Genomic DNA, 144,179 nt, shown 5'->3' with positions numbered 1-144,179 from the left:
AACAACGCGGCCGCAGGACCGCTGCCCCGCCTCTTCGGGACCCGGATGCCTGTCAAGGCGGAAGGACTGTCCGAGTCATTCACAAAGCCAGAAATCAGTAGTGCCGCCGGCGCCGGTTAGCTCCTTCGGCCTCCCCTGCCGCATCTGTGCTGGCCGTAGCTTGGCCTTGCCCGGTCCTGGCAGATGAGAGTGCGACCTGGTGTACCCCAGAACTGCCCGGACAGCGGGCCCCTGGTGCTGGTACCATCGCCTCTGGAGCCGCAGGTCCCCACTAGAAAGCCATATTCTGTGTCCCGGTGGTTGAGCTGCTGGTCTGGGTTTTATGTTAAGAAGCCACCGTGGTCCTCTGCCCCATGGGGCAAAGGAATTCAGGAAATGTGCGTGCAGAGTTGTTCTAAGGTGGTGAGCTGTGTGGTCCTGCACCAGTGACAGTCCTGTCTGTCCTTGGGGGTCTTCTCAGCTTGCAGGATCTTTTTGGTTAAAATGCTGCAAATTGAAGGTATAAAAAGACTAGAAACTGTTCTCATTCAAGGTCTTAATCTGTTTTAGTAACATCATTATTTTACCAGAGGTCCCTCAGGGACACAAAGACCATTTCTTCAAAACTCTGGCAGTCTCCAGACCCCCTAGCTGGAGATTTATGCCCACCCCCAGTAAGGGCCACGTGTGTCTGCAGAGTCCTGGGAACTCCCACTAAAGGTCACATCTGTCTGTGGATCCTGGGCACCTGCACTAAGGGCCACATCTGTCTGGGCATCTTGGGCACCTGCACTAAGGGCCACATCTGTCTGGGGATCTTGGGCACCTGCACTAAGGGTCACGTCTGTCTGTGGATCCTGGGCATCTTCACTAAGGGTCACATCTGTGCATCCTGGGCACCTGCACTAAAGGTCTCGTGTGTCTGCAGAGCCCTGGGCACCTCTTGGGAGCCCTGCTCACAGAGCCTGTCAGGGAGCCAGAGCTGTGCATAATAAAGACTTTGTGCCTCTCAATGTTTTTTAGACCGAAAGGAAACTTTGCTGCTTTCTCCTCCTTTGGCTTCAGTGAGTTATTTGAAATGGCAAACGTTATTAAAATTCCAACATGGAAATATACTTAATAAACAGGAAAGGAGCTTTGAGGACCCACCACTGAGCATGGAAATTAACCCAGTGGTTGCCAGTCCTGAGGTGCAGAGCATTTCTCTGGCTGGCATTTGGCAGGGCTCTCTGTGCAGCGTTCTTTCCTTATTCCTGTGACTGGGCTGCTGCTGGTCATTCGTCATGTGTAACAGTATAGCTTTCTACTATCAAAGTTGAAATGCAAGACATGCAAAATAATCTCATTCATACAAGCCCTCTGTAACCACAGATTCACTTTAGATGGCAACGTTTATTCATTCATCAAATATTTATTGAGTATTCAGTTCTAAGGGGTAATGACAAAAAGAGACCAAACAAATTGAGGAGCTCAAAAGCTTAAAATCCAATGGAGAAAAGAGAAATAGGTACACAAAAATTCAAGGCAAAATGGGGACACTTTCAGGGAGAACATAATGGTGGCGGAATTTCAAAACAAAGTGTGCTCCTGACCCCAAAGGGGGAAGCGGAACAAGCCTCGCAGGGGAGGTGGCATCTGGTCCTGGCCTTGAAAGGTGCGTGTGGTGGGTTAGAGATGGTTACGAACTCTTTGACGTCCTCCCATTGAGAAATGGGCTCTTTGTCCTTCCCCCTGACTGTGGTGGATTCTGGGACTGCATCGGTCAACAGAATACAGTGGTATCGATTTGTGTCCGTTTCTAGGGCAAGACTTAAGGTACTGGCAGCTTCCTCTCCTTGTCTTTTGGAACAGCTGCTCTTGGAATCCTTTCTGGCAGCTCGAGCCCCCCTGTAGGCCCTACCCTGAGACCCACATGCTGAAGAGGCCACATGTGGCTCTCCAGGGGACAGTCTCAGCTGAGCCCCGCCTTCCCAGCTCACCCCACCAAGGCGACTGAGCAGACCCCTGTGGGCTGTTCAGCGCAGCACATCTGCCAGCGCAGCACTGTGGAGTGAGCTCCAGAACGTCAGGTGAGCAGCACGACGCCCCGCGGAGCCCTGCGCTGATAGGCGCCTGGAAAAGCAGGGTCTGGTTAGCAAGGAGGAGCGCCCGCCGGCACCCCAGCGAGGGGCAATGGGGTGGGCAAAGCCGTGAAGTGCAGAGAAGCTACTCAAGAATTGAGTTTTGAGGGAATTGGGGAGCCTACAGGAAGTATAAGGGAAAAAAATAACTGTGATGTATATTTAAAGGCTAAATAGAGAGTCTGAAGGTCATGGGTATGTTATATACTCTATGGTTGATAGAGCGCCATTAAGATTCTATATTTCTTTTAGATTTTCCTTATGGAAATTTGTAAATATACACAGAGAAGAGTGTTATATCCTCTGACACGTCTCAGTTGGGGCTCAAGCAGTGTCTAAGCCTCCCTAGCAAAAGAATTATCAATATGTGCGAGTCTTTTTTCCTGAAATATTTTAAGGCAAATCCCAAACATCATATCATTTTACCCATAAATATTCCCGTATGCAGCTCTAACAGACGAGGCCTTAAAAAAGGAACTGTAAAACTATTTTTACACCTAAAAAAAGAACAATCTTAATGTGGAACCAGTCCATGATCAGATTTCTCTCTTTGTTGTCTTATTCCTGGTTCGTTTGAGGCAGAGTCGAGCTGGGTCCAACACTGCATTCGGTCGGTGTGTCTCCAAGGCCTCTGGAATCAGTGGCCGTTCCGAGTCAGGCCCTGCGCTCTTTCTCACACTATTTGTGCCTTCGGCTCAGGGCACCCTCGCCGGGTCTGTCACTTCGTATGCTCTTCTAGCGCTGTATTTCCTGTGAACTACAAGTGAGAGAGAGGGCCACTTGGGTCTGCAGTGTTTTGAGGTGGGGGCGCCATGTCAGGGCTGTTGGGGAAGGTCCATCTGATAATGTATGATAGTGACGTGTGGGGTGGACGGGGACCCATCCAAAATGAAGGTTCCCAAGCACCTGACCTTGGCTGGAGGGTGAGGAGAGGGGAAGGCGCGTGCAGGCGTCACACAGGTCAGAGCACTGTGAACAGAGGGAGTTTTGGTAACGATCACCACTCCTAACATTTGCCGGGTGCTTACTGCATCACTGGCTCTGTACATCCTGGGGTTCTTATCTCAACTTGCTGGATAATATTGCCTCCATTTCACAGACCGGGCCTGGGAAGGACATGTGCCTGACTCACACGCTAGCACGTAACACAGAGAGAACTGGAAGCTGCAGTCTGCGTTCTGAGTTACTGTGCCACATCATAGAGGCAAAGTCCCCGGGCTGCCACAGTAAACAGGGAGCAAATGTACACTGCTGGGTGAGCAAGGCCAGGCGGAGGCCAAGGGAAGCCGGCGAGTTTGGTAGAGAGCTGAGGGCGCTGGTGGTCTCGGGGTGCAATCAGCTCAGCATCCCCTAGAAACCTCTTTGTTTAAAAATGCAGACTCCTGGGCCCCACACAATCAGAATCAGACTAGATCAGAATTCCAGGGAGTGTGGCCCAGGAATGCGCATTACCAAGCACTTCAAGATTTTTAGACTAAGTTTAAGAAACTCTGGAATAAAGAGTGTGACCAGCTTTGGCAGAGGGAGAAAGAACAGCCATGTACTTGAGGGGATGATGGATTTCGGTAAACAGGACTTTCACAGCACCTCATGTGTCGTTAGTGTTTTATAAGGAAACACTGTTGAACAAATGGAAAGGAACTTCGACACCAAGGACTGACAGTGCCTGCAACTGGAGCATCTGAGTTTAGCAGCCCCTGTGAAGGCAGAGTGAGTGGCCCTTGCCACCTCCCACTCATTGGTTACTGCCTTGTGGGAACGTGGACTTGCATCACACCTTCAAACCTCTTACTGAAAGAAGTGGCAGTGATCGCCATGGGGGCCTGATCAAAGCAGCCTTTCCTCCCCGGCCTCCTCCACAATGGGACCCTTCCATGTTTGGGTGGAGAGAAAGACACTATGGAAAACAGTATGGAGATTTCTAGGAAAATTAAAAATAGAAATACCATACGATCCAGCTATTCCACTTCTGGGTATTTATCCAAAGAACATGACAACACTAATTCAAAAAGATACATGCACCCCTATGTTCATTGCAGCATAATTCACAACAGCCAAGACTTGGATGCGACCCGAGTGCCCATTGACTAATGACTGGATAAAGAACATGTGGTGCATATGTATATATAATGGAACACTACTCAGTCATAAAAAAGACAAAATTGTGCCATTTGTGACAATGTGGATGGACTTTGAGAGCATTATGTTAAGTGAAATAACTCAGAGAAACACAAACAGCGTATGATTTCTCTCAAATGTGGAAGACAAACACATGAATAAAGACAACAGATTAGTGGTCACCAGAGGGGAAGGAGGTGGGGGGCAGGCAAAGGGTAAAGGGGCACATATGTATGGTGATGGATAAAAACTAGAGTACTGGTGGGGCTGGCCCCATGGCATAGTGGTTAGTTTTGACACGCTCTGCTTTGGTGGCCTGGGTTCACGGGTTTGGATCCCAGGCACAGACCTACACCACTCATCAGCCATGCTGTGGCAGTGACCCACATATAAAGTAGAGGAAGATTGGTACAGATGTTAGCTCAGAGCTAATCTTCCTCAGCATAAAGAAAAAAACACGAAAAACTAGACTACTGGTGGTAAACATCATGCAGTCTATACAGCAGCTGAAATATAATGATGTACCCCTGAAATTACACAACGTTATAAACCAATGTGACCTCAAGAAAATAATTTTTAAATAATCCCTGCTGAGTAAAAATCTGAGTAAGCCTAGACTCAGCGTGGCGGGCAGTGGATGAAAGCGAGACGGGTAGATGAGCGTGTCTGTGCCGGTCTGTTAGTGCTGAGAAAGTACGACTCACAAGACGTGAGGCAGACAGGACCCCCGAGCCAACGGCATTTCAATACTGTCCAGGCGAGAATGTCCAGTGAGCGTTTTGAGAAACAGATACTGATACAGAATTGAACTGAACTGAACTGAACTGGATTGACACGGTCATGAATCTTACGCTTTTAACACTTCTTTTTATTAATCAGTGTTCCTATTGGTAACCATAAGTCTTTATGTTGTGAGGGTTTTTTTCTTTTTAAGAAAATGAAAATCAAGGACAAATGAAATGTTTTTAAAAGAAGCTTTCTTCAAACTAAACTATTATGTTCCATGACACATGGCAGGGAGGGACAGGGGCCCCTGGAGTGATGCTAATGTGGTTTCTTCATCATTATGTTGCATATTGGATCTCCGCACTTTTCTGTATTATGTTATATCTTAATAAAAATTTTACGTGAAGAGGCCATCTCTATTAATGGCGCAGATGGCGCATTCCATCATTATTTACATTGTGTGATGTGCCACGCATCTGGGAACTGTAAATCTCCTGAAACCACTCTTGTTTGTAAAGCGGGTAAACATTCCAGCGAACATCGAAGCTGTGCGGCTACCAGACGGGTCCTTTCAGCAGACGGCGGCCACTTCCATCTTCTGGGTTAGAAAGTGCAGACTTCGCTTCAAACAGAAGACTCGCCCTCAGGACACTCTTCCGGCCACGTCTTCTCATCTTCTCCGTCTTCTCCTCGCTGTCCCTCCTGTGGAGGGTGCTGCTGCTCCCCGACCCGGTGTGGACAGAGCAGTGCGGAGGCGGCAGGTGAGTGAGCTCACCTCCGACCCTTCCCTGGGGACAGGAAGCAGGGCCGAATCCTCAGGAAATGCTTTCTCACCGTATTGGCGATTATTTTAAAACAATTTTCTGTAGGACACTTGATTTGTCTTACCAATTCTACGTTAAAACAGTAATCAGGATTTTAAAAAAATAGAGGCTCATAGAAAATTAGGATTCAATATTTACTTTGTTTTCAAATCCTACAGCTGTATGAGCTGATTAAAGCAGACATTTTCCCCCTTGGGATCTTTGAATTAACAAAGTAGAATCGCCACTCTGCCTTTTCAGCTGCAAAGGGGAGGGCTGGGTGGGAGGGCGTGAAATGTCGGCCTCCTTCCAAAGGACGGAGAAGGAAATGAGCTAGGGAGGGGCTCCCGTCCTCCTGGCTGCGCAGCCTCTCTCCGACCAGACCTGAGTGAGCAGAGGGAAAGTAAGCGCACATTAAAAGCAAGCACTGATGGAGATGCGGGGGGAGGGGACCATCCGCAAGAATAAAGGAGAGATTGCCGTGAAGATCTTCAGGCTGTGTTCTAACCCATCCAAACAGAACACTGGTTTTCTATGTGCTTTGGTTTTCTTCCAAATAGCAAATTTCTCATCCTTGGGCAAAAGTAAATACATCGCTTTTCTTAGTTGCTTTTTTCCATCCTGCTCCCTATTCCACAGTTTCCTCAAGGTCCCTAATCATTTCCCCGCAACCACTGATGTGTAACCTCGTGTTTCAGCCTCTCTGTGTCTCCTGGGGACCCTGTGCAGCTGGAGTCCTTGTGACTCTCTCAGATCCACGTCACATCGTTTCTTTAGCTGCCATCGTCTGCCTTTGCTTGCTAAGTAGAAACATACTTGTTGCATTGTCTGCCGGAGAAATCCAACTACATTTACTCGGGGAGCTAATTATACGGTCAGACGCTAAGCATTTACCCCTGGAAGGTATAAAAAGTGAGAGACCAGAGGAAGAAAAGGTAATCAGCTGAGTTCAGAGCAGATCGGACAAGGAAGGGTCCCTACAGGCAACTTCAATCGCTCCGCCCTGTCCTAGACCACTGGGAGAGATGAATCAGGTGACCGGCTCAAGGTCAGTTGGGACAAGCCCGCCTCAATTTTCCTTCACCACACCACACGGCCCTTCATGAGTCCTCTAACTTGAATAGGCCTGGTACTGGGATGGGACCTGCGCGTTCTCACTGGGCCTCACTTTAGTGTCGCTGAAGCGGGCGCAGATTACTTAGCGCAGCCTGCGACGCGTTTGTTCCGCGAACACTTACGGAGCTCACGGACCCCTGACATGAAAGGCTTTCCTGTTGGAGTAGTTTGGGGTGAGAGGTTTTCTTGGACTACAGCTCTGAACCCAGACTGTGGAGTCTTTCAAAATACCACAAAACACAGAGCTGCCAAGGGCATCTTTAAGCTCAGCCTTGGAAGCAAGGAAATTCCAGAGGCCACGTTATAATCCAAGGCAGGAGCAAGGCCCTGCGCCAGGAGGGGCGCGCTGCGGAGGAAGGGGAGGATTGAGAACAGCGGGGCAGTGGGCCAGCGGGGAGCGGGGCGGGGGAGAGGCGGCGAGACCCGATCTGGCACCGGGCGGTCCATCCCCATCTCTTCCCGGGGCCGGAAGGCCTTTTCTCTCCTGGTGCCTCCAGCCCCTCGGGACGGCCAGAACCCCGCTTGTCCCCGCCGGTCACCCTGCGCCCCGCCCCCGGCGGTCCTCGGTGGCCCAGCAGCGCGAGCATCCCTGGCTTTGGAAGTTCGGAGCCCCGCTCAGCGCGGCCCCTTGGCCCGCGGCCCGTTGGCTCGGCGCCCGCCCGGCGGGTCCCGCCCAGGCAGGGATGCTGGGAGCTCCCTCCCGCAGGCCCCTCTCTCCCGCGCCTAGTCCTCCTGCGCAGCGGCTCACGGTGCGCGCGTTTCCCTCCTGCCCGCTGGGTGCAGCCATGGCCTCCTCCTCCGCGCGGCCCGCCGTCCTGGCCATGACCGCGCTGGCGCTGCTCCTGCTGCTGTGCCTGGGCCCAGGTAAGTGGGGAGATGCCAGGGGGCTGGGGAGGGAGATCGGTCACAGGGTGGGGACGTAGGGACTCATCCTGAGCCCGGGCAAGGGCCAAGGGGTGATAGGGGTCTTGCATTTTGCACTTGCACGAGCGGGCAGTAGCGCGCTTGGGCAGGCAGAGTACCCGGGTCAAGGGCAGGGTCTTAGAGGTGCGTGATAACCCTGGAAAGAATGAGGGCTGAAGGTCCGCAGGAGGGGCGAGAAGTGTTCCTGGACCAACGGAAGGGGCACTGGGCTACTGGGAGCTTTACGCGGCGGCGCCCTCCGGGACTGAGGGAGCCAAAAGGCGGCATCGCCGAGATTCCCTTCGGGCGCTGCTCTTCCAGGCGCTTCCCAGCTGGGTCAAGTTCCAGGTCTGCAAAGCTGGAGCAGGCCTCACATCCCAGATGGGGGAACGCTCTTAAAGGAGAACCGCTCAGCCGCCTCTACTTCGTGGAGCCCTCAGTGAGTCCATTGGCAATCCCGGGTTTGTTCCCTATAAAATGTGCGCGTTCACACACCCGCCCCAAATGAAGCGGTTTGGTGAGTGTACAGACAGCTGAACCCCGACATTCGGCGGACCCGCCCTGAGAAGGTCCATCTGAAGGGGGTGTTTTGTCCTGGCAGTGCTGCCTCCTGCTTGCTCGGTCCTTGCTGGTTCCCTCGCGGCCTGGTGCACGCATGAGCCCTCTGAGGCTCCCAGCTCTGAGAGGCAGGTGTGGGGACCTCAGATCCGCTGCTCAGAGCCCTGGGGTCGGAAGGCACGAGGTCACTTGCCCAAGTCCCTGAGACGGTGCTCTGCCCACTACAAAGTAGCTGGGCGCTGTCTAACGCAGGGGGAGGACTCCCTCGCAGCCTCAGCGTCTGTATTCTGCTTATTCAAACAGGTTGGACGCCCCAGCTCCTGGTGGAGGGGAGTGGGGAGGCCGCAGCTGGAGCCCTGGGGTTGGAGCCCGGTGCCAGAACAGCAGGGGACCTGGTCCCTGAGGAGGATTACTGTTGTCCTAAATTACCACCACAGGGGCAGCTGATGAATACTTTCCCCTTAAACGATTTACCTGCCTCTCCCCTTCGTTCCTCCCATTCTAAGAAGCACATCCGAACAAAGCAAGTGAGCATTGGCTATAAGCCGTTCCTTCAAAGTAGACGACTTGTATTTTATTTCGTTCATACCAAGAATGTGGGGATAGGAGTCAGTTAAAATATTATCATTGAGCTGGAATGTGAAAGTCCTTATGATGTAAAAAAAAATCTTTATGTCTATAGAAAGTCCCAAAGGTGGTTCTTTATGGAGCTCAAACACATTTAGTGGAGAAAATGATCATTGTCCCTTCTTGATCAATTTATTACTAGTTAGCACCTTCAAAGGGGCCTCCTGCAATTCTGAGTCTGCTGGGAGAGCTAATGTCAGGTAACTAGATTTGATAAATTCAGGAGTGCCTATTGTTGCAGCTCAGAAATAGTGACTGATGATGTTGGGGTCAAAAAATCCATATTACAGGAAAAAATCTCAGCTATTCATTTGTCCTTTATTCCTTTCTTCAAACAAATTTAGCCTGGTGTCTGATTATGTGTATTAATATTTATAGTTCAATGTGTAGTAGTTGGCACAGTGGCAACATTAATAATTCATAATTGAGGACTTGTCCATACTTTTCAGTTGTATAGCTGAGTTTGGCGAGGTTTTCCTTTCTGGAGTCGCAGTGACATAGATTTGCTACAAGAAATTGCAGCTTCATCGCAAATGCCTAAACTCGATGTCTATTTCAACATCAGGCCACGTTTCACTTATTAATTATTAAGTGCTTTTCAGAAGGCACACAGATGGAGGAACAATACTTAATTCCATACATGAGACCCTGTGAGTTATTGGAGATCGACAAATGTGAAGACATTAACGAATGCTAATATTAGTGCCAAGGAAAGTATCCTTCCGCTTTGGCAAACGTCATAGATTTCCTCACTGACTCTTGAGGTTGGAACGGAAGTATAGCCTTCAAGAGTAGCCCCCCACCCCCATCTAATTAATACTTCCCTACACTGCAGCCTCATCAGGAGCTTACCTCTGCTGACTCTGGCTCAGCTGCCTCCAGCAGCTGTTGACGGGGAACCCCTTGGAGCGACTTATTCCATCTTTGGGTGGTGGCCCAGGTGTTGGAAACCCTGATCTATGGCCCAGTGGCCCCTTAGAACCATAGCTCTCCTCCCAGAAGCTTCGTTTCTCTAGATTAAACGTCTAAATTCCCTTAATTTTTTCTCATATGACACATATTTGGGCCCTTTGCTCCCTGGACTTTTTCTCTGACCACAACTCCAGTTTTCTGTGACCTTCCGAAAGTGAGATGTGGTCTGCACCAAATAGTAGAGGGGTGGTCCGATCAGAGGAATGACAGACAGAGACGGGACGATTAATTTCTTTCTGCAAGATGCTAGCCTTTTATTAATGCAGCCTAAAATTGCAATTGTTTTCTAAACAGCCGCATCGCTGTAGCCCTACATGAGCATGGACAGCGAGAACTGCTGCACTCTCCCACAGGCGGCTGTGCTGTGCTAATGCTGTAGCCCACTCTCCTGCAGACGCCCGGCCCTCCTGTGGAGGACGGGAGAGCAGCACTGCTTGTGCCCCCCCCAAGCCCCCCACCCCCCACCCCCACCCCCCCACCCCCGTCCTTCAGGGCGGTCCCTAGCGATTCTTCTCAAACCAAGTTCCCTGGCTGGCACACCTGTTCTAAAGGCAGTTGCACTCCAATTCAAATGCCTATAGGGGGCCACTAGGTAAAGTGGCTGTTTGTGCACCATGGGGTGTGCTGAGTGGCTTGGGCCCAGAGGCATTCAAACTCATGAATTGGGCATACTGATAAAATGCACTTGCAGGTAAAGTTCAGCTGTGGGCAACCAATTTGTGACCTTCGCCTATGAATGTGGGTTTTTTTCTCCAACCGCGTAGTAAATTCTTTAAGCAGGGGTTTTTAGTCTTATTTGGGTCCCAGATACTTTTGAAAGTCTGCCAAAAGCCATGGCCCCTATTCCCAGAAAACTATCTTTGCAGATGTTGACACAGGCCTTGGGCCTGTCAGTGGATGGCGAGGTTAAGGCTCTGCCCGGGAAGGTGGGCACCACCACCACGTGAGCATCTCCATCCTGGGGCCAGCCTCCGGCTCCTTACGCCTGAGGATGCTCTGCTCACTAGTTCTGAGGCTGGGCTTTTTCCCGGGGGCTTGGTTCTCCCTTCAGGGACAAGCCCACGTGTGGTACTTAAGCATCAGAGGCTTCGATGGGTCCTCAGACCAGCTCACCAGGCAGAGGTGTGTCCTTTCAGGCCAGTCATGTTATTTTCTATTCAAACAATGGGGCTGATTAGAAACACTTTTAGACCTGAATAAAAATAACAGCAAATGGTACTAATAATGCCTGCTTGTAAGGTGATCGGAGCAAGCTATAAAACTGGGCTGGGCTGACGTTTTAGAGGTATGTTCCTTGGCTGTGGCAGCATAGCTCTCATTTCTGCCTGCCTCTGTGCTCACGTGGCTGCCTTCTCTGCATCCTCTCCTCTTCTAATATGGACACCAATCACTGGATTTAGAGCCCACCCTAAATCCAGTATGATTATCACCTCGAGATCCTTAACTAGTTGTGTCTGTAGAGACCCTATTTCCAGCTATGTTCCCATTCAGTTTCCGGTGGATGTGAATTTTGAGGGGGCACTCTTCAATCCGCTATACCGTGAAAAGTGACAATCTGCAGGAAGGTGCTGATGGCAGATGGTTGACCCTCACACACAAGGGCTGAAAGAACTATGTCACTTTTCCTAGAGAATAGCTCAAATGGTATTGTCCTTGGTCAGCCGTGGTCATTGTCACCAGTTTTGGCCAGGGGCAGCCTGAATTCTTTTTGCTGCACAGCAGAGAATGCAAAGCATTAAACCCTGAAATACTACCAAGCTGCCAAATCAAGATGTGGGCATTCAGAGAGCCTTTCCAACTCTGATTTTTGCATTTGAGAAAGTAACGGGCACAGTGCAACTCTGAAACAGATTTCTGTTTTCATTCCTTTAGGTGGCATAAGTGGAAATAAACTCAAGCTGATGCTTCAAAAACGGGAAGGTAAATAAACCCCAACTGGATAAGGGTTGCATTCGTAACTGGGTTGAATGAAATGGCAGTGTTGACTGTGCTCACTGGAAGCTTGGATTTGGGAAATCAGAAGTATTTACTCCTTAAAAGGTAGCAGATCTGAAGAGCTTATTCTGTGGGTATGCGGTGTGCTATTTTATGAGATAAATATTATCGCCAGTAAATTTCTGAAGGTTGTTTTTCTGAAAGCTGCCAGTGTGGACTAAGACATAACAGAACAGTGCCACAGTGTGAATTGAACGCTGAGTCGTTCAGCAGGCGGTGCCCTTTGGAGCATGGGTCTACACTGAGAGCACATCCTTTAGAGCACAGACTTCACTTGGTGGGGTGCACACAGTCTTGCGGGGGTGCTCTATACCCAGTTAACTACTGAGGGGAGGTTACACAGAACAACGTTTTTGTTACTGACACCTGTTGTGAAAAATAGTCCTAAGATAGCGTGGTGGACAGCAGCAAAACGTCATAGAAAGGGAACAGTGAGGGAGCCACACGGTGTGAGTTCTGGGCCCACTGCAGTCGGACCGGGGCACCAATTGTGTGGTCTTGTGAATGCCACTTTCCCTCTGGGAACATTCTCTTCACCTGGAAAATTAAGAAGTTACCTATCCCTTACGAGGAAGTGTGGCCACGTTTCTGATGTGAACCTTTAACCACTTGTTCTTGCCCCTTGTTGGCGGGGTTCCAGAAGCCTCGAGTCTGCTCCCCGACATGCGCCCTCTGGCGCTTGCTCGCACACCTCCCAGTTGGCCCTCAGAAATCCCCCACAGCCGCTGAGCACCCAGAGCACCTCGAGAGGACTGGGGCTCCCAGGGGAGCTCCCAGCACCTTTCCAGCATGCCTGGCCTGGTCCATCCCTGAGCCCTGACGTGCCTCAGGGCCACCAGGGGCGACGGAAGCCTTCTCGGGGCCAACCTGTCAGAGGTGAGGGCAGAGAGCAAACTGCCGAGAAGATCTCAACTCCTGGGTATACGTCTTCAGCTTTTGCTCAAGTCAGGCCAAGAAACACATATTGAGTACCTACTGCGTACAAAACAGTGCTAACAGGCCCTGAGGGAAATACACATGATCAAAAGTGAAAAAACAAATGCTCTGATATTTACCCATGCGACCAGCGCACACACAGGCACTTTCCTTCCATTATCCCATGCAGCCTCCCTAATGGCCCTGAGCCAGGGTCTGTCAGTCCAGTGTTACAGATGAGGGGGCAGAGGCTCAAAGCCAGACACCAGGGCCAAACGCAGTGGCACAACCGCTTCTCTGAGCACATCCTGCAAAGGTAGTGCCTTTTAAACAGTGGGGACCACGTCCGAGGGAGCTGTGCTAAAGCAAGGGTAGGACCGGTCAAGACTCAGTCATATCTCCCGTGGGCAGACGGTGAGGCCCAGAGGTGGTGGCCCACGGTGGCACTGTGTGTTCCAGCAACCTGATGTGGGAACTGGCCAGAGCGCTAGGCTGGGCCTGGTCTCGGCCCACTCAGGCTGGTCATTCCAGTTCCTTTGTCTTCCTAGTTTGCAAAGCAAGCACAGCGCTCTCTGGTTTGCATATATAGTGAATACACACCAGCGTGGCACTAGACATCCCGTTGTTTGCTGAACGCAGAGCCCAAGCCCCTAGCGCCTGCACGAGGCCTGGCGTCTGGGCATGCGGCATGGCTGCAGAGGTTGAGCTGAGCCTTGTCTCTACCCTGTGCCCTAGAAGTTGAAGGTGAGCCCGGGCCTCTTTACGTGGCTCTAACCAAACAGGAGAGCTTCCTGACAGGGAGCGTGGAGACTGATGATCACAGGCCGTGCAAGGATGACGTTGAGAGTCAAAACCGTCCTATGCATGGGGCGACTGGGGGAGTGGGATATCTAATAATGATTCACCCCAGGAGGAAAAGAAATCATTCTTTGTACTTTGGGGTGGGGAATTCATCATTTCAGCACCCGCTCCAACCAAGACTCCAGTGGCTGTGGATGAGAGCAAAGCCAAAGAATTCTTGCGCAGCCCGAAGCGCCAGCGGCGGCAGCTGTGGGACCGGAGCCGGCCGGAGGTGCAGCAGTGGTACCAGCAGTTTCTCTACATGGGCTTCGACGAGGCGGTGGGTGTGCGCTCCCGCTGACGCCTGGCTCCGCGGGGCAGTGCACTGGGGACGGAGGCGCGGCCGGGGACAGGGGGCTCCAGGAGTGTAGGTCCCCATTCCATGTCCAGTGCTACCCAGGCGCTGGATTACATTACCACTGGGATAAGGACACCAGCTGGAATTTTCTGTCACACTGCAGTCAAACGAGAGTCTCCCCCAACTTGTTTGGGAACCAGAATTCCAGAGAAGTCCCTGCCCCAGATGGCTGGGACTGAGAGCCATCGAGGATCTGATTTTCCTGGGAAGTCTTTTAGCTTATCTGTACAGTTTTGCCTGGGTGTCCTTAAAATAGCTCTCAACTTCCCAAAAACATTTTCAGCTTTACCTCAAAAAATGTCAGAAACAACAAGGTGGATGCAAAGACCCATGGGGATAATGGAAAGAGATGAAAAGTGACTGTTAAAGAGACATGAGTCTTTGCAGATGTTTTTGGGAAAATTTGTCAATGGATTTGCAGGAAATGTGGTTCAGTCACGTGTCCGGGTGGCGTGGGTGGACGCATTCACTGTGTAAGGAAGGAGAATGTTTCCAATCACAGACATCCCACTGAGGAACAGGTGCAGGTGGGGCAGCCGCAGAGCTCGGGCGCTGAGTAAGTCTGCAGGGTGACGGCAGGGCTGGGACAGGTGCCGGATGCGAGCCTGGCCATTCGGACACTCAGCCTGCCACCCCAGCCAGGAGCAGGTGAACGGAGCATCTCCAAATGGGCAGCTGGGAGTGTTTTTCCAAGCAGGCCCTTGATTCATCCTGTGAGTAGAGGGGGTACACAGAGTACTGTACAGGTGAAAAAAAATTAAACTCTTCAGAGACATCATTTTTAACGGCTGCATAAAATGCAGTCAGGTCGCTGGATCATCATTTTCTTCCCATTCCAAACATTGGACTTATTGGTGGTTCCCTAATTATCTTTTTGCTACTCAAATATAATTTTTTTGCTGTGCAAATAGCTAAACACAGCCAAACTCTGTGCCAGGATGGTTCTAGTACTTACAGGAATTAACTTACTTAACACTCACAACAACCCAAAAGGCAGGGACGTACTATTATTTGCATCTTTGTGTGTGGTTTGTTCCTTACTTAATATTACATTCTACCCAGTGGAATTACTGGGGCAAAAGGTAGAATCACATCTGAGGGTCTTTAAGTTTCGTCAAATTGCATATTCCCATAAGCCATGTATGAGAGCATCAATTTTCTCACATCTTCAGCAGCATCTGATATTCTCAATGAAAACTTTAAAAAAATAAGTTTACTTATTTGATAGATGAAAATGCGGTACCATCTTTTAGTAAGTTGCGTTTCTCTGATTACCAGTATTTGCAGTTCATGAAAATGGGGTATTAAGAGTTTAACATGGGGAAATGGCTAAAATAATGACTGATGACAGAACCAGAATAAAGGTGAGGATCAAATAAGATTATGATAACTAAATATGCATGGAAAAGACCAGAAGGAAATACATCACAATGTCATAGTGGTTGTCTTTGGCAATTGGAAATATGATCCCCCTTTTTTTTTGTCTCCCACATACATAAATTTTTAAAATATGAGTGTGCATTATTTCTGTAGTCATAAAACATTTAAAAAGATTATTTAAAAAATATATTTTAACCCAAAACCTCAAACAAGATTATAAAAAGAAAAACCAAGGGACGAGATTACTTCATTATGAGAAGAATTGTTGTGCCCTCTTTTCCAAGGCAAGGCTGAGGGAGGGCTCAGAAGATGCGGAGGTGAGGCGTGGAGTTGTGCTCCTCAGCGTGGCACAGTCGGGCCCCTGCTCACCCAGCGTGCAAGGCCACGGAGAAGACCACTGCGGGCGGGCCACGGCCTCTAGCCTCACGCAGGGCTCAGAACTCAGTGTCCTCTGGCAGTCGTGTTAAAATAAACATAGAGTCCTGAGACCCAACCACCAGAAAATTCGATCCAGGAGGCATGACGTGCCTGAGGATCTGCATTTGACAGCATCCCTAGAGATTGGGGTGCAGGGGGGCACTGGCCACACTTTGAGGAAAATTGGTCCTCAAGCCCAAAGTTTTGGACATGCCGCCTCCCCAGGCCATCGTTCTCTGCTCCTGCCCTTTCGCCTTCACACAAATCTCTCACCAAGTCCTGAGCATCGACCCATGTGGGTCCCAATCAAATTCATCCTGCATCTTCACCACCACCAGTGCAAAGTTAGTCTCTCCTTTAAAAAATGGTAGCAAAGGCCAGTTGCCCAGGCTGTAAACTCGAATGTCTTTCTACGTTTCTCACTCACCTTCAGTCCTTCTCCCTCCCTTTGAGTTTTATTAACTGCGGTGTCTGTTTTCAGGTGTCTCAGGAGCTCTAGGCTTCTGGAGGGCAGGGACTCTGTCTTACTTGTTGTGGGTGGCCCTCCAGTGCCCAGCACAAGCCCGACATGTTATGCCCATTTAATAAGCGTTTGTGGAATGAATAAGTGCTCCTGGGCGTGCTGTCACCAACACCACAGGGATAAAGGAGTCACCGCCAGGAGGATCCAAAATGCCCTGCCCCGTGGCGGGAAGACACCAGCGCAGAGGCTGATTTAACTCAGCCAACATCTGTTAAGGATTGCTGTGTGCACCCGAGTGGGCCAGGCACAGAAATGGGATGGAAGACGAGGCTGTGTCTGCCTCAATAAGACATGTACGGTGCCTGGGGGTCAAGCCAAGTTGTGACTGAATTTGGCAGATTCTGTTTTATTTACCAAAACAGAGGAAAATTGTTTAAGTCTGGGGTGTATTTGGAACTCACATGACAGAAGTTTTCATGGGTATGCGTGTGTACTCCTGTGGGGAAAATCATTGTATTGGTATTCGTTAGCTGGCTGTGTGACCCCTGAGCGCAGGAGTACCCTAACACGGAGTTATTCTTAGTGTCGGGGTAGTTAATCATTGAAGAACCACCCCAGAGAGAAGCCAGAGGTAAGATGTGGCCTGGGGGTTGTCCTTAAGTCCAGTCTCTCTTGTTTTCTCTTTTCCTTCAGAAATTTGAGGATGACATCACTTATTGGCTGAACAGAGATCGGAATGGACATGACTACGACGATTACCACCAGCGTCACTATGATGAGGATGCTGCAATCGGTCCCCGGAGCCCCGACAGCTTCAGGCACGGGGCCAGCGTCAACTACGACGACTATTAGCTGCCAGGCCGCCCGGCCCAGGGCCCGGAGGCCGGGCGAGCCTCTTTGCGGCCGTGCCCCGTTTGGTTTCTGCTGCGCTTTATTCCAGCAGTTCTTTTCTACCCGCTTTCTGTGACCAGAAAGGAAGTTAAAACAAAGGATAAATGCCTTTTGATATTTCATGCGAGTGCCTTACACTGCATTTCATTTAAGAATAGAAATAAAAGCATTTTGTTAAAAAGAAAAGTCTCCGAGTTCACTAGGATGAAAATTAAGCTGGTGGCAGTTTTCATTCCCTGGATGAAGCCTGAAGTCTGAGGCTGAAGCCTCATCTGGGAGGCACCTCTGCATTCTCAGCCCACGTGGGACCTTCCGGCAATCCTTGCCACCACTCCAGGCAGACCCTGGGCCTCATCCAGGGGTCTTCAGTGGGTTAAAATCCAGCCCACACTAGATGCAAGATACAAAACCAGCAAGAAAATTTAGTTGAAAATTATTTAAGTTTACAGAACTAGGCTTTCTGGGTTCCAGGCCCAGAAGTGGGGCTGGACCTGTCTAATATTGCCATCCAGAAAATGAAGGATAATAGAGAAAACTATGACGTTTGGTAGATTTCAAGCCTCACTTATCTTAAAAAATTAAATCCTGTCCAATGAATTCCAGAAAGATTTAAGAATATACTTCACATCATATTTAACCCATCTGAGAGAACCAATGAAAGAGAAGAGCGGTGTTGGGGTGGGAGAGGGGGGAAGAGGACGGGAAGCAGATGGGGGGTGGTGAAAGATCCAGCTGCACTGACAGGAGGGGGTCTCAGCCTGGCAATGCTTGACTGCTACTGGGCTGGCTCAAAGCCCAGTGCAGTGTTAAAAATGCGGGGGGGGGGGGGGGGGGGGGGGGGGCATCTTAGCCCCAATCCTTACCTTTAAGGGGGGGGGTTTCCTGTTTCTCTATAGCTGTTTTGTGGAATTTTTTTTGGAGATGTCTGTTATCAAGTTAAGGAAATTTCTTTCCTTTCAAAAATATGCTAAGAATTTTTTTTAATGTCATATATGGATGTTGAATTCTATGTTCTTTTTCTGTTGAGATAATAGAACTTTTCCTTTTTAATCTGTTAACTAATGTGGTGAATTCTATCAAGAAAATTCTAATATTAATCAACTGAATGCCTGGAGTAAACCTAACTTGATCATGATTTTTTACTCATTGTTTCTAGTTGGGTGATATTTTTCAGAATTTTTGCATTCATGTTGATGACTGTTTTCTTTCCCATTCTCTGTGTAAGAATGGAGTTGTCTGTTTCCTGAATGTTCAGTTGCATTCAGAGAAAGCCCCGTGGGGGTGGTGTTCTCCTCGTGGTAACATGTTTGATTGTTGACTGCGCTTCTCTTACAGCTAAAGGATTATTCTGACTTTGCGTTTCTCCTTCATCTGTTTGGCTAAGTTCTGTCTTCCTGTGTAGTCATCCATTATTTCAATGTTTTGAAGTATGTTGCGGGTTGTTCTTAATATCCTCTTATCTGTTTTTCTCTCTAGCACCTGTGGTTATGTTCTTTTTTTCATTCATTTTATTTGTACCTTTAAAAAAAGTGAATCTTGTCTTTTCAAACATGCAGTTTTTGCTATGCTGGTCTCTTCTTTTGTATGTTTCTCTATTTCATGAATTTCTGTCCTTTTAATTTCCATCCTTCTGCATCTGTGGGTCTTTGATTTATATTAGATCTCAGCTCCATTTTGAGGCTTCTTATTTTTTTAAAAGCAAACACTAAATACTGTTTCCTTCCAAGTGTCATATCCCATGAGTTTGATGTGAAAAGTTGCATGATGAAATCTTCTAATTTCAATTATAATTTCTCCTTTGACCCATGAGTTGATTATGTATTGTTAAATTTCCAAGTGAATGGACTTTTCTAATTATCTTATTGACTTTGTTTTCTTACTTAATTGCATTGTGGTAAAAAAAAAAACGTGGTCTGTCAGATCGCGATCCTTTGAAGTGTACTGAGGCCAGCTTTATGGCCAAGTGTGTCAGCCTCGGCAAGTGTTCCACACGTGCTTGAAAGGAATGACATTGGACGCAGTCAAGTCCATTAGGCTCAAGTTCCATAGTTATACTGTTCACATTTTCTATTTTCTTACTTTTTCGGGGGTCTATTTGATCTACTGATTACTGGTAAGTGTGTTAAAATCTATTATGATGGATTTGACAAACTGTTCCTTTAATTCTGCCGGTCTGGCTTTATGGGAGTCTGTACGCAAATTCACACGGCACACGCGACTTTAGAATCGACACGTCCTCCCAGTGAATGGAATCATTTATCATTATGCAGCAAATTTTCTTATTTCTGGTAACGCTTTCTGCCTGAATTCTCCTCTGATATTAATGACCATCCTTGCCTCCTTCTGGTCACTGTTTGCCTGGGCTCTCTCTCCCAGGGTTTGGCCTTTTATCTTCATGTGGCTTTAGCTGTGTCTTGTGAAGAGTACACAGCTGAAACTTGTTTTAAAATCTGGTATAACTGTGACGGCCTTAATGGGAGAAGTTAGCCCACTTACGCTCACCGTGATTAGTGATTAGGTTTTCTTTTAACACCACATTTTGAACCTTTGAGTTGTCCCATTTCACTGTCCCCTTCTCCTCCTCTTGGGCCATTTTGTTTTCCTTTGCTTATTGGTTCTTCTCCCTTTCCTTCCTTTGCAGGTGCACACTGGGCCTATTTTATTAGTGTTTGCCCCATTTAATACATATTTAACAACAGTTACCGGTAATCAACGACCACAGATTCTCCTGGACAATACAAGGACCTCGCAATACTTCATTCTCTAATCTCTTCTCCCAATTTATAAGCTATCGTAACTTGGCATCTTAAATCTAGCATGCTCTGTTTTCCCCACAGATGATCTTTGCTTCATATACAGTCATTGGTTTGCTTAGATTGTCACATATTTATCCCGGCTCACTATTTCTCCTGCAAGTCAGACCATGCGTCAGAGGTCATTTTCCTTTGGTTTGAATCTCATCCTTCAGAATACACTTAGTGAGGGTCACTTGGTGGTAAACTCTCAAGTTTGGCACTTTCCCTTGTTTTGCTTGGTACAGAATTTTCGGTTGAGTTATTTAATCAGCACTTTGAAGATACTGTCATCTGGTCTTATGGATTCCACCGTCGATGTTAAGAATTTCACCATCCGTCGGTCATTCCTCTGTGGATGATATTGTCTTCTGCAACTGTCTCTTATAACCTACTCATCTTTGTTATCCCTACCCACATCCACATCAATATATATTTATACTGCTGGGGGTTGGTTGGGCTTCTCAATCTGAGGGTCAGTGTTTTTCACTAATTTGGAAAATTCTCACCACTATTTCTTTGAATGTTGCTTATTCTCCATTCTATTATTTCTTTCTGGAACTTTATTCAAAAGTATAAATTTCATTCATATTTTCTCTTTTTCAAATATGCTTAGTTAAGTCTCATGTTATCTGCTCAGATTTTCGTTTTTCCTTTGTTTCTTTCAATATACTAAACTTCTTTTATATTTGTTATTTCCAGTGTGTGAGGATGTCTTTGCAGATCTATTTCTGGCTGCCATCCGTTGTTTCTCACTCATGGTGTCTTGTCTCCTTGATTTCATGTAATTTCTGACTGTTACCTGCGCATTTTCTTTGGAACTTTGCGTTGTTAAGATCTATTGAACATTGAGTTAAGTTGAATTCTTCCAGGTGGCATTTGCATTTCCTTTTGCTGCTGGTCTAGGATGGAGGAGAGGGAGGGAGAGTTACCAAGCTGGAACCACTGGAGGTTAAATTCTCCACTGGGGGACTCACAGATCACACAGGGACACCTTGTGGTTCCTACTCTCATGGGTGCCATCTCCCCAGCCACCCATCTACTACTACCCAACTCTTTGAAAGAAAGCGTCCTTGCTGCCCACTTCAGTGTGATGGGTTTGCTTGTCATTGGCCCCTCCGTGTGATGCAGGGCAGTCTTCCCTGGGCTTTATCTCCTGTCCAAAGCCCTGGGCAGCCTTCAGAGAAGCTCAAGCTGGATGGATTCTACAGATGCCTTCCGGCAACAGTCGGCTTTCCCTTCATTTTGGGTTTGTGCAGATTCCTTACTTTTGTATCACCTAAGAGATGCATCTAAAAAGATATTTTAATATCATATGCAGCATTTCATTTGCTCTCATTGGGAGATTTACTCAGGTTATCTAATCTGCCATACTATTATTTGATCATTTATTTCAAATCAGATGTTATTCACCTTTTTTGTGCATCTAGGAATCTAAGAATAATGCTTTTAAACACATAAAATAAAATACATAGGATTACAAATGAAACCAATTATACTGAACAAGTTACCAACATTTTAAAAGACAGATCTATGATATAGTAATCAATGTGCCCTTCAAGTTATAAAAAACAAGATCTGGTGACAGGTCTACAATCACTGTAATTCCCAAGTAGTGAGAGTTAGTATTTTGATTGACAACAACTGTAACGTGATGACATACTGGGTTTGTACACATGACAAAGTCCCAGATGAGACCTAATACTGTTGCAGTTTGCTGTCCATACTTAGAATTGAGGAAAAGGCTCAATTTGAGTTAAGGATTAGTAAAAGCAAATAACATAATATTTTTCCCCATTCAAGGTCATGGAACTCCTTATTTAAAGGGCTTTCCAGTTCAATTCCTGAACACATCCGGAGTGAAAATTTCCATTATTCTCGGGATAAAGGTGAAGACACGGGAAGAGTCTATGCGGTCTGGCCCTGCCTACTCTTCAGCCTCCACTTGTCCTCACTCCCCGTTGCTCTGGGCTTCAGCCACTGCAGCCTTTCAATCCCTTCAGCACGCCATTCTACTCCCTCCTTCTGGAAGATTCTCTCTCCCTTTTGCCTAGTTAACTCCCAGACTTCCTTCAGCGCCCAGTGTCCTCACTCCCCCTCCCCACTTCTAGGTCAGCTTCCTCTCATAGGCTCTGACATAGCACTGCGATATAGCACCTTCCTTGAGAAAAATTATGACATGGGTGATTATCTGACAAACATCTTTCTCTCGACTAGGCTGTAAACCCCCCAACAGGGATCCCAACTGTCTTTGCTCACTATTAAATCCTCAGAGCCTGGCACAGGGCCTGGCAGAGTAAGTGCTCTTTAACATGTGCTGCATGGAGCCTGACCGCATACAGGAAGGGATCATTGACCCAGTCTACGTTCACATGGGAGGAACAGCTGGACGGGTTCAACGACAGACTTCTTCTGGGATAGAAAGTAAGAACAAAACAGGAATTATAACTCAGATTTGGGGGTCCTTCCCGCACCACTTATTTGTCTCCCTCCTTCCCAGGACAAGAACCACCCTATGTGAGCTTATCTGCACCTGCCACCCCACAATAGCAGAGTCCACCTTCTCCCTCCAAAGTATGCCTCATGGGCCTATAGTTTCCTGAGCCCGTGCTCAGCCTGGAAACAGCAAACTAACATTTTCTCCCATGTGACCACTGTACTGGCAGCTAGCTGCCTCTGAGCAGCTCACCATGACCAAGGGCGAGGATTCGAGGCCACGTCAGGTGGGAAGCTTGGTCAAGCTTGGTCAGAGGCCCTTGGCCAAGAGCTTTCCAAATGATATCACCTGATTCTCTGAGCGTCCCTTTTTAAAATTAAGATCCTCTGTGGATCAGAATTACTCTCTAGGATTTTACAAGCCAACCATTTTCATAGGTGATTCTTCAACAAAGGACAAAAAATCCCACTGTAAAGAGATCCTGACCAAGAGCTAAAGATTGGAAATGGGAGAGCCCAGACATTGCGCCCCCCTCCTGCCCCTCAATATTTTTAAAGATAAGACTGAGTTGAGGGCATCTGGGGGAGGGTAAGTAGGTCATCCAGGGGAGCCCAGGCTGGGGATGTCATGCCTGGAGTGACCTGATTGCTCAAACATCAGAAGGGCTGTCAAGAGAAAGAAGTCTTTGTCTCGCTCTTGGAGAGCCCCAAGGGCACAAGCAGAACCCGTGAGTGGCTGCTCAGTGAAGCTGAATTTGCTCAAAATTCTAGAAATGGAATGGGCTGCTTCACAAAGATAAGTGCTTCCAGCAGTGTGAGTGAACATTTGTCAAGATTGTTTATAGAAATTTCTGCATTTGAAGATTAAAGTTTCTTAAATTTTGAGGTCACGAATACCCAGTGGTGATTTTCAGGTACAACAGAGACTCCCTTCTCCACTGCCGTGGAGCCTTTTGAAGGGATCTAGCACAGGATTCTGCCGAAAGTTTGGCTAAACTTTTCTCTCTGATAAAACTCATAGTGTATTTACAGAAGGAGGGCAGGTGAGGCTAGATTCTGGAAGAAATGTTAGAGCCAAAAGGGATTCACCTCCTTACAATACAACCAATAAGCTGAAGTCAAGGAAGGCTTGGTTACGACCAGGCCAATACTTTCCTGTAGTTTAGTGTTTTACTCTGCTTCTCAAGTCACGCTGTAGCCATCAGGGAAAAACAGGTAAGCACACCCAGGGAATTGGGATTTATACAGAGCTGTGTCTTTCCACTGGAAGTACATTTACTCTCTTGAAAACAGATGCCTAACACACCAAACGTAAGACAGCCTGGGGAGAGGGCAGAGAAAAACATCACATGATGCCACTGCTGACACTACCCGGGTTAAAACGAAACTGAGAAGCAGGCTGTGTAAGAGCCAGATGTAGTAGCTAGGAGAAAAGTGTGGAATAGACTCCATCACAAATGGCGTGGCGTACATCTGAGGTAATTCAGGGCTTTTTTTTTGGTGGGGTTGTTAATTGAGCTCTCTCCTATTCTTTTCTGATTTCCAAAATGTTTTGCTGAGAAATTTCGTGAAGATAAACCAGGAAATGTGAAATGGAACTTGGTAAGCGTTCGTTTTTGAAGAAGCCCGAGTGCTGATAGGAACACTGCTGCGCAGGTCCTGACCGCACTGATGACAGATGAACTCTACCTCCAGCCGTTTGATCGGTGAAGCTAGGAATGAAGACTCTGATTAATCGTCCATTCATGCATGGCCTTCCAGTTGGCCAGCTGAATCAGACATGGTTCTGTTCTGGGAAGTGATAAAGAAACACCATCCTCATAGTTTCCTCCTCACATCTGTGTATCACATCACTGCAACCTCACTCTCACCTTTCAAAGTAGGAAAAACAGATGTCAGCACCTTTACTCATATCTCTTTTTTTCGTATTTTCAATGTTTTTATTTCATTAATATTTAATTAATGAAACTCCATCTTTAGTGATATTATAGATTCCTATTTAATCCTTTTCAAAGCCTAGTAAATTTTCCTCACTCTATTTAAAAATATCTTTCAAATTCAGGTTTTGTCAAAAAGATAGCATAGGGCATTAAGCACACACCATGACAAAGCTAGAATATTTAACATGATTTGATTTTTCAGCATCATTTGATATAATCATGAGGGTTTTTTAAAAACAGATTTCCTTTTTTTCTTGCTGGAAAAGATTCACTCTGAGCTAACATCTGTTGCCAATCTTCCTTCTTTTTCCTCCCCCAAACCCCAGCGCATAGTTGTATATTCTAGTTGTAAGTCCTCCTAGTTCTTCTACGTGAGCTGCTGCCACAGCATGGCTACTGACAGACGAGCGGTGTGGTTTTGCACCCGGGAACTGAACTCAGGCCACCGAAGCAGTGAGTGCCAAACTTTAACCACTAGGCCATCAGGGCTGGCTTGAGGGTTTTTTTTCTTTAGGCTGTTAAAATGGTGGATTATATTGACTAAGATTTTCAAATTCTGAACCAGCCTTGTAACCCCTGGAATAAACTCCACTTTATCATGGTATATAGTTCTTATAGTGTTGATTTCAATTTGCTAAAAATTTTATTTAAAAAATTTGCACATATATTCATGAGGGATATTGGTATGTAGTTCTTTTTTATACTGTTTTTGTGCGGTTTTGATGTCACAGTAATGTTGGCTTCATAAAATGAATTAGAAAGTGTTCCTTCCTCTTTCAGTTTCTGGAAGAGATTGTGTAGAACTGACGTGAATTCTTCTTTAAGTGTTTGGTAGAATTCTCCAGTGAATCCTTCTGGACCTGGAGATTTCTTTTTCTAGAGGTTTTAAACTATAAATTCAATTTTTTTTTCTCCCCAAATCCCCCCAGTATATAGTTGTATATTTTAGTTGTGGGTCCTTCTAGTTGTGGCATGTTAAACTCAATTTCGTATACAGCTATTCAAATTATAGATTTCATATTGGGTAAATTGTGGTAGTTTCTACTTTTCCAGGAATTGGTTTCATCTAAATTGTCAAATTTATGTACAGAGTTGTACATAACATTCCCTTATAATCCTTTTGATGTCTGTAAGTGATATTCTTGGGTCATTCCTAATGTTATTTGCCTTCTCTGTTTTGTCAGTCTTGCTAGAAGCTTGTGAATTTTATTGATATTTTCAAAGTCTTGTAGACAGCATATAGTTGGGCCATTAAAAAAAAAGCTACCCTGTCAATCTCTGTCTCTTAATTGGTATCATTAGACCATTTACATTTAATGTAATTATTATGCTAAGGCTTACATCTACCATTTTACTTTTTGTTTTCTGCTTGTTTTTTTTTCCCATGCTTTCCTATGGGTTAAATTTTTTTTTTAGAATTCTATTTATGCATTTGAGTATATCTCTTTGCATACCTTTTTTTAGTGGTTGCTCTAGGTATTACATTATATATACACATAACATATAAAAATCTACTAGTGTCAACTTCTACCAGTTTGAGCGAACGGTGGAAACCTTACCTCCTCTACCCTCCAACATTTATAATATGGTTGCCTTATTCATTTCCTTTACAAACATTGAAAATGACAAGTGTTCTAATTTTTGCCTCAACTATTAAATATAATTTAGAAAACTTAAGAGGAGAAAGAAAACCTATTACATTTACCCATATTTTTGCTTGTTTCATGTTTGTCCTTCCTTCCTAATGTCCCAAGTTTCCATCTTTTATTGTTTCCTTTTTGTTTAGAGAAATTTAATTTAGTCGTTCTTTTAGGGTAGGTCTGCTGGTGAAAACTTCTCATTGTTTCCCCTTATACGAGAATGTCTTGATTTCTCCTCCATTTCTGAACATTTTCACTGGATACAGAATTCTGCATTGACAGTTCTTTTCTTTCAGCACTCAAACGATGTTCCACCTATTTCTGACCTCCATGGTGTCTGATGAGAAACCTGCTGCCATTCTAATCATTTTGTCCCTGGAGGCAATGTGTCACATCCCCTGGCTGCTTTGTCCCTGGAGACAATGTGTCATGTCCCCTGGCTGCTTTGGAGACTTTTTCCTTTGGCTCTAGTCTTCAGTCCAACTGTGACGTGTCTTAGCTTGGATTTCTTTGGGTTTATTCTATTTGGTGTTCACTCAGCATTTTGAATCTGTTGGTTTAGATTGTCTTGCCAAATCTAGAAAACTGTCAACCCTTTTTTCTTGGAATAATTCTTCAGCCTCAACCTCTTTCTCCTTTCTTGGAACTTCAACGACATGACAGAGTTTTTCTTATACTTCCACATATCTCCAAAGCTCTGTTCATTTTATTTTTCAGTCTATTTTTCCTCTGTTGTTCAGACTGGGTGATTTCTATGATTTTATCTTCAAGTGCATGGGTTCTTTCCTTTGTCCTCCCCGCTTTATTGTTGAATTCATTCTGAGCCTTTTATTTTGGTTACTTTACTTTCCAGTTCTAAAAGTTCCATTCAGTTCTCTATATCTCCTCTTTGCAGAGATCTTCTACTTTTTCATGTTTCAACAATGATTATAATTGCTCACTGAAGTATTTTTAGGATGCCTGCCTTAAAATATTTGTCAGATAATTCTAACATCTGTCATCCCAGTGTTGGCAGCTGTTGTCTTTTCTCTTTCAGTTTGAGATCTCCGTGGTTCTAGGTGTGATGAGTGACTTGTGATTGCAACCTGGTTGTTTGGAGTGTTCTACCACAGAACTCCAGGTCTTATTTAAATCTTGTGCTTTAGCAGGCCTCCCCTGACACCACTCCAGTGAGTGAAAGGAGGGGCACCGCCTCTTTACTGCAGGTGCAGGTGGAAGTCTAGGCTCTCCACACGGTCTCTTGATACCAGGAAGAGTGGGTCACTACTACCCACTGGAGATGCAAGTCCCAGCTCAGGCCTTCTAGTCCCTAGCTGCCACTAGGCCTTCTCTGATACCACAGGAGAGGGCTGGGAAAGAGGTCAAGGTGTTTCGTTACAGCCAGGCAAGGATGGAACTCCAGGCCCCACGTGATATTTGCTGGTGGCAATGAGGGTGAGGCTGCAGCTTTTTCATGTGGTATTTGGCGGGAGTAGAGCCATTACTGTAAAAGTTGTGTTTTACTAGGCCATCTCTTTCCTGGTATGTTGGCTACAGAGAACAGGTTTTTGTTGGGGCCTCTTATGACTGCCATTGGCATTTCTGGATTGCTGGCTTCTCCAGCTCCACGTGTCTAAGACAAAAAGAAAACCCAGGGAACTCACACCTTGTATCAGTTTGCTAGGGCTGCCATAACGAAATACTAGAGACTGGGAGGTTTCAACAGAAACTTATTTCTCATGGTTCTGGAGACGGAAAGTCCAAGGTCAATGTGCGGCAGGTTTGGTTTCTCCTGAGGCCCCTTCTCCTTGGCTTGCAGAACACCACCTATTTGCCGCGTCCTCACGTGGGCTTTTCTCTGCACATGCACATGTATGTTGTCTAAATTTCCTCCTTATAAAAACACCAATCAGATTGGATAGGGGCCACCCTAACCACCTCATTTTTAACTTAATAACCTCTTTTAAAGACTTCATCTCCCAATATGGTTACATTCTGAGTGCTGGGGGTTACAAGTTCCAACATGTAAATTTTCGGGGGACACAGTTCAGCCTATATCCTCAGGCCCTGAGGTCCCTAGTTGGTCTGCCTTTATCCACTTTTGGAGTCTTCTGTTTATTTTACATAATGTCTAGAACTGTAAATTGTACTTAGCAGGAAGAACAGGAAAGCATCTTTGCTTCATCTTCTTGGAAATGAAAGTCTCTTCTTGGCATTTTTGCAAAAACTAACCTCTCATGGTTGGCAAATGGTAAAGCCAGCTATTTTGACTCCTGCATCCTGGGTATTTATACTACATCACATTAGTTTTATTTCAAATAAAATGTATAAAAAAATACAGAAACAAAATTCAAAATGCACTAAAATACTAAGACTTTTGAAAAACATTAAGATTCTTGAACAAACCCTTTAACTGACGTGCAAGGACCGTGGATGTCACCACTCTGCCCCAACTAAAAAGCAGAAGAAACCGAAAAATCAACAACTCTTCCTAGATCCATCAGACAAGTGAGGTCACAGGGCAAACTGCTGTCCCCCAATGGGAGAGGTTGATAGGCGAGTACAGAGAATCACAACTTACCAGGGCAGCAAGCTCCTGGAGAACAAGTGTGCAGGTGGGAAAATCTGAAGTATAAATGATGAATTGCTGGAGGCTCAGTGTGGACAAATTTGAGTTAACAAATCCAGGAGGAGCCAGTCATGGGGAAGGGGGCCCACAATTTTGTGAGGTTTTTCCTTTTTTTTTTTTTTGCTGGGGAAGATTCAACCCAAACTAACATCTGTGCCAATCTTCTTCTATTTTGTATGTGGGCCACCACCACAGTGTGGCCACTGACAAGTGATGTAGGTCCATGCCCAGAACCACACCCAGGCCACAGAAGCGGAGTGCACTGAACTTCATCACTAGGCCACGGGGTCAGCCCACAATTTTGTGAGTTTTATCTCCAGGAGCTCAACCTGGTTCTCACAGTGAAGAGCAGAGAAAAATCTTGTGCTTCTGGCATCAGGAGGGGAAAAGGAACTGTTTGGAAATGTGTCAGAACATTCTGTTGCTCCTCACAAGGCCTGTCCTCTGGAGAAACTAGTTAACCAGTCTAACCTGCTGGGTTACATCAGCGCCTAACCAACCTGGGAAGGGAACAATGCCAGCCCCCCTAGACACTGCCCCACCTAGAGGGAGATAAAAGAAATTAAGATTCTTGATAATAAGATGCCCCCTTTTTTCCCTCTCATAGCACAGCTGTCAATAGGAACGACTCTTGTTCCTCAGTGTGGCTAAGCTGAAGGTAAGGGACACAACAAAGAATTTCTAATACGGGGAAACCAGAGGTCCGCCTGGGTCATCAGAACCACAGAGGCCAGCTAAGGCCTTGGAAGCACTGTGCATCCCTACCCCAGGCACCAAGGCAACAGCCCTCAGGGCTGTGCAATTTTTCAATTCCCTATCAAAGGTAACAATCAACCACAGAAAAGTCTTAGGTAGGGCACACAAATCATTTTAATATGCAAATTGAAACATTAAAACTCACAGCTTCTCTGCCCCAGGAAATCCCTGAGGACTTGCCGGATTTCCCAGTCTCTCTTATGAGACCAAACTATAACTCACTGTCATGAACAGACCAGCATTTCAGGCAACACAACTTCGAGGTTGAGAATCAAGTCAAGTTCACACATAACTGAGAACCATTAACAGAGTGGTAGCCTGTCCAGCACCAGGGCTGTGATCAATGACTCCACTCAGGCTCGTGGCGTGGCCATGATACTCTGAGCTTCTACCTGGGGCCAGTGGACTGGGCTCAGCATCCAAGAGGGCATGGCTGCAATCCAGCCCGTCCCGATTCTGTAACTTGCACCTTGCTTGAGCTCACTGTCAATGAAGGAAGAGAAGTCGTACCCATCTTATCCCTGCCAGCAGGAGCAGTGACGCCGGGGTCAGGAGCCAATGCCCAATGCAGGGGTGCCATCACCTAGCCACCCATCCACCCACCCCCCTCCAGGTTCCCTCAGCACTGCCATCCTCTCTCTGGGACATGCATATGCCTAACACAAGGCCCATGTTGTTTTCCTGGACGTGTTGTATGTTTCCTTAGGGTGAATTAGACATAATCCCTCTTCCCCTTCTTCCTTGTTTCCTGAAAATATTTTATGAAAATCACGGGGAAGAAAGCCAAAAGAATGCATCCCACAGAAGAATTCCAGATATCTGCAAGTCACATAGTAAGAGTTCTGGACCCTGGGGCTTAGGGGATCCCAAACTGCAATGCACAGCTAGCTCCACAAAACCCCCGTGTCTATGCTCTTTCTTCACGTCTGCAGTCACCATTAGTAGTTCCCAAATGAGCTTCTCAGCTCTGTTCATCCCTGCTCAGTAAATGGTGCATGAGTTAGTTTTGGCCAAAATAACGACAATTAAAAATAAGAAACCATCCTGGAGTCTTCTCTCTTGCTCGCATCACATCCAATCTAACACCGACCCTTGGTTCCAGAATCTCTTGGAGAATTTAGCAGGATACATGAAACAAGACCACAGCTTCCTGGGCCTGGCCCAGAGACTCTGATTGGAACACCACGTCCAATTAAAAAAATCCCAAGGTGACTTTGAAGGACAGGCAAGTCTACTTTACCCTGGTTAGCCGTGGAAGCAAGCATTTTGCCCAACTGCCTGATGCTTTACCCCCTTGGTGCTGGTTCAGGTTTGTCGCTATCAGGCAGAGCCAACTGACTTGGAAAATGTGTGGCTTGATTTTACTGCATTGTTCTTCCATTTGCTATAAAAGCAGTAAAAAACTCCTACCACTAAACCTGGAAAGAATTCTTAACAAAAGAGAAAGCTCTCAAAGCTTTCACTCAATGAGTCTAGTTGATAGATCATTATGACAAATGGTGCTTCTTTTTCTCCATTTGGTCTGTGCTGCCAGAGAAGGAGACACAATGACTCCAACCCTGGGTAAGATCTGAAAATCTCTCCACATGGCAGTTAATACTATGTGCACTGATTCAGCTCAAGTAGCAGATAAATGTTTTCAACATCCACTCACCAAATTACGTATTATAATGACCTGGATGTTTTCAGAATTTTCTTTTAAATTAAGTTCTCCAACATTTTTCTTAGTAATTGAACAACGAACCATGCAAAGCAGAAAGCCAACATTTAACACTGAAAGTGAGTTTCAATATTTTATTAAAATAGCATATTTAACCACTGTTAACCAAGAATACGTTAACTTTGTCTCCCTCCCAACCCGGAATACGCAGCACAACACAGTAGTGATTTCAAATATCCTTGATCATGATAACCAACAGAAATACTTCAAAGTCAAGTTTGCAACTAAAAACTAGACCTTGGAAAAATTCTGAATTAAAAGAAACATAAAGCTCTCAAACAGAATTCTTTTATCCGCCCAAAGGATAAATGCCGGCACCCCACCCACCTGACAATCCTGCTGGGTTCTGTTTTGCTGTTTTCCTTTATGCATAGTATAACGTCTCCTTTATAAGTACCCACTTTTATAAATAAAATCGGCATTTTTCACCCCATTTAATGTTCCTTTTCAGCTTCACAAAGAAACCAGTAAATAAAACTGTCAACGACAGTCACGACGTATGCTCTCACAGCAAGATAAAAAACTCGAAAATATGCAGAGATGCATCTATGCTATTTTACATAAAAAGACAGATTTAAAAAGTGCAAGGCAAAATCTGCAGTTTTTTGAGGGGAGTTTTTAGGCACATCCATTTCTTTAAAGCAAGCTTCAGAATGAAATTCCAGTTTGTTCTTCATGACACCTGTTTAAGTCTTTCTTTAAAAAAAAAGAAGAAAGAAAAAAAAATACATCCCATCAAGTGTGAACAGGAGGTGAGGTCTCAGTTATGGCGCGTCCGTCCTTTCTTTATTCTCGCGGGCTTTGGTTTGGGGATGTACTGATTGTTCGCCTGGTACTCGAGTTCTTTCCGGAAGTAGTGAATTGCTTTGTTTAGACCTTCTTCCAGCGGGACCTGTTGGAAGAGAGTGAGAATGAGAGACGGGGCCACTGCTGAGAAACAGCAGACTGTCCCAGGCTGCGTGGGAAGGAAGTGCGGACCTGTGGTCAGGGCTCTCTGGAGGGCCTCACAGCCCCGCATGCGGGTCACTATGGCAACTCTGTCAACCTGGAGCCAGAGGTCCTTCCAAAGCTGCCTTCAAAACGCGCTGTGCAATTTGACAAATTTCACCCCTAACTGACATAAAATGAGCTCTAACTCCCCAAGACCCCAAACCACCTCTGGCTGGTTTGGTGTCTGCTCCAGTCTGAATCAGCTGCTAAGACCACTTTAGAAACAACGCACACATGACCCTTCCTCTCAGAAGAAGTCCACCGTGGGGGGAAGGTGATTTGGGAGGCACCCGTGTCTGATCTAGAGGCTTCACTCACCCGTGAGACATCTGCCCTTTGCACTCTCACCCACAGTGACCCAAGAGGCTGAGTCTGAGAGGGATCCATACACCACAGAAGCAATCTCAATTTGGAGCTGCCCTGCGGCAAACAGGAAACAGATCAAACCAGCTGCCCGTAAGAAGAGGAGGAGCGTGGAGGAGGAACGGCCAAGGGCCCTGAGACCCCTGAGACCCCAGGAGAGATGGCTGTGCCTAGTGTCTTGACTGGGGCCACTACTTCACAGGTGTAAAAACAGATCAAAGCTTATCAAATGGTACATTTTACCCAGAGGCAGTTTGCTGGATGCCAACTGTACCTCAACAAAGCTGTTAAAAACACACACGCAGGAAAATGAAGATGTAAATAAAAGCTTCTTTGGACAAAATCCCTCAAAAACTTCTTAGGAATTAAAACTACTAGCAGAAAGATAAACTAGTGGTAGATGCCTCATATTCTAAAAATGTTAGAATATTCCACTTTTCTTTTTAAAACCATAATTAGGCACACACCTGTGCCAAATGCTCACCTTTGTTTTTTTTTCTTTTTTGCTTTCTGGTGAGGAAGATTGGCCCTGGGATAAACATCTGTTGCCAATCTTTCTCTTTGTTTTCCCTCCTCAAAGCCCCAGCACATAGTTGTATATCCTGGTTGTAAGTCATTCTGAGTTCCTCTATGTGGGACACCACCACAACACAGCTTGATGAGCGGTAGTAGGTCCACACCCAGGATCCGAACTGGCAAACCCCAGGCCACGGAAGTGGAGTGTGTGAACCCAACCACTCAGCCATGGGGCTGGCCCTGAATATTATACATTTAAACTGCAGACAAATATTAATGCCCACTGTAGACACACCTCACCTAATGTAGAAGCAGGAGTTATTACGTGGTGAACACGTATTTAACTTTGTTCAAAATGCTTCACTTAAACCATAGGTTCTATTTACAACGAGACCATGGCACGTGCCTTCTAAACATGAAGGCCTCTGCTTGCTGCAACCTGTTCTGTGCAGCTGGGATGATGACAAAAGTAGATTTCGTCACCTAATGATCGTGTTTCTATTTCATTCAACAACTTTCTGTGGCCCTCAGCAGCTAGCTTCGACCTGCAGGTCACAGCAAAGAAGAAGCCTTTTATCTTTAGACTGGAACCCTCATCCTCTAAGCATCGCCATTCTCGGTTTCCACTGACTCAGCTCTCGGAAGGGAGCAGTCCGGCACGCCACCACCATAGGCCGCGTTTGTTTACTGATTATCCTGAGTTGCAGGCACTTGACAAACAGCCAACACAGGGAGAGGCTGACCCTAAACTGCTCTCATCTACCCAAAGACAGATCCTCCGAAAGGAATCAGCCATCATCTCTCCCCTCCCAGAAGTGCCATCAACCAGGGGCACGACTGTCACCACAGAGGAGACTAGTTGACGCCACATAAAGCCTGTCACAAACCATCACAGCTCCATCTTTTCTTCTAAGGGCCCATTCACCTTTCCCAATATCACCTCCTCCTCTCTCAGAGGCCCACGTGCCCCCTTTCCCTGAGCAGATGGTATTTGCGCCTGAGTTCTAAGCCACCCCTTTGAGGTACTTATTTTCCCTTGGGAAATTCCCATGTATACAAGAGGTACATGTTAATAACCTTCTGTTCACTCTTCTCTTGATCTGTTTTTTGTCACACAGGGTTCTCAGCTAAGAACTCGGAAGGGTAGAGGGAACATTACTTTTCCTCCCTACACTCAGTACTACATACATTTTTAAAAGGTGAACAGATTGTGGCTGCGCCCTGCCTCTCTGTGCCTGTGACCCGACAGGGAGGCAGCCACAGCCCACGGAGGCACACCTGGGACGGCCCTACGTCTATCGAGCGCCGACAGTGCGCCAGTCTCTGCGGCAGCCGCAGGGGCACCGCACACAAGCCCAACATGCCGCTGCCCTCAGGGAGGGCACATTCTGGCAGGGCCCCAGGGGAGCGGAGGAGCAAAGAGGGAAGGCGGAGGCGCTACAGAAGGTAAATGGGGTGAACTTGTGCCCACAGGTGTGGCTGCCTAGGAAGGCCTCTCTAAACAGATGGCCTCTGAACTGAGGCCTGAAGGACAGAAGGCAGCAGCCACGCACAGCCCCAGCCACAGGCGGCCCTGGAACCTGGGCAGCTTGGGGGACACAGGGCCTGAGAGGACAAGCACTCTAGGGCAGGGGAGGAGAACATTCTTGCAGTCACAGCAAGGGCCTGACAGTCTGCGAGCAAAGGAAAGGCATGGAGACCCCCTTGTTTCCTCGCCTGCAGCCTCTGTCTCTCCAACCTGGTGGCCTGCCTGCACCAGAGCCGGTGGATTAGCTCACCCCAGTTCACACGGCAGCCTCGCCCAACCCTGCACGTGCCAAGATGGGCTTGACTGAGCAGAGACAGGCAGGTCCACACAGGCCCAGAGCACACGGGGCCATCCCCCTCAATGCTGCTTCCACGTGAGTTTATGAAGGCAGAGCCCCCAGCAGGCCAAGCCACTTGCCCCATAACAGAGAATGAGACACATGACACAAGAAGCTACGTGATGACCTGGAAAAAACCCTCCCCTCCAGTCTGCCCAGATGCCTGAGCCCACCTCGCTCCACTGGGGGCTACCCAGCAATAGCTGGTGCCCACGAGGACACGGACGTGGCCTGTGGAGACCTTTTTCCGTGAGGCCACGTCACTCCCCGACACTTACCACAGGCTCCCAGCCCAGCATCAGCTTCGCCTTTTTGATGTCTGGTTTTCTTTTCTGTGGATCATCCTGAGCTTCGGAGAGAAACTGAATTTCACTTCCACTACCTGAGTTGTTAAAAAAAGGAAAAGGTAAGACAGAATCACAAACCAGTAGACCTCTGACTTCTACTGTACATGTCACAATAAAATCCCGTCTGGGCAGATAAGGGTGCAGGCTGCACAACACCCCCTCACAGAGTCGCCTTGCCGTGGGAGGGACTGTCCTTCTGGCCTCTCCAGAGCTCGGGGAGGAGCGGCTCCTCTGCCTCTACAGCCTGAGCTACCCCGAACGAAACAGGAGGGTGTGCCTCACACTGCCGGCTCCAAGGCAGACCACCCGCCACCAGCTGACACAGCAGGCATGCCCACCAAGACGACTCCAAAGTAAGTAAATACAGCAAACATGGTGTGTGGTGGTCTGTGACACTGATGTCCCCAGTGAGCCACACCTGGGGTGTTCACGCCTTGGAGTAATCAGCAAGCTTCAACTTGTTTAACTAGTAGAGTAGGGGGAATGACCACAGGCCAGTAAGGGGCCGACGCCTTACATAAACCTGGCCACTTATATGCGCCTGCAGCATCGAGTCCTGAGCCAACACCTAAAATGGCCAGTCATCCTGGAGAGACCATGTGCAGAAGGACAGAGAAGCCTGACTTGTCCAGCATCCTAGCTGCGTCCAGAGCCTGCTGACCAGTAGAATGAAGCCACAACAGTGACCATCAGCCAGACGTGCAGAAGAAACTCCAAGGGGAGGCCAGCCCTGATGGAAGAATCTCGAGCAGATGAAACGGTGGTTGCTTCCAGCCACGGTGGTGTGGGGGTGGTGTCTGCACAGCCACTCACAGAAACACGTGGTTATACCGCGGCCCACTCAGGTTTTAGACTAATGCTTCTCAAACATCAATGTGCACACACAATCACCTAGGATCTTGTCAAAATGCAGACTCTGGCCCAGGAGACGCGAGCAGGCTGTGCAATTTTGCATTTCTAACGAGTGCCTGGATGATGCTGAGGATGCTGTCCTGTGGGCCCCACTCTGGGCAGCGAGGTTTTTGATGGCCCAGGTGCCACATTAGCTGTTATCTGAGCATGCTCCTTCCTTACTTGGGTAGGGACAGACAGATTCAGAACAGAAAAGCTGGGGAATGGATCTGAATGGAGGCTGCTGGAGCCACGAGATGCTTCTGTTTCCGTCTCCAGAAGAGCATCCCCTCTCCTGTCCAACTGTCCAGACTTGATGAGAACAATGCTGGTGGACGACAGCTCAACTCCAGGAAGGACAAGCCTGAAGAATCAATCCAGCCAAGAGTAGGGTCTGGAGAGCCAGTCCAGAACATCCTGTATGACATTCACCCTTAGTCCAGCCAACCACACTCCATCCAGGTTGTGTCTTCACTCAAATTTCTCAATCAATCCCATAAAACAGACACCCCCAAGCGCCAGACTCCCCAGAGCTCCATAAGCCTGATGATGTGACAGAGGGCTCACCCAATACGTCTGCAACCCAAGGGCTGGCTGGAAGTACACAAACTTCCTGTGGCTTAAGAGCAGACCCTTGACAGGGGCTACTCCCCGTGTCTACACTGCCCACAACGTTTCACGGCCAGGTTGGCCAGAACTGTAAACAGAACATAAAACTCGCCAACAGGTTCCATCAGAAACGCACAAGCTGGTGTCACTCTCCCTGCTCCCTGCAACTCCATGCTCCTCACTGCCAGCTCTGGAAACCAAACAACGGCCAGTGTGCAGAAGGACCCAACGCAAGCCCGTCCCGAGCACTGGGAACAATCTTCTTCCCACTCCACAGACCTGCAATTCCAACTGTGAACAACACCGGCCTCCTTCCCTATCCCCTTCGTCTGTATCTTTCCACTACTTAATAAGAATCAGAAAACAATTAAGTGTTCCTGATAAAGTTCTGCTTTTTATCTACCTGATTCAATTACCCTGCATTCATTACCCATTTCCTAGTCAAGGTGTGATTAACTGATAGGGTAAGTGCAGCCGGTTTTCCTTCAGGAAGGTATTTGTCCTACTTACCAACAAGGGTTTTAATTAACTGAGCAAATTCTAGGATGGTGTGCTCTTCTGGGTTCCCCTGAGGAAGAAACGGTTTCTGGTTATGAGTGTAATTGAGGCAGCGGCCCCTCCCCCCAAACCACACGCAGTCTTCAAGGACGTTCTGGGCACCTCAGGAATCTCCAGGCTCCTGCCTCTTGTCTCATGTCTCAAGATGCCGACTCCTCAACTTGGCCAAGCGCTACACTTACCTGTCTTCACCTCTGTCCTCTGGACTCACGGTTCACAAGGACACCCTCTAGCCCAGCTGAGAGTATCTAACGTGGGCACATGCGCTGGCCGAGCCACCAGGACAGACAATTGTTGTATCTAACGTCACTGCAAGTGCAGTGTCACTTTGTATAAGTTTGTTGTGCAAAATTAGCTCTCCTAAGACAACGTAGTTCCTTCTCGGTGTACTATGTCAACAACTTAAGTAATTAGGGACTTGCAAACTCACACACGAAAGCCCTAACAGGAATGAAATGACTCACGGAGGGAAAGACTCAATGTGGCTGACAAAGCATACTCAGCTTTTGGGGGGCTTTAAGAGAAACCATTTTCTCCTTTTTTCCCTCCCACCACACACCGCAGCAGCCACTGCCCCGTCCCTTCCCAATCCTGCTACTCCTACTTGCCACCCTACTCCCGATCCTAAGAGACCACCAGCAAGTTTGGCAATTTCATATCTTAAAGACACTTCATCCCCAATTTCCTAGTCTGCTCTGAAGCTAGAAGGTAAGAGAGGCAGGCAGGGACCCTGGCCCTCAATATGGGCACAAAAAAAGGTACAGCTAGCAATGTGGAGTGGTGGGAATCTGGGAGAAGGTGGCCCAGTTTTTATCAGGGCTACTGGCAGACACACTCTTCAGACTTTAGAAAAGACAGGTTTCTACAAGAGATGGGCATCTCCAAATGTCCCAGTGCAAAGGCCCCCAGCAGGAGGAAGGAAGCAACATGGTATCTAAAGAGCGAGCGTGGATACTCAAGGAGATCCTGGACAACGTGCTCATTTTAAAGGGCACGTAGGGAAAACACAGGGAGCAGCTGGCAGGGCCTTTACAGCGTCAGGTCAGCAAATGCTCACAAGACACATCTATTCTGCTTTTAACCGCATGTTCCTTCAGCAGCTCACGAAGGTAGCACCGGCTGGGTGCTTGCAGCCACTTGTATCCCTGAGCCAACCAACGGCCCCACAGGGATCGGCCGCTCCAGGGGCCACTCTTCCCTGTTTGGGAAGGGCTCCCTCCCAACTCAGTGGACAAGGAACGCGATGGAACATGCTCGAGATTGCTGGTTACAGAAAAAAGTACAAGACAGGTTTTTGAGTGATATGGTTTCCAAGAAATAAGCAGACATGGCCACACCTGTTTGAGAGTCCCAAACATTATAGGAAGTAGGAGAGGGGGTCTGGGAGAAGCCCCTGAAATAGAGCCCACGGCACTGTCCAGGTGAGGCAGTGTTAGGTGGCTCCCTAATGAGCTAAGGGGCTCTTGTGTCAGTTGCCATCAACAGAAGCAGAACATCTTGAATGCTGGACAGTCTACACTGGACACTTCCCATTTAAACAAGATGGAGTGAAGCCATTCAGAAGACAGTGACGGAAAGGGAAGAGGACTCCAGCATGCCATGGCTCTGGCTGAAAGAGCTGGAGAGGAGAAGACTCCGGGGTATGACCGTGCCCTTAAATCCCTGGAAAGCGGTCACAATGCAGAGGCATCTGACTAGCTGTACATGGTCCCCCAGGCGGAGAAGTAAGGCCAGTGGGCAGGCGCACAGAGAATGAGATTCTAGTCCTTGACCTAAGGAAAAACTTCCCGTCAGCCAGAACTGGCCAAAGACAGAATGAACTGCTTTGGGGGGAAGCAAGTTCACCAGCACTGCCAGTGTTTAAGGCTGGGAGGGAGACCGGGCAAACCAGCCTTATAGTCCCGGCAACAGAGAGACTCTGAAAGCGGTGGGGGAGGAAGCAACAAAGGTGGTCTGCACGGCTGAACCACAGAGTGCCCGGAAGACTTTCTGGACAACCTCCATCTTCTGAAAACTCATTCTACCAAGTCTTAGACAGACTATCTGCACACCGAATGATGGAGAAAGGAAGGCACACAAAATGCCCCTGTATACCACCAAGAGGATGTACAGATTTCTACGCGGGCCCTTCAGGTGGACGAAGCTAGTTTAGTGCTGCTTACAGCCCGCATCCCCGTCGTGCGGATGCTGTACTTCTTTATAACTCTTACTTTACTGTGCTTTGTGTTTTCCTCTAGCGTCCACATTCAACAGGCAACACTCAAGCAAGTCCTCAGTGTGCTGATGGCAAGTAAAGCCAAGCCTGGTGCTTCTCACGGGTTCACGGAAGAATGAAACTGGGCTGTCCTGGAGACACGGAAGGGGAGGCTGGACTCACCAGGTTGACCGGGCTGCTGACGTTGCTGTTCATGAGAGCCACAAGGCCATTCACGAGGTCACTAGAAAAGAAGGGAAGGCCAGGTCAGGCGCCGCCTGCTGAGGCACGCTGGTGCCGAGTGTTGGACACGCCCCCTCCCAGAGGAAAGCCAAACCCAATGGAAAACTGAACGTCAAAATAAAATCCTGCACAGAAGAGGGAGCTGAGAATGCTCAAGTATTAATGGATGAAATGATATGACATCTGGGATTTGCTTTCAGTGGATGGGGTAGAATGGTTAAACAGGATAGAAACTGAGCAATGGGCTTGAGTTCTCAACTTTGTATATTTCTGAAATCCTTTAACAATTAAAAAATAAAAATAAGTTAAAATAGGCACACACCCAAAAAAGATGGCGTTTACACAACTTTCTGATGAAAGTCCATGGTTAACGTGAACCCACGTAGTTGGCCCGTACAAAAGCAGATGATTTTTTAAAAAGTAAGATCCACCGAAATGAAAGGACTCCAGTATGTAACTCCCATACTGGCAAATCACAGATACAGCCAAACAATACCAAGTGCGGAAATAAACTGGAACGCCGCTCCCTACGCCCTTGCCCTGCAGTTCACCACCCCCCAAGGAAACAGCTCGTATGAAACGTCAGGGGTGTCTGGATGCGGCAAATGGATCGTGATTGGCAGGGCCATGAAGGTGAAGATAAGTAAGCAAATTTTCGCTTACCAAGGTTTGGTTCTTATTTTCAGAAGCTTTAAAGTGTGGCTCTGTTAAAAAAAAGTTACTTCGTAAAAATGACACCTCACTGCTCTCCACAAGCCCCTCTCAGTCTATTTTCACCAGCTGTATTTCTGAGAAGACTTGAAATCCTGCTCTGGCGATCCAGTGAAGTCCATTTTGAAGCCTCTCCCTCCTCCTCCAGCATTACCAGCAAGGAGCAGGGCACTAGAGTGAACTTCCAAAAGAAAACCTCAGCTTTTGCTTTCCTTTTGGTTGAAATAAAGGTTTTTTTTGGTGGGATATTTAGTAAACCAACAGTTTTCTGGGTTTTTGTTTACAACAAATGGGTATTTTATATGAACGTGCCTAAAGTCGTTCTAGTTTCACAGATCAAGCACAGACGCAAATATCTGAGGACATCAGATGATTTCTCTTTTCTGGAAACTGGCAAAAAGTCACTTCATCACTATGGCAGTAATTACTACATCGCAACATGTTCTCTCATGGCACACGTCTCTTCATAGTCAGGGGAAGACATTAAAAGCTGCCACTCAGGGGCATCCACAGCCATTTGTAATATCGAAATGGAGAGGGGTCCATATCAAGCTCGAGGACGACTGACTCTTACGCAATCATCCTCATAGGGGGACGCGACGGGGGTGGGCTGTGTACCTTTTATGTAATAAATCGGCAACTTTTAAGGTCAAAATGGCATAGATCACACTCATTTAACCTGTAGCTCTTTAAAAGTGTCATTTTGACAAAGTGACTTTTTAAAATAATATAGCATGCCTTTGTTATGTGGATGAGGACGTACCCTGACCATGAAAATACCAAACACGGTCATGCCAAGATGTTGATGCGCATGATCACCTAGACCTCAGAAACCAGGAAATGCTGCCTCAAGGCAATCATGGATTTTGTAACAGTTAATTTGGAAGAGTAACTATGGAGTCAGACATTGTGCTGTTTTTTTTTTTTTTTTTTTGGTGAGGAAGATTTACCCTGAGCTAATATCTGTTGCTAATCCTCCTCTTTTTTTGTTTTTTGCTCAAGGAAGACTGTCCCTGAGCTAACATCTGTGCCAATCTCCCTCTACTTTGTATGTGGGATGCTGCCACAGCATGGCTTGATGAGTGGAGTAGGTCCACACCTGGGAGCCGAACCTACAAACCAGGGCCACTGAGGCGGAGCACATCAAACTTAACCACTATGCCACAGGGCCGTTCCTAGACACCACGCATTTTTAACCATGAAGTAAAAGATTATCAGTTTCTAAAAATAGCTTATTAAAAACAGGAAGCTTTGGTAGTTAACTACCAGAGCTGAGTCTTGAACACGTCAAAGTGCATGAGGGGAACCCTGTGCCTGAGTCTGTAAAGTCACGGAGCCTCACCATCTCAGGCCCCATGACCCGAGAGAACATGGCCAGAGCTGGGGAGGCAATGATGACTGTGACAAAGAAAGGCTTTCTGAAAGGGATGTCCCAACGCTTCTGAAATGTCCCAGTGTTCCTGGTGACACGACATGAGTGCTCTTTCCCAGGTGTTGCTGGCATCTGGGACGATGACCGTGCGTGTGAGCCACACCTGGGCAGGCCGCACTCGAGGGGTGTGTTTGTCCTGAACTGGGATGGAATGTGGCACATGCACCACTGAATTCTTAAAATATTTTAATCGCTAGCAAAAAGAAGTATCTGAGGCTATTTTAAAATGAACTTTGTATCTGCTACCTTTGAAATAACGGGAACGGTAAGCAGAATGGGCTCTGATTTCCCTTCACTGGCTCACTACTCTTTCCTGCAGTGTTACAGCTGGAGAAGTTCAGGGAACACTGATGCGGCTGAAGGAAACTGAGTGTAACTGAAGACCGAAAGACTCCCTCCAGAAGGGGCACGGCGTGGGGGGGGGGGGGGGGGGGGGGGGGGGGGACACAGTATTCTGAAAAGATGGCAATCAACACAGCCCGATAGAGAAACGTGCCACCGCAGTTTCCTCGGAGCACGTGGTGCCTGGGTCAAGTGCTCTGACATGAAAACGATCCTGAAGGGGGTAGCTGCCACTTCCTGGTTAAGTCCCTTCTTAGGGTGTTTGGGGAACAAAGTGGGCCAGTCATTTTATACTCCCAGGCTTTCTGCCCTGCTTGGCAAGATGCTAATGGGTGGAGAGAAAAAAACACTGACCACTATAAGTGTTTATTCACGGCTTTCTTTTGGACTAAATGTGGAAATTCACAAACACTTCCAGGAAAAATCTACAGCGGTTGTTTTGCTTTCTTTTTACTAGCAGTTCCATTTCTCAAAGCAATGTCCACCTGGGACCCTCACATAATCAGATGGTCTCTGTGACTGCTCCAGCTGAGGTGGGGGCTGCCCAGACCCTCACCCCATTGCCACTACGTGGCCCCTACAGCACCCCCGGGACAAGCTCAAGACACCAGGAATAGCATTTTCCAACTGCCTGGCATTACAGGGTATTTGTATGGAAAAATGAAAATATATCGTGCCAAAATACAGGCTAGATTCTACAGTGATGTAGGATACCAGAAACTTACACAGAATTCACAGTAACAGTGTCCTGTGAGAAAATATTCTGGTATATGTAACTGCCTATATGGTAACTCTTCTCTCAGAACACAAACTCCATTTTAAAATTTGTCATCAACTGAACTGACCAAAAAAAATTAGATTTACGAAGATTACCAAGAAAACAATAAAAATTACCATGTGAGACTACTCAACAAAGTTCTTAAACACATTCTTATCTGCCTTTAGTTTCAGCACAAAATTGAATATTGGGACACTCATTTTTCTCTCTCTGTGGACAACCTCATCCAGTCAAAAATGGGTCAGACTTTGGAATCCGTAGGTTTGCTGGGCGACTAAGGCCAAACCTTACCCGGCCCGAACTGAGGCGACGGCCCTCAGCGCCGGGCAGTGCACCTGTGCACCACTAGGTGGCAGTAAAGGAGCAGCACTTGAGTCCTGAGTCATGGATGGCCACATGACATTCCAACTTTTAAAAAGAGAATGGCAGGAGCTTTCCCATCTGAAAATTAAAATGAACTTTTTTGGGAAGATTAGGCCTGAGCTAACATCTGCCACTAATCCTCCTCTTTTTTGCTGAGGAAGACTGGCCCTGAGCTAACATCCGTGCCCATCCTATTCTACTTTATATGTGGGACGCCTACCACAGCATGGCTGGCCAAGCGGTGCCATGTCTGCACGCAGGATCTGAACCGGCGAACCCTGGGCAGCTGAAGCAGAACGTGCACACTTAAGGGCTGCGCCACCAGGCCAGCCCCTTAAAATGAACTTTTAACCAAGACACGCTGTTAGAGTTGTGAAAACAGTTAACGTGTAAGACAGACACGACTGTTGGGTCTGCACGGTGCCTGCTGGGCCGCCGCTCGTGCAGGGCCGGCGTCTTACCTGACATACTGGAAGGCCCTTGTCTGCGACCCGGATCCGTACACCTGGGAGGAAACCGACAGTTAGGCCTCCTGGGAAAACCACACCCCAGACAGCCGGGTTCCTGAAAACGCCAGGGGCACAGACCGACCCCAAACTGATGCTGCAGGCAGGCACGCTCCCACCCACGCTTCATACTTCAAAGTAGAGTCCCGACTGTGGGAGGGCGCGGAACACTTGACGCGTGCACTCGGATGTGTCTAAGTCTGTCCTCAAGACAGTATCGGAAAGACTCCGCTTCTATGAGAGTCTTATGATGTGTCAGGTTCTGGGGACGGACATCTCCGAGTCCAGCAAGGTGATAGACCCACACGCAAACAGTAATCAGCACATCTAACGGGGTCCCCCACCCTGGCTCCCCGCCAGGCCAGTCCATAGACTCTGTGTGGATGAGGCAGGCGGACAGCTCGGTATTTTGACAGCCAGTTCCCGGGGTGATGCTAACGTGCGACCGAGGCTGAGAAGCAGCGGGAGACTCGGGACAGGAGACAGAGTTAGCAGGCGGGGCCTGCACTTGCACGTGCATCCCCTGCACACGTGTCCCCTGTCCGTTTCCACATCTCACCGTCCATGCTGGCACACCTTCACCCGCTACCAAGCCTCTCGTCTACTTCCCACCTGGCGATTACTACTGCTCGTCTCTCAGGGACCAGCTCTGATGCTGCCTCCTTGTGATGCTTCCTCTGGCTCATTCCAAGAACAGAATGGACTGCTCTGCCCTTTGTGCTCGCTGGTCCTCCCCTAATCTTCTAGACTCCGCTGCTCCTACCAGCTTCCCCCGGTGGGCGCCCCCTGGGACAGGAGTCTGACTCATCTTTGCCTCCTGCAGCCAGTTCTGGATGAACATGTGCTCAACAACAACCTGTGACTTCTGCAGTTTATACCACTTAACTGGAACGAAGAGACTCCCTAACCCCACAGTCACAGAGAACAGAGAGCCACGGACTGTTTGCTTGCTTTGCTTGTTGGCTTGTGGCGGAAAGAAGGCAGCTGGGAGGAGGGACTGCCTTCTGGAACAGCCTGATTTCCAAGCTGGATTATAACAGTGCTGGCGCCGCCAGACAAAGAGGAGCCAGGAGGCCGAGCGCTCTGCAGACAGCAGCTCCACTGGCCCCACTCCCCCATCAGCCTCCCAGGGCTCAGTCCACTGGCTCTGAGAAGGAGAGAGGGGAAGGGGCAGCCCCATCCATCCCCAGTGCCTTCTCTGCTTTTGTTAAGCAGGGTGAAAGGGCAGTGTTGTCTTGGTAAGTGTTTACATGCGCCAGTGTCATGGGTGCACCACGTCTACCTGAGGGTCTGTCCTAGCTGGAAGGCCTCACGTGAGGAAAGGCTGGGGCAATACCGATTCATGCAGATTTCTGTCTGCAGACGTAACAATGGCAGCAGCACATGTCAGTGAACGAAAACTGAGGAAAGATGGGGTGGGCCTCTGACTTGCGCTTCGCTGGCAGTTCTGTCTGACCCCAATTCTCTGGCCTCGCTGACCCCCAGGATATATCTGGCTGAGTCAGAAAGGAAGCAATGGGCCTGGTTAAGTAGGACAGAGGGTCCACCCATTACTGAATGGCCGGCTTGTCATGCTGGAAATCCACCCTCCAGCCTAGTCCTGTCGGTGTAACACTTATATATATCTACACGCATATTTTTCCACAAGTTTATTTTGAAGATGGGGTCATGGAAGCTCCGAGCGCTACAGTGACCTGCATCCAGCAGAGTAGACACTGCCTTGCCTGCAAGTCCAGGATTCTTTCTCCTCCCCGGCTGCATCGACAGCTTCGGAGCTGCCTGCAGTCTCAGCTGTACACTATGACTCGCAGGCTGGCCCCAGGCCATTCTCCAATCTCACTGCCATGTGAGGCCCAGATTTAGGCCAGACTCGTCAATCTGTGTGAGCAGCTACACCCTTGTGCGTCTGCACCCACCCACCCTTCTCGGGTTTGCCCGGTCACAGCGGAGGGCACAGACACACCTCTGTCTGCTCTCTGTGCATCGCCCCACCGCACTCACTCAGGGTCACTGTGATGGCGGGTCTGCTGTTGGGTTCCGGCACATTCGTGAAGAGCCCACTGCATGAGCAGAGCAGCAACAAGCCTGGATGAAGGCTCGGTCTTCAGTCCGATCAGCCCTCGGAGCTGATGCAGCAGCACGCACAAAGGAACACACGGGGCAGCCTCTCGTCTCACCCAGGCATGCGGGCGGGCACACGCTGAGGGCCCCCAGGCTGCCGAAGCCAGGGATGGCACAGGTTGGAAGGGGCCGCCAGGGTGAGGAGCCTAAAGAAGCGTGCCAAACCCTTTTTCAGGAACAGGGAACTGTGATGGAGACGCTTAGCAGGTGGAACGTCACCTAATCCCAGAGGAAGGTTCAGAGCGACAGACTGGGAAGTCCACAACAGCTCCCGAAGACTGAAATAAACTGCATCTGCTGTGCCTTCCCACAGCCGCCTTGAGAAAGTGCCCTCTGGGAGGGGCAGGCATGACCAGGAGGCCAGGCTGTCTTCAGGCACACTTCTTCCCTGACTCCATCGCCATAGGGCTCTGGTGGCCTGGGGTCAACTGCAGGCACCACATTCGTCAGGGGGAGCTCAGCCTACTCCCCAAGGTCCAGTGGCAAAAGTCCCTCAGCAGCACCCCTTCCACTGAGGTCTCACTTGATATCAGTGTGGCAACCCGGCCTCAGGGGCAAGTCCTCAATACGGGAGGAGGCACTGGAAGGGCCATTGTGCCTGGCTGCGGCAGGAATGCTTGGATCCTGGGCACCCCAGGGTACAACTCTCCTGGCTCCTGTGGATGCAGCCTTGAAGATGTGCTCCAGTGTGCGCGTGAGCTAAGATGCAACATGAGCGGCATCCTGGACCCCTCCCCCTGGCATCCTTCTAAAGTCCTGTTGGACGTAAGTTTCTATAGTATATCATACTCTCCCATCCATATTTTGGTTTAAATCAGCCGCGCTATATCATCAACACAGTATTTTGCAATATGAAGACTTATAATTCACGTGTGTCATATTTACTCTGTGTGGCTCAATGTGAAAAAGTAAAAAGGGGGCTGTGTGTGTGTGTGTGAGAAAATGCTATGCCCTGCTCCCAGTACCCCTCCCTGACCTCTGGAATGCACCTGGAACCCCCGTGCACAGCCCTCTCCCATGACAGGGCACACAGGGCAGAGACAATACCCCGTTTACAGAGGTGGCCCAAAGCAGGTGTGTAACAGAAGCCAGAACATGAATAACGCAGGGACCGTGCTGACAGCAAGTGCTCTGCACGGCCCCCCAGAGACCTTGTTTTCCTCTGAGAGAAGACAGGGGCACTTCTAGCAGCTCTGGTTTCACTTCACAGAATGGGAGAGACACAAGGGGGCTCCAGGCCCTCTTCAGGTCTAGGTAACAGAGGGCGGTGTGCAGGTCAAAGCCACATGGGATTCCGGAAGTACCAAAAGGGAGAGGCAGGCCGGCAGGCGGACAGGCAGCTGGGAGCACCAGTGAGGGGCAAAGTGAAGGGAGCACCATGGGGGAGCACCACATCACGTCCAAGGCTGTGCCTCACGCACCTGAGATGCACGAACACAGGCTCAAAGTGAGGAACTGCCTATCACACTTCGTGTGGGTATGGAGGGTGAGTAAACTGACTGTGGCCTGGTCTTAGAAGGATGGTTTCTCCAAAATTGCCCTTTGGAAAAACAGCAAAACTTTTACAATGATATAGACCCAGATTCAAACCCAGTTCTGCCACATCCTGGCTGTCCTGGAAAAATTCATCTCAATAAAGTTTTCTCATCTGCAAACTGAGATAATCACAGTAAGGTGGCAACATGGATTTTGACCCTGCTGCAAACACGTGTATGCATGCGTGTGTGTGCACGTGTGTTGTAAGTGAATTGTGAGCTAAAGTCTCTTCAAAATAAACTTACTACGCCAGCTCCAGCTGAACCATACTCATCTACCATCTCAACTTTCTAACCTGGAACAGTATTTCCTGAGTTTGTATGTGATTCAGCTTCGAATACAGCTCCTGCACACGACTCACAGAGCCGAGCAGGGCAGTCCCTGAGCCACCCTAACAGGCATCGGATGGGGCAGTGACTCAGAACGCTAAGACGTGCCCCAAGAATGAAATTGCCGACGGATAAGATAACAGAAGGTTTCAGAGAAGAGCAGGCCGAAGCTAAGTGATTTCATGAACCCAGCTTGGAAAATGGAGGACAAGATACTGAGCTGTTCCCAACGACCACTAGGGAGGTCTTTAGTCTCAGAAATGACTTGGAAATATAGCAGAAAGGGAAAAAGATGGACACACCTCTTTATTCTCCTTCCCGAATAAACCCAGTGTTCCCAAAGACGGGCTGGAGTGAGAGAATCAGGATGTGTGACCCCTCCCCCAAGAATTCTCCAGAGAACCATGCGACAAAAGCAAGACATGCTATCTCAACTGGACAGAAAGGGATGAAAAGTTATCAACTTCATCAAATCACTGAACGGAAGGAGAACTCTGCGTGACAGGAGGAAACAGACGCATTCGGAAAGGTCTCCCCGAGGACACTGCCTCCTGCCCCCAGCGGCGTCTGGAGAAGACTAAACCCGAGGGCCTGGACCAACTACAGTCCTGGACGGCACCAGCCTTCTTTCTCCTTCTGTCGCTGGCACAGAAGCTTGTGCGGCATGAAGACAACACATGAGTTATGACCGTCTGTCCATAATAGGCACATTCTGGGGAGGGCTAGGGACTTGCTCTTGGGCTGGGGACACTTGGGGCCTGGCTGCTGCCCAGGAGGCAATAAATCCAGAAGTTGCTTCTCGGAAGGCTCTTGCCATTTACTCTGCAAACAAAGCAGCTCTGATCTTGTGGTGTGAGCAGAGGGACCAAGCGCGGTGGCTAAAAGGCCCGAGTGTCCCTGAAGGCGAGGAGCTCTCCACAGAGCAGCCGGGGGAGGCCCAGGCACAAGAGGCTCAGAACCAAACAGCAGGCAGAGGGGACCAGGGACAGAGAGTCAGCTCCGCCTCGCAGTGACATAAAACTGCCAGCTTCCAGGACAGGGCACTGGGCCACCTGTGCTCATCACAGAGGGAAGCAGCCACCATAAACCCAATCATTAATTCCACCAGCATTTGTCACATGTCACCAGGAGCCGGGGACACCGCCTGAATAAAGCAAAGTTCCAACTTCTAACAGCTTACACTCTAGGTGGGACTGGGGGCTGGAAAATTAACATTTCAGCTGGTAAGGAGCTCAACAAAGACAAAAAAGGTTAGGAAGGAGAGAGTAACAGGTGGGTGCCATCATACACGGAACAGTCCAGAAGGCTCCCCTAGTGAGGTGATGACTGAACAGGGAGATGCCCGGAAGAAAAATGCCCCTGGGGCAGACAGGAACACAGGACTCAGCCTGTGGAGGCAGGGGTGAGGCCCACATGTGCAGGCAGGAGAGGACCGCGTGTTATGCTCTCAAGAGATGAAAAGCCCTTGGAGCTTCTGACTTCTCTTGAAAGGCTACCTCTGGCTGCTTGGTCGAGAGCGCCCAACAGGGAGAATGAGAGTGGTTAGGAGCGACAGGGAGCGGGCGGCAGCAAGGACCGGAGCAGCAGGAGAGGGAGTGAGAAGGGGCTGGAGTCTGGATCTACTTGGGCAAGGCCACCAGATACGCCGGTGGATCTGATATATGGTGTGCGGGGAAGAGGACCGAGTGTGACCCCTGCACCCATCCGCAGGCACCGAGGCAGGGAGCCAGCACTTGGTGAGCCTGGAGGCAGGAGAGCAGACTGGTGGCGTCCGGTACCTCGGGCTGGCGTTTGGAGTCACCACTCCCCTGTCATGTGTCAAGCAAAACTCACCTATAAAATATGTCTTGCCCTGGGGGAGCCACGTCATTTTGCAACCGGCTAAACTTTTGTTCTAAATTGGGAGTGGTGTAGCTAACACACCCAAGAGATGAACACCACGGAGACCAGCGATTAAGAGCGGAGGCTCGGGTGCAAACAGTGGCTGCCATGGTTGGGCCACATAAACTTGGGCAATTTATCTAAGATCTGTGCTTCAGTCCCCCATCGGACTTTCGGGGTAATAATATAACCTGCACCCCACAGTTGTGCTGTGAGCATTAAATGAGTGAAGAGACGTAAAGATCAGAGAACAGAAGCAGTAAACTCACTCCACGGACAGATAGCTAGGGAGCGACGGACAGACGGTTAGACAGACACGCATGCATATAGTTTTTTCCCTGGGAATACACTCAGCTGATAAGCAAACCGTCCTGCAAGATTTTCAGAGTAACAGGACACTCCTCCACTCTGGACATCCACCGAATGCTGAGCTGTGAAGGGGCACAGAGGCCACAGAACGGACGGGCAGAGAGGCAGAGGCGGACAGGCAGGAAGACCACAGGAGAGCCAGAGAAGCAGGACGAGGAGGGAGGGGGAGAGTGCTGGGGACTCCGCAGAACCGAAGAGAACCAACGGAACTTCATCAGCAACCCGAGGGGCGCTGGGCGCAGACACACGACTGGGCACAGCCAGCGGCCAAGACAACGTCTGGGAAAGTCTCTGCAGGCAGGCCGGGCAGAGAGGCAGGCCGAGGAGCGGGCAGCGTGGACGAGGCCTGCAGGACGCTGTGCACTCGGGGAGCATGGGGCCCTGCGTCCTGTCACACTCATTCCTCCTGGACTCACGCCCAGCACCCCTCCCCTTCGAGGCGGGCAGCAGCGCCTACTTAACACCAAGCGGCACCTCAGGAATGTTACTCCCTGAGTCCAGACGCGCTCCGCCTTCGTCACCTGTTGGCCGAGCCCCCACTGCTTCGTGCCTGCTGAGGCTGCACATACCGTGAGCGGCTCGCCCTGCAGCGCCTGCAGGATGAAGTTGCTGACAACTCGCCCGTCGTTCATGTGCATGCGCGGCCCAAAGGTATTGAAGATCCTCGCCACCCGAACTTCAACGCCTTCCTGGAACAGAGAAAAGGGAAGAAAATGTGCTTCACCCTGAAGCCTGCATTTCCACTTTCCCACTTCTGGGCCCTGCACAGCAAGTGGGTGAGAAAACGTCTGCTTTTCATTCCAAGATGGAAGTGGTTTTTTTGTTCGGATTATATAATGTGTTAATTGTAAACAAATCTGGTGACTACACAGAAACCAAACTCAGATGTGCCCCAGATCTCACCCCCATGAAGCACCAGCACTAACATCCTGGTAGGAAACCTATGAGACAGTTAAATAGCACAAGAGGAAAAAATGCATTTATATCAAATTTTTTCCCAGTATATAAATAGCTATTTTCCCAACTAGGATCATGCTATGCATATTCTCTTATAATCTTTCCCACATGGTGTTTTGTGCAAATTTATCACTCAATAGAGATTTAAATGTCAATGAATGTTTAATATCGGATTTGAAGAAAAACAACAGAGCACTTTATCTTGGGAAGGAAGGACAGACAAGCATTCTTAGAGAGCACAGTGTCCCTTCACCCCAATCTGCTCCAGTGAAAGCTGAAGACAAGCCAGCACCCAGCGTGGGCTACGTGGCCTGGACGATACGTACGAACGTCATGTGAAACAGCTATCTTTATGGGGGGATTACACACGTTCATTTACTTCTATGTATTTTTTTAATGTTTCTATTTTTATTACAATAAACATGTATTACTTTTAAAATCCAGAAAAAGCATATTTTCAAATACATAATCAGGAAAGTATATTTCTTAAACCCCAAAAGCCTTCTCCAAACTACCTGGTTTAATTATTAATTTCAGTCTGCTTCTTTGTGGATAAAGAAGTTAAACGTTGTATCACACTCTGAATTAGTGGACTTTCGCAGGGTATGTTTCTTGTTTGTTTGGTCCACTAGACTACAGACGTGTGTGTTCTGGGCGTCCGAGGGCAGGCAGGACGGTGGAGCAAAGACCTGGGGCTCACTAAGCAGGCCTGCCGCTGAGCTCTCAGCCACAGGAACCTGGGAGAGAACAGTGCCTCCCTTATGGGGCTTTTGTACAAATTAAGCCAACCCCGTGCAGCCCTCAGCACAGGCCCAGCAGCCAGGAGCATTAGAGGCTATTGTTGCCAAGACCAGTCCAAACAGCTCCTCTCTAGTTCTACCACTCAGATCTGGCACAGGCTGGGAACCTAATGGGCCCTCGGCTAACGGGGCTTATTCAGCACAGAATTTCCCCACCAGCCGAGTGAGTGAAAGGTGATGAGCTGCATGCCCAAGGGCATGCCTCCCAGCGGGGCTGGAGCCACCCCGCGGCCCCCTCTGCCCACAGCGGCCTCACCTCCGGGCCCAGTGTGCCAGGCAAGCACGGGCGGTCTCTAACTGTGCTGAGATAGGAAATGGTTGGGAAGCAGGGAACCAGCACACAGTCAATGTCCAGAAACCAGGGCGCTATACTTCTGCTAACCCCTCCAGCATTACATTATGATGCTTCCACACGAGCTATTCTCAGGACTAAGATATGAGCTACTATTCTAGGCCCGGGAATCAACCTTTTTCTCTACCAAACTAATGGCAGAATACTTTCTAAAAAGGGGAGGAGCAGAGATGTTGTTCCTAATAGAAAACAACTCAAAAATATCCACTTGCATTTAATTGTTAAGATGAGGAAAGACTCACACATGGATAAACATGGCTTTATTCTAGGAAGTGACTGCAAAGACCTCAGCAAATTCACAGCAGTCAAACCACGTGTCCAGCAGGGCAGCTCAGTGGGCTGTGCGAAGGCTGCAGGGAATTGACGCTTTTATCCTCCTGAACTCCCTGTTCCTCAGGAACAACGTTCCAGAACACGACCTCAGGAAAGGCTGGCTTCTGCAAACATCACTGGCCAGCACGTGCACAGGCCTTCTTGTTCTGCTTGCCCATCTGGAGAGTAACCCTAGGCGACACGGCATGAGCCTCCTCAGGTGCAGATGCCGGACAGCCATGGCGCTGGTCCAAGAACTGCAGCCCCCCAGCCTGTCCTACACCAGCAAGGCCCGCCCAGGCTCGGCGCATGGAGGAGACACACATGCAGGCGCACTCGCTGAGGACCGCTCTTCTCCAGCACACGGCGCTTCTGGAGTCCCCATGCCGCCTCGTCTCTCTGGGCAGTGTCAGGACACAGAGGCCGCCCCGTTCAGCATGCACAGTCCCTCACCACCTGACACCCATCCCCTTCGGCCCTGTGGGGGCCCCGGGCAGGAGAGCGGATGGGCACCCATGCGCACAGCTTGGAGGAAGAGTCCTTACTTCCCAGCTCAGACATGAGGAAAGGGCCAGTGTCTGCCCAAAGACTGCTTCCTAGGGTGAAAACCCAGGACGCCTCGCCAGGATGAGATGGCTCTTGGAAGGGAGACGTTCCTTGAGAGGACCAATGAGCAAACACTCGCACAAACTCCTGTCTCTCATTCAATGCTCTGGCTGCCAAGGACAGCAGCCTGCTGACTCCCACATGGGCGCACCTGAGCGTCCACCATGGCGAGGTACAGGGCCTGCATGCACACACACAGCAGTGATTCAAAAAGGAACCACATCATTCTTAAGCATGGTGGGGTTTCACTTTGTGTCCATGGCTTTGTCCAGTGTGGGAACCATGACTCATTCACTTATGACTCCAAGTATCCAAGAAGTTTTTATCAAGGATCAGGACAACTCCTGCAAGTCTGCGTCATATCAGCATCAAACCAGCAGAAACTTAAGGGAGGACGATGCTCAGGGTGCCATGCAGGCGAGCGCATGCGAGCACACAAAAGCAAGCAGCACACAGACTGCGGTAGTACCAGGGCTCTGGAAACAGTGACCAGCCTACAAGAAGCACCACCCCAGATGGGAAGGCTGCCATTGGAAGGCTCTTCCCCCACTTCTGGTAGCCAAGAGGCAGGAGGAGCTGGGGAGGCAGGCTTGGATGATTGGTGAGTGGTGAGTCAGGCAGCACAATGAAGGAACAGGGATTTCTCCTCCCCAAGCATCTCCCAACAGAAAGTCACCAGCAGGAATTAAATGGGCCCTTCCTCTCTAAAGTTCTCTTTTCAACTGCATCCTTCAGTGGAGAGCACTGTCTCAAGCCACTGAACACCAATTATGATCACTGTCTTTACTGATGGAAGGTGCCGGAGGGTGGAACAGACAGGCGATGCAGAGGGAGCGGATGCTGACCAGGAGCTGACCATCACCTCTCCACTGCACGGACAGCCAGTCCTGAAGGAGGCTCCCAGAGCTCATTTATCTGTAGGGAACAGTACAGAGAAATAACAGGAAGTGCTCCAGCTATGGTAGCCCGACTCTGTGAGGCCTCCTTAGTGTTCCTCATGCCCCTGAGACAAGGACATGCACGGCCCTAAAGCAATAGGTCAGAGGCCCTGGAGGTGAACCAGGTAACCCCCAGCAGCAGCCTCTCCTAACTACGTCCTGATGGGGCCTGCTCTTACCTGAGAATCAGACCGAGGCCGCTACAGAACAGAGAGCTCACTTGCTGAGCAAGATTCTCGAAGGAGCTAGAATGCTGCAGTTCACACTCAGGGCTGGCAGAGCGACAAGGCCATGCAAGCTCAGGGGACGGGCGTACATGTCCGCCTGCAATCTCCCTCAGCAGCCCTGCTGTAGTCTTGACAACTGGTCCTAAGGCCTCTCTGCAGCAGGCTACGCCAGCGCTCACCACCAGGCCAGGAGGAGCAAGTGTTACCCTGACGGTTTCTAGGTGGGGCAAATGGGGATGGAGAACAGGCCAGCGAGGGGGCGGCAGAGCCAGGACACAAGGCCTGCGGGAGGGCCCAGGCCACAGGGTCTTGACCCCTAGGGTGTGAATCCTACCCGTCCAACATGTGACTTATTTTAGTTGCTTGCTGAATGTTTGCGAACTGAAGTATACTGTACATACCAACTATTTAATTATTTCAAAGTATTGTGATGCCAGAAAATAAAATAAAACCATACCCTTGAGGCCTCTGGACCAGAGGATTTCTGAGTTTCCTTTCTGCCTGCCAGTCTATGGTTTTATGACTTGTGGCAGACCCAGCCCAGTGGGGGGGCCACAGACCGTGGAGGGTTCGACTTACGTGGGGCCGTGAGCTCAAATGCACACTGACTAAGCACTGACTACAGCACACTGGACAGGTGTCCACACTGAAACAACCACCACGTCCAAGTGCACGTGGAGACGCAACTTAATTCCTCTCTGACAAGTCCAAAGTATCCATGAAAGATGCGAGGCCCTTTGATCCCAAGTTCCATCTCCTTCCATCGCCCAGAAGAAAGCTCAAGGGAGCTGCTCTTCACATAAGGGATGTGTTCTGAAATGTGCCTGTGTGGCAGGTTTTTTATGGGAAAATCAAGTTCTACTGTGAATACATTAGGATATTTCATTCATTAAAATTAAGAAACTCAGAAGAAGATCCTCTGGAAAAGGGAAAATCTATAAAAAGATTATTACTAATTCTATTTATCTTGTTTATATTTTCAATCCTTATGTAGTAGGATTATTCAGAACAAGATACATCCACATACCATATGAGGTCTTGACAATAAAAATGACGGTTTATACTGAAGACTGTCACTATGTATTTTAAAAAATAAGAATTTAGGTTATTAAAATAATTAATTAAAAATACACGAGAGGCATACTGTTCCACCTTGTTCATCCTTCTTTCTGGTCATTATTTTTTTCATTTGTCTCCAAATAGCATAAATTGTTAACACCTAAAGTTCTGAATCTTCTCCTGAAAGTTGCCATCTTGAAAGGCCGCACACTTAGAACTATAAACCTACAACGTCACGATGCAGCTGCTTGTTGGTGACATGCTGCTCTGAAGAACAGCGGGTAGTTCTGGAGCCCTGCTGCGTGCGCTCCCCGTCCCAGGCATTGTCACCTGACTGCACGTGTCCGAGCCCGGATGCCCTCGCACCCGGAGCCACAGCTTCTCTCACTCAGCCAGGCTTTCCACCAGCCGTGGCCTGCCAGGACGGCAGGGAGAGGGGAGCAGCACATACTGCAGGCAGCCAGCTGTGGGTTCAAGCTCCACTTACCGGCCAGGAGCTGAGAGCAAGTTCTCCCATCTGTACGATGGGCTGCACGCCACCCCCCCCCCCCCCGACCTTAAAGGGGCTGCAGGAATGAGGTGAGATGGAACAGACCGAGCCCTCACACAGGCTGAGCCCCAACAGAGGCCAGGCCACTGCAGGCCGCCAGCCCGCAGCTCCTGCAACACCCACTGCAGGAGAGAGCAGCACATCTGGGCCTGGAACATTAATATGGCGCCCGGAGGGCACCGCGCTGAGCACTCAGGGTCTGGAAAAGCTACCTCCACAGACGGATGAGGAGTGAGAAGCGGCAGAGCTGGAGTCTCGAAAATGTCACGTTGGAGTCTGAGCCCCAAAGAGGTTCTGACTTGTCCCAGACTAGGCCACACCCCGAGGGGCCAACCCTCAATCCCCCAGACCAGGCCATAGCTCACAGGGCCAACCCTGAACCCCCAGACCAGGCCACATCTCACAGGGCCAACGCTGAACCCCCAGACCAGGCCACACCTTGAGAGGCCTACCCTGATCCCCCCAGATCAGGCAGCCCCCGAGGCCAACCCAAGGAAGGCAGGCAGTGCCGACCCACCCTTGCTGGCAGCTAATATAAATTCCTGAGTAAAAGAATCGTCCTAACGTCTTAAACATTTACACCCTTCACAATCTTTACAGGGTGGTTTTTATTTTGTTTTCCCCTATGTTTATCTCTGGATGGGACTGGGGTAACACTTCTTTTTCCTTCTCGCTTTTCTGTGTTTTCTTACTTTCTATTTGTGGCCAAGCATCCTGCCATCGCAGGAACACAAATCTCCTTCAGCTGTTCCCGTGAGCTGACAGGAAAGGTGCCCCCGTTTCCTCCTCTTCAGCACTGATCCCGACACACCAGGGACAGAGGGCTCGGGGACAAGTTTTAGAGCCCAGCAGGGTCACAGGCTTGGACCCATGGCTCTCCCCACAAGGGAGCACAGTACTTATAACACGAATAACGGGGGATGGAAGGTACAAAGCTCATGCGTAACTGCTTCACAGGCCTCTTAGAACTTGAGCAAGGCTACAGGCCCTCCGACCAGGCCCATTGCTCTCGGCCACACTGACCCTGCATCAGGAAGCCATGACTCCCACAGCTGCAGAGCCACCAGAACCAGACGGGACTCTGCCACCTGTAGGGCCAGAGGCACCGCCACTCCCTGAGCTAAAGGCCACCCAGTGGGAGCAGACGAGGGGCTCTGGGGAAAGGCAGCTAGGTCATACTGCTCACAAGTCCCGACGTGCCACGAGGAACAGGCCTTCCTCTGGGCTATCTGCAGACAACACGTGATGGCAATGGTCCCCGGGGCAGACACGAGTCCTTAGGCAGGTAGGCTAAGCAATGTGACGAGCTTTGACGAATCTACAGACTACTCCATGCTGTCAGCCGGCTTAGACCCCAAGCTTCGCACAAAGCGCTGAGCCCATCTTCCACAAGGCAATTCTAAAACCCGACATCATGATGGAAGGTAACCCATGCACCGTTCCCTCGAGGAGAAGCCACGGTGCCCCAGCAAGCAGCACACTGTCGACGTGACCACGGACATCACTGCTCCATCTGCATGGCACCCGTCGGTGGGGCCTCCCATGTGTGCAGCACACACCAGACATTCCACGGTGCAGGCCTCGTTGGAGCAAGTGCCAGTCCTTCACAAGGACGGCCCCGCTGGGCACAGACACATCCTGACGGGGCTCGTAGGGGACGCTCAGCACAGACCAGCTGCACACACAAGAGGAGATTCTAACATTGCAGGTCTTGGGGCAATGGCACCTGTGCCGTTAAATTGAGACCCATGCGAGCAGAAACGTCATGCTGACAGGTCCAGAGTCACCCAGGGGCCACACACCTGGGCTCAGCCGGATGACAGGCCCGGGTCCCATGACAGTGTGTGTGTGAATGCGTACGCTGGCTAGTGTCCAGGTGCGGACTACAGTTCCTGGCATACAGTCAGTGTTTAATCAATGCTGGCTACATTATTACTAAACACTGTAATTATTGTGAGCTCATACCTCAAGGTAATACGTATACTTATACTCATTTAACAAAAACTAAAAAGTTTCACAAAATGTCCTATTTGGCCACCAGCTTTACCTACATAAAAACTCCATAAGAAATTCTACCACAGACTGAAAGCAAAAGGAAACAGCTGAGACTCACCAGGCCCCTCAGACTTACTGAGCAACGAAATGCACTTACACGCCCCTCATGCCTGCAGGTTAGTTTTCTTAGGTACCAACCACATGCCGGTGCTGCTGTGTATCTGGGGACCATCTGAAATTTTGGGGTCAAGATATTCTGGGCTCAAAAATGATAAACGTATGTCTCTAAAACTGTTTCATGTTCGTAAAATAAATGGATGATATAAGCCAACTGCCCAAGGCAGCTCAGAAAGCAGTTAGTTCTGCTTCTGGCCGAGAAATGAGGCAGAAAGGGGTAAACACCTACATCAGCACAAGGTTGTTTTGTGGGTCTTTAATGTTGGTATTTCATTAAAAACATGATGACAAAAAAGCCCCTGACGACTCTCCTCCAAAAAAACCAAAAACGCTTGGGGACAGCCTGGCCCAGCCCCTAGCACCTCCATGCGCGCCCCCAGGCCTCCAGCCTCACATGAAGCCACAGCCGTCAGGCCTGGGCTTGCCTGCAGGCGGGGCCTCCGCCTGAGAACCTGTTCCCAAGGAGAGCCGTCCACGTCCCAGGTGCTGAGAGTACGGCCCGCACCACCACCCGTCAGCAGCCTGTCCTGGGACAACACTCCTGTCCACACCGGTTTACCCACGCGTCCCTCCCCCAGAGGCACATCCCTGAGGATCTCCGAGAGCTGGTCCAAGCACAACAGGACAGTCACCGAGAAATGAAGGACCCGCTGGGCCCTGGCCTGGCCCCTTGGGGCCTGTGTGGACATCTCATGGGCTCCTGCACAGCCTTCAGGGGTCAGGACAGTGCGCTGTGACCAAGAGATTACGTCTCTGAGGTCTCTGGGAATGAGAGCCTCGCCCCTAGGCTGTGGGCTCCTGCTACAGGAGGGCAAACCTGTAACACGAAACCACTGCGGGAAGAGCCCTCAGCACTGCAGTGAATGGTGCGGACAGCAGGAACCAGCAGCAGTAAACACAAATAATAATCCCAGAGAGGCTCAGATTAAAGCACTGAATGCACTTTTATGCCCGTCAGATAACTGAAAAGCAGGACAAACAGTCCATTGATTTGCAGGCTTCAGGAAATCCGAGCCGCTCATCAAACAACTGCCGTAGGCAATGAGGCAACTGAGAAGCCTCCTCTCAAAGCCACCAACACTATTCCAAACCGAGGAGTGCATCCCCCAGAAATCTTTCTTTAAAAAAGGAGAAACACGGGGAAAGCTGCTGACAGCACCATTCGTTTACAACAGTGGGCACCTGGGCTTCCCCGACGCCCAGCCCCAGGCAGTTATTCACGCATTTCAGCCCGTATGGCTGAGGGAGTGGGTGCTGGTGCGCCTACACCGCAAGCCCAGAGCTTGGTTCAGTACCTGCTTCATGTAGGCATAGCACATGGTCTCTGCAACACGCTTGCCTTCATCGTAGCAGGCGCGGGGTCCCACCGGATTCACGTGGCCCCAGTAACTCTCACTCTGAGGGTGGACTTCGGGATCTACGGGAGGAAATGAGACCATGTTGTCATCCTTCCTTTTTTCAAGATCTTGTGCATTACGAACAACGAATACTGACGACGCAAGGGGGAGCTTGGAAAGCCCAACAAGAACACTTACAAACAGAGAGACACGTGTCAAGAGAGGGACTCAGGGTTCCAGAGGCCATTCTGTGGGCTCCAGCAGGGTGGGTGTTCTCCCCTCTCACATTACGTAGTGAGAGTACTTCACAGGCAAAATACACACATTTGAAGACCGAAGTCTCTCAACTTTAAGTCTCCCCTCTTTCCTATAAATTGTTCTCAACTTTCAGATCATCATACAAACTGTAATTAAATATAATCTACGTGAAGAGATATGCAGTTCAGTTTTATACTCATGAAACATGTAATTATAGTAAAGCATGTATTTCCTGAAAACACTGTAAGAGCATCTCTGTGGAACATGATGACTTTCACATGTGCTGCCCCAGAGTGAACCTGAGACCCTCGACGACATGCCCGGAGCCTGGTCGAGCGCAGGTGGAAGGACAACAGCACGTCCAACAGCAAGTGGCCACTGGTGCTGTGAACAGGCATTCCTATTTCCCAATTCGTGTGTTTCTGGTGTGTAAGTAAATCACACTTTAAGACTGTACCAGGGGGACAGACTATTTAAAGAAACCTAGGAACGAATTCTTTTTTAACACAGTATATTGTTGGAATGTGAATTAACACCTAATTAATCTGGTACACCAGGAATTTTATACAACCACAGTATGAAATGTATGAGTCTTTGCAAGAAATCTGGACAAGGTACAGGAACTCTATGTTACAAATTCATTTCTTGCTTATTTTGCAGCCCAAGTCTGACTTCAGCTCATGGGTACAATGAGACCTGCGTAGGGACAGGGCCACGAACACACATGCCTGAGCCTGCCATCCCCCTTCAGGAGGCTGACACCCCTCCGGGGCGAAGCCAGGGCATGCAGAGATTCAGACCTATCTGCTCCTGTGGTTTAAAATTCCTATGAGAAGGTGCACATTTTTACTGCACGACAAGAAAAAAGGTTGAAGGCAAATACTCCGAGAGAAGAGAACCAATGCCTTAAATTCACACTGATGTAAGAGATGACTGACATCAGGCCTCTCTGGGGGTTTCTGATAAGGGCTGGGCAAGCCGGACGTGCCAGAGAAGGGTGGGCACACCCACCACCCCCTCGACTGGCCCCGTCCAGGCTGAGATGCCCAGGACACCCAAGGGCCATGACACAGCTTTGAACAGTTACCTCACAAAATCACTTTGAAAAAACAAGTGAAAAAAAATCACTGTTATGACAAAAGTGAAGGTCGAGAGTGAAAACTGACTTCAAACTCGTCCTCCCCTCAGCATTCTGTGAGGCTGACAGACCCCGCACGCACTCCACAATGTCACTGGACAGCAGTTAGCAGACGTCAGGGCAGAGCAGCTGGTGAGCTCGGTGAGGGACGCCCTGATGTTATCTCAGAACTCTGAAGAACGAGCTATTGTCAAACACAGCAGATAGGAACCGAGATGGGAGGAGGGAGGGTGGGCGTGGAGAAGTGCACAGTGCGATCCTGGCCAGACAGCAGGAGCACCTTCACCTGAGACACTTGAGGGTTCCGCCCATTGGACTACACCAACACCGCTCCTTCTGTGTGAGGTGCAGCCCCTCCAGGCAGCCCCGGGAAGCATCTGATGTCTACAGAGGGGCTTGCTGGCCCGTTGTAGCATCTTGACATGGAAAGACAGGGAGGGGACGCAAAAGTCTGCTCAGCAGCCTATTCCAAAGGAGCGGGGCGAATGGTGAAGTGGTCACTCCTGCCCTTGCAGCCACCTAGGATTCAAAGACGCAGATGGTGCCCCGCCTTTCCACGGGGATTACAAAGAACATAACTGCATTTGGGAGAATTCCTGTTTCTGTGATTTTTTCCCTTTGGTTCTCATCTTGCTCTCTCACTTCCTCATTTCTCCTGTCTATAACAAGAAGGTGAGACAGAAAATTCTATGATGTCAGAGTCTGGCTTCTGCTGCATAAGTGAGCAGTTCTCTGAAGCCTTACACAGCTCATCTGGGACCAAAGGGAAAGCCACCTGAACTGAAAATGAAGCCCTCAGCCCACTCCTGCCGTTCCCTCCCGGATGGGCCTGGGGAGGGATGTGAAGAGCTCCTTGTTGGCAAAACAGGCTCCCGAGTTTGCCGGCACTGCCTACTTAAGATTCTTCCAGAAATCGTTACGCAGCAGCTGAGGCAATCAGTGCAAGTCTGCACCAAGCAAGCTCTCATGGCCAACCCCGGAGTCCTGGCGGGTCGGGCAGATGGCATGTGCTGCCCATGCTGCAGAACAACATGTGCCAGCTCAACCTGCAAAGATTCCCTAACGAAGGACCTCTAGGGTACTTTCTGAACAGAATGGCCAAGACACGTCTATGGACTTGTAAACGGTGCGACCTTCTTGGGAAGGTGACATGACAGTCTTGGGGCGCTCTAGCAGGAGAAAAATGGGTTTGTCCCACGCAGAGGAGGGAGCCTGGAGACCACAACAGCTGCGACAGGCAGCCTCTTTGCTGTCACGCCTGGAACGGGACAGGCTGGCCTTCTCAGAAACGGAACCTGGGACTCACTGCTTATTCCTTCTTCACCTCAGACAGGATGCAAACAGTTCATGGGGCCTGAGCAAGCATCCCCCCGTGGGAGCCCCACCCACTCACCTCCATACACCTCCGAGGTGGAGGCCAGGAGCAGACGTGCGCCGACTCGCTTGGCCAGGCCTGTGAAAAGCAAAGATGTGATAAGAAAAACTGTGAACTTCAGGGAAACCGGAAAACACAGATGCACATGCACATTTTTGTAGCCAATTTAAGGAATTTTTGTATTAATGATATCTGATAATCCATGCATCTTCAATTATCCATTCTTATTGCATCTACTTTGGAAGGAAATGAAAACAAAAACAGTAAGAAAAACATAAATGAACCCTCAGAAGCACAGTATTTCGTTGGATACTTACAGTGTAAGCAGGGCCAACACAGAATCTGTCGATTCGAGAAGGTGCGGTTTGAGGAGTTTCATAAAGACTCCTTCGCCCCAGCGTATCACCCAGTATTTACCAGGGGCTTCGCTCTGGGAGGCAGAAGGCAGGGCCCTTCGCACCTTAACTTCCACTATTACCCCAAATGGTCTGCCTGCCACTTCCTCAACGTGCACCCTGCCATCTTCTGCTGTGCCCGAGCCAGACCCCAGGGCTGGACATCTCCGCCCCACCCCCTGCCTCCCTCCAGGTTCAACAGCACCTTCTCCAAAGCAAGTTGCCACATTCCTCCGTCCTGCTCTGAACCCTCTCCTGCACTGACCCCTCGCACGTGGAATGGGCCAGAACACCATTATCTGTGGTGGTCACGTGAGCATGGAAGGTCTCCGATCGGTCTCCTGCAGAGCCCAGTGTACAGGCTCTGAGAAGCCCTGCACGGAAGCCACCAACTACCCGTCACTTAGCCCAGTGCTTCCTCCCCAAACAGCTCCGCCACGGAGCTTCGTGCACAGGCAGCATCGGGTGAAGGGCCAGCTGTGCCACAACACAGCCCTCAGCGCCCAGCACGGCACACGGGGCAGAGGTCCAGCACGGTGCCTGTGGGGTGCTGCTAGGAGGGAGAGGTGAGGCGGGCACTGCTGGGGGAGGCGGGCGAGACGGAAGGGCAGGAGTGCATAGGAACACCCAGGAGAGGCATGAAGACACTCTTCAAGAAGAGAATGGGGTTGCTAAAAGGCAAGGATGTGGAGATAACCTGTGCAAACGCCATGCCACCATTGCTTGAGGAAGAAGATGCTAAAAGGGATGTAGTATGACATGGAATTTACAGGCTACCAACATCTCAGGCCTGTCTCCCTTACTCCAGTTTCACCCGCAGAAGTCTGCAAGGTGGGTCAGCACACCATATTATGGCATACGGACAATGGAAGTAATGAAGAATCCCAGAGTCTTTTTTTTAACTAAACTTGTAATTTGAGATGATTGTAGATTCAAATGCAGTTGTAAGAAGTCATACAGAGAAATCCCATGAACTGTTTACCCAGTTTCCCCTAATACAGTAACAACTTACAAAACTACAGTACAATATCACAACCAGGATAGTGACAACAGATGCCGTCAAGACACAGAACATCCCATCACCACAAGGATCCCTCCTGCGTGAGGCCAGGCGAGTGCACCTGTGCCACTGTAGTGCCCAGGGGCTTATGCTGAGCTGGACAAAGAGGTTCTATCATGAGGAAGCCAAGCACAGAACTGGGGAGGTGGGGAGGCACAGAGAGGGGAGGGCCCTACTGGGAAGAAGCCAGGTGAAGTCCAGTGCATCTTGCCTCAAGTGCAACATCACGACAGCTCCTTTCAGTTCGGAACACAAAGTCCCATCTGGGACTCCTTCTGGCCTACCAACTGTCTCCCTTTAGCTTTTGTCCAGGATCAATGTCACTTGTGCCTCAGGCCCTGCTCAGAAGTCACTTCCGTCCTGAACTCTAACAGCATGGCACTGGTACCTCCCTTCTGGAAACTCTCCCTGCCTACGTGGTGTCGCTGATGCCTGTGCCCTTCTTTCCGCTCTCCTATGAGACACAAGTTCCCTGCAGAAGGCCTGAGTCCAGCCTTGTCTGAATGCCCTCCACAGTGGACAGGACGGTGCCTTGGGCTCAGTGACTGCATCGCCTAAACAGGCAGAAGGAATGATACCCCCTTAAACATCACGTGGTTGGCGGCCCTTCCCCTATGGGACCCAGTGCTGGAAAGGAGGAGGGGCTGGGGAGGCAGAGATGGTGCGCGGAGGGGCAGAGCCTGCAGTGGCAAGGTTGGGGAGTGGCCTCAACCATGCCACCCCTCTAAGCAGAGGCGGGGGGACTGGTTCTGTCTGGAACAAAGAGGAGGACAAATGCCCGTTCTGGTTTAGAATGGACTTAACTCCATGCAAAGCTTGATCCTCCAAAACGTCTGGTCTTCGAAACCTGAAAACTGTTCTCCGCTACCCTTCCCATCCCTTGTCTCCACGCTTCCCTCAAATTAAAACGCAGTGCTGTATTTCCCAAATCCACTTACAGAACCTGTTTCAAATGTTCCTATAATTAAATTCATTTTTTACTTCACATTTCAAAAAGTGGCCCCTTTCTTCCACTTTGCAATTAATCAAAGCCCCTAAGCTTTTAAGCCTGTGCTGAAGTTAAGCACGCCTCTAATTTCAAGCATTAACTCAAGCTTATTGTCCACAGCTCTAAATCTCAGGCCTGCTGTCTGGAGTACACACGCGTGCTCACTCTTTCATCTCACATCTGAGGTGAGCTCTGAAGTTCCGACAGCCCCATAAGGACAGCTCTCCTCCCATTCCTTCTAGGAGCGCTACCGAAAGCCCGCGTGAGTGTGTGTACGTGCGGTCCACCGCAACCCCCGCTCACACAAGAGTCGCCAGCGCCTCCTCCCAGCCCAGAGGCAGCGCACCGTGTCTCAGTGGGGAGAGTGGAGGAAGGCTGGGCCGTGGCTGGAAAGCACAGGTGCTCACTCGCGGGGGATTTAACTGAGGCGACACAGACTGGTTACTACAAAGACTGTCCCCGCCAAAGCAAATTCACGGCAAATAAAGTCACACTGAAATAGCACAGGCTGCGGGCAGGGGAGGGGTGTAACGACCAAGATCACACTCTAAGAGGACAACCAACCACCCACGCTGGAGTCGTCTAAAATACTCCCGCTCCCACCAGCAGCTGCAAATCCGCAAGGGGCGGCTCACCCAGCATGTTCAACGTCCCGATCGTGTTGGTCTTCAGCGTCTTGATGGGGTTGTACATGTAGTTTGGAGGGGAGGCTGGAGAGGCCAGGTGGTATATCTGGTCAACTAAAGGAGACAAACGGACATACGTTATTTCCAAGAAAAAGTGAAATCATTCTGAACTCCCAGGAACCAGACTGTGTAATAAAGGTGTTCGTGTATCTTTCACTGAAATTCTAGTTGTTGCATTATTCTTCATAGAAACTAACTGACATTCGCAATTAGAAGAACTTTAAACAAAAATAGAAATCTAATTATCTGGAACAAAAACATGTGCTGGGCCGGTGATTTGGGCCTGTTCTCCTCTAATTGGAGTCAATCCGATTACTGAGTTGATTGTTTTCCAAGAAGATCCGTCCCAGATAAAGCATTCAAATCAGAAGGAAGACCGATTTTTCAGACACAGAATTAAACATGAATATCTAAAGTAAACAAGATTTTTAATTTGTATAACAAATCTGACATAAATCAAAGGCACAAACGTACGGGAGAAGATAAAATAGCATTTTGCTGTGTTCGTACACATCCTGTAGACACCAAACCAGACCTCGCGGAGATGACAGTCACGCAGGGCGGTTTTTAAAGCCAGAATGGCAAAATGATTTAGACTCCACACCTCCCCTGGTGCGCAGGCCCTCACGTCAACATGCCCACCCACAGCCCTCGCTGTCAGGGTCAGGTCACACCTGTCACATGGCAAAGGCCCTTGGGAACCAGGGTCTCCCTGTGAAACGGCCATGATGGGTGAGCACGCAGGAGGAACCCATCCCCGCAGACAGACAGCGTCTGTGCCACGCCATCCCACTTGAGCTACAGGGGAAGGAAACACAACTGCCACAGCAGAGCCGTGGAACGGGGGCTCTGAAACGAATCTTCCTTGCACAGGGCTTTGGCCCTCATGCCAGAGCACCTGCAGGCTCCCCCAGCCTCCCACCCTATCCCAAACTGGCACATCAGGTAACAGCACAACAGGGCGCGGTTTCACAGATGACAGGCAAAACAGGCAAACTCGAAACAATAGTCCTCGTAACAAACACCTCTGCCAAAAAGTGCCCGACCTCCCCACCCACCCCCTGAAAATCTCCTGTCACCTCCAGGAGGGCGAGGGAAACACGCAGTGCCTTCTGGGAGCAGGGCTGTTTCCTGACATGCTCTCCGACCCAGGGCAAGGCTGGGTGACAGCTCCTCATCCTCACACAAGGGCAGAAGTGGCAGCTGCACACAAGAGCGCTGGAGTCCAGGCTGTGAGCTGGGGCTCCACTTCATTCATGCTAACCACCACAGCGCTTCAAGCCCAGAAGCATCTGGGAGACGGGAGTCAGAGGAGACCCCAACACCAGGAAAACAGGAAGCGGATGGTTCTATGGAGACTGAATCTTTGGGAAGGGTTCTAGGTATTGCCCAGGCTCACAGAATAGCCTGGTAACTTTATTTTCCCCACACTGGGACCACACGCCAAGGGAGGCAAGAATGACATGTGACAGATGGAGGGTCTCATCGTTGGGATATTTGTGAGGCCTCTTCGCCAAGACCATTCCAGAAAACTCCTGATGTGACTAGAAAAAGCCTTCCTGTTTCAAAAATGATACTTATGCAATACCAGCCCTATGTTTTGCAAAAATAGAAAAAATTCATTCTAGAATTCATATAGAATCTTAAGGGATCTTGAATAACAAAAAAATTTTGAAAAAGAGGAACAAAGTTGGAAAACTCACATATGCTGAGTTCAAAACATATTACAAAGCTACAGTAGTCAAAATAGTGTGGTACTGGCATAAAGACAGACATATAGATCAACGGAATAGAACAGAAAGCACAGAAATAAGGCTTCAGATCCATGGTCACGTGATCTTCGACCAGGGTGTGAAACAACTTAATCCAGAAAGAACACTCTCTTTAACAAGTGGTACCGGGAAAACTGGATATCCACATGCAAAAAAGAATGATGCTGGACTCTTCTCTCACACCATATTCAAAATTAACTCAAAATGGATTGAACACCTAAATGTAAGACCCAAAACTAAAAAGCTCCTAGAAGAAAACGTAGGGGAAAGGCTGCATGACACTGGATTTGGCAAAGATTTCTTGGACTTAAAACCAAAACACAGGCAAGAACAGCAAAACAGACAAATGGAGCCACACAGAATGTGGAAACTCGTGCTAGTCTCAAAGGACACAAGCAACAGAGCAAAAAGGCAACATACGAAACAGGAGAAAATTCTGCAAACCATACACGTGATGAGGGGTTAATATCCACAATATATAAAGAACTCCCACACATCAACAAAAAAATCAAATAACCCAATTAAAAATGGCAAAGCACTTGACTGGACATTTCTCCAAAGACAATATACAAATGGCCAACAGGAATATGAAAAGATGCTCAACATCACTAATCATCAGAGAAATGCAAATCAAAACCTCAATGAGATATCACCTCATACACATTAGGACAGCTACTATGAAAAAGAAACTAAAAAGAAAAAACTAGAAAACAACAAGTGTTGGGGAGGACATGGAGAAACTGGAACCCTTGTGTACTATTGGTAGGAATGCAAAATGGTGCAGCCACTATGGAAAACAATATGACAGTTTCTCAAAATATTAAAAATATTATTACCATATAGTCTAAGAATCCCACTTCTGGGTATGTACCCAAAAGAAGTGACAGCAGGGTCTGGAAGAGGTATTTGCACACCCATTGCCATGACAGCACTATACCTGACAGCCAAAAGGGGAAAACAACCCAAGTGCCCATCAACAGAGGAACAGATTAACAAAATATGGTATACACACACAATGGAATATTACTCACCCTTAAAAAGGAAGAAAATCCTGTCACATGCTACAACATGGATGAACTCTGAGGACATTATTCTAAGTAAAATAAGTCAGACACTAAAAGAGAAATACTGTATGATTCCACTTACACGAGGTCCCTAGAGTAGTCAAATTCATAAAGACAGAAGGTAGAATGGTGGGCGCCAGGGACTGGGGAACGGGGCGTTAGTGTTCAATGAGTACAGAGTTTCAGTTTTGCAGGATGAAAAAGTTCTGGAGATCTATTTTACAACAATGTGATTACACTTGACACTACTGAACCATACTACTTGAAAATGGTTACGATGGTAAAAAAACAAAAGAAAGGTGCTGATGAGAGGAGAAAGCAGATGAAAAAGAGTATTAGTGAAAGAGAGTTCAAACCCTTTATCAAGGCTGAAGTCAGAATGAATGGTGTTGGTTTCTATATTTTTTCTCCTCCTCTTCTCAACCCTGGGAATACAAGGGCTAAAAATTAGGCTCCTGAGCCACTGAAGACCATTCAAGATTCTCAATCAATCCTTGCTCTACATCAGAGTTACCCAGTGAAGCTATGAATCAAAGATGCCTGGGCCCCTGGCATCCTGAGACTCTGGACCTCTGTATATATACATATGTATGTATGCATATGTTTTTAAAAGCCACATTGGAAAACTATTGGGTCAATTTAAAAGTGGAACCGAAGCTAGTGAAAGAATAATCTTTCTTCAAGAAAACTAAGAAAACACAAAACCTTTTAAAATTGTTTACAGTCGTCAATATGCGAATTCATTGAAGGGATCTATCTACATAAACGGAAAATCCTGTGACTGCTTTCAGACAACCATGTTTTGCTGAATTGATAAATAGGTAAAAATAAACAGCAATGAAAAATTCAATTGTGCTAATTGTAAGTCATAAGATAGTTCTCACAAAATCCTGTCAGCCTTAGTCTGCTCCATCTTTTCCAGCTTACAGATGTGACCAGGAAGAGCGTGGCTCACCCCGCACATCTACTTAAAGGCTCAAGAGGCAGGTGTAAGCAGACCATGGGCTCCATTCACGGTACCGTGTGCCCTCGTTTTACAGCGCCTTGCACACACCTGCAGCTCTCCTAAGGATGCGCCAATCAACGCAGCAGAACTCTGGACAGCCCTGCAGGGCTGCGCGCCGCCTGGGGGGCACACTCAGGCAGGCCTGGCACCCCAGTCAGCTTCCTCCTGACTCTCTGGCATCTCTGCTCACACAGATGGGGCCGCCACACGCTCCCCAAAGACAGCGGAAACCACGGTGTACGGGCTGTGGTCCTACAGAACAAATCATTCAGCACGATTTTTACTCCCGAGGTGACAGCATATGCAGGGAAAGAAAGCAACAGCTGCACTGAAGACTAAGGAAATCAAGCATCTTGAGAGTGCGTGATTCCCCGACACCAAAGCCGGTGAGGTGGACACTTACATCCTGCACCCCTGCATCCTCCGCCTGGCCCCCGCCAGGCCCCCTCTGCCAGGCTCGGGCCAGACGCCGGTTCGTGGGGAGCCTTCCCGCTGCCCGGGCCGAGGACTCATCTCACTCGGCTGCGGGGACCGCGGCTGCACGGCTACTTCACGCCACCTGCCTGCACATCCTCCTGTCCTCTTCACTGGATGACAAGCTCACTGAGCACAAGAAGGATCCTTTTCCTTCCTTAGGATCTCCATCCACACAGCTCTGCTCTCTGCAGGGAGGGCAGCCCCCGCCCTCTTCGCCACACATGCCGTCTCTGTCACGCTGTCCAGGCAGGCCAGGAAACCCATGACGGAAAACCAATGTCCCCGGGCCGGTGTGCGAACAGTGCTCACCCAAAGTCAGCTGAGTGAAGAGGTGAGCCACAGACTGGGGCCTCCTTATCCAAAAGGCCATTCCATCAGTTGTTGCTTTTTCATCATTTGACAGTTCAGCCCAACTGCTGCTCTCCGTTCATCCAACCTGGACGAGGCTGTGCTGTGCCCTGTAAAGCTATCATTTCAGGATGTTTATTTAAGGAGCAACACTGCTGCGTCCTTTTTAAGAACAACGCTATGAAAATCAGTGTTTTCAATGGGCCCTCTTTCCTATGAGAACGTGTTGTCTCTAACATTAACCACGACTCCATTTCCTCTCCTAAAAAGGACATAAGCACCAGAGTCTGTGGACTAACTAATCTGGCATGGAATTAAGAGGAGGAGAGCAGGGCGGAACTTCAGAACAAGCAAAGCTCATCAGCAATGAGAGGTGCCACGCAAATACTAAGTAATACTAATAACAGAGCAGCAAAGTGAGCCCCACAGCCCAGGAACAGGGCCCCTCAACCCGTCAACCAGGGTTCAAAGTTCACCAAAAGTGAGCATGATTCGCAAAAATCTGAGTCGGGGGTGGAGAGAGGAAGAGGAAAGAAGGAAGGAAGGCACGTCCGTTCTTTTGCTGGATACACACCTCTGGACATTGCCACCAAGGGACCCCAGTGACCCTGTCACCTCTACGAGGGCCATGTGCCATAATCACAGCTGGAAAAATAGGAGCCTTGAGAAATGAGCCTAAAAGAGCTCAAATTAATGATCAAGGGCAAAACAGTAAAAGATTAAACAGTAAAGCAAACTAGGTGTTTTCCTTTTTCCATATAATTTCCTAAAATAGGTTCAAAGCAGCATTCGGCAGAACGCAGACACATCACTTTCACGTTGGGAAGAACATTGGTAAGGGGTGGGCGGCTGAGGCGAGCTCGGCCCTGCTGCGAATCCTGAACCCAACTGGCCCAACCACAAATGAACTTCCTACAGTCTGTCAGGAATTTCACCGTGCCTGAAATCCACAAAAATGATACATAAATGTAGAAGAAAAAGACTGTCGAAAGTGAACTCTTGGGATAATCCAAATTACTGCTGAGACTCCATCAAAGAAATCACGTCTTACCTCCTACCAAAGGGGAAATCCACATAAAATCCAAATAGAGTGTTTACATCTCCCCCTGATTTTTTCCCAAAGGTTCCTAGCATAGGCTGTGTCAGACGTCCTCTAGGAGCCAGGGACAGCCTTACCAGACTGATGGGACCACCAGTTAAAGACTTGCACCCTGAAACTTTGGAAAAACTAAAACAATAAAACAAAGGGCTGGTTCTTGCTGTGAATGTGCGTGACTATTTAGTAAACGGTAAAAGCCCATCACGAAGACGCTTGCTACACGTTTCCCTTTTGCTACAGTTCAAGACAGGGGCCTGGCATAAGGATTGCATAAGATGTGACTGCGGCATGGAGCACACAGCCCACCCCCACCTCCATCCCCAACACCAGTACCAGGATGGAAAACAGGATTGAACAAGGCACAGAACTTTTCCCAGAGTAAAGACCAAATTTCTCTTGGCACAAGGAACTAAAAAGAGTGGGATTTTGCCTGGATTTCCTCTCAAATAATACTGACTTACTGCAAAGGGAAGAGTGCACGTGCCAGAGGTCTGGCTCAGCCCAGGATCAAAAGCTCCACTCAGTGCGGCTGCTTGTCAATTTCCTGCGGGCTGGCAGCCCCCTCCCCTCCAGAGTCTACCCCACCACAGCGGGAGAGCACCACGACAACACCACGGCGAGAGCACCGACAGTGCCTGAGCTTCGCTGGAGGAATTCCCCACAGCTCCAAGGTAAACAGACTGAGATAGGCAGCCTCTGCATGTTATGCTTACATTTGTAACATAAACTGAAGGTGAGAAATTCCTAAATTATAATTCAACAAGAATATTCTAATCAGGGTGGCACTCCTCAAATGTCTACATAAACATGAACCCAATGCGCTTGGCAAACACCGTTTCCATCCCACCTTTTACTGTCGACTCCAGAGTGTCTGGGTGCTAACGGCCCAGCCTCTCCTATTCTCCTCTCCTGGCGTCACCCTCCTGGCCTCGCACAGGATTTCTGCACCTGGTAAAAGGCCGGTAACAGGGAGGGCTCCGTGCACTGGTTTCCTCGCCCGTAAAACAAAGATAATAACTGCCTACTTCACACGAGTGCTGAAAGAATGGAATTTGTTAATCACACACAGTCACGAGAACAGGGCCTAGAACACAGCAGGGGTTAGCTACTGCCACGTTCTGCTTTCGCTTTCCTGGACTCTTCTACACAGGTACGACAGGTTCCAGGAGCGGCTCCCATGACACAATGCGCACGTCTGCTTTTTTCTGTCCTCTACAGAAAGGCTGGTCTCAAGATTCCTTTTTATGCAGATGGTGGACAAGTAAACTGGGACAGCTTTTTGGGGAAGCACAGGCTGTATGCACCAAGAGCCTGGACATGTGTGCATGATAATGACAACATGACTTAGATGTGTACACAGGGCGGCCTTCTCAAGCAAGGTTTACGAAGGCCCCATGCTGCAAACGCCCTGAATACCTAACACAGGAATAACGAAACTATATTATAATCATACGATACGGAAATGCTAATCAAATAACATTGAGGGAAAAAATGTGTCTTTGGAAAGAGATCGGGTATAGCCACGTAAAAGAATACTAAGCAGCTGCCAAAAATATTAATAATAAAATAGCTCTCTATGCATAATATAGAAAGACCACCAAAGATCATCAAAAAGCAGAAAAAATAAGATGAAGAGCAATGTAGAATATGCTGCTTTCTCTGCAATAAGGGAAAATTATGAATATTTATTTATATTAAATATATGTGCATTTATAATAAAGAAACTACAGATGAACACAAAGAAATTGTTAACAGCAGTTTCCTGAGGAGAGTTAGGAACTGAGAAGATAGGAGACAGAGGCAAGAGGAAGACTTTTTACAGTCTTTTAAATTCTTTTTTAAAAAGTTTGAACCATATAACTATATTGCCTATTAAGCATGTTTTTAAGTTAAAAATCACATTTAGAGAAATGATTGGATGTTAACATGAACAGACTATTTTTGGATGACAGGATTAAGGATAATTTTTTTTTATACTTTTCCAAATTTTCTTTAAAATGTATATATTTGTTTTATCATCAGGAAACAAGTCTTTTGAAAAGAGAGAAAATCAAGATTCTCTTCCATCTCATTCTTGATCAAATACATAAACAAGAAACCTAATTCTTTCATTTGGTTCAAAATATTTTTTAATTTCTCTTGAGATTTCTTCTTTGACCCATGTGTTAATTAGAAGTACACTGTTTACTCTCCAAATATTTTCTGGTTTCCCAGCTATCTTTGTTACTGATTTCTAGTTTTAATTCCACTGCGGTCTGGAAGTATACTCTATGTAATTTCCATTCAACTTTTTTTATGTTCTAGTAACAAACTTCAAAGTTTGGTAAGGCGTATTTTATGGCCCAGAATATGGTCTATCTTGGTGAATGTTCTATGTGAGCTTGAGAAGAATGTGTCCTGCTATTCTTGGATGAAGGAGTCCACAGATGTCAATCATATCCCATTGATCAGTGGTATTGTCGAGTTCAACTACGTCCTCACTGATTTTCTGCCTGCTGGATCTGTCCATTTCTGACAGAGGGGTGTTGAAGTCCCCAACTATAATAGTGGATGTATCTATTCCTCCTTTCAGTTCTGTCCATTTTTGCCTCATGTATTTTTGACACTGTTCTTAAAAGCATACACATTAAGGGCTGTTATGTGCTCTTGGAGAACGGACCCTTCACCAGTTTGCAATGTCACTCTTTGTCCCTGACAACTTTCCTTGCTCTGAAGTCTAGATCGTCTGAAATTAATACATCTACTCCAGCTTTCTCTTGATTACTATTAACATGGTATATCTTCCTCCACCCCTTTACTTTTAATCAATCTGTATTTTTATATATAAAGTATGAGTTTCTTGTAGAAAATAAATAGTTGGGTCTTGTCTTTTTTAACTACTAGGACAGTCTGTTTTTTAATTAGTGTATTTAGACCATTCATATTTAAAGTGATTATCAAGATACTTGGATTAATATCTACCATATTTGTAACTATTTTCTATTCATTTCTCTTGTTCTATTTGTCTCCACTCTTTTTCTGCCTTCTCTCATTTTAATTGGGCATTGTATATGAACCCATTTTCTCGTCTCTTTTAGCATACGAACTATTTCTAAAAATCCTTAGTGGTTGTCTTAGAATTTGTAATACTCATTTATAAAATCTACATCCACTTTCAAATAACACTACACCACTTCACAGGTAGTGAGGTACCTTATATCAGAGCATTCTCAATTCTTCCTCTTGTCTAACACTGTCATTCATTTCACTCATTCATAAGAAGTAATACCCAATATTGTTGCTATTATTATTTTGAACTGTTATCTGTTAGAGTAAGAATAAGAAAAACATGTTTTTATTTTACTGTCACATTCCTTCTCTCACATTCTTCTTTTCTTTACGTAGATCTGAGTTTCTGACCTACGTCATTTTCCTACTCTCTAAAGAATTTTTAACACTTCTCGTAAGGCAAGTCTTACAGGGGCAAATTCCTTGACTTTTGTTTGTCTGAGAAGGCCTTTCTTTCTCCTTCACTTTTGAAGGATAATTTTACCAGATAGAGAATTCTAGGTTGGTGTGTTTTTTCTTTCACTTTAAACATTTCACTCTACTCTCTTCTTGTTTGCATGGTTTCTGAGGAGAAGTCAATGGAATCCTTATCCTTGTTCCTCTATTGATAAAGTGTGTTTTTCCCCTCTCAGCTTCTTTCAAGGTCTAAATTTATCTTTTATCTTTATCTGTTTATCTTTAATTTTCTGCAATTTGAATACAACAGTACGATAAGCCTGCGTGTAGATTTTGGGGGTACTGATCCTTCTCAGTGTTCTGAGCTTCCTTGATCTGTGGTTTGGTGCCTGTCATTAATTTCCCAAAGTTCTCAGTTGTAATTACTTTATATATTTCTTCAGTCCCTCTCTCTCTTTCTTCTCCTTCTGGTATTCTCATTATGCATATGTTACGTCTTTTGTCACTGTCCCACAGTTCTTGGATATTCTGTTTTATTCTTTTCCTGTTTATGAAGTTTTCACTGACGGTACCTCCAAGCATACTGATCCCTTCCTAAGCTTTGTCCACTGCACTGATGAGCCAGCCCATCAAAGGCATCCTTCATTTCTCATAATGTTTTTTATTTTGGGCATTCCCTTTTGAACCTTTCTTAGAGTGTCCATCTCTGCTTTCCTTGCCCATCTATTCTTGCATAGAGTCCACTTTTTCCAGTAGAGTCCTTAGCATATTAATTATAGCCATTTTACATTGCCAGTCTGGTAATTCCAACAACTCTGCCATATCTGGTCTGGTTCTGATGTTTGCTTTGTCTCTTTAGACTGTGTTCTCTGTCTTCAGCATGCCTGGTGATTTTTTGTTGAAAGGCAGACATGATGTATCAGGTAAAGTAATCACGGTAAACAGGCCTTTAGTGTGAGGTTTACGCTTATATGCTTACCAGGCTAGGAGTTAGGCTGTGTTTATCGTCTGCTGTAGCTGCAGGTGTCAGGGGCTAACATTTCCTCTAGTGTCTTTGCTTTTGTCTGCCTCCCCTGTAGTCTGCAGGCTTCCCTAGAGGCTCCTTCGTAGGTGGAGCCTGAGCCCTGCAGGTCTTCCAGCTGTAACTGCTACCGCACAGGATCTCTACGGGTGCGGTACAGCGGGGGGAGAGGAAGCATTCTGTAGTCCCATGATTAGGTCTCAGTCTTTTAGTGAGCCTGAATCAGGTATTTCCCTCCCTCCTGTCACTTAGGCTCTGGGAAAACAGCTTCCCTCAAGGACAGGCCTTTGTAGGGAGAACAGAATGCTCTGGGCATATTTCAGAATGGTTTCTTCACCCTCCCCCTGCTGGAAACATGAAGAGACTTTTCTCTGAACTTCACTGTGAGAACCTAGTGGGGCTTCTGGAAGTGAAACTCACAAAAGCATGCCCCAAACCCCCCAAAGCTGGAACCCTGGAGCTTTTAACTCTCAAGCATGTCCACACTGCCTCCAGCAGTGAGTCAATCACCTGCTAGGAGTTCCTACCATGCTCCAGCAGTTGCTTCTGCCCCTTAAGTTGTTACTGTCTGTGCACATCTGTATCTCTAGTTTTCAGGGTGGCAATTTGCTCTGTGCCCTCAATTCTCTGATGGAGCTAAAAAGAATTGTTGATTTTCAGTTTGTTCAGCTTTTTCCTTCTTGTGAGGACGGGAATGATGCTTTCCAAGTTCCTTACATGACAAACCAGAAAGCTTAAGTCCACACTCCCACTGTGAGGTCACTCCTTCCTCTTGTGCTTGTCCTGTGTGTGGACCTCCCACTGAAGGAGTACTCCCATCTCCCTTCAGCAGCACCTCATCACTTCTGACAAGCCCTCCACAGTCACTGGTGTCCTGTGCTTCCCCAATCCTCACCTCCAAGAGCACTTGGGCTCTCTTTAGACATCCTTGCTTCCGGCAGAGCAGTCCCGGGGCCGAGCACTCGCCCTCCAGGCTGGACACGGAGCTACTCCCACTACAGCTCCATCTTCACCATCGTGATGACCCGGCATGTCCCTTACAAACCCAAACGCACTCTGCTAACCCTGAACCCTGGCTTCTCAGAACTTTCTAGTGTCCTGAATAGATGACTTGGAAGGATAATTAACTTTACTCCTTCCAGAGCTAAATATTTTGCAGGGTAGATTCAACATCTGAAACTTAAATGTCTTGGTTGGTAAAATGCAGATTTCTTTTAAAGCAATATAAAATTAGATTAAGTTATTCCAATGAGTACTTACAACTCCTTCCAAAGCAATGATACTCTTTCTCTACAGTCTAACCCAGACAATGCAGAGGCCTCTCTCGTAACCCCTATGACAAAGCTCCTCTTGTCTTAATCATTTGTATAACTCACTAACACGTGGCAGTCCCTGAATTCTCCAGATCTCAGTCCTCATCCTGAGGACACTGCAATCACTTTCTCCTTTTCCATTTCCACCACATTCTTATTCCAGACAATAATTTCCCACTGGAAATGTGAAATTAGAATAAATAGCCAATGTCTTTGCTTCTCAAACCTAATGGCTCTACTTTGAAAATAATAAGAGGAGGAAATCTGTGCTGAGGAAAAATGAATGAAGCTCTGCTGTGACGCTGCCATTTTAAGTGATGCAATCGTTACCTCACGAAAATCCATACAACTTGTCAGCCCCAGAAAAACAAACAAACCAAAATAAACCCCACAAAATGCTTTTCAAAACTGAAGAACATTCCTGCTATGGGTATAAATATCAGATCAACTAAAGTTTCTTTTATTAGGAAAAAGGTACTAAAAAGTAGTTACGGATCAAACGTTGGGTATCCTCTTACCAGACAAAGGAGGAAAATAAGTTATCACATCAACAGGACATACAAACTTGCTCATTGCTGCAGACCACACACCACACCACATGGGAACCCACTGAGGGCAGGCACGGGCTGGAGCCTTCAATCAGAGGAAAGACCAAAATGAAGTGTAAGTGAAATGTGACAGGCCCTGCAAGTGCAAGGCAAGGATGCATCCCTCAGGGGACTCTAAATCACGTCCCTCTTTGGGTGACAATGCAACACCGAGGAAAGGAGAGGGGCACACCAGAATAAGTGCATCTGGTTAAATTCACGCTGTGTCTGATTTAAGGGGGAAAGAGGGATGACTACCTCTGAGAAGAACAGCTGTACCCACACAGGGGATCAAAGGACGCTTCTTCACACCAGGAGCGCCGAGTCAGGCGGGCATTGTAGGGGCAGAAAGAGTGCAGAGATGCGGGACAGGAAGCAGGCGGGGCATTAACAAGTATGTGGAAGACCCGGTGCTAATGCTGAGAACGGCCCAGAAGAAGACGTGAAAAACAGACTTCAAACTATCGAGGTGGAGAAACGCCTCATGCTCTCCCAGCACAAGCACCACTTGAGGGAACTAAGGACTCTGGGCAAAGGACAAAAAGCATCAATCCTGTATCGTGTGACCCCATTCAGTGTGTGTGTCTTCTGCAGAGTCTACCGCCAGAAGCAAGGGAAATGGCCCAGAATAGCTTTGGCGTCAAAGCTCAGAGCCAAAGCAGATAATTTTCTTACCGACCCTGTTTTCACCAAGCTTTGGTTTCTCAGCAGTACTGAAATTATGTAAGCAATGGTTTCATTCAGTTGCTTATTGCCATGTGCAAAAAAGAGGAAAGAGCAATAATAGTAATAGCTATTATTGGGGAGCACTTACTATGGGGCAGCCACTGTAGAAGTTTTCTACTGATGCTCTAAAAAATTCAGAGACTTAAAAAATATCCACTTTTAATCTCACAGGTCTGCAGGCCAGAGGGCCGGGCACGGTGTGCCTCAGTTGGTTCTCTGCTCTCTCTCACAGGCTGAAATCAAGGTCTCAGCAGGGCTGCCTTCCTGCCCTCAGAGGATGGTTCCGGTTGTTGGCAGAATTCAGTTCCACGACGTGGTAGCACTAAGGTCCCTGTCTCTTTGTTGGCTGCTGGCTGGGAGCTTTTAGCGGCCGCAGGCATGCTCTGGCTCACAGCCCCCTTCAAAGGCAGCAGTTGGGGAGCAAGTCCTTCTCACGCTTCGAATCTGACTTCCCTGCTGCCTGTCTCCTCGAAGCATCTTTTCTACCAAATCTGACTGGCTCTTCTACTTTCTGCTGCTGCTTTTAAGGGCTCAAGCAGTGAGGTGGGCCCCCTGCATAATACAAGGTAACCTCCCTGTCTTTCAGCCAGCTGATTCATAACCTTGATTCCAGCCGCAGAGCCCTTTCACAGCAGGACCTGGATTCGCACACCTTGTGGCTCTGCCTACGAGAGCCCCGCCACACGCATCACCTCAATAACCTCACAGCAACCCGTGATGAAGCACGAGCGGAAAGGTAACCAATTTATCTACTCTCCAGAGCATGTGTTTCACCTTACGAAAACTACGGCCTAACCCCAAAATAAATCCCAGACAGATTAAATAATTAAATGCTTAAAAGTGAAGCAAAAAATAAAAACACCATGGCTGAATATTCATCTACTCCTGTGATGGTTATAGCATAAAAGAAACAATAGCAAAGGCAAAGTGAACAGATAAAGGATATTGTAAAATTTCAACGAAATTAAAAAGCAAAAGCCAGATTGAGGGGGGAATGCTAAATACATGCCAGATGACTACCATCCCTATTATGAAGAACTCATACTAAAAGCAAATTTTTAAAAAAAGTAAAAGAAACTATTTAGATTTCTTTTGTGAACTAACATGTTAGAAAGTCTAACCTTTTTAGTAACCAAAGAAATGTACATTGCACCATGGGTTTTCTATCAAATTAACAAAATATTTTTGTTCGTTACGATAACGCTCAATGTTACTAATGTATTAGTGAAATAGACACCACCAAACAATGAAGGAGACATATTACTATTTGGCACAATTCATATCTGGACTCTCTACTGAGGAAATAAAATTCAGAAAAAGATATTTGCAATAAAACACTGGGGCCAGCCTGGTGGCACAGCGGTTAAGTGCTCACGTTCTGCTGCGGTGGCCCAGGGTTCACTGGTTTGGATGCCAGGTGTGGACATGGCACCGCTGGGCAAGCCATGCTGTGGCAGGCGTCCCACATATACAGTAGAGGAAGATGGGCACGGATGTTAGCTCAGGGCCAGTCTTCCTCAGAAAAAAGAGGAGGGTTGGCAGCAGATGTTAGCTCAGGGCCAATCTTCCTCAAAAAAAAACAAAAACAAAAACAAAAAAACCACTGGAGATCTTTAAATAAGGATAAGATTTAAAAAGCCACAGTATATCTACATTATAATATGCTAAGCAACTATCCTGGCTTCCAGACACTTTTCACTGACATGGGAAAATGTTCATGATTTGATAATAAGGGAAGAGCAGATACTAATACTCCCGCAGGCAGAGGGGTGGATGATCAAACAAGCTTTGAGTCAACTACTTGAGGCTAAATTCTGGCTCAGCCACTTAACAGCCCAACATAACTGTAGGCAGGCCACAACCTGATTCTAGTGTGCCATACTTACACATGGGGATGATACCACTTACCTCTCAGGTACGATCGGATTTAAATGAGAACGAACGTGAGGCCTGTGGGATGCTAACCTGCCCACTAATCCAGCACCTGGGGGCAGCTGTCAGCACACCCTGGACAATCTGGGGAAAAGTCTACCTAAGTTTCCTCTGTCCGTTTCCTCTGGCTGCTGTAACTACAGTACCACAAACTAAGCAGACTAGACAACAGAAATTTATTCTCCCACAGTACTAGAAACCAAAAGTCAGAAAACAAGGTGTTGGCCAGGCCACACTGTCCCCAAAGGCTCTAGAGGAGAATCCTTCTTTGCTTCTTTTAGGCAGTCCTGGGCGTGGGGCTGCATCACTCCAGTCTCTGACTCAGTCTTCACACGGCCTTCTCCTCTCTCCCCACGCGTCTCGTTTTCTCCATTCTCTTAGAAAGACACTTGCCATTGGAATTACGACCCACCCAGCTCATCCAGAGGGATCTCATCTGGAGATCCTTAACTTAATTACATCTGCAAAGACACTCTTTCCACAGAAGGTCACATTCACAGGTCCCAGGTGTTAAGATGTGGACAGATCTTTTTGGGGGAGCACCACCCAACCACTACAGCCCCCAAACCCTAATTGCTTTCAAGCGGCAAAGTTACTGGAGGGCTTTAACCTCCCATCTGTGGAAGTTCATTACTCAATCAGCATTCTGCATCAGCTAACTTCCTGCAGGAGGCACGAAGTCACCTCACACAGCGGGGCAGGCGGCAGAGTTGTTAGGAAGAGGGATGGCGTGTCCCACACAGGCCCTGCTTCAACAGGACCCAAAGTTCAAGACCAGGTGCCACGTAATAGGAAGCCAGACACTCACCACTTCATAGCCATTCTCCATCACAGAAACTAGGACAGTGCCTTTTGCAAGCAAGGCAAGACCATTTCAGAAACAAGACAACACAAATTCCATGTGGCGAAGCGAGGGGCCTGGCCAGCAGCTCTAACGGTAACAAGGCGCGGTCTCACTCACCTTCAATGTACAGGGGCTCCACCACATCATGGTTGATGAGCTCGAAGTTCTCATGGCCGATCCAGTGCTCCACATTTCTCTTCCTGCCCGTGAAGAAGTTGTCCACCACGGTCACCTCATGGCCGTCCATCATGAGCTTGTCAGTGAGATGGGAACCTACGAACCCCGCTCCTCCAGTTATCTGCATCAGGACAGCGCGTAAAACAGCCCCAGAGGAAACACAAGAGAACAGTGATGACCGACTTCAGGGAGCTGTGTGTTTGGTGCAGCCACAACTTAGAACTTAGGAATAGGGTAGGGCAGGAAGACAGTAAAGGTTTTAAAGCTTAAAGCAGCATCTTTACTCTTACTCCTAAGCAAGAAGTCACACTATTTGTTCACTTGTAAGCAGCCTAAAAATTTAAACTACCACCCAGTAAATAATACAGAGAAACAGCAGTTACAAGTTTCAAATGTCTTCTTTGATAGGGAATTTCATATTATTAAAAGGTTCTTGTTTTAGAATGCATGGGATGTTGAACATCACTTATACAGTTCTAATACCACTCCTGCAAAGTTTTAGAATTACCTTTTTAAAAAAAGTGATTAGCAACATGCAGAGATTTTGTGAACTACCAAAAGAATTACGTGATATTGAAATTGGTCTCAAAAACCTCATGAAAAATTTGTATCTTTCAAATCGTTTATAAGAACAAATTAATAAGCAATAGATACTGTCTGCAGATCAACGCCCCAAGTGATGAAGCCCCACTGCCGGTTTACCCCTGAGCAGGAGTGCGCACATCATGCAGTGTGGCCGACCCAGCCAAACTGCAGAAGGATACGGCCACGAGGAGCCTCTGAGGGCCAGCAGCTCTGCAATAACGAGCTTCCAAGACTTGAATCACAACAAAGGTGAAACGACAATTATGACTGAAAAAATTTTTTTAATAAAAAGACTTTATTCAAATTAAATGGGGTACATGGAGGGGGCTAGTTAAAGTGTATTTCATTTTGGGGAGGTAGGAGTGAAAATAACAAACTCAGAAAACAGACATGTGATGTGAAACTATATTCTCGGTCCTACTCTGTTCTGTTCTCCACTCTGCCTTCTCCTCCACCAAATTCTCACTCCCCTTGCCCTCCTGTTCCAAACTGAAAGAAGCAACAGGAGAAAAACACCAATTCTTTTAACCTACAATGAAAAGCACATAAACCCCTAGGTGTATGGTTTTAAAACACTTTACCATGAAGTCCTCTGTTCAAATAAAACCCAACGCATAATTCCAGGGTTTATGAGAGTGAGAGCCAGGCAGCCCCAGGTGAGGAGGGCAGACGTGGGGCAGCAGGAGGGTCAAGGCCAGCCCCATCAACCACCAACTGCGTACGCACACATGCTCTGACGAAACACACACTGGTTTAAAATGTGAATGGCAAGGACTCATACTCAGCAACCTTCAGTCACGTTCCCTCTTCATTGAGAGCACCATCTTCTAAACCCCTTTGCTTTAGAGATAAGAAATTGACACCGAGAGGAACTGAGTTTTTGACCAAGATCCCCAGATCACAAGTAGCGGCAGAACAAGCCTGCAATCTTCCTAATCGCATATTCTCTGCACTACCTGTCGATTTGTCTGGCTTGTGTTTTATCTTTAGCACTCCTACATTCTACCTGCAGACCTGAACAATGATTTGAAAAAAGAATTTTCTGGGAAAATAACTGAACTTCAAATCTGGCTCACCACTAGTGCTTAACTCGTGGGGTGAGACTTCATTTGATTTTATCTTCTTTTTATTGCATTTTCCCAAGTTTTCCATAGTTTTTAAATCAGAAAAGTTACGTTTTTAAAAGAAATTTAACCCCTTTTAATGTAACTCTATATCTATATGCAAATGTTTCTTAAAATAAGATGTTCTGTGGCATGCTACCTTTATGTCTGCACCTAAAATAACTGAGGGACAGCTCAGAGCTCGCAGAAATGCAGTGTGAATTACACATGATTGCCTCCAACATTTCACTAGTTTTAGTGACATAAAATTGTTGGAAGTACCTGAGCCTTGTTTAAAATGGATTTGAATTGTTTTTCTTGAATAATTCCTTTCTATATAAATACTTATGGATTTATGTAACATAGCTAGGTGGTTATAAAATGTTGCTCCTGACCAATTTTAGTCCATTAAGCAACTATTTCAAAGAAAAACAAAACTGGCAGAAGCTTACCACTTACGAAGCTTCCTCAGAAAAACTAATCACCAAACCCAAGCAGACACCTAGAACAACAAGGAGCTAACACCCAAAGGATAGTGGGAAGAAAAGACGTAAGACCCCTCACGCTGAAATGGACTAGACCTTACACAGCTCTGCAGATTATGAGCTCATCTCAGCATATTTGTACTTCTTGCTCTTGTAGGAGGTACAGGCAGCCAAAGTGGTCTAGTTCAAGGTCAGCATTCAAGCTCATGCTGCTCAGCAAATCAGCAAAAAGAATGTCTTTTCAAACAAACCTCTTCTTTGTGCTAAGGCTTTGACAATTACTGAAAATGCTTTAAATTTTAGCAACAATATGCCAGACTTGAGCACCAAGTGATTTGGAAATGTGGCTTCATCTATGAGATGGCAGATGGGTGAAAAACACTAAGTCCATTTGTTGTGGTTATGTGTAAAATGATAGAAATTCTGTAACACTCAGCATCGACAGGAAGATCATCCCATATGGAAATAATCATAACGCTTACAGACTGTGTGGGACTCATATATTCGTGTAGAACATCAGATTTTCTGATCACTCTGACATGTGGCAGCAGAAAGATTAGAAAAATTAGCTTTTCTCTGCTGCTGAGGACACTGATATATTTCTCAATTCATGCTTAAATGCTTACACATTTTTTTTTTTTGAGGAAGATTAGCCCTAACTACTGCCAATCCTCCTCTTTTTGCTGAGGAAGACTGGCCCTGAGCTAACATCCGTGCCCATCTTCCTCTACTTTATACGTGGGACGCATACCACAGCATGGCTTGCCAAGCGGTGCTATGTCCGCACCCAGGATCCGAACTGGCGAACCCCGGGCCACCGAGAAGCGGAACATACGAACTTAACCGCTGCGCCACCAGGCCGGCCCCTGCTTACACATTTTTGACGTAATAGAAGTAACCCAAAAAGACGGGTGGACAAGTATAACAGACTTTAGAGTCTGCTCAGGGTGAGAGTTATGTAAAGTATGAAGAAAGGCAAGAGATCTTCATAGCTTCTAGAAGAAAAGGGGATTATGTGGGGGTAAGTTTAATACTGATCCAAGAATATTTGGATGCATGGTCCTACAACCTGGATGATAAGTAAAATTAAAAACCACCTTGTGTACTAACCATTTATATATCAAGGTCACAGATAAAAAATTTCTTATAGAATGGCAGTGTGAAGTGCTCCACAGACCTGTTCCCCAGCAAAACCACCATAACTGCTAAGAATTAATTTTTAAAAACCCAACCATGTAAAGTCTCTGGAAATTGTCCTAAGCATATACAGCAAATGAAGAAACATTTATTCAAGAAAATCCACTAAAATTCAGTAAGAACAGTGAGAGTCTGTGACATTTGAGCCACGGCCCACTCCCTCCTTCCGCCCTCCACTCTCACAGCTCAGTGTGGGTGAGACTGGTAAGCGTGGACTCCCAGTCAAAAGATATGGTATCGCCCCAGGAGGGCAGGCCCTGCGTTTCTCATTCCCTCCAGCTGCGAGTTTGAGAGGCTAAATCGCTGACACGTGAGCTCTTTCCTCCACCCAGTTCCCACTCAGAGGGCAGAAGCTCTACCCCAGCCTGGCGGGCTGTGGATAACGGGACCCTGGTCACCATTACCCCAGCTCGCTCAGAGGATGGAGGCCCCAACTGAGAGAGACCAGGCAAGCAGACCAGGGGCTCTTGCTCCTGCCCAGCTCGCTGCCTGTAAGCAGGAATGTCATTCCCTGCTCCAGCTCCAGGGCCATGGTGCAAAGATTTTCCCTGGGGGCAGAGACAGTCAAAAAAACTGAGCTCCAAAGCTCTCCTCGAAGGAAGTGATTTTATTTGAAAAAGAAAGTGGGCAAGTTCAAGAACAAGGGTGCCCTCGAAAACAATGGAGATTTAGGTGGTAGGAAATAAAAAGGAGGCTGGGGTCTAAACAAACTGCAAAGACTGGCCTCAAAATCGACCTCTGCCAAAGGGCCAGAATTTAACTGGATAAGACTGAGAAGCAACTTAGAGCACAAAGCACTGATGAAGGAATAGTTCACTCAACTGGCAATTACTGGGGCCTACCAGTTGGTGTGATACCACATAAGGCAGACAGCGTAACAGAGAAATCAGGGAAAGAGACGGTCAACAAGAGCCCTGCTAGAAGCTGTCATCCCAGGTGACTGTAACCATGCCCAAGGCAGCAGCCTCTGAGAAGCAACCACTCGAGCTCCACACTCCAGGGGAAACATGTCACTAAACAAATAATAAGCCAACAAAAATAAACAAGTCTTGGGGGAAGGGATAACAGTAACCAGAGTAGCTACAATATACTACCTAAAACGTCCAATTTTCTACAAAAAATTTCGAGATATGCAAAGAAGCAGGAATGTGTCCGTACACAGAATAACCAAGCAACAAACTCTGCCTGTGTGAGGGCCCAGATGTCAGATCTAACAGTCTTCAAAGCAGCCATCACAAATATGTTCAAAGAACTGGAGGAAACCATGCTTAAAGAAGTAAACAGAGAATAGAAAGAGAAAAATTATAAAATTCTGGAGTTGACAAGTATAGTAACCAAAAAGAAAACTTCACTAGAGATTCACAACTCATTGGATCTGACAGAAGAAAGAGTCAGCAAACTTGAGGACAGATTGAGAGGGCTTGGACAATCTGAAGACCAGAGAGAAAAATACAGGAACAGAGCCTCAGACAAATAGGAGACACTAATAAACACACCAGCGTGCATGTAATGGGAGAACCAGAAAAGAGAAAAAATATTCAAAGAAATAATGAAAAACTCCCCAAAACCGATGAAACACATTAATCTGCACATTCAGGAAGCTCAACAAACTCCAAGCAGGACAAACGTCAACAGGAATAGCTGCACACAGATGCATCATGCTAAACACGCTGAACATCAGAGATGAAGGGAAAGCTCTGAAAGCAGCTGCACTGGGTCGAAAACTGTCCTGCAAAACTTCTGTCCTCCTTGGAACCTCAGAACATGAGCTTATTTGGAAACAGGGCCATTGCAGATGTAATTAGTTAAGATCAGGCCATACTGCGGTAGGCTGGACCCTGAGTCCAGTGGGACAGACACACGTGGAGAACACCACGTGATGATGGAGGGAAAGACTGGAGTGACGTGGCTACAAGGCAAGCAACTCGAGGATTACTGGCAACACCAGAAACACAGGGAACAGATTTGCCCTTGGAGCCTTCAGAGACAGCACGGCCCTGTGGACACCTTGATTTCAGACTCCTAGCTCCCCAAACTGGGAGACATTCAATTTCTATTGTCTTAAGCCACTGAGTTGGTGATAATTGTTACTGCAGCTCTAGGAAACTGAACAGGAAAAGAAGAAAATGACTTCTCAGGTCCAAGAGAACCCCAATGTGATTAACAGCTAACTTCTTGTCACAAATAATGAAGAAAGCAGTGGGAGAACACAAAGTGCAGAAAGAAACCGTCAGCAAAGAATCTTATATACAAGCAAAAATAACTTTTCAAAATAAAAAGCAAAAATAGACAAAAGATGAGAGAATTCATTGCTGGCAGACCGGCCATACAAGAAATACTAAAGGAAAAACCTCACACTGACAGCAAATGATCCTGGACAGTAACTTAATCCAGAGATGAAAAAAGGGGGGGAATAAATAAAGTAATTAGGTAATTATAGAAGCCAATATAATCACATTTTCTCCTTTCTACTATTAAGTGATTTAAAGACCAAATTGTACAGCACAATGTGAACATACTTAAAGCCACAGAACTATGCACTTAAAAATGGTCAAAATAAATTTTTTATGCATATTTTACCATACAACAACAAAAAAGTCAACTGTATAAAATAATACGTATAATTGTATTATTGGTCCTGTAAAATACACAAATATAATATATTTGACAATAATAGTACAAAGAAGGTAGGCAGGAGCAAAGTTCTTTTGCAGTAAGAAAATTACACCAAAAGTTAACTGAAACCCACAGGAACAAATGGAAGAAACCAGACATTGCAATAAAAAGATTAATGTACAAATTCTATAAATAGATCCTTGTTCTCCTTTATTTGCTTAGCTTATTTAAAAGACATAAAATTAGGGGCTGGCCCCGTGGCTGAGTGGTTAAGTTTGCGCGCTCCGCTGCAGGCGGCCCAGTGTTTCGTTGGTTCGAATCCTGGGCGCTGACATGGCACTGCTCATCAAACCACGCTGAGGCAGCGTCCCACATGCCACAACTAGAGGAACCCACAACGAAGAATATACAGCTATGTGCTAGGGGGCTTTGGGGAGAAAAAGGAAAAAATAAAATCTTTAAAAGACATAAAATTATAGAAAGTAATAATTGTAACAATGGATTGTTGAGTTTGTAATATACATGAAGTGATACATAAAATGGACAGAAATAATATCACAAGAAGAGGGAAAGGTAACAGAACCATACAGGAGTGCCACTGCCACATCTCACCAGAACACAGTATAAATCTGAAGTAGGGCATCACAAGTCAAGATGTCATGGTAAGCACTAGAGCAATCAGAAACAAAATAAACTTTTAAAATACAGAAAAAATTGTTAAAGAAATTCTAATGCTAGACAAGGAAAGATGTACTTACTGCAAAAGAAAAGGGTAATGGAGGAATAGGGGAATGAAGAAGATACGAGGCATACAGACAACACAAAGTAAAATGACAGATATAAAGCCAACTGTGTTGGGTAACAACATCAAATGTGAATGGATTAAACAATCTCTCAAAAGGCAGACTGTGAAACTGGAAAAAAAGCAAAACAAAATCCAACTGTACAATGTCTAAAGAGGACACGCTGTAGACTCAGAGATACTACGTGTTCAATGTAAAAAGACATAAAATACAGCACACAACCAACAGTAAGAAAGCTGGAGTGGCTATAATGATATCAGACAAAATAAACTTTAACACAAAAAATGTTAATAGATAAAGAGAGGCATTTTATAACGATAAAAGGGTCAATCCATCAAGCGGATAACAATTATAAATATTTATGCACCTAACAACAGAGATCCATAATACACAAAGCAAAAGTTAAAAGAATTGAAGGGAGAAAAAGAGAATTCAACAACACTAATTGGACATACCAATACTCCACTCTCAATAATGGATAGAACTCTGCAGAAGGTTGACAAGGAAATAGAAGACTTGAAAAATTCTGTAAACCAGCTACAACTAACAGAGAACACGCCACTCAGCAACAGCATGCTACGCATTCCTTTCGAGAGCACGTGAAACCTTCTCCAGGACAGACTATAACCTAGGCCGTAAAACGAGCCTCAATAGACTTAGGATCTGAAGCATACAAAGTATGTTCTCTGACTACAATGGGATGAAATTAGGCATTAATAACAAGGAAATCTGAGAAATTCACGAGTATGTAGAAATTAAACAACACACTCCCAAATAACTAACGAATAAAATAATAAATTACAAGAGAAATTAGAAAACACTTTGACATGAATGACAATGAAGAAATAGCATACCAAAATTTAGGGTGTGCAGCCAAAGCAGTGCCATCCCTAGGAAGATACAAACTACCAAAACCAACTAAGAAAACAAAGATTGAGTGAGTAATTAAAAAAAAATTTTAATGAAGAAAAGCCTAAGCCCAGATGGCTTCTGTGGTGAATTTCACCAAACATTTAAAGAATTAATACCAAATCTTCACAAATTCTTTCCCAAAAATAGAATAGGAGGGAACACTTCCCCACTTATCCTATGAGGCCAGTATTACCCTGATACCAAAACCAGAAAAAGACATCATAAGAAAGGAAAGTTACAGACCAATATCTCTCATGAATATAGACATGAAAATCCTCAACAAAATACTAGAAAATCAAATCCAGCAATAAATAAAAAAGAATTCTGCACAGTAACCAACTGGGATTTATCCCAGGTAAGCAAGGTTGGTTGCGAACTGAGCACACCAGGGTTAGAAGAGAACTTTCTCAACCTGACAAAAGGCAGCAATGAAAACCCACAGCGACCAGTACATGTAACAGTGAAAGACTGAAAGCTTTTTCCTAAGGCCAGGGACAGGACCAGGATGCCCGCTCTTCCCACTTCCATTCAACACTGTAGTAGAGTTCCAGCCAGGACAATTATGCAAGGGAGTGAAATACAAGGTATTCATATTGAAAAGGCAGAAGTTAAATCACCTACAATTGCAGATAACATGATCATAGTATATAAAAAATCCCAGGAATCCACGTAAAACGACTAGAACTAACCAATGAGTTCAGCAAGTTTGCAGGACATAAGAAAATACAAAAATCACTTGTATTTCTACTTACTTGCAATACACAATATTAAAATGAAACTAACAAAACATTTCCATTTATGCGAGCATCAAAAAGGATAAAACACTTTAGAATAAACTTAACAAAAGAAGCGCAAAACTTATATTCTGAAAAGTACAAAAAGAAACTAATAAAGACCTAAATAAATGGAAAGACACCCAGTGTTCAAGGATTGGAAAATAACATTGTTGAGATGGCAATACTGTCCAAACCAATCTACAGATTCAATGCCATCTCTACCAAAAGCTCAGCTGGCTTCTTTGGAGAAACTGACAAGCTGATCCTAAAATTCACAAGGAACTGTAAGGGATCCAGAACAGTCTAAGCTATCTGGAAAAAGAAGGACAAAGCTTGAGTACTCACACTTCCCAATTCCAAAACTTCCTACAAAGCTACAGTAATCAAGACAGTGTGGTACTGGCACATGGATAAACATATAGAACAGAAATGCAAGTCTAGAAATAAATCATAAATACTTACATTTATGGTCAGTCGATTTTCAACAAGGGTCCCAAGACAACTGAACGGGGCATGATTAGTCTTTTCAACCAACGGTGCTGGACAACTGGATAGCCACATGTATAAAATGGAAGCCCCTTATCTAACACCATATACAAAAATTAACTCAAAATGAACCATAGACCTAAATATAAGAACTAAAACTATAAAACTCTCAGGAAAAAACAGGGTAAATCTTTGTGAACTTGGATTAATCAATGATTTCTTAAATAAGATACCAAAGTATAAGGAATTAAAGAAAAAAAATAGACCAACATTAAAACTTTCGTGCTTCAAACACCACCAAGAAAGTGAAAAGACAAACCACAGAATGGGAGAAAATATTTGCAAATCATATATCTGACAGGAAACTTGTATCTAGAATAGGCAAAGAGCTCATATAACAGAATAATGAAAAGAAAGATAACCCAATTAAAAATGGGCTTAGCGTCTGAATATACATTTCTCCACAGAAGATAAAGAAATGGGAAATAAGCGCATGAAAAGATGCTCAACATCATTAGCCATCACGGAAACTCGAATCAAAACCACACTGAGATACCATTTCACACCTACCAGGGGAGCTACAAACAAAAAGACAGATGACAACAAGTATCGGTGAGGATGTGGAGAAACTAGAACCCTCACACACCACCAATAGGGACGGTTGCTATGACAAACAGTCTGGCGTTTCCTCAAAAGGTTAAACAGAGAGCTGCCATACGACCCACATGATAAACAGATAAATAAAATGTGGTCTATCCACACAACAATCACTTGGCAATAAAAAGTAAGAAGTACGGACACATGCCACAAGGTGAATGAACCTTGCAAACACGCTAAGGGAAAGAAGCCAGTCACAAAAGGACAAATATGACATTATTCCACCTATATGAAACATCCAGAACTGTCAACTCTCTACAGACAGAAAGCAGGTTAGTGGCAGCCTAGGGCTTGGGATGTGGAAAGGCTTGGGGGAAAATGGAGAGTGACCTCTAATCGGGTTTCTTTGTGGAGTGATGAAAATGTTCAAAAATTGGTGATGGTTGCGCAACTTTGTGAATGTACTAAACACTACTGAATTGTACACTTTAAAGGGTGAATTGTATGGTACGTAAATTATATCTCAATAAAGTTGTTACTTTTAAATGCAACAGTGCCAATCTCTTTGGACACACTTTGCTGTGCAATGGTTGAATGGGATTCTTTCACTGGTGAACACGTGCTTATGTTTAACAAGGAGAACGTTAGCCAAAGAAGCCCCCAGTGTCTTCATCAAAGTGGTCCGTGAACCAGAAGAGGTTTTAAAAACCACTGCTCTGGGAAAGTTGCACACTTCCTCAAAAAGTTATACACGCTACCACACGGCCCAGTAATTCCTCTCCTAGGTATACACCCAAAGGAACCGAAAACCTGAGTCCACACAAAAACTTGCACACGTATGTTCACAGCAGCGTTAACAACAATAGCCTCAAAGAAGAAACAACCCCATTGTCCGTCAACTGAGAAATGGATAAACAAAACGTCGTACATCCATACAACGGAGTACTATTCATGAAAGAATGAAGTACTGATTCATGCTACAGCATGGATGCACCTTGGAAACATTACTCTATGTCTAAGAAATCAAAATACTGTAGTCTACATATTGTGTCATCTCATTCATATGAAATGTTCAAAACAGGCAAATCCAGAGACGGAAAGTGATTTTAGTGATTGCCAGGACCCGGAGGAGGGGGAATGGGCAATGACTGCTAAGGGGTATGGAGCTTTTCCGGGGGTGATGAAAACATTCTGGAATTAGAATGTAGCGCTGTTGCATAACTTTGTAAACATACCATAAACCACTGAAGTGTATATTCTATAAGGGTGATATTAATGGTAGATGAATTATACCCTATTTAAAAAGCAAGTTTCTTGATACTACAAATATTAATCAGATGTGCAAACTTACCAAAATTCTTTTACGGTCCTTTTCTGATAAAAATTTTACTGGCGGGTATTTCTGGGTGAGGCTGTATAACAGGAAGAGATTAGGAAAGAAAAAGTCAAACATCTCATGTGAGCATTTCCTTCACCCACCACCAAGACAAAGGCCAGACTTCGAACTGCTCTCGCTCGCTTCTTCTCTCTATTCCACAGGAGAGCTGCAGGAGCCAGGCCAGCACTGGCTGACGAGAATTCAAGAAACACCCTACAGCTCCTGGTTCAGAATCAAGCTAGGGACGTGACTTAAGACTCCAGCCCTGAGAAGGGAAAACTGAAGGATGTATAGGTGACCAGCAGCCAAAGCCAAATGCAAATAAGGGAGGGGGAGCATCCTCAAGATGCTACATTGGGGCCTGGAAGCAAGAAAGCAACTGCTTGAAGTCATTGGCCCAACGTAGAGACAGTGCCTTGCAAAAATAAGAAAAGAAGATATGAACTAAGCCCATTCCCCTGTTCGGGGCAGTTTCATAATTCCCGCATCCCCTTCCCAATCGGCGCCCCCGGGCAAAATGACTGGGCATCAGCACTCTGCCTCTCCAGGTCTGCTCTGAACCCATCTTAAGTCTCACTTCATCTTTCAAGGCCTCTTGCCCCCGCTGAAGGTGCCATGCATCCCCAACCCACACTGATGTTTCAGGAGCAGGGCAGCATAAACGGCATATGGAACATCAAATGAGAGTTGATAAAGGCAGATTTAAAAGATCCATTCTTAAAATGATTCACTTAGGAACAAAAGTGCTTTAAATAAATTTGGAGAAATCAGCTTTGCAGGTTTTATTTTAATTGGAGAGACGCTGGTCCAGGGACATTGTCTCCATCCCCTCCACGTCCCTGGCTGGGATACAGAAAGCACTTCCTTAATGGTCGCTGAACTGAACAGAGTATGACAGGTCATCAGACAAAAGCCCTGAAGCAGGTGTTTCTCCTCTCGTGAAAGAGCAGAAGCACACTTAAACTGGAGCTTGAGCAGGAAGGCCTGCTTTCACAACGCACGCGAATTCCTCTCCTGAAAGCTTCCAGATTCTCAAAAGGCCAAGACCCCCTCACAGACTACAAAACAGAGGCAGGCAGGTGGGAGAGGCTGAGCGGATGGCTGAGCATCCTGGCCTTCCCTCGTGTTAGTTCTGTGATCCCAGAGTAAGACCCCCAAGAGCTCTGTGCACCTCAGAGCCTCCTGCTCTGTTAGGGGTACCAACAGCACCTCCCCCAGGGGCTACCTCCCCCAGGGGCTGCCTCCCCCAGGGGCTGCCCTGGCAGGGACTGTCTTTAGCACAGGCCACCATGGTAAGTGCTTATGTAGCTGTGAAGCAGGGGAGGTTCCGTCTTCAGTCAGAGCAAGACTGGAGGCCTCGAGGGAGCCTGGCAGATGCCCTGTTTGCGAAGCGACACTTTGTGTCACTCTGAGTACTTCCGAGTACTTACTCAGCTGGAGGACGGCAAAGTAAACCTGAGCTCTGGCTGCGCGCACCCTACACAGATGCCCCATTTCCTCCGCCCCTGAGCGCCAACCTCCACCCTCCAGCGTCAATCCCGAGTCCGCATCCAGCCCCAATCCCCATCCAGCCCCAATCCCGAGTCCGTATCCAGCCCCAGGGCACAACTGAAACGTCTCTCCCTTGCAGCCTGACCCTCTCTACCCTCCCAGTGGCGCCCACAAGCCCCCTTCTCTTCCAGGCTGTAGCAGAAAATGTCGCCGCCAACCCTGACTCGTCCCCTTCCTTCACTCACGGTGGAGGTTCACCCTCTCCCGTCCGTGAGGTTTCTGACAGAGTGTCATAGGGAGACGGGATCACAGCTGAGCACTGGAAAAGAAGTGGAGGGAGGGAGAGGGAGCAGCAAGGAGCAGCGGCACAGGACCAAGGCGTGTGCATCCCGAGGGAGCGCAATGCAGCCACCGAGACAAACTCTAGTCCACGTCATTAGCTTAGAACAGCACCTGTCTGAAAGGTTAATGAAATCTGATATGCTGTTTACACCAGGAGGAACACAGCAAACGGTTTGCTTACAATAAATATAGTTACAAAGAAATAAAAGTGAAGGAAAAACATAATTGCCCAACACACAGTTACATGTGTAGGATGGACTAAAAAAGCCACTTCCAACACTGAGCACCAAAACGAGTAATGTAAGAACAAAACACTGGCTGGACTTCTTGCTCTGTTTCTCTTCAATATGCAGCAACCGAGTTTCAGATTTCATATGTATGATCAAGTTATTAGATGTTAAAAAAATGATCCGACAGGCGGCTGGGCCCGTGGCCTAGTGGTTAACTTTAGGGTGCTCTGCGTCGGCGGCCTGGGTTCAGATCCCAGGCACAGACCTACACCACTCATCAGCAGCCATGCTGTGGGGGCATCCCACATACCAAAAAGAGGAAGACTGGCACAGATGTTAGCTCAGGGCCAATCGTCCTTACCAAAAAAAAAACAAAAAAATGATGTTATAACCCTCATTCCTTCCTTTGAGACCTCAGGCACACAAAGCTGTAAGTGTGAGCAGAGGTAAAGTTCCTTTAGGGTCCTCCTCAGCAGGCACTTCTCCCTGTTTGCCATCCTGGATGACAGCTCGGGCACTGTGAGGTGACCGTGTGAGGGGTGCTGGCTGGGCCACACCTTCAGCAGGCTGCTCAACCCTCCCAAGCCCTCCTGGGCTGACACAGCACTGGGCAAAGTGGGCAAGGGAGAGGCACAGGCTTCTTTTAAGGCCTGAAGGGGATTAAAATCCTACCCGGCACATAGGCTCATCCACGTATTCATTTATTCAGCAACATGACTGAGCAGCTATTCGATGCCCTGCCCTGAGGACACAGCAGCACACAGGGCAGAGGGAGGTCCCCGCCCGTAGCAAGCCTGCATTCGGCATTTCTGAGTGTGAGAGAGAAGCAAGCCTGGGAGGCAGAATGAGTATGAACCGAACAATGGGTCTTTTCTTACCCCCCAAATTAATCCTTTAGTAATTACCTTATGCCATCCCAGACTCTAACCTTAGTGTTTAACAAAATAGCCAGAAAGAAGTACTTTTACTTAGAATTTAAATGACCACTATAACTTGCTATCTATTCAAAGAACATTTAAAGATATGAAGATGAAATTAAACAAATGGCATGTAATCAAACTATTAAGAAATGGGGATGTGATAAGGAAGAGAAAAGGCCCACATAGTCCACTTACTCAGGCTTCTGGAATGGCACCGTGCCCATTTCTTTCCCTCTATAAATACTATCTTTACCTTTGCAAAATACCAATACTTCTTTTGGGCATCTCTTTGCCCCCAAGTGACAAGCACATGAAGACAGCACATTTCCAGTTACGTGCTTATCTTGCCAGTGTCAAGATGGCTGCTTGATCATTCTCATCACACAGTCAGTCAGGAAAAGTAAAACCAGACAGAGCTCCATCAATTTCCACTACAAAGTCACATCTACACTTGACTTTCTAACTAAAACAGTAACTCGAGCTCCTCTGTCCCCTGATTTGCTCCCCAACCTGAAGAACAGAACCATTTTAGAATGACTAACTAGCAAAGCCGCCCTAGGAGGCAAATGCTTAACCTCCACCCGTTTCAAAGGTAACTCTCAGTTTGACAAGACCGAGCTACCGCTAAATTCTAACATTATATTCATACCTGTGCTTCTCCTTCTCATCTAAGAAGCACAAAGAACATCACACAAGTATCAAAGAGAATCAGATAATTCTCATATTTCGATAGATCTTGTGTGTGAGCCACTGCCCTACAGGGAATTATCTAATTGATTCACTTTTCACAACTAAATGAATCTTAGTATTTTCTAAAGAAAGTGATCGCCAGTGGACAGACTTTTTTTTTTATAAACTCTGTGGTGAGTTATTTCCTATCATAGGCATTTTTTTTAAGACTCACTTAAAACCTCTCAAATTATGCCAGTCATATTGAAGGCAGAATTTCTGGCTGCCATCCAATGAAATGTTACAAGCAGTATAATTTCAGTGCCAAATCATGGGAAGAATAATTTAAAGCACAAATAACAACCTTATGTTACTAACTGAATCTATTAAAAGTACTAACAACTTCTACTCTAGTAAGAGTTAAAATTAATAGTTTGCCTGACTACATATAAACTATTGAGGACAGGAAGAAAGTGAATGAACACATTTTGATCAATTTTCTCCATCCTTATTTCTCTTTGATCATTTAATGAAAACAATAAAATCAAAAAAAAAACTGCTCTTCATTTCTTCCCTTTTACTCTGGACTTGATAAAAAACTCATACAACACTAATGTACATCACTCAAACTCATCCCAATAAAAACATTACATAAACGTTAAGGAGGGCCGGCCCCGCGGCGGAGTGGTTGAGTTCGAGCACTCTGCTTCGGTGGCCCAGGGTTCGGATCCTGGACGAGGACATGGCACTGCTCGTTAGGCCATGTTGAGGCGGCGTCCCACATGCCACAACTAGAAGGACCCACAACTGAAAATATACAAGTATGTACTGGGGGCATTTGAGGAGAAAAAAAAAACAGAAAAAAAAAAAAAAGAAGATTGGCAACAGTTGTTAGCTCAGGTGCCAATCTGAAAAAAAAAAACTTTAATGAATGTTTTCATTTTTCTTTTTCAAACTTCTAAAGACCTAATTTTTACTCTAGACACAACGCTTTCCAAATACACTCAAGGAAACATTCCAGTGCCTAACACTCAATTTCGCGAGAGAACGTGTGGAACAGAGCCAACAGAGCCACAGCCGGGGCGGGTGGGGGTGGGGCCACCAAGACAGAGGCTGAGGAGGAATCTTCTTCTGATTCAAATGCAAGTTTCCACCATATTATACAATTCTTCCCTTGCAGCCACTTTACCTGGACTCAATTCTGAAAACTTCCTGATGCAGTTTGGTGCAAAGGCAAATAAATGACCAAACATGGCGTCTCACAGGCTCCATGTCCTTAACTTCTTATGGTACTTACATACATTTGACAAGAACGAGCTACCGCTAAATTCTTTAACATTATATTCATATTTGTGCTTCTCTGTCTCATTTAAAAAGCACAAAGAACATCTCAAAAGTATCAAAGAGAATCACATAATTCTCATATTTCAAGAGATCCTGTGTGTGAGCCATTGCCTTATAGGGAAGTTATCTAATGATTCACTTTTCTTTTCACAAATAAATGAATATTATTATTCTCTAAAGAAAACAATTGCCAGTGGACAGATTTTTTTTTTTTTTTTTTTTGACTAAAATAAAGTCTAGGTTTTAGGCCCTCCAAACTGCTTTCTCGTTTTGGAAACAATTCTCCTAAACTAATCAACAGATGCTGGAAACCACCTGGCTGCGCGTGCAGACGTGAGAGGGAGGAGGGCTCGGCCTCCAGGTGTATGCAATGAATTCTCGGAACTGAGAAACTCACGGGGTGGAGAGACTCCAACAGACCTGGATCCTCTTGCAATGTTCTCTCCAGGGGGCTACTAAACTCAAATGGGGGAAAACAAAAACATTTATGTGGACATTTATTTAGACCCTTGTAGTCTGTAGAAATCAAACTGGCAGAGGATGTAAGAGGAAGGACTTTTAACATAGGATCTGTGGCTGGGCTTCAGGAAGGCCCTTGAAAAAATAAATTGATTAAAATAAATATTTTTTTCTGGAGCAAATCTGTAGCCTTCATCAAAAGTAGTTCTTAATGGCAAAAGACCAACCAAAGTGGGGCTGGCCCCGTGGCCGAGTGGTTAAGTTCACACGCTCCGCTGCAGGCAGCCCAGTGTTTCGTTGGTTCGAATCCTGGGCGCGGACATGGCACTGCTCATCAAACCACTCTGAGGCAGCGTCCCACATGCCACAACTAAAAGGACCCACAACGAAGAATATACAACTATGTACTGGGGAGCTTTGGGGAGAAAAAGGAAAAAAATAAAATCTTTAAAAAAAAGACCAACCAAAGTAAGGTTTAAAAACACTGCATCCAAATTTTAGTGTAAAAATTTACCTTCTGAAGGAAAAGTTCTTATCTCAAGCACACCCTATATATTTCACATTATGGAATTAATTACTCAATTGTGATGAACTTATATCCTAGTCACTGACCTTAGAAGGTCAATATCTTATATAAGTATCTTCCTAAACTCAAAACAAAAAGTATACATACCTTTTTTCTAAATCTCTGATTTTCTCTCTTAGTGGTTCAACCATCTAAAAAAAATAACCAAAATCAGTTTTAAAGCAAAACACAGCCTCCTGCCACTTTCACCCTGCTCTGATATTCCAAATAGGCATGAAATAATGCAACACACATTTTAATTACTTCTACAGTTCACTTCCAATTTGAAATTACATTATAACACTTCAATCACAATTCTAGAACAGAGAATGATAAACAGCATGTTATAACTCTTACTCCACAGGTGCCTAGATCCTTGAGAAAATTAACCTTTTTACTTTCCCATCTTACTATGAGCAAGGTTAAAGGTGGTTCAGGCTCATAAAAACAGGCAGAGGAACAGCACTGGTTTTTTTCCCGGAACTAAAGAATCTCCTAAACGCTGTCCACAAAGTTGATCCCCAGGTTTCTCCCTGTTGTCAGCTCCAGCACATGACTGCACACATCCAGCTGTGTTGACCCCCTGAGCTTGGACAGAAGGACAAGAGCAATCCAAGGGCCTCCCCATGACTCTAGCATGTGGCTTCAAATTGAAATGCGTACCTCCCTATCCCCCTGAACAGTCCATGTGACAACAGTCTATCTACAGCTATATTTATTTAATGAAAACCTAAGCAATTGTTTTAAAATAGGAGGAGTAGCATCACTCAGAGGAGCTGGCTTTCGGTGAGGTGTGCGGCTCCCCATCCGGGCACACACTCTCTTTAGGCTCCTCCGGTCCCAGCATCCGAGTGAGGCCCTCTTCCCTCTTCACTTTCAGCATCTACTCAGGTGAGTGGATGTTGGCACTTGCCTCCATCCCTGGTAAAGGTAATCACTTCCCTTTCTCTAAGAAATTCTGGAAAGGCTCATTAGAAAAGTCACATGAAAGTTTAAATCCAGGGGCCAGCCCGTGGCCCAATGGCTGGGTTGGCACGCTCCGCTTCGGCGGCCCAAGGATTCACCGGTCGGATCCTGGGCGCGGGCATGGCCCCGCTGGTCAGGCCATGCTGAGGCGGCGTCCATATAGCACAACCAGAAGGACCTACAACTAGAATCTACAGCTATGTACTGGGGGGCTTTGGAAAGAAGAAAAACAAAAGAAGATCGAAAACAGTTGTTAGCTCAGGTGTCGATCTCTCAAAACAAAAGTTTAAATTCGTTTTGCTTTTAGGTCAGAATTTGTTTTGACCCCTCACATCTTTACAAAACGGACAAATGCTGACACAGAGATGCATCAACAGTGTAACAAATGGAAAGTCTCCTTTAATTAAGGGAATAATTTTTCAAGACATGCTTTCAAAATCACAGAGCAGCACAAAGCTGCCACAATAAAGACACCAGCAGAAGCAAAGGAACTGACGTTGACAAACAGAAGAAACAGAAGCAGAATATGGAAAAGAGACTCACCTCTTCAATCTTGCTTTCAATTTTCAGTTCATCATGTTCCTGGATAGACCTGTTGAGAAGAAAGCTACAAAACTGAGACCAGGCGAAAGGCTTTGGGACTTCAAGATTCAGCTCTGACAAATACCCCACACAAACCGAAGGCTCCAGGCCAGGCCCTCTCCTTCCCAAGTGCCAGTTCCCTCCAGAAGGGGGTGCTCCGGAGGCCCCGCAGACAACTGGGCAGAGGAGGGCTCCTGGAACCCGCCTCACAGGTTCCCTGCCCCCTGAGGGTTGCTTCTAGTAAACTAAAACAATCTCACTTTCACGTTACACCCAACCCGGGGTTTTAAATTAGAAGCAGGAAGTGTGTCTATAGGAGTTCAAGCCTGTCTGCTGGGCTTTCCCGGGGATTTAATGCAAAATGCAGTTTTTCCAAGTAAAAAACAGAGCTCCTTTAAAAGGGATGTGAGCACCGCACGGAGCCAGACACAGAAGCCTTTGTCAGGAGGCGGCAGGAATCAGATCCCCACGCCCCACCGGCCTTGCAAGACCAACCCCGAGGGAAGAGCCTGCTGGGGCCCAGCACCCTCTCCCCTGTGGCTCGTGTAGCATTGAACTTCCGCCCCAACCCAAGCACCACAGTCCTGATCGTTCTTATTTTATGCCCACTACCAAGAAATATAAAGTGGAACAAACTTTTCTTTAAAGGTAAAACTGGACTAACTCAACCAAATTTGTTTCTTCAATGGAATGCTTGTTACTTTCTGATTGTTTTTTCTTAGAACATTAACACAAGGATTTTACTTTTACAAGTGTCTCTCCTGTCCTGTTAAGCAGCATGAATAATGCACACTCAGGCCAGACGGGTCCTCGAGCCCCCCTCAGAGTTAGACCACTGGTCTGAGCATCCACTGGTCTGCTCCCCGGGGCCGGCCACCACGGCCTCCCTAACACAGTGCCCTTCTCAAGGCTTTGGAAACCCCCTACTTTGTGCCTGCTCAAGCCACCCAGAAGGCCATTTACATCTTAGTGGTGAGAAAGCTAGGGTCACCCCTCTACTGTCCACAAAAGGAGGGAAGGGCCCCTGAGGTGGGCAACGCAGAGCAGTCAGCCACTGCTGCATCGAGACTTATCTTTACACCTGGGCTTTACTTGGGTAAATGTTAAAGTCAGCTCATTCTTCAAGAATATTCCTAGGAGAAAAGACACAGCCCAGATGTGTGAATAGCAAAAAGCTCAGTTTCCTTTTTAAAATATTCTTATTAACCCACAAAATCAATGGTGCACATCTAACTACTGAAATGTATGGATAAATTCAACCACAGTATTCAAGTTATCAAAAACAATTACCTCATATTAACGAAGTTGCCCCAAACGGCTGTAAGGGAAAGAACAAAAAAAGTCACTATGTAAGCTCATGACATTCAAGGGTTCCAACCAACACAATTTTAATTTTTAGCCAACATTTTAAAGTTCATTAGGAAAACTAAATTATAGGGGGGCTGGCTCCGTGGCTGTGGTTAAGTTTGCGCGCTCCGCTGTGGCGGCCCAGGGTTCGGATCCTGGGCGCAGACATGGCACCACTTGTCAGGCCATGTTGAGGTGGTGTCCCACATCCCACAACTAGAAAGACCTGCAATTAGGATATACAACTGTGTACAGGGGGCAGGGTTTGAGAAGATAAAGCAGAAAAAAAAAAAAAGAAGATTGGCAAGAGTTGTTAGCTCAGGTGCCAATCTTTAGGGAAAAAAGAAAACTAAATTATAGCTCATGAAGACAATAAACGGCACACTTTTAAAGTATTAAGTCTTACAAAAAGTAAGGGAGACACGATCCTATATATCCCTCTAACTTTGGAAGATCTCTTTGGAGGTTTGGAGTTCAACTGTGTGTGTGTTGAGAAAGCTATGTCCCCAACTTTTGTTTGAGGAAGAGCCAGTCACAGAATCAAAGAACTCGTGCCTGAAAGAGAGCCTAGGGTTCAACTCAACCTCTTCCTTTAAATCTTGACGAAATCAAAACCCAGACAAGTCCAGTCAGGGCCTGACATCGTGGCTTAACTTCAACTGGAGTCCACGCTTTCTCAGTACAGTCAGATTGCCCTGGTCTTGCACTTCTTGTCTGCTGTCGGCCTCCTTGATCGCAGACATCTGGACGGTGGGTTATCCTGCATACAGCTGGTGTTCAATAAATGTGTATAAATCAACCCAGCTGCGACAGTGAAACTGCACCATGGATGACTTTAAAAACCTAAGACTGGAGCATGAGCAGCCACTTAAAGTGACCGAACGGAGGGTTACTTCACAAAGAAGCCTTTGCTGTGAGCGAGGGTCCTCATGTTTGTTTGGTGCACATTCCTCTTTGGCCCTGAGGTACTCAGTCTCCAAATGCTAAACACCTCCTAAGGGCCAGGTGCTCCTGCAGGTGACTGCAAATATTCAACAAGAACCTGACTACCCCTCAACCTTGTTCCAACACAGACACAGACGAAAAGAAGTTAATCTTGTTAATTTGCTGTTTTCTTGTTTAACCTAAGGAGTGACTAAGGGTCACAAGGATTTATCAGTTTCTTTTGCAGAAAAAAAAGAATGCCTTCAAGGAAGTTACGACCACCAAGTAACCAGCCCCCAGCTGCGATGACGCCCAGAAGTCCAACTGCCCAAGGGCTTATCTGGAGTGAAAGAAACATGGATTTCCCCCTTGTTTCTCCAAAACTCCTCCTCCCAAGCCCCTTAGCTCTATAAAGGCCCCTGCTTTCTTCTCTTGTTAAGGTGAATTTGAGAGAACCTATCCTCCTGCCTTCTCGTTTGGCCAATTCTAGCAAACCTTTCTCCATCTGCAAGCACCATGTTTCAGTGATGGGCTTACTGCACACCAGACACGTGACCTTGAGATTAAGAGGTTTATATCACTCTTAGGTGCTTCCAGGTGCTGGGGAAAGACAGGGAACAAACACAAACGCCCTCTTGTCCCAGGCTGGCGATTTTGTGAGCTTGGGAAGTCCCGACATTAAGATCTGCTCCCAGGCACCTTGTCACTGTGATCCTCAGGTACACAGGAGGGGTTTCATTAATGTTTAGTGACTAAGACTCAGTGTCCAAAATCTCGCCCCAGCAAGAAATTCCCATCGTTAAGAAGGGAGACGTTGTTGATTTCATAAAAGCCTATCCCTCTTCAAATAGAGGAGGAAACTATGATAGAAAAGATAGCAGTAACTGACTAAACAAAAGTGGCAAGAAATGGGAGAAATTAAAATAAAGCCTTACTATACTCATTATTCATTAAAGAAACAAAGAATGTTTATACCTTTGGACCATGAGATCTTACTTTTGAGTACTATCGTCAGGAAATAAGCATATATACAGGAAAGCTGCCTTCACAAATCAGGGTCTTATTTATAATTAAAGAAAAAAAGACGGGAATAAACCAAAATCTCCAACAATTGGGAGCTGCTATATAAATTACGATGCAGCCATTCAATGAAATCAGAAGGCCATAAATACGACTATGGAACTACGCTGTATCATGATAATGCAGTGACCACAGCTCCAGATGAACACGCGTATATGCAGTATGACTCCTGCTGCTAAAAATACACAAAAAAGACAAGACTGTGAAAATGCCAAAACATTGAGTTTAAATGGCGACCAAGGTAATTGTTTATTTTTCCTTGTATTTATGTGCATAGCTTGCTTTTCACAAAGGAGAACAAAGATGTTTAAACCCTTGCTAAACTCCTGCTCTCGGCCTCTTTCTAGACAATATGTGAACATCTGGGTCAGTCCTTAGCTCACACACCAGGCGTTGTAGCCACTAAAACAGAGCCGCCCAAAGATGGGTGATGAACCAGGAGCTCCCAGACCCCACGGGCACTTTCCTTTACTGTGGTCTCAAATGAAGACACTGTCTCATTTTGGCTTTAGGAGGCTGTGCCCGTTAAAATGCACCAGGAAGCAGTCCTTCTCTTTCTCTACTATGGAACAGCACGGAGAGAACTATCCACTCCTTCAGGTGCTTTCTGGGTGGTTAGCGCCTTCTGACAACCTTTTCAAATCATTCCATGGTTATCATTTATTCAGCTTTTTCCTTTTTAACTTCTTGAGTCAGTTTAGGGTGTCTATTTTGGAGAGATTCCTCGATCCTTCTACCATCACTTAGACGACTTCAGAGCACGGAGGGCTGCCACCTCCCCTCCTGGACACTGTGTCTTTCTTGGAAGTAAAGACACCACGGTCTCCTGAGTCATCGCTCCTCTCCCACTGGCCCTGCTTAAGCATCTCTCCCTTGGGAAGTGGGTGAGGGCCCTGGGACCTGCCCCGGGGAATGAAGCCCCGAGTCACAGCTTCACCAGCCCTTACAAAGGGACAAAATGGTTATAGGCGGATAATGCCCAAACCTACTTGTGTGGCTCAGACCTCTTCAACTGCCCTCCGCAGCTGGAAATGCACCCTCCTCCCCAACTGGCTGCTCTTTCCGGTTCACCCCAGAGCTTCAGGAGCCCCTCCTCCTCACCAATCAGCCCCCCACAGCCCCTCCACGGACTCTCCACGCTCCCAATCCTTCAGCACCTGCTGCAGAGGGTCGCCTGGCCAGAAGCGCACTCACACCACCCCTGAGCACCCCATCCCCAGGAGAGCCCCCTCAACACCCCTGCCCCGGGGACACTGTGGCTCCGTGCTGCCATGGTACCCACGACACACTAATGTTTCTCGGCGGCCGCAGGCGGGCTGCCCTGCAAGACCAGGGGTTTTCTCGTTCACACCTGCAGTACCAAGCACAGGGGGCCCAGGGACCAACATTAGCTGAATGGAGGTCAAGGAACGGCTTCACTTTCTTACATTTATCCCGTGCTTAGTAGTTTTTATCTTCAGAAGTGCTAACAACAGTTAATCTTTAAAATGTTTTTATGTCAAGTGTTTTGGGCTTTCTTTTAAATTCTCAAAAGCTCCACCTGCTTTACTTTGGGGAGTGACAAGGACTCAGCACCCGGCACAGACCAGACACTCCGGCAGCAGGAAGGCCCAGCATCGCCGCAGACTCATCCGGGGAGAACGCGGCGATTTCCAGCAGGCGCGGAGTCCTGCTCCTGGTGCTCTGTGGAGAGAAGCCCGGACTGCTGCGGGGCATGGTGTTTAAAAGCCCAACGGTATTTAAAATCAACATTGCTTTTAGAATTTTGCAACCTGCTTGTTAATTTGACCCACCTTACTCAAAAGGATAGCTAGGAATTATTAATAGATGTACTCTATAAATAAAGGAACTAACAAAACTAAATTAAATCTATTACCTATAATACAAGGACTCAATATTAAGAACAGCAAGTATAAAAGAAAAAACACAGTCAATCACTGTTACTGACAAAGGTAAAAACCAAATTCCCTCACACAGCTCTCAAGACAATTTATTCTAATTTTTAACATAAATTTTAAAAATACTTTGTATGCAAACTGAGGCACACTGATTTTACGATTCTCATTATGTCTGTGTCTACACTTCATGCTATGCAGGGAAACCCAGTTCAAGAAAATCACAGAGAAGGGCCAGCCCTGTGACCTAGCAGTTAAGCTTGCCACGCTCCACTTCAGCGGCCTGGGTGTGGTTCCTGGGCACAGACCCACACTGCTCTGTTAGGGGCCATGCTGTGCCGGTGGCCCACATACTAAAAAACAGGCGAAGATTGGCATGGATGTTAGCCAGGATGAACCTTCCTCACACACGCACACATAAAATCACAGAGAAATTTTCACTTAGGGCAAAAAATTGAGTTATTTTAAAGAGTATGATTTAAAATGACTGTCCTTTTCCAATGAAGAAAATATTAAAATGCTAACCACTCTGTCATAGTCTCTACTAGGCTAACTTGGTTTCATAAATATTAATCAGCTATTACTTGAGAGAAATCTTTTTAGAACACAATTTCTCAATCTGAAGTCTGTGGGTCTCCATGGAGTCACGAACAAGTTTCAGGAAGTCCAGAGGGGGAAAAATCCTTGAAAGTCCACATAAAATTGTATGTCCATAGCTTTCAAAAATCCTCCAAAGAATTCAAGACCCCAAACAGGTGAAGAACCACCATTCACAATCCTTAAAAGCGTGGAGTTGTAAGAGGCGCATTTGTTTTAGAATAGGGATAAATTCAGTCCCGGAATGCTGGGCACAGAAAAAGTGCAGATCCTTCACCAGGAGCCCTGTTACCCTATTCCATGCACTGTTATCATCCTGGATCAGACAGAACTACCATTTCCACCTCACACCTGTACACTTTATTAAATGGCTGCAATACAGTTTAGCAGGTTTTTATCAGACATTCTGATGAGCATTTTAACATGAAAGCACATGGACTTTCATCCTCAGTCCTGGGAAGAAGCATGAAGTAACCCTGCCCTCTATGTGGGCACATGCCTGTGTAACAGGCTATAACAGGCAAGCCTGCAGGCAAGCATGGACAACAAGACAGCCCACAGGCCGGTGTGCCGTGGGCTCACCAACGTGGCTTAACGAGATCAGACAGTGTCAACTGCCAGGTAGGATTTGCGTCCTTTTTTCCGTGTTTCCTAAAATCCTTCCTCACTCATCCACCAGCCATGCATCCAGCAAAGTTGGTGTCTACAGATGCATGGAGAGGTAAGACTGTGCACAAAACTTCATGCCTCTGGTAGGCAACGTGTGCATGACATACAGGGAGGACCAAGAGAATAGGGCCAGAGACGGAATCCCAAAGGAGGCAAGACCCAGCTGACAAGAAGCAGGAGGGGTCCACCTGGGACCAGAGGGCAAACAGCCTGACCCTACTCGTGCAGAAAGTGGAGCACCAGGCACCTGCAAGACCCTGGGAACTTACCCAGATCACAAAGACTCAGTCCCGCAGGACAGGGCAGAGGGAGAAGCGGCATGCCCGCAGAGCACAGTCACCAGAGTAAAGGCAGGTCTCTTTTCTAAAATGCAGACATCTATTTACTGAGCCTCTGCCACAGCCAAGCAACACGTGAGGCAGGGCAGCAAAGGCTCCTATGCCTGGTGCCCTGTAGACTGAAGGCTCTGCAGGACCTAACAGTGACTGAAAATGGGGTTGGGGTGAGTGGGGTGTGAGGGGTATCTGCATTCTCCAGTCTCCACGGATAAAATCCAGCTTCCCAGGGCCTGCAAGGCCCCAAACGGTCTGCACTTCAGACCTCCTGAAGCCGAACCTCTGTGCAGGGATGGGGCATCACACTTGTCAAGTGCCCCAGGTGAACCTGGCCGCTGGGGAAGGTGGAGAGCCTCCACGCTAAGGGACCTCAAGACTGTCACAGCCACATCTCACCTATTGCCCACCTCTCTGTCCTTATAGTCCAGGATCAAGACATACCTGTCCCATGTAATTTCTCCAATTTGCCAAGCCTGTTCCTGCCTCAGGGCCTTTGCACTTCCTCCAAACAACCTCTTCATCTGCCTCCCTCTCTCTGTTCATCCAGGTCTCAAAAGACCGGGTAGCTACCTCAAAAGCTACCTTTCAAAGAGATCTTCTAACCAATCTCTCTGGAACAGCACCCCCACCCCCAGTCCTCTTCCTTCCCCCCCACACTCAGCCTGCTTTCTTTGTCTGAAAACAGCATTTATCACTAGCTAATATATCTACTTATCTACGAGTCTGTTTTCTGTCTAATTCCCTCCAAGAAAACGTAAGCTCCAAGCGGACAAAGATTTTCTGTTTGGTTCACTGCTGTCATTTATGGCGTTGAGATACATGCATGTAACATGTGCTCACAGACACCTGCTGAAAGAACGCACAACGGAATCTCTCCCAAATGACTGGGAGTCGCCGCTCTCAGGCAGGAGTCGGCACCTCTTCTCTGCAACGGCACACAGAGGACACAGTTCAGGCCTTGTAGGCCATTCAACCTCTGGAGCAGCTACTCGACGCCGCCACTGCAGGCTGACATGGTCATAGGTGACCTGTAAGAGCACAGCTGTGCTCCCACACGACTCTGTTCAAGGACGCTGAGAGCTGAACTTCGTGTCATGAAATTCCATTCTTTTTTTGACTTTTTTCAACTATTTAAAAATAATTAAAACTTCCTTAGCTCAAGAGTGGGCTGGATTTGGCCTCTGGGTCATAGTTTGCCATCCCAGCTCTAAGAGACAGCAGAATGAGGCAGCGCAATCGCAGCCCAGGGAGTTCTTGTCCTCAAGTGCCAAAGAGCCAACAGCCACCCACATATAACACACAGCAGAGAAGCAAAGGCTGCAGCCGCCCCAGCCCTCGGCGCGGAGAGGAAGAGGCAGGACAGTGAGCCCCGTGGATGGGTGGGGAATGTCTGCCGGGCTCTGAGGGAGAGGCCCCTGGAGGGTAGGGGAGGGGGCAAGGCCAGCAGAGGCCCCTGGACCGCAAGTGAGGCTGAAAGGGAGGGATGGGCTGGGACCGCTGTGTTCTTAACAAGCTCCCAGGGGATTCTGTTAATGAGCCACATACGGACGCCACTGTTTCACCTTTTGTAGCATCCCAAGACAGCCGGGTTCTGGCTGCTAGGGAATCAGCCACCACTCAGTGTGATGAAGGGCAGCTTGTGTTTCAGCATCACAGGAAGCAGGCAGGTGAGCAGCACATGGCCAAGGGAGAAGGTAGGGAGAGAGAAGAAGGCAGAGGCAGGCCTCGGGAGGGTCTCAGGCCAGGTGGTGTATCAGGGTGAGGTGGGAGAGGCCAGGCGGGGTTGTGACACAGGTGAAGTCACAAGACAAGAACACCAGAGATGGAGGGCAGCTGGCAGAGGGGATAATGGTCTGGGATATGCACACGCTCGCTTCGAGGCATCCTCCGGTGACCCAGGAAAAAGACGTCTAACAGGCGAGTAGAAACGGAGGCCAGAAGCCTCTGTGCACCCTGGCTGTGCACGCTGGAGGTGCAGGTGGGGACCCCTGAGGCTAGCAGGGCGAAGGCTCATTAAACCAGCGCTGACCTCTGCATCCAGCCAGGTGGAGGCCAAGCCCTGGGGGATCTCAGGATAGGGAGTGCAGCAACATCAGTGCTCTAACATTTACCCCAGGCGGGCCTTCCAGGCTCTGCTGTTCTAACCACAAGGTCATGTTACTACCTCCCCTTCACAGCCCAAGACCAGAGCCAAAAGGAGTAGCATGTGACTTGCTCAAGGTCACACAGCCACACCTGGGCCAAGACTTCCAAGTGTGAGCCTCATTCCAAGGTGTGTGTGGCCTGCCCAGGGCTCCAGAGTCATCCCCATCTCCATGCAAAAAAGGCATCTTGTTTTTCCCAATCTTGTCCTCTAAGGGAATCCCCTACCCTCAGAGGCTGTGTGTGACATGAGCTCAGACCAGAACTGAGCAACATTAACCTCAGAACACCCTTGGGGGCGGGGCGGACAAAGCCCTCAGAATGCTGAAAACACGCCGCATTTCGGAGTGAAGGGCAATTCCGCCTTCCACTTCTGAGGTCAAGAACACTTTAATTTAGAGAGGTATTCAAAATAGAAACCCTGTACAAACACAGGCACCCTGAGCTCATCTAAAATGACTATTATTTGCAGAGAAAGTTCCAGGAATGCTAAAGTATGACACAGCTGCACGCGTTCTGCTGTGACTCTGTTTACTGTTCTTCTCGAGATTTTCTAAGCGTTAATCGCAACAAAACGCCTCCACTGAGCTATGACTCGGTTTTCCTGCCAAGTGCTCGCTGAGAAGCTGTACAGTGTCATTGTGCGTTTTACAGAAAGGGGACCCTCCCTGGGAGCACTTTTAAACCTGGTCAGAAAATTCTTTGGCCTCCCATCAGGAGGCGGGGTGTCTGTGTCCTTCCCTCGAATCTGAATCCAGCGGACTTGTGACTGCTGTGAACACAGGGAAGAGCAGAAGTGACACTGTGACTGTGGAGCTGGTCATTAACAGGGTGCACTTCCACCTCGTTTGCTGGGACGCTGGCTCCTGGAGCCCTGGGCCTGTGGAAGAAGTGTGGCCACCCCGAGCCTAAACAGGCCACCACAGGGCCTCTGACAGCCAGTCCTGGCCGAGCCCTCCTCAGGGGACAGACTTGCCCATGAGGAAACTATCTGGAAGTGGATCCACCAGCCTCAGCTGTGACTCATCCAACTGAAGTCCCAGACGCCACGAAACAGAGAACAGCCATCCCCATTCAAACTGCCGACCCACAGAACCCGTAAGCATAATAAACGGTTGCTGCTCTATACCAGAGTTTTGAAGCAGTTGGTTAAGCAGAAAACAGAACCTGAACCAGAGAATACAGACGGGTATGGCCCCACCCCTTTATCTCCCGATGTCCCCATATTCCCAGGGCAGCCTGAATCACCCAGGATACGGGGCCAGAGGCAACTCCTTCCCACCCAGCACGTTCCCTGCAAGTGTAGAGCACCCTTCCTCTGTCAAGGACAGCTTTGCACAGAATGTCGCCTGGGGGAAAGTGGGGATCAAGGCTGAATCCTGGGGAAATCCCACCACCCCGGTCACCCATGCTGCCTCCCTCCATCTGAACAAAATACGAAACGCACCTGGGAAAAGTGCCCCATGCTCACCACCCACGACCCGACAATTCTAGGCCTGGAAGAGAGCAAATATTTGACTCACCTTGGGTAAAGTCTGAGAGTATATAACTGAAATGTTTTCAAAGCAGGTAAGAATATGCATGATTCTTGTAACAAGAAAAGCACCAAAAGATTTGTTTAAATGGATCAGAAGGTTCAAGTTAGCAGATATTACTATTTTTAATTCTTCAAATAAGAAAGGGGATGCACAGAAGTGAGGGAGCGCCCCAGCCTCCAGTTCCCACTAAAGAATGAGCTGCTAAGGGCCAGGCAGCAATAACACACCAGAGAGCAGCGGGCCCTGAAAGGGGCCCCCTGGCACCCCCCAACCCAAAGGAGCGAACCCCAAACCCCAAATCCTGCCCAGCCTCCTGGCCTGCGTCCACCCTGAGTGGCTGAACAGGATGAAAATCGTCCCAGATCAAAGGGCTACCTGGGGCCCCGAGCAGCCTCGGCAGACGTCCTGCCCTGCCACACCGCCCTGCTCCGGGCCCTCCCTGAGGAGAGAAGTAGAAGCAGGCGCGACAGCCGTGCTTTCAGCTCCCTGTGTCCCAGTGGCCGTCCCCAGCTTCAGCCATGAAGCACGGGCCAAGTGACTCATACCTCCCCACAGGCTTACCTCATAAAACCGCACCACATTCCCTGGGAAACATTTTTGCCCCAAGACGTTCCTTTTTATAAAGAATGGTTAAAAATCCAAGAAACTGTGGGCTTGGCAGACGACATCTGGTCCTTTAAAGAGTCTACCTGTAAAAATGTCACTACTAAGCGAGAAGGGCAACTTTGAAAACACATGTAGGAGAATCAATTTTTTGCTTTTTAAAACTATACACATTGCAAACTACACGCACGTATATTTATTCACAGAAGCAAGGCTGGGGACACGAGGTAAGAGCTTTCTATAATTTTGTGTTATTTTCATTTCTACGACTCACAGGAAGCCGGTTGGAAATACCACATTTTGACACAGTCTGTGAGACGCTGGTGTGTTCTGCCCAGTGCAGGCAGGGCAGCGCCACAGCTGCACGGTTTAGGGCGGCCTATGAAAATCCCCCTAGCTGGGGAGGCAGAAAAGCCTGGGATCCAAACCACCGACTCAGCCACGACCTCAAGGATATCTGCCATTCTGCTTCCAAAGCCTGGAGGGGAGAGACTCCTTCCACAGGGACCCTCTGGAGGCACACAGGACACGCAGCTGTGCAGACCAGAGCTACAGGAAGTGTCTCCCCAGAGCAGGGGTGCCTCCGGCACCCGGGAGCTGACCAGAAATGCAGATCCTCAGGCCCGACCAGGCTCCCCAGTCAGAAACTCTGGGGTGTGGCCCAGCAACGCGGTTTTAACAAGTGCTCCCGGTGACGTGGATCCAGCCACAGCCCAGGGACCTCTGCAGCAGACAGCACACCTTTGTCCTCCCAAGCTCAGAGCCCTAAGACACGTGTTTTGTGAAGATACCAGTGAAACGATGTGGAGGTGAGCCCTCTCCAGACACCCCCGCTACTCCAGGCACCATTCCAGATGTCCCCCTCCCTTCCTTCCCAGGCAGCTGGCAGACCCTTACAATTCTTCCTTCAGTGTCCCCCTCCATCCCTGGGCCAGCCCCCTGTCAGGCTCTGCCACTGCATTGACTGGACAACCTCTGTCACTGTCCTCCTGTTTCTGCCATCTCCACGTGGCGCTTCTCCCTTCTCACAAGGTGACTTATCCTGAAAGCTGTTGTTCCTGTCATTGTCCTGCTTAAGATTTCCAACCTCTCCAAACTATTTTGATGGCCCACTGTAATTATCAAAAAGTCCTGAGGGACTGACCCTGTGGCCTAGTGGTTATATTCGGCACTCTCCACTTCAGCGGCCCTGGTTGCTTCCTGGGCACAGACCTACACCACTCATCAGCAGCTACACTGTGATGGCGACCCACAGACAAAACAGAGGAAGACTGACAAAAGTGTTAGCTCAGGGAGAATCTTCCCCAGCAAAAAAAAAATCTTGAGCATATACCCCACATGTATGTATATGTAGCACTGCATTATGTTCATTATAACACAGAAGCAGAAAATTTAAAAGAATGAGGTAAAAAAGTATATATAAATATATACATGGAAGTCCTTGAATGTCTTTCCACAATGCTCCATGTAGGGGGTTCCATGGGCCCACCTCCCCCACCCTAATGCCAGTCCCACAGGATGTGTTCTGCTGGCCCTCACCCCCAGCCCACCCCCAATCCACCTGTTTCCATTCCTCCAGCAGCCACAGCAAGCCGGGCAGCATAGTCCTGAGCACACCCAGCCCTCCCCAGCCTTGCTAACTCCTGGAATGACTTTGGGTTTCTGATATCATCTGTGTGGCTCCCGATTATAGAATCACCAGCGCCTGATCAGAGATCTCGTCTCTCATGCAAAGCGCAGTGGCGCTGAGATAACACTTGTTCAGCACTGGGTCCCCATGAGCTTGACCGGACACACTTAGGAGCAGCAACTCTGCAGGACATTTGCTCTGCACAGCAAAGCCCTGGCATAACCACGGCATCCGACTCTCCCTCCTCCTACAGGTATCCAGCGCTCCCTCCTCGGCTCCCCCAGGCACCAGGCGCAGGAGTGCACCAGGCTCTCTCCAAACACAGGCCAATCCCCCTGCCATGCTGCTGGGCAGGACGGCTGAGGGACCACAGCCGACAGCCCCCAGCCTCATCTCCCACTACTCACAGTCTCCCACACTGCAACACTAAACCCCTCTGTCCGAGTCCACTGCACTTGCTCGGACTTCAACCCCTGGCCCTGCTCTTCCCCTTTTCACAAAGGCCCTGCCCCTCCACCTCCCCCAGTGGCAGGCTCTGTTCTGTCATCTTTCCAAACCCCGCGTGTGCCTTGCCATCTCTCAGATGCCCTCTCCGACCCCTTCCTGGTACCCCTGCAGAGCCTTACACTGCTTCTGTGTCTGCCTCCACACTGAGGTCAGGGTCCCTGTCCTATTTATCCTGGACATTACTGTGCCAGATAAATACTGTACCAGAATGAAGATGAAAATAAAACTAACACAACTGACCTTGAGAACCCAAGACAGTCTTTAAGGTAAAGCTTTAAAATTCCACCCTTGTGCACTGTTGGTGGGAATGTAAATTGGTGCAGCCACTATGGAAGACAGCATGGAGGATCCTCAGAAAATTAAAATAGAACTATCATGCAATCCAGCAATTCCACTTCTGGTATATATCCAAAGCGAACAAAAACACTAACTCAAAAGATGTCTGCACCCCCATGGTCACTGCAGCATCATGTACGATAAATAGCCAAGATATGGGAACAAGCTGATGTCCATCGATGGACAAATGGATAAAGAACATGTGGTATATATACATACACAATGGAATACTCTTCAGCCATAAAAAAATGAGCAAATCTTGCCATTTGCGATAACGTGGACGGACCTTGAGAGCATTATGCTAAGTGAACTGTCAGAGAGAGGAAAGACAAATACTGTATGATCTCTCTTACATATGGAATCTAAAAAAATCCCAGAAAAAGAGATCCAGCCTGTGGTTACCCAAGGCAAGAGGGGGTGGGGGGATTGGAGGAAGGTGGTTGAAAGTTACAAACATCCAGTTACACGATAAATAAGTCCTAAGGATGTGGTGTACAGCACGGCGACTGTACTGACACCGCTCTGTGACATACATGAAGGCTATTAAGAGTAAATCCTAAGAATTCTCATCACAAGGAAAAAAACTTTCTTTTTCTTTTTTTTGCTTTCTCTTTCTATTGTATCTATATGAGATGATGGATGGTAACTAAACTTATTGTAGTAATCATTTCACAATGTATCTAAGTCAAACCATTATGCTGTATACCTCAAACTTATACAGTGATGCATGTCAATTATATCTCAATAAAACTGGAAAAAATTCTAAATATTGAGTTACATCCTTAAGGTGCTTCACTCTTAGTCAAGAAAGCTGTAAGAACAACAGTTTGAAGGAACAGAATTCTCCCATCGGAAGCCCTCAGCCATGCAAAGCCTTCCTTTGACTTAAGTGAGGACATCCTAGGATATCCACCTGCCACGAGTGCTAAGCAGGCATTTAGATGAACTCAGTAGACATCTGCACTGAGAGACTATCTCCATATATCAGGCAAAAAAGCAAATCACAGAAAAATCAACGGTATAAAACCGCTTACGTTTTAAAAGCACCTAAATATATTTTATGAACACAGAATGCAAAGGAAACTATCTAGATGATTCATACAGTACTAAAGTGTCAACCAGTAACCCAGGGGAAGACATATAGGGTTAGCTGGAAGCGCAGAGCGGGGAGAGGGTCTTCCAATGCTTCCACGTTGTTTGGATGTTAAAATTAGGAATTGAGACCAAGCCTCAGAAAGAGAGGGAAATATCAATACCTCTTGCACCTTACTATCCAAACTGTAAACTACTCTTAACCACCAAATACCTTAGGTTCCAGCTTCTTCAACTCAACTCAGGACTCAGAGGCAACAACGTATCGAAAGAAAGCTATTTGTAGAACTTCCCTTTACCCGTAACAATGATGTGACTACTTCTTACAATGGAAACTAAGATATATTCTGTCAGCAAACCTTGACCTAAGAAAGTCACTCCCGCCTCTTCACAGCAGGATGCCAATAAATTTGTAAACATGTTCCACTCAAACATACTCTCAAGGATGTGGTGCACAGTATTACTATTCAATAAGTAAACATTCAAAAACCCCTTATCTGAAATACTAGACAACAGCATCAATTTGGAGAAGCAGGTAGAAAGAGAGAAAGCAAGCTGTCGACCACTCCTGATCTGCAGAAAGCAAAAGTGCATTTTACTCTTCGAATGACTAGACACAAACACAAACGACAAGAAGCTGGCTCTCCTTGCTCCCCTCCAACTTCACAAACACAGTAGATGGTTGGTGTGATACAGAGAAAAAGCAGCCACATTATTTCTTTTGTTTTTTTCCACTTAAACAGATGGAGGCTCAACCTAAGGAAAGTGGGAATATTTTCTCTCAAACAACAGGAAATGAAATAGACCTCCGCCAGGCTACCAAACGAATGCATCTCCTTAGTTTTCTGATGGAAAGAAGGAACAGATTCATTAAAGAAAAGGAGAGCAACACGGGGGACTCCTTCCCAGAGACCCCAGCCTCAGCCGGGAGGGCTGCCTGGAGAGAGGGCTGAGAGCCGCCCAGCCCTGCCTCCTCAGGATGCACACCGAAACTGACCCTGTGCTCTGCCCTGGACCAACCACTTCCCGGCGGAAGCACAAGTCAGGAGAAGAAGGCACGTCTCCAGCCCCACGCACGGAGCAGGCCACTCGATACACATCTGCTGCCAAGTCGACGATGAATCTGCTGAAAACTGCTGACAGCGACAGCTCTGCTGCAAACACTTCCTTTCCAACCAGCTTCGAATGAACACCACTGATGATAACGGTTGATGGATCTATTTTTAGAATGCTTACGGCAAAGAAAGCCAGGAAAAAAAAGGGCTTAAAGAAAACTAGCTAGGAAGAAAAAGCAAATTCAGACTCCCCACTACAACCTCCAGCGGAGGGAGGAGCTATCGTGTAACCAAACCCAGAACGTGAGGATAGGACACATGTCAAGTTATACTAACTTCTTTTAGAACGTAGAACATTATGATTAAGAACAAGATGGGAAAAAAATGTGTACATATAAGGATTAGGGCAAAAGGCAAAGGGAAAATTTTTCAAAAATGGAGCACAGCTTTGGGGTTAATTTTGCGGCTTGCTGTTGTAAAGTTGTTTTGTTATAATATACTTGCTATTGGATCTTTACTTAGAATGCTAAAGAGAAACTTGGTAGAAATAAAATTTACAAAAAATGTACAAAATCTACATCAGAGAAATTATAAAACTTACTGAGGGGCAAAACAAAAGATCCCACTAAATGAAGACATATCACTATTTTTGTACAAGAAGACATTTTAATATGCTAAAATTATGAGGATTCTGATTTTATCTTCTTTGCACTTCATTCTCTACTTTTTCCACATTGAGCACATTTTCCTGTTTCCAAATTCTTTTGTAATTTTTAATAATGATGGTTTTAAGCTGGCCTTTTCACCTTGCTCTTAAAGGGGTGGAGAGGGAAAGGAGGAGACGATCCAGGAGGGCCACCTCCAAACCACAGGGCCAGCTGGCAGGGACAGTGCGCTCACCGAGACAGAAGGACCCCGTCCACTGGCATGCCACAGCCAATGTGCAGGAAGGTGTGACACCCCACGTGACAAGGGCCACTGGGCGCTTTGCGCTGATGTCCCACCGGTGGCGTGGCCATCCACAGACACGGAACCATGGGGAATGGCTGTGTCTGTAGGTCACCCTAACACACTGCAAAAACATCAGCCTTCTACCCACAGCGTTTATCAGTGATGGCAAAGTCCAGGACAGCGGAAGGAAAGGGGACGTGGGGGGGACTGGGAGTGAGGGTGGCAGTGCAGAGGGGGGATGTGCTGGGGGGAAGTGGAGGGGCCTGGGGCTATGGGGGCTTCAGTGCAGACAAGCTGACAACCAGCCACCCGGGCCCAGCCCACTGTCTCCTCATTAGCCATGCTGGAGTCTAGGGAAAGGGGAGAGGGCCCCTACTACAGGGCCAAATGGGAGGACCAAAGGCAGCCTGACCACCCACCAAGAAGACAAGGGCGATGCCCCGATACCTCCGGTCCCGCCACCGTGCAGCACTCCATCAAGGCTGCCTCAAAGTGTGCCCTTTCTTTCAGGACATGTTTCACAAAAGCCTACACCCAAGCTAAACAATGGGTTGGTGCAGCCTTGGGGTTCCTCCAGGCTCCTCTACACCACCACCGAATACCACTGTAGCCACACTAAGAGCTGGGGCAGGTCGTGTAATTACTCTGTGCCTCAGTTTCCCCATCTATAAAATGGAGAGACCATCTCCCCCTCACACTTTGCTGCAAGACAGTAGGATGATCAAAGTAGGTCACTCTTGCTGGGGGAGGGGGGCCGGGGCACAAGTGGAAGCCTAAGGAGGACCCAGAAAGCCTGGGGGGTGGGAGGTAGGGGGGTGGGAAGGCTTTCAATATATTAAGCACCCAGGATAGAAATTTTTTCTTTAAATAATTAAGATGTACTGGGACTAAGAGGAGCAGGGCATTTAAAATTAAATTCGATACTACATCATCAAAAGAAACTAAGAGGAGGAAAAGAACTAAGACCCTGATTTGGCTACATACAAGTTTTGCGGCAAACCACTGCTGATGAGGACCCCACATCACTCACAGCTGATGACCATTTCCACAAGAACTGTCGCTGGCCCCATGACGAGTGTCAGATTAATAGGATTCTCTCACTTGATTACGACTGAGCTGTCCCACACCTTCAGTGTTCTGTTGCTGATACAACACACTGTCTGCTCATATCTTTAAAAACAAATAAATAAACAAAAGCTATGTCACCTACGTTACGTGTGCCAACTGAATTCCAATTTAGAAACAGCATGTTTTGTTTTCAATTTCTGAAAATACCATAAAAAAGTGCAAAGATACTAAGAATAAATTGCAAAATCTCACCACTCTAACAAAATTGTGTTCATTTTCCAGAACACTCAGACTCCTGAAAATGACTACTATGAAGGGGTTCAGGTGTTCCCTGTGTCACTTTACTTCACTTATTTTGGTTAGAGCAATAAAAAGCTTAACCAGAAAGTAAAAGAAACTGATGGGTTAACTTGAAATTCACTCCTTGCCCTTCTAAATGAAAGGTAGACAGGGAAAACCTTGGCCCACCCTGGGAGAAGCACCCGCTTGCCCGCTGTCACTGCCCCTCCCACCTGAGGACCGTCCCTCCATCAGGTTACACTATGACACCCACAGCTGGAAATAGTATTTTTTTCCCAAGTGTCTCCTCAACTATAGCTATATTCCTTTAAAGAAACTGTTTCAATTCCTCATAGTATCCTTTAAAAGGGATTATCTACAAGGCATATCCATTCTCTAAGTGGAAAAAGATGAAACAGCAGGGTGAGACGACTTGTCCCAAGTTATGGGATGAGTGGAACCAGGGCAAGTGAAACCACCCCTTCCAGATGAGAGGCAACCCTGAATCACCCACCCCTCGTCTATCCCTCAGAAACTCTGAACAGCTACAAGAAAAGCACTTGAAGCAGGCATTAACGTGGGTTCAGCACACGTGGGGAAGCTGGAAACTGGCCTTGCCTATGAGATTCATCAAAGTCCTTCAACTTCACAACAGACACGCTCCTGATCTCTTGGCCTACACAGCGGTCACACACACCAGGGGTAAAATCCACCAGCATTATCTCCAAAAGGTAGGGAGATGCACAGAGCAGAGTGCTATATTCAGTATAGAGAGGACACCCCAAAACGCAAAACTGATTCTATCTGGCCCTACCCTAATGTTTGACTGTTTAGGGCATGTTCACCAGAATCCCTACCACCTCATGAACTCTCATCAAACGTTCACTCATCTCACTGAACAAAGTCCGTGTCGGGTCAGACGTCAGGTTCTGCCCTCATGGACCCAAAGGACTTCCGCTCCTTGAGCCCTGTCCCCTCCATGCCTAAGGTCAGGGCGGGCCCCTGCCTCCAATTCCACTGGCCATCCTCTAAACACCACTGCCCAGGCCCTGAGGGCGTCCGCATTCCTTCACAGCCCCTGGTCTCATGTCTCACTGAATACCTTGACCAGTTCCTTAAGAACTACATGGGGAAACAGGAAAACTGTTGAAAATAAAGATCCGCAGGTCTTATAACCTGTTTCTACCCTCAGAACAATTCTGACACCAAATGCGTGGGGTTTTTCCACACAAACAACCAATTCTCCCACTCTCTGGACACAACTAGGTGTCCAATAATCCAATCCTGACACTAACGACCTGGTGTTAGCATCAGACCCCACAGGTTAAGGGCAGGGTCCCACAAGACTGCTCCCCACCTCAGACGCTGATGTCAAGTCCCAGAGGCCACCCAGACTTGTGACGAACTGGCTCTAAATTAGGGGTTCCCACGATCCCCTCCTTGGGTTCAATAATCTGCTAGAATGGCTCACAGAACTCAGGAAAACAGTTTACTTACAATTACCAGTTGGTCATAAAGGATACAATTCAGGAAGAGAGAAATGGAATAGATGCACAGGGCAACACACGGGGGAGGGACTGGAGCTTCCACACCACTTCGGGTGCACCACTCTCCCAGCACCCCCTCATGTTCACCAACTGGGAAGCTCACATCTCACTTTCAAGAGTTTTTAGAGAACTCAGTCCTCCTCCTGGAGGTTGGTGGGAGGGGCTGAAGTGCCAACCCTCTAAGCACATGGCTGGTCTTTCTGGTGACGAGTGCCATCCTGAGCTACCTACGGGTCCCTCCCTGAGTCACGGTATTGGCATAAACTCAGGTGTGCTCAAAAGGGGCGCATTAGGAAAAATAAAAGACTCCTATCACTCAGGAAGAGCTCGGTGCCAGGAACAGAGACAAAGAGCAGATATATTTTTTCCTATACCACACCAGGCACGAGAAAACAGTTGCGGTTTACTTCATAAAGACCAGGTAACATCCCCAATATATAAGGAGTTCTTAAAAATGAGGGGAAAAGACAACCGAAAACTCAACAGAAAAATAGGCAAAAACCTGAACAGTTCTCAGGAAAAGATAGGTTAATAGGCCTCAAACACTGGAAAAGATGCTTAATGACACTCATAATACGAGAAATGCAAATTAAAACAAGGAGGTACCATTTTTCGGATTGGTGAAAAATTCAAACATTTGTCAGCACACTCTTGGGGAGGCTGAGAGGAAACAGCTGCTCCCCCATCGCTGACGGGAGCATGTGCACAGGCCCACGCCCTGCTGAGTATTCGTAACAGCAAAATATCTGAAATCACTTAAATGCCGCCCATAGGAGATGGATCAGATAAGCCGCAGAGCGCACACACAGGAGTACCACGCAGCTGAGAAACGGAACGAAAGCGATCTGCTCCCTGACACGGAGGGCTTTCCGGGAAATGCTGAGCAGGAAAGAAAAAGAGAGGAAAAGAGTCTATACGGTACATTACCTTTTCGGTAAAAATGAATAACTGTGCATGTATACACACAGACTAATGCCTGTACCTGCAAAAAGAAATGTAGGATGGATAAAATAGGCTAATAAAAATGGGAACACGGTGGAGAGGCCGGAAACTTGTTGCAGTTTCCAGCCTCTGAATATAACTTTTTATATAATTTGACTTTCAACCATGTAAATGGTTTACATACTCTAACAATCAGAAAGAAAAAAGCAAATCCTAAAATTGAACACAAAAAGAAGAACATGAACCTACCTTGTAGGAGGCATAGGAAAAAAATTCCTTTAAGCAGCTTTTGAACACAACACTCGAAGTGTACATTCTTAGTGGGCTATAGTCTCAGGACCAAAAGAGCTACGAAGAAATTCTGAGTCTTCTTAAGTTTGTTGTTGGTGGTGGCAGTGACGGAGTAATTCTGAAACCGTCTGTATGGTAGCAGTACGGAGCAAATGGGGTTTTTACTGATGTTAGAAACAAGATTTTCATTGTGGGGAAATAGGAATCAGCACTATGGAATGGGGAAAGGTATGCAAGAAACCTGTTATGATTCAACTTGGGGGTATCGGTCGGCATAAACTCATGACTGGAAAAAATACGTACATTTCCAGGTTCTGTCTGGTGAAAGAGGCAGAAGCAGTGACACTTCAACAGCAACGGGCAGGCCAGTGCTCAGACCCTCACTCCTAAACGTGCTCCCCCGAAAAGAAGCAGGGCTCCGTGGAGAAACACCCGATTGCAGGTTTGGGGCAGGGAAAGAACAAGATGACCTGGAGCACCTGGGGATCAAGAAAGTGCTCGAAGACTAAAAGAATCTGTGAGTCCACAGTGATTTAAACAAAGGGGTGGGGCGTGTGAGTTGGTTGGTGGTCCCCCAAAAATATGTCCTCATCCTAATTCCTAGAAAGCAAATATGACCTTACTTGGAAAAAGGGTCTTTGCAGATGTAATTAAGGACCTTGAGAGCAAAAGATCATCTGAGATTATCCACTTGGACCCTAAAACCAGTGATAAGTGTCCTTACAAGGGACACAGGGGAGATCTGACAGACAGAAGAGAAGGATGCAACGTGACCAGGTGTTGTACCAGAAAACGCATCTGTGAGAGGAGGGATGCGTGACAGGCCTCCAGGCTTCAACCCAACACCGGCGACAGTGGGACACCCCCGGCGCAAGGCAAACCAACAAGCATTAGTGTAAGAAATGCTTGACCGAGTTTAATCATAAGGAAACAATCAGATAAACCCAGAATGTGGGACATGTGACAGGACAAGAGGCCTGGGCTTTTTTAAAAGGTAAATGTCATAAGAAACGAAAACAGTTTAGAGACATAACAGGCAAATGCAACACGTAACCTCTGACTGGATCCCAGATTTAAAAAAAAAACCCACAAAAGGCTGTAAAACACATTTATGGTACAACTGGGACAAATTCAAATGCGGACTGCACAATAAATGGTAGTTATGTTCATTTTTAGAGTATGATAATGGTGATGAGATTATTAGAAGAATGCCTTCACTCTTGAGACACATATTAAAGCATTTAAAGTTTAAATATTATGTCTGCAACTTTCAAATATTTCAACATAAACAAGATATTAAAAACACAGAGAAAGAGCAAATGTGGAGAAAAAGAACTGGTGACTGCAGGTGGAGGGTTATTTGGGTGTTCACTGAGTTATTCTTTCAACAGGAAGAACAGAAAACAGGTGTGAAATTCCTAACACTTTTTTGAGGGTTCAGCACAATTTCCAGGTTGCCTCCCAACTCCAGGGAGGGAGGGAGGAAGAGGCGGGCTCCTATCCCCGACGCCCAGGCAGGGGCCTGGGGGCCTGCACCCACCCTGTGCCCTCTGATTCCCAGCTCAGGCTCATCTGGAAACACCACCCATGCTATCGGATCTTCCCTATCTTTTCTCCCCGGAGTCAGCTGGCACCGGGAGGGCGTCTGAGTCGCTGTGTCCCCTCCCCGGCCGCAGGCCAGCGAATGTTTAATGAGTGAATTTATGAGGCCATCATCAGTCATGTGGGGCTGATTAGATTCAGGACAATGCTACCCCAACCCAAGGCCCAAATCAGAGAAGTCTGTTATCAAACAGGCAAAGCTAACACTTATAAAACATGCTTTTATATGGTTTTCAGGGTTTAATTTATTCTCTTTTCAGTGGAATAATGGGAACAAGAAAGAAAGGTACCACACAAAAAATTTTTTGTAACTATATATGGTGACAGATTTCTTGTGGTGATCATTCACAATATATACAAATATAGAATCACTATGTTGGACACCTGAAACTAATAACAGGTTACTTGTCCACCATATCAATAAAGAAAGGTACCAGAAATAAAATGTCATGAAAACAAAATCCATCATGCACCAAAAATTAAATAAACATTACTAGATGTCACAACTCTGGTCTCCGAGAGCTGGAGGTGAAAACATATGGCTCCTAAACTCCACTAGAATGTCTGAAAAGAGATTTCTTTTTTGCTCTTAAGGTATAACCCTAGGTGGACAGGGTAAAGGGAAATCAAACGCTGCTGGAAGGTGAAAAGAAGATGGACGAGGACAGAGGAACTAAGCGAACCTGAGGAGAGCACTGGGAAAGGCCGGGCTGAAGCCGGGCAGGGTGGACAATGGGCATGCTGGAGCGCCTGGAAATGGAGGGACAAGGCAGGAGGCTTGCCTTTCAAATCTGTCCAAACAGCAGCACGACTGCCAGCTGCACTCCCCGCCAGGGCACAAGATGGGCAGCTCCATCTCTGCAGAGGGTAGGACAGGGGTCTGGGACTGGGGAGTCCCCGGCCAAGTGGGACGACGCGCAAGGTACTGCTCAGCCCGGCAGCCCTGTCCCCACTGGGCACCAGACATCAGGCAGCCGGGCTCCCCGCCAGCAGGGGCCTGGGAGAGCCGCGGCACCCCAGCTGGGGACTGATAGTGCTGTGGGCGGGCGGGGGCCCAGGCCACTGTGGCGAGCAGTGCACCCAGCGCAGGCCCGGCCCCAGCGGCCACCCTCACCCACCGGCACAGAGCACTGGGGCGTGGTGACCGGGGAAAGGAAAACCGGACAGACAGCACCGCCAAGAGAAGAGGCCTGCACCAGGACCACATTTTCTCAGTTTAAAACGCCAAGAGCAAAAGAGAACTCTTAAAAATGAAAAATGATAGCAAAAATTTAAAAATTTTTAAAAATCACTAGAGGAGTCAATACAAAGATGAAGAAGTTTCTAAGTTTCCAAAAGGTACAGCAAAACCTTAAAATGTCAGAATAGGAAATAAAAGGACTGGACAAGCCAATTCTATTTCAGCATAATAGTAATTTCAGAAGGAGAAAATGGAGGGGAGGAAATAACCAAAGAATAATTCAAGAATATTCCCAGAACCAAAGAATAAGAGTTTCTGCATCACACAGCTCAAAAGTGGCCAGCAAGAGGCTGCAGACGCGCCACAGCAGGGGTGGGCTCCTGAACACTGGGCACAGTCAGGGCAGGCTTTGTCAAGCTGTGGCCCCAAGCCACCCGAGACCCTCAGAGGCTTAACCCAAAGACGCCTCTTCAAGCTCATGCCACTCTGCGGCCTGGGGCAGGGGCTCTGCACTGAGCGCCACCATCTTGAATGCTGCTGGTCATCAAACCAGAGGGGAAAAACATGTTCACAACCAAACCCTGGGACCCGAAGTGAGCCGGGCACCCCACGCAGCTTCCAGGCACAGTGATCACACAAGGCCACCAAGAGTGAGGCAAGGCCAAGGGCAGAGAGCTAGAAATGTATGGGGAACGATGATTACCATGGGCAAAAAGATCTGCACCCTTTCAGAAGGAGAACCCCAGCCCCACAGAAAGAGACTGGCCGGCCACTCCCATCAACACTAGATACCAGAAGGGAATGGAACAATGCCTGAAAATTCTGAAGGAAGCTTTTTCTAGAATTCTCCATTATCAATCTATCAATTAAGTGTGAAGACAGAAAGACACTTATGGACAAAGTCTCACAATTCTCCCGTGCACATCCAAGTGAAGTTACGAGGAAGTCATGGGAACAGATCTGTGATGGGCAGCTCCAGGCCAATGGCGGGGGAGGGGGTGCAGCGGTGCTGAGGCTGGAGGCACAAGGTCCAAAGGCTCTGGGGGCCCTTCTTCCTCTGTGTCCCAACAAAGGTCCTGATGCTTCCCAGAATCTCAGCAGGAAGACACAGACAATGACAAAGCGTCTGGAGTTGAATCAGTAACAGTACATAGCAAAGTATATTAAAAAAGAAAACAAGCCAATTAGTTCCAGGGAAAACAAAAAGTAACATCCAGCATGGCTCACTACGGAGAGCACTTTACTCACACACATAAATACTAAATGTTGAGCTCCTCAAAATGACACCACATCTACACGGGGGTGGGGAGCATGGGTTCAGAGGAGAGGAAAGAGAATAAACAATCTTTTCTCAAAGAAGAAGGTCACTAGCTAATATCCATAAATGAACAACCGAGAAGCATACGATTCTACGGCACAAAAACAAATATACCCAAATACTGAAATAATCAGCTAAGAGAAGTTAAGCACTTGCCTCTGGGCAGCGGGAAGAGAGGCGGGGGATTCTATTCTGCCTAACAAACCCTGCAGAGGCTATTTGACTTTTTAAACTTTGTGCATATTAAAAAACACTAAAGGTAATTGGAGCTGCATCTCTGCCTAGGGAACCGCCTAGTAGGTTGGCATGATTTTCAAACAATCAGACCTCTGAGTTCTTCCAATGAACTAATAGAACTGATCTAAGCAAGTGCTACAAGCGCTCAAACACCACAGACACAGTCCGTCTTCAAGGATTGTGAATTTTATTGAGATGAAAACATATGCACGGAAAAGAAATCAAGTGCAATGCAAGCCGGCATAGGCTCACTCCCCTAGGCGGGGTACAGAAGGCTTATGTGACAGCAAGAAGGGAGACTCTCGGCCAGGGAGGCAAAAAAGACTGAGAAAGGTGTACGGAGGTGGAATGAGAAAGACTAGAGGAACCTGAGAGGAACAGGGAGAGCATTTCTAGAAGGTGATTGGCTAACAGTGAGGGTGTGTAATCTGGCAGCATGGACAGTTTCTGCAAACAGAGGTGAGATTTTACTCATAGGGAGGACAAGACTATTAATAAAGAAGAGCAGAGACTAGAAATCACAGGCATCACTGTTGACTTACACTTTCAGAGTCCTTGCACACCGTCAGTCAGGAGCGCTGTAACGTTTTTCCTGCAAAGTGTCTCTGATTTACCATCCCTGCTCATTAGGAGCACTGCTTCCACCCTAGTCTTAGACCCCCCCCAGCTGAAATCTCCACTTCAGAAGATGGCCCAAGGCCACTCCCAGGCCTGCCTGCTCGCCCCTAAGTACCCCGGCAGCCTCATCACTGTACTTCGTTTTCCCACTCTAACACTAGCCTCCTTTGCATTCCTAGAATACTCCGTGCTCTGGGCTGCCACAGGACCTCTGCACATGCTGCTCCTTCTGCAACACATTCCCTCCTATGTCTCCCTATTAACTCCTTTATATCCGCCAATTCTCAGCTTAAGCCTCAATTCCTCGTGGAAACAAACGTCCCTGATTGCTCTAACCCAGGAGTCCCTGTCATAAGCTCTCACACATTCGTTTCCTTCATAACAGCCTGTAACGTAACCTGCCTTTGAGTGATTAATCCAATTCATGGCCACCTCCCCTTGTGGGCCAGTGGGGTCCCCATACCGCAGCCACACTTCCCAGGTGAAGCTACCAGAAATACAAATTGTCAGGCACACCAAGACCTGCGGATCTGAAACCTGAGGTGGGAGGCAGCACTGTGCCGAAAACCCTCCGGGTGAGGCAGATCCACACTCCAGCTCCAGAACCGCTGCCTGACTCCATGGGGCACAGCACAGGCGTCTGCACTCCCTGGTGTCCCCTGGCACCAAAAACAGCGACAGACAACAGTAAGGACTCCATAGGATTTCCTGATTGAATGAATGGTGAAAAACTTTCCATGGCTCCCTAGATCCCTACCTTCTTAAGTCAAAGCCCCTCTGTCTACCTGTAGAAGTCCCCACAATCAACACTGAACCTGCTGCAGACCTGGCTTCTAGCCCCCAGCACCCTGGCCTTTTCTGGGTTCAAAACATGGCTCTCTATAGCTTATAATCTGTGTGAACATCTGTACATTTTCCTAATTTCTCTTGGCCTTAATTTCCTCACCTCAAAAAATGGGAATAATCATATTTCCTATTTCCTAGGATTGCTGAGATAATAAAATGAGAAAGGCTCATGCCTACACATATATGGTAAGCTCTCAACAAATTCAGGTATAATTATTATCATTGTCATAACAATAATTATGCAATTTTAAGTGGTCTTTCCTCAGGTCTCAGCTTTCTTGCTCCAGACTGACCACACACACTTCAGACTAGCTCTTCCTCCAGGCAAAGGACTCACATCTAACACCCATTCTGGCCTGAAAGCTCGCCTAGCAACCAGCAGCCCTGCTGGTGCTTCCTAGTTCCACCTCCTGGAAGAGCTGGGCTGGACCAGACAGGCTGGCTCTTAACCACACGTCTTCCTAAAACTCCGCTGAAGTCACTTTCCTGAGTCCACTCTCACCTCGGGAAGCAGATCTTGGTAACCCAACTCGTGAGCAGGTGGTTTCATTTCAGTATGTGTCTGTCTGGTGGCTAGGATTCAAACGGAACTCACACTGGGAGCTATTTCTGGTCCACTTTGGTACTTGGTAAGGTATTAATAGCAGCAATTAAAATACATTCCCATCGAATGGATCTTAAAAAGAAAAAGGACGGTTTCTGCCTCTAAGAAGACACAGGGTCCACCACCCGCCTGCAAATCGCCCCTCCTGCCCCGTCTCGGGCAGCAGCGGTGAGGAATGACAGAAACGAGAACGGCACGCGCCAGCGCCGCCCGGGTCTCCGCGCTGCGCCTCGGGGCTGGGCCGGGCCGCCCGGCCGGGAGCGCCCACCCGCCGCGCCCCGGGGACCCCGCGCCGGACGCCCGGGCGCGGTGGCGGGCCGGCAGCACTCGGCTCCCCAGGAGTTAAACGCTGAGTAATTTTCCCGCGGAGCACACAGTAGGAGCCGGGCTCCGCCAAGGACAACAGTATTTTTATCCTACTTAACCAACGCGGCGCGCGGCCCGGCTGTCCCCAGGGTGTCCCCGCGCCGCACGCTCCGAATCGCCGGCCGGACCCTCTCCGGCTCCCGGGCGACGTGGACGGCAGTGCCGGCGTCAGGGCGGGGGACCGGGCAGCGGGCGGGGGCCGTGGCGCGGGGTCGGCCGAGGACGGCGGTCACCGCGCAAGGGCCTAAGCGGGCGAGGGGCTGCCACCAAGTTGGCCAGCTGCTCTGCCGCGAGAGTGGAAGCGGGAGAGGGGTCCGCACCCCGGAAGAGGGTGGGAGCGGGCAGCGCAGGTCCCGCCGGCGAGGGAGGGAGACCGGGCCGCACACCGCCCGCCGCCCCCGGCCCGCGCGGCGCCCGGAATGAATGGGGCTCGCCCACCGGCCGCGGCGCGCACTCACAGGCGACGTAGGCGAGCAGCGCGACGCTCAGCAGCAGCTTCATCCTCCTGCGGCTGACGGCAGACACGAGGCGCAGCAGCGCCTTGCTCACCATCCCCGGGGGCCTCGCCGGTCCAGGGCCCTGCCGCGCGGGGGCCCGCCTGCTGCACAAAGCGCGGCGGCGGCGGCGGCCCCGGAGAGCCCCGCCCCCGCCGCACGCCCCGCCCCGCCCCCGCCGCCGGTTTCCTGCCGGCCGGACTACCGCGCACGCGCGACCCCGCCTCTGCCCCGCCTCCTCCCTCGCCTCCCCACGCCCCGCCCCCCGCCTCCTCTCCCCGCAGGCGCAATTGCCGCTGCTCGCCCCTAGGTTTTCGAAGAATGTGGCTGGGAGGGCGGCGGCGCGGCGCATGCGCGCCCCGCGTGTTTTGCCGGAGCCCTCGGGGCTGCAGGCGGAGGAGCGTGGCCGGCCCGAGGGCGGGGCGGCGGGCGCCGGTCTCCGGACCCTGCCAGGCGGGTGGCGTGGTGGGCGCCAGCGCGCTGCGGTGGGAAGAAATGTTTATGCTAAATTGGGCCCTGTATTTGAAGTTCTTTGAACTCGTCCCTCACAAAGTTGGCTGGTCTCTGCGCTGTTTTGTTGGCTTCTTTAGTTACAGTAGGCGGCGAAGAGGATTAATCCCCTAAACGCTGCTGAAGTAGAAACCGGGTGCAGTTTTTTCTCTGCTGTGATCGACTGGGATGTCTTTCTTTAAAAAATAAAGAGTTTATTATTATTATTATTATTATTATTATTATTGTTACAAAAAAGTAATGCCAGTGCTATAAAATTAGGACAAACTAGGAAAAGGATGAAATCGTGCTTTGTCTCTGCCTGGAGAAAAACCCTGAACATGTCGTCATGTTTGTTTCATTCCAATCTTGTTGTCGAGTGTACATATTTTAACATAGTTATGGAGATGAATTGTGTTAGTGTACTCACTGCATATATAGTACCTAAATTTACTTCTTCGGTAAGCATTTATTGATGCCTGTTACAAGCAAGGAGGTATGTCAAAGCATGCACAGATACCAGAAGCTCATCATCAGAACCACAGAAAGCTGGTCCCTATAGAGGAGAAATGATGATACACACAGATCTATGTGATGCCAAGTCAAGGGAGACCCCAGAAAGTGACCGGGAGCTGCAGGCTAAAATCGCTAATCTTCAGCTACAGAGGGAAATCAGAGCAGCCAGCAGTGTCTCTGACCTCTTGAAGGCCAGGCCCTTTTGCTATACTTCAAGATCAAATACCTTCCTTTAGCCTTATTAGAAACCTCCAAGAAAAGTAAACTAGCAATAAATCAAAACAGTAATATGTTACATCTGTCAAACTACACAGCACAAATGCTGTGGTTCTGTAATTCTAATGCAACCGTCCCCCATCCCAGGTCTCCCCATTAACACGCGGAGAATCACTGGGAGGAAGCAAGCTGAGCGCCACCCAGTGAGGGGAGAGCTGTCTGCTGTCCCCTCTGCCCGGCTCTCTGACTCTGAAGGACACCAGGGGCTGCCAGGTGACACTTCCTTTGGAGGCAGAGAGAACCTGATGTGGGAGCCGGAGGCCTGAGTTCCCACAGCAGCCAGGCATCCAGAGCACACCAGCTTGGAACAAATGGCTTTCTGTCTGTCTTAGCTTCCTGATCATTAACGTTTTGAGTTTGGGTTAGACCTATGATGTTTGCAGAGAAGCGTCCAAAGCAGGTAGGGCTCTGAGCTCCTCCGATTCCACAATTCCATGATTCTTAGACGAAAGGTGAGGAGCAGGAATGTGAGAAAACGTTTTATTGACGCTTGTTCTGCCAGCAAAATCAGATGGAAGCTGTAAGCCGATTGCAAGCACATTAGGTTGTAGATGGGATTTAGCTGACAGGTATCTGTCAACTCAGACAGACAGAAATTGTGAAATACATGCTGTTTCTGTACAAAACTCCTTAAAACCCAGCATTCCTAGTTGAGTGCTTTTTCTGCCACCATGCTCTATTGCCAACTCCTCCTGCCCCACTGGATTAAGTATAAGGCAATGCCATCAGCAGCTGCAAAGTCACTGTTCTGTCCTTATTACCACCCAGAAGGCTGTTGGTGACCTAAGACCCTGATGTCCAGCTGAGCCAAAGTGAAACTTGAGGAGTAAGCAAGAGTAAGCGTGCACCCAGTGGAGGCGAGAAGGCCTGAGGGGAAGGAGGTGCCAAAGAAGCCCTCCAGGCTCCTCAGGTCCCTTCCCTGTGCTCCGGTCCTCCCTATTCTCTTCCCTTCTTCCAACCAGCTCATCCCCACTTTCCCAAAGGGTTCTGGGCTCACGTCCACACCCCTGCCTTGCCCTTGCTGTCGACTGCTTCATCCTTTCAATGGATAAGTTACCAAGCATTTTCCTAGTTGGAGGCTAGTGTCCTTGACACTTGGGGTAATTAAAAAATGAATCATACTATGGCTCCTCTCCTAAAGTATTAAAAGCCTAAGAAGGGTAGAAAACTAAGACTTATTACATTTCTACCACATGCCAGAGACTGTTGGGCAGATGCTTTCATGTGTTATTTAATTTTGTAACAGCCCTGTGAAATAGCTTGCTGCTGTTGCTGCTGTCTGTAACAGACAATAAACTGAAGCTGGAGTATTTGGTCCGTGTCCACATAGCTGTGAGTGTGGGTAGGGCTTTCAAACCAGGCCTTTTCCCTGCATGAGGACACTTTTCTGTCGGAGAGTGAAGGCCTGTGAAGAAACAACTATAATTCATGGTAGAAAGTGGTGGGTGCTGTGGGACAGGCTCAGATGGATGACTGAGGAAATTCACAAGAGAGACATTGCTTCCAGGAGTGTGGGGTGCCAGGTCAGCTGGTACGGGCTCACCAAAGCTGAGTGTTAGCAACTCCCGTGGGAGCACTTATACCGTGGAAATGAGCAATTGCTACAAATCAGGGCTTTTTTTTTTAACCAGTACACCTCTGCTTCCAGGTGAGCAAAGCGAGAGGAGGGCTCTGCAGAGCAGAAGGTGAGCTGAATTTGAAAGCACATGTGAGAGTTCTACTCACACACATTGGGTGGGACGTCCCTCAGGAAACAGCCAAGGCAGAGCACTGGGAGGGAAGGGATCCCATAGGGCACAGTGGGATCTTTGTTAGGCTGGAGAAGCACGGAACAAGAAGAAAAGGTATAAATAATGTTGGAAAGGAAAGATTCTGAAGGTCTCGAGAGGTAGTACAAACCAAGAGTCAATCATACCCTCGGAAAGGGTCACTTTCTCTGCGGGCTATTTACCAGATGTCTCTGCCTCCATCCGCACTTCTGGTCTCTGTGTTATTCCGCTGGGCAAGGAATGTATACACTGCGTCTTCCAGGTTCCCCAGGAAGTTCTGCCAATAGAAACTCCTGGTGGAGGAGACCTTCTGTTTCTGGCTCATCCAGCATGGCTGTTGCTAGGGGTTACTGACAGTTGTTAGCTCTGGCCGTAGCCACAGCGAGGGTGGGTGATTCTAGACCCCAGCAGCTCAGAGCGAGGCAGCATCTTTTCAGAGATCCATCCCCCAGAATCAAGACCTCTCTTCTGGGCTGCCCCAAAGCTGACCCCCCACAGGCATTCGCTGCTTTTGACCTCTGGGCAGCTCTCCTTTCTCCCTTGTTCCTCCAAGATTGCTCTTCTCCTTTTTGCTCTTCTTAACCCTTCCAACAGCTCTGCAATCAAACTTTGATGTTAAATTCCGTCTGTTGAAATACTTAGGATAGTTTTCCTGACTAGACCTGGACTGACACACCCTCCTCTGAGGAGTCTGGGACAGAGGGTGGGCTCAGGTCTGCTCCTGAGTTGCCTGCATGAAGCTGCTGCCCTGGGCCGAGCCACCTCTGCTGGGGGCTCTGCTGGTCTCCTGCTGGCAGTAATGCCTGCACGGGTGCCCCTTCCTAGAGGATGTTAGCCCTTCCGTGGGTCTCAGGAGAGAGAGGGATGGGGGTCTCCGCCCTCCTGCTCTGTTTCCCACCCCAGTATCACACCAGAATAAGCGAGTGCACTAGGCCAGACCTCAGGTTTGGGGAGACGGGAGGGTTTAATATCACATCAACATAAATTACTTGAAGTTGCGTATCTAACATTCCCATTCCTAGGAGTCTTTTTAAAAATAGACTCTATTTTTTAGAACAATTTCAGATTCACACAAAAATGAGATGATAATACAGAGACTTGGCATATACCCACACCCATTTCCTCCTGTTATTAACAACTTGCATTCTTATAGGATCTATATCACTTCATATCGTGGCTTCATATTGTCAACATGTTTTGTGACCGTTGGTGTTGACCTTGGTCACCTGGCTGAGGTCGTGTTGTCTGCTTTCTCCACTGTACAATTCCTTTTCTTTCCCTTTTCCCTTCTGTCCCCTGTGAGGAAAGTCGCTCTGCACAGCCCACATGTAAGGAGTGGGGTTACGCCGCACCTCCTCGAGTGCCTAATATTGGCCCTCAAGGGATTGTCCATTACGGAGTATGCGTATCTTCTCCCCCATTTACTTATTATTCAATCATTTATTTATATCAGCATGGACTCATAGGCCCTTTGGGGGGCCTAGATCTCTGGGGCATTTGGTGTTTATGACACTGTGGACCTGGGTGCTTGTGGTTTGGACCACACCCTGTGCAGCAGAAGGCAATGGTAAATGACTGCTGTATTTTCCTTTTTTTTCCTCTTTCTTTTAAACGTTTTTACCTTGAAAACCCTATGATGAGACAATCCAAAATGAAATATGAGCTAGTGCTGGCAGATGAGACCCCCGGGCCAGAAGGCACTCAGTTACCGGGGAGGAGCAGAGAACAAGTACAGATAGCACTGTTACTGGTGACACAAGCAGACTAAGGCTGGAAGGACGTGCAGCGGCTGAAGAGAAAGGAAAGCCGAGGCCGTGCAGCACACGCAACTGGGACATGGAGTGTGAGAAGCATGAACCAAGGTGAGCTGGGAACTGTACAGCAAGAAATGGTGTGAACATCGCAGCGCTCGGCGTCAGCAAACTAAAACGGACGAGAATGGGGCACTTTCAGTCAGACGACTGCAGAACGTTCCACCCCAGAAATGACAGGCTCGGAAGAGACGGAGCTGCTCTGGTCCTGGGGCAGGAGGCAGCACAGGCGGTCAGGGGCCGCGACACAAGGTCTCACCGGGGAAGGTTAATCAGACTTCTGGGAGCACCTGTTAGCATAGCCATCACCCAGGTCTGTGCTCCAGCTGCAGACGCTGAAGACGGTGAAACAGTTTTCCTGCCGTGTCCAAGAAGAAACTGGTCACACACCAAATCAAAACGTGCTGGTAATTGTAGGTGACTCGGAATGCAAAAGGAGGAAATAAAGCAGAATTCTTTGGAAAATTTGGACTAGGGCTCAGAAGGGAAGCAGGAGACTGGCTCGTGGATTTCCGTGAAGCCAACATTCTGTCCATTGCCTATACACGCTTCAAGCAATGCGACAGGACTGTCTGCACGGGGAAGCTGTGTTCTTTCTGCCAAAACAAGACCAGGAGCAGACTGCGGTCCTGACCACGAACTGTTAACATCAAACATCAGAGTAAAGCTGAAGAAGAACACTGAAAGAATCCTAGAGCCAAAACTAATGTAAACAGCATTCTTGGTGAATTCAAAGTCCATGTAAAACCAGATTTGTGTTGTTAAACTTAATTGACCAAGAACCAGAAGAACTCTGGACTGAAACCAGAAATATTACTAAGGAAGATGCAGAAAGTGCTTGAAATAAAAAGAAAGCTAAATCAAGATGGCTGACAGAAGAAACACTGAAACTTGTTAAGGATGGAGGAGACGCAAAAGTTAAAGGTCCAAAAGCAGGGTGAGAATCGTGAACGCAGTTTTTCAGTAACTGTCACGTGGAGATAAAGAGAACCAGCCTAATGGCCACTGCAGAGAGAGAGAAGAGAACAGCCAAAAGGAACAAGAGGTCTCTTCCGGAAGATTCAAGAAGCCAAAGGGAAATTTAAACCCAGGTTAGGAATGCTGGACGACCCTCAGGGAAGCACACCCTCTGATCAGGAGAAAATAGAGGGAAGGTGGAAACCGTATGTGAAAGTCCACACAGAAGAGACGAAAGGATGACAGATGCCTCCGAAGAAGACTCCTACCAGGAAGAACCCGTAATTCTAGAAAGTGAAGGGAAAGCTGCCCTGGAAATGCTGGGAAGAAATACGTCACCAGGACTAGACGGGATATTGATAGTGTTACGTCAAGCCACAGAGACTGAATCTGTCAAAATCCTGACAAGAATGCGCCAACGAAACAATGGCCTGCAGACTGGAAACGCTCGATGTACAGGCCAATCCCCAAGAAAGGCGCTACCAAGGAGGGCAGTGCCTACAGGACCATCGCTCTGATGTCCCGTGCAAGTGAGTGATGCTCACGGAGCTGCAGCGAAGGCCTGTACCTCGTGTGGACCAAGAAACGCCCAACAGCCAAGCTGGATTTTGAAAAGGGAGAGGCACACGAGAGACAACTGTGACTATCCGCTGGCTACCGGAGCGCTCCCGAGAATTCCAGAAGGTTAGTCTGTGTTTATAGATGACAGCAAAGCCTTTGCCTGCGTGGATTATGGGAAGCTGTGGGCTGCTCTGAGAGAAATGGGCGTGCTCGGCACTTGACTGTCTGATGTGTGAGCTGTGCTGTGGGCAAGAAGCCACGCCAGGACAGAATATGGAGAGACGGGATGCTTCCCTTTATGCCAAGGGGTCAGACAGCGTGCACTTTATCTCCCTATCTGTTTAATCTGTATGCAGAACCGAGCAAACGAAGAACTGGGCTGGGATCAGACGGAGGAAGAGTGAAAACCGGTGGAGGAAACACCAACCATTTAAGGTCCGCAGGTGACACCGTCTTACTGGAAGAAAGCAGCAGTGGCTTGAAACAACTTCTGACGAAAGTGAAAGAAGAAAGTGCCAAAGCAGGACTGACTGCATTTGAACGTCAGGAAGACAGAAATCCCACTGCGGAAGAACTGCACAACTTTAACGTAGACAGTGAAGACTCTGAAATTGTTAAAGAATCTGTCTGCCTTGGTTCAGTCATCGATTTAAACGGAGGCTGCAGCCATGGAACCAAGGGGAGGCTGGGACGCGGAAGGGCAGCAATGGAAGAATTAGGGAGGATCACCAGGTGTGAGGAAGTGTCATCAGACACCAAGGCCAAGGTTGTCCACACCCTCGTGCTCCCGACGACTGTGTACGCATGCGAAAGCTGGGCAGTGAAGAAGGCTGCAGGAAAAAATGGGTTCATTGGAAATATGGTGTTGGGGGAGAGCTCTGCGGACACCCTGGACTACCAGAAAGGCGACCCGTGGGTCCCTGAGCAAATTAGGCCTGAGCTGTCGCTGGAGGCAAAGATGGTAAAACTGAGGCTGTCCTACGTTGGGCACATCATGAGAAGGCAGGACTCTGGAAAAGACAGTAACACTGAGAAAAGTAGAGGCAGCAGGAGAAGAGGAGGACCGAATAGGAGACGGGCTGACCCCACACGGGAAGCCGTAGGCCCGAGTCCACAGGATTTGAGTGGGGCTGCTGGGGACAGGACATTGCGGACCTCCCTCATGCATAGGGTCGCCAGGAGTGGGAGCTGACTTGACAGTGCACTCATGGATATTTATTTTATACTTTGAGTTATAACGCAATACTACTTTGCTTATTTTATTGCTAAAATCTTTCCAGCTTGAGTCACTGGGAGCTCTTCCAGTTGACTCCTGTGTCCCTTTGATATACCCACATCATTGTAGTTGCTTTTTTAAACATGTCCTTACTTTCTGGCACTACAAGATGCTCCAGGCTCATCTTATATATTTCCTGCCCCGGTCCCAGAGTCAGCTGTTTCTCCAAGGAGCCCTGGTCCCTTTTACCGGAGAGTGGTGCTAGAAATCAAACTCTGGGGGCTTGATGTGCTAGTACTGCTAGGGTTTTGTTGTTTCTAGGCCTTCATAGCTGACAGAGCAAAGAAATAGGTGTGTGTGCACTAACCTGTGTGTGTAGACATATCAATAAATATTTTTACAGGTAATGATCTGTATCTAAATTAAGCTAAACATGAATTCATCCTGAGGTCTGCACTCTAATCCATCGCCACATAGATCCTTCTAGCCTCCTCCCTTGCTTAGTTGCAAGCTCTCGCTCCCACAGTGGGAAACTTGGCTCCCACGGTCCGCCATCTGTCTCCTTCATTGTCTGATTCCAGTGTACATTCTAGCAGGGTCACCTGAGTTCTTCGTCTGCTTCGCCACTGGGGATGGCCGTCTGTGCAGGCTTCCATCCCTTCCTCCCCACACACGTGCCTTTCCTCCCTCTCTCCCTTGTTCCCCCCCCCCCCCCCCCGCCCTGTCCTAGATCCCTGTTTATCTCTAGGCAACGGAGTTTGTTTCCCTTCCTGGCGTCCATACCTTGCTGGTTTCACCTTCCTCACCTAAACTGGCTGATGAAAGTCTCTTTCTAAGCGAGTCCAGTTCCCTCCTTAAGAAGCACTCTGTTCACCCTTAAAACGTCTTCTGAGGCCTGCTCAGGATAAGAGTCTGGTTTTAGTCTATGGACGGTGGGGCGTGACAGTGCATCCCTGGGCCGCAGCTCCCATTGCCTAGGCAGGCTTTCTGACCGTAACTGGAGTGGGGATGGTCACAGGAGAAACACCTGGCAGAGCAGGCTGCTGCCACGGCCCCCGCGGACAGGAAAGGCATCTGCTGAGAGGGCATTAAATAAATTTGAGGGTTATTTCAGAAGCAGAACAATAGAAGTTCCAGTTGGTTGTAGAGGTCAAGGAGAGAAAGATTAATCAAATAGGACTTATATCATATGCGGGGTGACAGGTCTTCCTGAGCTGTTAGGCAAAGAAGACTCAAAGTATTTCCCTCCGGTGTTCGCATTTTCATGAGACTCCTGGACTAGAATTCAAAGTTGACAAAGAGGGTCAAATGCGTACTGCTCCTGTAGAAATGCGGGGCGGTGGCTGCCGGAAGCTCTGAGTTGGGAAGGGCTCCTGCATCCAGAAGTGGCAGGATAACGTGCCGGGGTGTTGGTAAGGCCCGCACGGTGGGGAGGGCGGGACAGGGCTGGGGGCGGGGGGGACGACGATGACCGACATCCTGTGACTCTTTCGGTTGTCATGGTTTCCTCTGCAAGTTCCCTTCCAGTTCAGGAATTGTATGCTGAATTTTAAGTGCTACAAATTACCGTTAGTGGGGATAATGTGGAGCAAAAGCCAAAATTATCATCTCATGTAGGCAGCGTCCTTTCTCGTCCAGTCTGAGGCCAGTCTGGTATTCCAGACTAAAACCACCAAGGAGCTGGAGGAGAGCAATAATGAATTCCTTCACACCGAGTCGGGTCTTTCCTCAGACACTGTGAGAAAGACAAGAGTGAAATAATCAGTTCATTGAGGATTAGTATCAGCTACTGCCAAGTCATGCTCTGCAGACCTTACGGTACTTTGAGCTTAAAATGACATTTTTTAGGTGCAAAGAGCACTCAGGAGAGAAAATTCTATGTGTGTGTGTGTGCATGTGCGTGTGATAATTTTGAAAGACAACCCACATGTAGACATATGTGAAAAAATCAGTTACTTTATTGTCATACTTCATATGCAACCTTATGATTGCTTTCAAATTACCAGTGTAAGGAAAAAGCAGAAATCTTGTGATGGTAGAAAATCTCCATCATAAGGTAATGTGCAGAACTCAAGGCTGAGATGGGGGAATTTTTAAATGTTAATGGGATGATACTTAAGCTTTTTAGCAGAGTAAAACATGGAATGGAAAGGGAGAATAGGACAGAATATTCCATGCAGGTAGATGTCAGTTTATTGGTTTTAAAGATAGGTAAGCCTAGTTTAATACATAGGTTCAAGGTGAAGCGTTGATGAAAGAGCAGCTCAAGAAGGCCGAAGGCCTTTCTCCCTTCATATACCAGGAGAAGCTTGTCCCAAATGCTGGGTTTGCTTAAAGGAGATTTTCACTGGAAAAGAACTTCAAAAGAGATATCCCTAGTGAATTTCTAAATAAAAATAAAATAAAGTACCCAAATGTCCATTCATGGACGAATGGGTAGACAAAATGAAGTACGTGCATACAATGTAATATTATTCAGCCTTAAAAAGGGAAGGAAATTCTGACATAGGCTACAACATATATGAACCTTAAGGACATTATGCTAAGTGAAATAATCCAGTAACAAAAAGACAAATTCTGTATGATTTCACTTCTACGAGGAGCCTAAAATAGACAAATTCATAGAGATAGAAAGTAGAATGGCAGTTGCCAGAAGCCAAGGGAGAGGAGAATGGAGTTATCATTTAACCGATATAGGGCTGTCAGGGAGGAGGAAAAGTTCTGGAGATGGACAATGGTGATAGTTGTACAACAATATGAATGTACATAATGCCGCTGAAACGTACACTTAAAAGTGGCTAAAATGTAAATTTCATGCTATGTATATTTTCCCACAATAAAAAAAAAAGAGGCTTACTCCTACTTTCTGTCCTCACTATAAAGTGATAAAATGCTGAACTCCTTGAACTTGTAATTATGTAACAGAAATGTTAATCTTCTGGTTTGGTATTCTCTCCTGCTGCATTAAATGTATGCTTACATTAAAAAATAATAAAGTAACACTAAAATGTCCACCAAAGTCTTTTCAAAGTTATCTGCCAAAATATCCCAAAGGAAATTCTTCTGAACTATTTTATCAAATGGAGGTTGTCATTTACTTTGTGATTTGCTGAACTGAAACCAATGTCATAACTGTAAAGAGACAAAGGCCCTGGATAGCAGACTGTAACAGAATCTACAGCCGCCATACCGCGGCCGAGGAGGAGAGGGCGCAAGATGTAGTATCTGAAGTCAAATGACTCCAGATCCCAGTCCTGGTCCCACAGCTAATATGGCTCTGCACATATTACTAGGCCTTCTTGAGCCTCTATCTGTAAAATGGGTTGAACAATACCTACCTTTCACGGTTGCTGTGAGAATTAGAGATAGCATATATAAAACATAATATATATAAAACATATAAAAAATAGTATATGTAAAACAGTGCCTGTCACACAAGGGACACTCAATAACACTAGTCATTATTACTGTTGTCAGTGTTATCTTTATTGAAATTTTGCTCACATAGCTGACTCTTACAACAATAAATGTGCACTTGGAAAAAGTGTGCTTTTTCAAAACTTTGAGATTAATGCTAGATTGAGGGCATCTATAACTAGCAATTAGCATTATTGGTTGATTTCAATAAAATCCTTCACATCTGGGTTTGTTAACTCTGGGCTTTTCTAATAGTTTTCTTCCTGTTTTTTGTGCTTTCAGAAACAGGAACATCATACAGAAAATGTTATGTTAAGGCATGCAGACAATTGCCTTGGCTAGTAGAGAAAAAGGAAATACCTATTTTAAAATGTGTTACATCACTTTATAAGGGCTGCCAGAAACAGCAGATGCTGCAAAAATACACATTTTTACTTAGTAGTAGGTGCAATGAGAAAGTCAGCCACCAAGAGAAATGTCACACTGGCTGTGCGAAACCCTTTAGTCAGGTTTTCATCAGGTGGTACAATGGAGCCCTCAGGGGTATGTTACTAAGGGTATGTCTCTCTCAGCATTTGAGAAATAAACGTTTTCACCCAATCTAAGGTGGTTGACAATTGATAAACTCAGTTGTACTGTTAGGACAGTTGCAGTTGCAAATGACAAAAATCAACCTAGTCTGCCCCCAAAAAGAAGGACACTACAATAATTCACAAAATCAAAGGAAGGACGATAGAAACTGGGGGCTTAGGGACTAGAATGGAGAGCTCAGAAACTCTCTCTCTCTCTCTCACACACACACACATGCACACACATTCACACTGCCTCTCTTGTGCTAGATAGAACTCCCCCGAAGGTGGGAAACATGGTCCCAAGGAGCTCCAGGATGACCACACAGGGTCAACAAGCTACAGCCTGCTGACCTCATGCTTTTGTAGGGCCTACGAGTCAAGAATGGTTTTACATTTTAAATAGTTTAGAAAAATGTTAAACAGAATAATATTCTGTGAGTGAAAATTATATGCAATTCACACCTCCATGTCTCTTATGTTTTACTGAGACGTAAACAGGCTCATCCGTTTGGCTGCTTTGGCACTGTAGAGGCAGAGTGGAGGAGCAGCAACAGAGACCGTATGTAAGACTTAGCGCTTGGCATTGTTGCCCGACACACTATGAATCATAATGACACAGTCATAATGACACAGTCATAATTCCACAGCATTTCGATTGCCCCAGATATCAATAGATCATGACATTCTATTTTTTATTACCAGTGCGTACTCCTTATGCCAAAATAAGAAAAGAAGAGAAAAGTGGACATCAGAAGTCCGCCTTTCAGGCCCAGTAGAATGTGGATAATTTTATTGGATTAAATGGCAAAATATGGTGTTTATCATGCGATGACACTATAGCTGTGCTAAATGAGTACTACAAAGGTTGACATTACCAGACTAAGCATTCACAGCAATACACCCAATGCACAGGACAGCAGCACTGAGAAAAATGAGAACATTTAAAACAGAATGTCTCATCAAGCAGGGTTTCTACACAGAAATGAAAATAAGGCTGCAAAGGAAGTTTCCTAATGGCTCACTTGTTAGCTAAGCAAGGACAACTCTTTACCAACGCTGAGTCGGTAAAATCATATTTTATTGCAGCAGCTAAAGAAATGTGTCCAGAGAAAATAAAGTTATTTAGAACCATTAGCCTTTTGGTGAGAAACCATTCCTCACAAAGTTGGGACATTGGGACATCAGTAGTCAATTAAAAACAAAAACAAAAACAAATGATTTCAAATGGTTTTCCTTGCCTCTTGATGAGCCAACAATTATACGATTATTACTGCCACTGCTCAGCTGTTGTTTATTCGGGAAGCTGGTGTTAAGTTCGAAGCACGTGAAGGATTAGCTTCTACAAGCTAGTATTTTATTAATTCAGTACAACCTGAGGCGGAATCTGCTAAGATGTGTTACATGTGATGGTGGTATAAATATGTGTGGAGCAGAAAAACAGCTTACTTGGACAAGTTTAGGAAGCTTGTGAAAATGGAAGGCGTCTAAAGCGCATGGTCCCTCACTGTGTGATCCATCAGTAGATGCTTGGTGGGAATAGTGAATTACATCATGGCTGTTGAACTAACGGTGTCGACGGTGGACTTCACTCACTGTATTGGGCTTGACCTTTGTCAGTTCAGAAATTTGTGTCAGAAATGGGAACTGCGTGTCCTGAATTGCCCTAACAGGTCGATGACTCGGCAGTGGTGATGTTTGGCTGCCATGTTTTGAGCTCAGGGCTGAGATCATATTTCTGAACAAAAAGGACTGCATGTAACCCCAATTATCAAACATTGAATAGCTTTGGAAATTGACTTCTGCTGCAGACCTCATAATGTTTATTAACGAATTCACCCTAAGATTAGAAGGTGAAACAGCGCTTACCTGTGAAACGTAAACTGTGGTGAAGCCATTCCAGTAAGAACTACTGTTTAAGTCACAGGGGACGTCGAGCTGTTCACACACTTCCTGTGCTCTCCAAAGCTAAAATAAGAAAGGATGTTTCCATTCCCACAAGAGTTTCAGTGGATGTGTTTTTTGAGCTCAAACTACTGTTCCAGCAATGTTTATCAAACCTCGATGCAGGCGAAAAGGAAATTCCTATATTTCAAAATCCATGTAACTGTGCAGTTGAGGACCTTCACCCAAACTTCCATTGGAAGTGGTTCATCTGAAATGTGATGGCATGCTCAATGCAAATATCGACAGAATCATAGCATGGTAAAAATGCCTCCCAAGCAATGAAATTCTCAGTAAGATCATAGGCTCATGGATTTTTATTAGTATTTAGCAGTACTGATCTAGGTGGAAAGACATTTTCAATGATGAAATCCATAACATCTCAGCATTAGCATATGAACATTTGCAACTGATTTTGATGATGAGAACACTAACAATGAACTCTGAATCAGCAAAATTAGAATTCTATTATTCTTATTAGTAAATCTATATTATGAAAAATGTACTCAATTATTATTACATTTTGAATTTTGTCGATAAAACTTTTGTAGAAAGGTGTTTTCTCTCTTATTATATAAGTACATCATATCCTTAATTTTGCCTCTTGTCCTGCGAAGCTTAACATATTTGCTAACTGGTTCTTTGAAGAAAAAGTTTGCCAACACCTGCCCAGGAATGAAAGGAACTTTCACCATTCATTCCACTTAGAAAAGTGAAGAATTGGCCAAGCGTTGGTCGTGATCCTATCCCTGAACCAATTACTGTGGTCACAGGATTAGGAACTACGATTGGACTGGCCGGGGCTATGCGCCAATCCTGTAGCCAGAGGGATGGGACACGGAGGGTGAACAGCCCCCGTGTAACTGCACAGGTGGAATGAGAAAAGAAAAGTTCCCCAAAAGAATTGGGAGAAAATTGTTGCTGGGTAGTTTGAAAAGGAGAACATTAATTTAAAAGGCATGGAGAGGCAGATTAGGACCACGTTACATGTCAATGTCATGACAGCCCCCTTTCAACATATATCTTAGAAAGAAAACGTTTATAGACATTGTAATTTTTAAAAAACCTAGTTGGGTTTTGATTTGCTGAGAGCTAGAGTTGAGGATATAAAAAATGTAACAAAGAGGTATGGAAAAACCGAGATGGCAGACAGAAGACGTGGAATTAAGAATGAGAAGATCCGACATATGACTAAAAGTGTTCCAAAAGGAGGGACTAGAGAGACGTGGGAAGAAGCAGTACTTGAAGAAATCAGGTCTTACATTTTCCAGATTGGAGGAAAATAATGAGTCCTCATATATAAACAAAAATAAAAATCCATACCGAGACTCTCCTACTAGAGAAACTGCAAAACATCAAATTCCAAGAGAAACTTCTAAAGGCTACCAAAGGGAACAGACATGTCAACTCTAAAAGAATAACAGTTAGGTTAAGAGTAAACATCTGAACTACCAAAAGTAGAAGCCAAAAAACAACGGGACAAGTTCACAGGACTAAAGGGAAAATAACGTTCAACCTTGACCTCTACGTGGTTAAGCTGTCTTTCAGGAGAGGAGGTGAAATGAAGACATTTCCAACATACAAATACTCAGTTTGCTACTTTCGGACTGACACCAAGGCTAGTTGGACAAGAGGGAGAACAGGTTGGGTGGGAAGAAAGCACAGGTTTGATTTGGGACACGTCGAGTCTGAGATGTGTACTCAGCTGAGGATGTCCGGCAGACGCTGAAAATTTGAATCTGGAGCTCCGAAGAACTATCAGAGTAGGAAACATAGGTTTGATATTAGCTGAATTTAATGATATCAAAGCCATGGGCCCACATTAATTTGCCCAGGGAGACAGACTAGAGTCAGACCTTTAAGGAATGAGCAGAGGAAGCAGAGAACGGGATGGTAGAAAAGAAGAAAAGAGTGAGTAGGAAGCTGTGGTCAGCAGTATCAGATGCTACATAAAAGTCAGACAGAAGGGTCAGAAGAGGTTTTGGGTTCAGCATTGTCTCTACTGATAGACTTATCCTTATTTATTTATTTATTTATTTATGTATTTATTTATTTATTTGAGGAAGATTAGCCCTGAGTTAATATCTGCTGCTAATCCTCCTCTTTTTACTGAGGAAGATTGGCCCTGAGCTAACGTCTGTGCCCATCTTCCTCTGCTGTATACGTGGGACGCCTGACACAGCATGGCTTGACAAGTGGTGCGTAGGTCTGCACCCAGGATCCAAACCAGCGAACCCCGGGCCCCCGAAGCCAAATGAGCAAACTTAACTGCAATGAGCAAATTTAACTGCTGCGCCGCCAGGCTGGCTCCCAGGATTAGCCTTGAAGCCAAACTCCGATTGTAATCCACCTGTTCTTAAAGACCTCGTAGGATTTTTTTTCTTGCTAATCATTTGATTCAATCAAATGTTTTTCTGGTCCAACCAGAAACTACTCAAAATGTTTTAAACCCAGAGAATACCAGGGAATATAATACAGGGAATTTATTATGCTGGTGATGGCTAGAAGGGTGAAGCACCCCAGTGATTGGCAAGGGCAAAAAATCTCTCTTTGCAAATGTCTGTGTCCTCCTGAAAGCTGTCCGTTGAAGCCTCACTCCCCAGTGTGGCAGGGTTAGGAGGTGGGGCCTTTGGGAGGTAATTCAGCTGTGAGGGTGGAGCTCTCATGATTGAGATTAAGTGCCCTTTAAGGGGGTGATGAGACCAGACTTCTCTCTTTCTGCGTCTCGAAGATGCAGCAAGAAGAGGGCAATCCACAACCTGAAAGAGGTTCTCACCAGAACCCAGCTCTGCCGTCCTCTCGCCTTGGACCTCCAGCCTCCAGACTGTGAAAAACAGATTTCTGCTATTTCTAGGCCGTCCAGTCTATGGTACTTTGTTACAGCAGCCTGGACTGACTAAGACACCCCCATTATCTGCCTGGACAGAGATAGAGCCAGAGTCACTCGAGCACAGAATCCAGGGTCACCAACAGATGCTGTCAGCACCACGTGCCTGTCCAGTGGGAGTTGGAGCCATG

The 144,179-nt window shown here is 47.2% G+C and overlaps 2 protein-coding genes across 5 annotated transcripts; one reads left to right on the top strand and one right to left on the bottom strand.

Annotated features, from left to right (window-relative positions):
* The first annotated feature begins 7,274 nt into the window (after window positions 1-7,274).
* ECRG4 (ECRG4 augurin precursor) lies at window positions 7,275-17,362 on the top strand. The gene is made up of 4 exons (XM_046662652.1): window positions 7,275-7,726; window positions 11,795-11,842; window positions 13,795-13,952; window positions 16,984-17,362. Exons 1-4 carry the CDS (start codon window positions 7,546-7,548, stop codon window positions 17,140-17,142), a joined length of 546 nt encoding a protein of 181 aa, XP_046518608.1. The 5' UTR covers window positions 7,275-7,545; the 3' UTR covers window positions 17,143-17,362.
* Window positions 17,363-31,133: 13,771 nt separating this feature from the next.
* Window positions 31,134-127,779, bottom strand: UXS1 (UDP-glucuronate decarboxylase 1). Of its 4 annotated transcripts, XM_046662051.1 has the most exons (16): window positions 127,601-127,693; window positions 100,834-100,861; window positions 100,625-100,676; window positions 99,505-99,553; window positions 98,104-98,147; window positions 91,949-92,009; window positions 80,978-81,158; window positions 65,177-65,281; window positions 62,117-62,176; window positions 59,286-59,407; window positions 50,587-50,706; window positions 43,737-43,780; window positions 39,590-39,650; window positions 37,165-37,222; window positions 35,086-35,189; window positions 31,134-31,965 (listed from the first exon to the last, which is right to left on the bottom strand). In XM_046662051.1, exons 5-16 carry the CDS (start codon window positions 98,145-98,147, stop codon window positions 31,834-31,836), a joined length of 1,092 nt encoding a protein of 363 aa, XP_046518007.1. In that variant the 5' UTR covers window positions 99,505-99,553; window positions 100,625-100,676; window positions 100,834-100,861; window positions 127,601-127,693; the 3' UTR covers window positions 31,134-31,833. The 4 variants fall into 4 exon arrangements, with proteins under 4 accessions (XP_046518007.1, XP_046518004.1, XP_046518005.1 ...); XM_046662048.1 differs by lacking the exon at window positions 100,625-100,676 and having other exon boundaries at window positions 99,505-99,568; window positions 127,601-127,779; XM_046662049.1 differs by lacking the exon at window positions 100,625-100,676 and having other exon boundaries at window positions 127,601-127,779.
* Between the last annotated feature and the right edge of the window lie 16,400 nt (window positions 127,780-144,179).

The sequence above is a fragment of the Equus quagga genome, chromosome 5 (assembly GCF_021613505.1).
Source record: "Equus quagga isolate Etosha38 chromosome 5, UCLA_HA_Equagga_1.0, whole genome shotgun sequence".
Taxonomy (NCBI): Eukaryota; Metazoa; Chordata; class Mammalia; order Perissodactyla; family Equidae; genus Equus; species Equus quagga.
The sequence above is the reverse complement of the archived record's forward strand: the minus strand, read 5'-3'. Positions and strand labels throughout refer to the sequence as shown.

Coding starts and splice junctions, on each gene's coding strand:
- ECRG4 (XM_046662652.1), top strand. CDS start 7,546: ATGCTGGGAGCTCCCTCCCGCAGGCCCCTCTCTCCCGCGCCTAGTCCT. Junction 7,727..11,794: donor GCTGCTGTGCCTGGGCCCAG/GTAAGTGGGGAG, acceptor TCATTCCTTTAG/GTGGCATAAGTGGAAATAAA. Junction 11,843..13,794: donor GATGCTTCAAAAACGGGAAG/GTAAATAAACCC, acceptor TCATCATTTCAG/CACCCGCTCCAACCAAGACT.
- UXS1 (XM_046662048.1), bottom strand. CDS start 127,694: ATGGTGAGCAAGGCGCTGCTGCGCCTCGTGTCTGCCGTCAGCCGCAGG. Junction 65,282..80,977: donor GGAGCCCCTGTACATTGAAG/GTGAGTGAGACC, acceptor TGTCTCCTTTAG/TTGACCAGATATACCACCTG. Junction 31,966..35,085: donor TGCTGGGCTGGGAGCCTGTG/GTAAGTGTCGGG, acceptor CTCTTCCAACAG/GTCCCGCTGGAAGAAGGTCT.